The sequence below is a fragment of the Suncus etruscus genome, chromosome 8 (assembly GCF_024139225.1).
Source record: "Suncus etruscus isolate mSunEtr1 chromosome 8, mSunEtr1.pri.cur, whole genome shotgun sequence".
Lineage (NCBI taxonomy): Eukaryota > Metazoa > Chordata > Mammalia > Eulipotyphla > Soricidae > Suncus > Suncus etruscus.
Window position 1 is genome coordinate 121404217 of NC_064855.1, and position 143790 is coordinate 121548006.

Consider the following 143790-nt stretch of genomic DNA (forward strand, 5'->3'; position numbering starts at 1 on the left):
AGGCCAGAGGTGGGCACTTCAGGCCGACTCTTATGGCTCCTTTGAAGGATGATTAGTGTAGCATCCTGGAGGTGGCACAGACTTGCTGAGTGATTGAGAAGAAAAGAGGGAAAGTGACTGTCTCCATGGATGGACGGTAGAGGAGAAACTCCCAACAGACAAACACTTGACAAAGAGGCCCTGAGTCAGCCCAGGTTGGTCCGGTCCTCATCATGCCTATCATCCCTGCTTCCTTTGGGTCTGGCCTGCATCCCAGCTGCCCAACTGCTGGTCCTGAGCCTTCTTGAATGGCTGTGAGCTTCCTGTGGGGGACAAATGGTACTTCTGTGTCATGGTCTCTGGTGCTTGACATCCTGACTGGTGTAAGTAAGCAACACTAACCACAGAGATGTTGAATAAGAGAACAAAGGTATGTGTGTCTGTATTTCTGTGCATGTTTGTGTCTCTGTGTTTCTCTGTGCATGTATATATGCATGTGTGTCTCTGTGTACATCTATGTGTCTGTGCATGTGTGTTTGTGATTGTGCATGTGTGTGTTGCACACTTGTACTCACTATTCACTGCATAACATCTTTGAAGCCAGGACGTGCCCCTGTGTGGCTCTCCGGAGCAATAGGATCAGGAGTCCTGACCCACCATGAAGCACTGCTGTGGATCATCGTTGAGAGACCATCTTCAGGTTCGCTGCAGCTCACAAGCAGTCCTTCAAAATCTCAAGCGTAGAAGTGCCTGGAACCCTGGGAAATCTTTGGGATGGCCCGTGACGCTCCATGTGTGTGTGTGTGTGTGTGTGTGTGTGTGTGTGTGTGTGTGTGTGTGTGTGTGTGTGTGTGTGTATGTATGAAAATGCAGGGTGGCCCTGAGGTTGCTGGAGGTCGGGGCTCTGCTTTCCTCACCTGCACTGACCCAGAAGCTCTCAGTCAGTCACATGAAGGCAAAACCCCATGGGTGGTCCTGGAGAGGCTTTTGGGAATAGCTCACTCCTTCCCAGCACCAGGGAAGAAGCACAGAATCCACAGAATGAAGCTCTATATGGTACAAAACTTAAGACATCCCATTGGATTTCTGGGTCTGCCAAGAGTAATTCCAGAGTGCAGAGCCAGGAGTGTTTTCCTGAACATTTCCGGGCATGGCCCCCAAAACAGAAAAAACAAAAATATTACAGCTCTCAGCCCAACCAGATTGTGTGAGCTAACATTCTTCTGCCCCAGTTGATGGGTTCCAGAACAGCACCTTAATTTCTACCTTTCAAGGTGTTGGGTTTTTTTTTGATGTTTATGATGTTTTAAAGTGCATTAATGAAGCCAGAGACACAAAAGAATGTTCTACCCGAAGAGTAAGAAATCTTGCAGCTAGAGATTTAATTCCAAATGATTGTATTCTATATTCACCCCCTCACACACATGCTTGAACTTTGTTGTTGTTGCTGTGTTGTTGTTTAGGGCCACAGCCAGCAGTGTTCAGGGCTTACTCCTGGCTCTGCACTCAGGAATCACTCCTGGTAGGCTCTAGAGACCCTATGGGATGTGGAGGATCAAACTCAGGAATTGTCTGAGAGAGAGAGAGAGAGAGAGAGAGAGAGAGAGAGAGAGAGAGAGAGAGAGAGACTGTCTCTAAGACACAGCACAATAACCCCTCACTCCCTGACACAGCACGAATGATTCTTGACAACTACTTGGGGTTCAGGAACAATGCCCAGATAAAGATGTTCTTGGGTTTGTCCTTGGCTTTGTCCCAAGTCACAGCATCAGTGGTGAGAACAGAATAAGGCAGGTCTGGATACCCCAGCCAGTGCCCAGATGCTGCAGGCAAGCAAAGAATAAGCTGCTGGTTCAGTATAGCCCGGGGCTTCAGGACAGACAGAGGGAGTGAGGGCTCTGTGAGTAGGTGCCATAGGCACCCCAATACCTCTACGCTGCCCCACATGGTTTCTGAGGGGCCATGGAAGACAAGACCACACTGACTCCATTTAAGAAGCCAACCAAGTATGTCTGCTGTGGTCTATAGGAGAGTCAACTCAACCACAAAGGCTTGAGCACTGTAAGTGGAGCTGGCTCCTCCTGGGAGCTCACTTGGAGTTTTGGGAGTGTTTGTGGGTACTGTGTGGGGTGCAGGAAGCAGGGTGTGCAGTGCAGAGCCCCAAGTGGGATAGGCATGGATGGGGTCAGTGGGTCTGGCCATGAGCCACCTGCAGTGCTCAGAGATGGCCCCAGGACTCAGGATGAAAAGTTGCTGGGCCCAAGGCTGGAAGGTTCCCACTGGGTGTCCAACCTGCAGAGTGAATGTCCCGGACACCGCCAGGGCTGGCTGGTGCCAGAAGAGTGAGACACACACAGGGGAGGCAGTTGCCTGCAGAGCCTGCTCTCACCTGAGTGCTCACTACTGGCTGTGCTCAGGACTCACTCCTGGTTCTGTGCTCAGGACTCACTCCTGGTTCTGGACTCAGGAAACCTTATGCAGATCGGAGATTGAAACTGCACTGTTCTCGAGAAGGACAATCTCCCAGCCTGCTGCATTAGGGCTTTCACCCAGTTTTACATTGTTTGCAAAAACTCTCTAAGAGGCAAGTCTATTCCTCCACAGGTCAGAGTAAAATAATAAATCTAGAGAGGAATATGTGTCTTATGCTTTTGGGGGGAAGGTCACAATTTAACCCCTTAACCACTGGCTTCGTGCCCCGAAACAGCTGCTTTATATGTTTGCCTAGCTCTCTTCCTCTACACAAGCACTGCTAAGTATCCTGCATGTAGGAGATGCTCGAGGTGACCCCCAGCAGAAAGGACGTGGGCTGTGGAAGTGGCACCAAGGAGAGTCCTGGAGTTCAGGCCATGGAGCCTCAATCTTCAGGATCTGAGCCAGTCAACATCGTGGGTCCAGAAGGACAAAGCCTCAGGGTGCCTCATGGTGCCCTTTGTGTAGAGAAGCGAGACGGCTACTGGCCCACATCTCTGCAATTCCATCTGCAAGAATCCTCACAATAAAGAGCAAAGTAATTCCATCCTGTGGCCAGAGAGATAGCACAGTGGAGGAGGGCACTTGCCTTATATGTAGTTGACCCAGGTTCGATCTCCATCATCTCATAGGTCCCCTGAGCCTACCAGAGTAATTTCTTTTCTGTTTGTTTGTTTTTGTTTTTGGATCCTACCTGGTGATGCTCAGGGGTTACTCCTGGCTATGTGCCCAGAAATTGTTCCTGGCTTAGGGGACCACATGGGATGCCAAGGGATTGAACTGCTGTCTGAACTGCTGTCCGTCCTAGGTTAGCATATGCAAAGCAAATACCCTACCACTGCACCACCACTCTGGCCCCCTGCTAGGGTAATTTCTGTGTGCTAAGTAAGGAGTAACCCGAGTGCCACTGGGTGTGGTCACAAAATAAATAAATAAATAAATAATAAAAAGAACAGTTGCATCCTCACAATTAAGAACCATGAACATGAGTGTTGATTTTTGTGGCCTGAAACCTGGACTCCCCAAACCAGGTAGAGGAAGTGGACGGAGAGTCAAGACTTAGCGCGTGACTTCAAGTCTCCCTGTAGAGTCTGGAAGTGCGGTGGAGGCAGGAGCAGGGCTGAACCCACTTCTCTGAACTGAGAACCCAGCATAGGCCCTGTAGAAAGATGGGCTGAGGCCACTCTCCTCCTGACAGGCCCTCCAGAATGCATGCACCACTGTCACTGTGACTCTGAGCCTGAGCGCCCAGCCTGGCCTGCAAAATCTTGGCAACTCATTTTCCAACATGAGAGAGGACATGTTCATGTCATGCTGAGGCCTCATGTTGAAGGCAAAGGGAAGCCCCCACCCCCCAGAGACACAGAGACTAGGGCCTTGGTGAGCATCCCTGAATTCTTCATGGCTACAGCAAGGACTGGAGGAGAAGACCCAAGCCTTAAGGTTTCAAGGAGCCCCAACAAGAAGGGGCTGATACCCCTTGATACCCACCCCCACCAACAGCCTTTTAGAGCACAAGGGAGTGGACCTTCTGGGAGTTACCAAGAGGAACCATGAGGATGAGACACATGGGACTAAGGGTCGGGCCCGCACTGTTAACTGGGCATCCCAGTGCCAACAGCAGAGCCATTTGTTTTTGTTTTTGTTGTTTTGTTTTGATTTTGCTTTTTGGGCCACACCCTGCGATGCTCAGGGGTTACTCCTGGCTCTGCGCTCAGAAATCACTCCTGGCTTGGGGGACAATATGGGACATCAGGAAATCGAACTGTTGTCCGTCCTAGGTTAGGGTGTGCAAGGCAGATGCCATTCCACTTGTGCCACTGCTCTGGCCCCAGCAGAGCCATTTCTGACACACCAGCTTTGCTGCTAATCGCTGCCTCTCCAGATCCCTCCAGAGAGCAGGCGGGTGACGGGCTGTGTTTGTTAGCTCCCTCGAGGGGCAGAGTTCGAGATACCACAGTGGGTGAAAAAGAGCAGGTGATGGGCACATCCCAGACTCGGGCACACAGGCGATTCCCAAACAGAAAGAGGGAAAGAGCTGAACAGAAACAAGGAAAAACACAAAGAAAAAAAATAAACAATAGAACCAAAAAGCCAATAAAAGGAAAGGAAAAAACTTGAAAGGCGCTTTTTTCCATAGGAAAAAAATATTTTATTTTTTTAAGAACAAATTCGGTTTGAAACAGATGTGGAATGTGATCTGATGGATTTTGGGTTTGGTTTTGTGTGTCGCGGTATTTTTTTCTTTCTTTCTGTGGGGGACTAACTGTAATGTGGAACCAAAGCGGACTGAAAACCTCTGACAGGCCATTAAAACAAAACAAAGGAAGAAAAAAAAATATTTATAACTCAAGCATAATACTGTGTTACTTACAAATTGGACAACGAAATTTTTAAATAAATATGCATGGTACATAATTACGGCACAAATATGCAGCAATTTGGCAACCTTTGATACCATTTTTTTTTCTCATTACAGTGCAAAGGGGGAATGACACTGCCGTTTGAACAAGCTGTAGCTAAATACATTGCAAAATTCAGATTTTATACAAAACATCTTGCTTAGACTTTATAAAAAACCAACATGGCTCTATGTACAGAATCTGGGTAAGAAAAGCCATTTCTGTCTTGTTTTTCATGGGTATTTTTTTTTTATTAAAAAGGTGAATAAGGCTACTGTAACACCCCAAATCCATATACAGTTAAAATCTGAACCTATTTACACAGCATCTTCACTTAAACATTATGGTGCAAATTCCAAAGTCGGGGAGACTAGGACTGATAATACAAGCAAAGGCATTTACAGTAACTTCCAAAGCTGAACCAACTTCAAAGAAAGCGGCAGTTGGTAGATTGTCATTTCTGCACCAGACACAGAACAGACGCACAGAACGTTTTAATTTTTTTTTTCCACTGGTTACGGGGAAACTCTTCATCTGATTTTTCACAGTTTTAGCCCAAATGTGCCCCCAAGGAAGCCAATCGGTGAGACAGAGACACTGGATTTCATTTCTTTTTTTTTTTTTTTTTTTCAAATCAGACTAGCTCCCATCCCCGACCCCTCTTGGGCCCCCATCCTAAAAAGGTCATTTGTGATGGCTTACAGGATCAGTTATGAACTCACAGGAAGAATGGTGGGGGGGACAGGGGTGGGACATGGGTGGGAGGGGAGGAACTTGATGGACAGAATTACATGTCCTGTAACCAATCCCCAAGGCGAGAGACCACAGCCACCTTGGAGAGAGATAAGAGATATATAATCTATATATAATATATATGGTCGATATATATTATACATAATTGTACACGTCTACCACACACCCACGCATACAGACACACACGTACTTTGGACCAACAGCATTTTCAGGACATAGAGAAGAAGCTTTATTTATTTATTTATTCATTCATTTTAACCCGGCAGCTCATCGCTGTGTGTCTCCACTCGAGGTTCGAGAATCTTTCAAATACTGTTGCTACCGTTTCCTCTTTTTTTTTCCTTTCTTTCCTCCCAATTCAAAAAGCCAAGAGTTACCATAGTAACGGGGCTAGGTGAAAGATGTCTATTTTGCATAGCACATTAAAAAGTAGGTTTCCTGTTTACTCTTCTTTTTTGTTTTGTTTTGTTTCCCCCCAAAGGGAGAGGAGGCGAAGGGGAAGGAGAGAGAGAGAGAGGACAGAGAGGTAGGGTGTGTGTGTGTGGGGTGGGGGTAGGGTCTCTGAAGTTACAGGGGAGCTGAACACCCCCATACTGGGTGTGATTAGAGATGTGGGGGGCGGCCAGGGACAGTAACACAACAGAGAAAAGACAAAGAAATTCCGGCAGGTCTTGAGGCTGTGAAGGAGAAAGCTCAGGTACAGGGGATAGTCCCCTGGCCTGGGCTCCTGTGTTTCTTCTAAGCGTTGGGCATCTCCAAATTTTTCTCTCCCCACTGTTATTATTGGGGGGGGGCTTCTGCTTGCCCCAGAAGTCATGGTTTTATTTTGATGTCATCACGATCATTATTATTCATTCTATTTAAGCACGGAGCTGGGGTTGGTTGGGTGGGGAGGGGGGTTGAGGGTGGGAAATCACTTAGTTGCCGCCAATGAGGTTCACAGCTTTTCGTTTGTAATTTGTGCAATTCTCAAATATATATTACTACGAAAATCTTCCACGCCATTCCCCTCGGGTTCTCTATTATAAATACAGCCCAGCTTCCTTCCTCCCCTGTGCACCCCGACTTTCCTTTCTTCTCTCTGGGTGGGGGGCTCTCAGGAGGTGGAAAGCCTAAGCTGGTCTGGCCTCCTCCTCTTCCTCTTCCTCCTGCCCCCCAACCCCAACCAACTTGTCTAAGGCTTCTCCAGGAGAGGTGGCGGGGGAGAAAAAGGGTACTTGGGGGATTTGGGGGCCCGACCTTCCTCCCAGAGACGACAGTGGGTGTGTGAGAGCCTGTGTGACCTTGGCCCACCCAGGTCGGGGTTCCCAGTGGCTGCTCTGCCTGGTCTCCTTTCTTCCTTCCTTTCTTTCTTCCTGCATTCCCTGTTAAGTTTAGCAGCTGAGTCTGCCTGAAAAGAAAACGCATCCCACGCAGACCCACGTCCCTACGTCTTATTGCCAGTACCGCACGCAGCATCCTGCCGAGAGGGGGTGCCCAGCGGTCCCCCCACCCCATCCCAGCTGTCTCCCCAGCTCTGCCCTGCCCAGAGAGACCGTTTCCCCTGCAATGACAGTGAATCCCTTCCAATTCCAAGCTCCCCTGGCCCTGCCTCCTCTGTCCCCCAATGCCTGGTGTGGGGAGAAGTGGAGGGGCCCCCCATCTCAGCAGAACCAAAGTGCTGGGCCTCTCAGGGGGGACCCCCCTGGATCTTCCTGGTTCATTAGAGGCAGCTACTCAAGTCCACCCCAGGCCCCCACCCTGTGGGCCACTCAGCAGCCAACAAGGTTCCACTGGGTGCCCAGCAGGGCAGAAGGAGACCGACCCCCTGGAGCTTGAGGGGGGTCTGTGCCGTGTATTGATTCCAGGGCTCTGGGCCCCTTGCACCCACCCACCCGGGGCCCCACGACAGGCTCCTGCGTCTTTCCAAGCCAGGAGGGGGCCAGTCTGGGCACGGGGGGCGCAGAAGGCAGGCCCCACCGTCTCCCCAAGCAGGAGCGCTTTTGTCCCACGAGTCCACCAGCTGTCGAGGTGCACCTTGCACCCCGCCAAGACGAGTCCACTGTCCCCTCGGACGCAAGTGGGGCGGTCCAGTGTGGCTGCCCCCAGCCCGGGTGGTCAGCGTTCCGGGAAGGCCCAGGCAGCCAGGCTCAGACCTTGTAGTAGATGTTGGCGGGGCTCTGCGGGGGCATCTCCTGCACGATGTAGACGGGGTGCCCGTAGTCCCCGCTCACCTTCTCGTAGTGTGGACAGAAGACCCCGTCGGCAGTCCGCAGGGGGATGATGATGTCGCTGGGCTCGGAGCCGTTGTTGTTGGCGCCGCAGCGCTTGGGGCTGGCCAGCGTGCTGAGGGACAGCGTGGCCGCGTGCTGCGGCGAGTGCTTGCGCTGCCGCCGGCGGTACTTGAGCAGCAGCACCACCAGGGTGATGATGATGATGATGAAGATGATGCAACCTGATGCGATGCCGGAGAATAAGGCCACTTGAGAACCCAGGAGGTTGTGTCCCCCGGAATGTCCCCCGCTATTGCCATCCGGGCTGGAACCTGCGGGAGAAGGACGCAAGAACACAAGGGGTGGTCACTTGAGCTGCTCCTAAGAGGGCCAGGACCCGGCCAGGACATGCCAAGGCCAGCGAGGATGGTCAGGGAGAGTTTGGAAGTACCACCTGCTCCCTGGACAGTGCTCAGCTTGGAGGGAGCGTGGGGACGGGGAGGGATGCCGAAGAGGACCGAGTTGGGGCCGGTGGTGGAGGCAAGTGACTGCTGGGGACAGCAAGCCTGTCCGACTGTCCATCCGTCTGTCTGCCTAGTGCCCCCATCTATATTGGGCACATGTTCTCTGCCAATGCTGCTAAGCAAATGCGGGGCAACAGGAGTCCTCTGGGTCTGGTCTCCTCTCTAAATCTTGGCCAGCCAAGTATATGACTGCACATTCTAAATTAGAAACACATTTCCAGAAGAAGCGCCTGGAAACTGTGAGCGATCCAGTCAGGAGCCATCTCATCAGTCTCGGGGCATGGGACCAGCGTTGGGGATGGAGCGAGGCACTGGGCAGTGGGGACTGAGGCTGCTTCGGGAGAGTCTGGCAGCCGGAAAGAGCACTTCCGGGGCTGGACTCACTAATCTCAGGACCCAGATTTCATGAGGAGCTAGGATCACAGTCAGATAGATTGGGGATGGGGGGGGAGCTAAACCAGTCAGTCCCAGTCAGCAAGAAGGAAGAGCCAACACTGCCCCCGAATTCCAGCCTTCACATACTTCTGGTCTGATGAGACGGGGATCAGAAACACACAGTCGCACCCCAGAGACACACAAGGCACATTCACTTTCATACACAGACACTCATACACACACATTCACTCACACACACAGTCTTGGACAAAACACAGACACTCAGACAGACACATACATTCACACAGTCCTAGACACAGACATACAGATGCACAGATACACACACACACACACACACACACACACACACACACACACACACACACGGCCCAGTGCCCTTACCTGGGTTTGGTTTGACAAAGGGACTGGTGGTGGAACTCCTCCCGTTGGTACCAGCTTCCAGCTCCGGGCGCCGGGTGGGGTTATTGGCTGCCCCGGCAGAACTGGCATCTAGGGAAAGTACGGGGTTACTCCTGGAGTTACTCTCAGCCCTGCACCCCGCAACTCAGAGCTTTAGGAGCTCGCGCAAGAGGCTAGACTGGCACAACAGAACTTTCTTCTGCTATGAGACACACACATTGGGCTGTCCTCCTGAGACACGTGGCCGGGTAACTCAGAGGTGTTGGAGGGGAGAGAGACCATCTGTGCAAATTCGGGGACCCCCGCAATGGCTGAGTAACCCGTGACTGCACCAGGGAGGAGAATCCTATCTGCCTATCTGCTACGACATGGGTCCTATCTGTGGGGTTTGGAGAAAGGCATGATTAGCAAAATTCCTGGTTCAGCTGTCCTTCAGCAATGCTTGTTTGGACTGAAGAGGTGTTTGCTTTTAAGAAGAGAGTCACGTGTGTGCATGTTTACATGTGTGTGTTTGAGAGTAGCAACAGACAGCAGGGCTGAAGGGCCTCTCCCAACTTGGGGTGTGGACACCATATTCCTTCTCTCCAGACTGCAATCTGTGAGTACTGACTATGGGGTAGGGGTCGGCTGGGGGGTCAGGGGGTGCGGTGCTCACGCCCGAGAGGGCAGCTTGGAGAAGCAGCAGTGTGGTGGGTCGGTGTTTACCTTGTCCAACCTTCATGAGGATCTTCATGGCTCTTGTCTGGCACACCCCTCCCTCCTCGTTATCCAGGCCCTCCAAAGACCCATTTGATGTAGCTGATCAAAAACATAAAATGGACAAAAGAAAAAAAATAATAAGGAAAAATCAGGAACTCAATAAAGGCAAGTTTACATGAAACATGAAATGTCTGAAAACAATCGGAGAAAAATCATGACCCGCCCTTCGTGTGCCCAAGGTGCATGGAAGGATGGGATGCTTAAGGCCAAAAGAAGAGAAACCAAAACAGAACGAGAAATGGGTTCTAGACAGAGGTCGCCTCCTTGGTCCCTGGGGGTGGGAGGGAGATGGGGAGATGGGGGGTTCCCCCATGGACCTCTAGCTCTGCCCTTCTTCACCCACAGGGGCCAACTGTATCAGGGCCAAGCTCCCAAGAGCCCTCTCGTGGATAGTCATTTCAGAACGTGGCAATCACGGATAACATCTGCTTCCTCCAATACATATTTCCTGCCTCCAGAACAATTAGCTTCGGGGACCCTGTTTGTCCAGCATCCAAGTTCTGTAAATACCCAGAGATTCCCAGACCTTCTTGCCCTGTTCCCAGCCTGCCGTGAGCCTGGGATGCCCCTAAAAACCAGCTCTTCCAGGGGTCGGCTTGCCCCTGCCCCCAGCATGTACGCCCACTCAGGAGTGGAGAGAGGGTTGGCACTGCCAATGTGTCTCGACAACTAAGGGGGTGAACCTGCATATACACTGCTCTTCTCAGCTGCCCCCCAACTGCCTGAAATGCCACTTGCAGAGGAAAGAGGAGAGGAGAAGGAATCCATTTTTTTTTTCTGGCTACACCCAGCAGTGCTCAGGGGTTCCTCCTGGCTCTGAACTCAGGAATCACTCCTGACAGGCTCTGGGGAGCCTATGATATAATGGGGCTCGAACCCGGTCGGCGCATACAAAACAAATGTGCTATAGCTCTGGCCACAAAGGATGGTTGGCAGAGGGAGCACTTCGAAGAGAGCACCAGGAGTGGGCTGGTCCTGTGAACCCGGGAGCCACTCATTTGGATCAGGGATGACTTTCTGGCAGAGAGGAATCCCAGAGACATTCTTGAAGCAGGTTGTTGCTTCTGCAGACATGCTCAGAAACACACTTGTCATGAAGGCATTTTCAGGGGCCAGGGAGGGTGCTGGCAGCTGGCAGGGGCTGGTCCCCTAGCGGGTGAGTTACGGGCTTTTACTTTCCCCGTGTGCTGGACAGAACAATGGGTGTCTCCCTGGGTATAAATATCTCTGCTTATCTCTGCTTCCTGACCTCTCACGATCCTATCTCCCTCCTGGCCCTGCTGACACAGACTTTCTCCTGGGAAACTAGGCAGAAGGGGCCTGGTCCCATCAATGATCCCAGGATTATTGGGGAGGAAACCCAAGAAATTACACAGCGTCCTTGTGGAGACAGTTAAGGACTGTTTTGCAGAGATCTACAAACACATGCTGAGAATTTTGCTTCTCTGAATTTTACAAAAATGACCTTTGTCCCCCTTCCTTTATCTCTGCTGCCCCCACCCCCACCTCCCCATCCCCACACCAAAAAGTCCCCAGATACGCTGCCAAGGCCTCAGCTTGGGCACCACTGATGGGGTTGGGGGGGGGGGTCATTTCTGTCCTCTTCGCTGAACTACTTTTCTCACTGGCAAGATCTTGCTCAAGAATTAAGAGACACGGCTTTGAACTCCAGCAGCATTTTGAGGTTTTTAGATTCCCCTACAGATGAAGGAAGCAGTCTGCAAGTGTCCCCACGGGGCGACCTTCGGGTCACCGGGGAAATATGCGGAGGACAAATGCAAATATTCTTCAAATAAGAAGGACAGAATGGAGGGAAATAGAAATGGGAGGGGGTGGAATAAAACGAGGAAGGAGGTACAGAAGGAAATAAAAATGGGGGGGGTAGGTTGGGAGGGTAGAATAGAGGTTCATTTGTTTAGTCTCAAAGCAACAAGGTCAAAGGTTGAGATCTAAAAGCAGAACAGGAACGTAGAAGAATCCTGGAAAGACTGAGAGGGGCCGGGAGAGAAGGAAAAGTCGTTTGGACCAGGTCTCAGATATGACACAATGAGGGGACTTTTGACCACCAAGGCCAGTTACTGGGCTGCCCAGTAGGTAATAATATACACACATAAGGACACACAAACTCCAAAACCCCCTAAACATACCCTCCATCCCTGATCTAGCATCATCAGCTGCAAATTGCAGGGAGCTATGCTCAGAGTGAACCCCACCTGGTCCTCCTCTTTGGTTTCGGGAGACAGGAGGAGGGGATGAATCCAGAGGGAGGACACACACACACACACACACACACACACACACACACACACACACACACACACACACCCCAAAGCTGGGCTCAGCCTCCAGGCCTTAAATGACCTCAAATTTGCAAAGGCTCCTGGGAGACGCCAAGAAAATCCTCCAGCTCGACAGCCAGGAGAAACCCCAACAGTATAAGAGGGGGTGGAGCTAGGTCTGCAAGGAGAAGAGACACCCCCCAGCCAGAGACGAGGGTGGAGGTGGCGGCAGAAAGTCTGGTCTAAGGGGTGGGCAGCATCCGAAGGAAACTCAGGAGCAGGTCTCCGAGCTGGGTCCAGTGGACAGGCAGTGGAGTGGAAGATCGGGGCCCAGTTTCGAGAGATTGGAAAACGCAGGTCTGGAAGCAAAACTCGACATGGGAAATAATCCACACCAGGTTGGACGGATAAAACAGGCTTCACCACAAGCTCTCTGTGAGCAGGCAAAAGGTATTGGCAGGCAGACAGGCTAGCCCTGGGCCCGAAACTGGAAGGGACCTCTCTGATTTGAGGTCTTTATTGGGAAGAGAAGGACCACCCCATGTGTGGAGAGCAGGTAGAGATAGGAGACCAATCCAGAGGTACTTCCAGTCCATGAGAGGCAAGCATAAGCAAAGAAGAATTAACCTGAATAGTGTAATAACAGGTTATTCCAATAGGCAGAGATGATAGCCAACAGAAAGGACGCCAACACCTGCGACACAGCATGGCCAGTCTAGTAGTGTTCTGTTCAGTCTCATCTAGTTCCATCCATTCCCACCCAGTCCCATCCTGACCCACCTCTCCATCAACTCGACTTGGAAACAAGACCACGACCCCATGTTCAGACTCTGCAGTGACCCCAGAAGCCCCACCACACACGCAGAAACTCCAGTGGGGAATGAAACTTACTTTGGGTCATGACACCCCTTTTCCTGGCCAACCTACAGAGCGGGTAGGTTGAACCTACAGCAAGTGCATGATGGCACATCCTGCCCTACTCTGGGGCCTTTCCTGCCCTCCACCCTCCCAGCCACAGTGGGCCAGCTGGATGCCGGGTTAGCAGTGTGGTGGAAAGAAACATTCCCCCAATGCATCTACATCCAGTGCCTAGATTTCCTTTCTTTTCAGCCCAGGCGGAGGAAAATCCAGACTTCATAAAATTAAAATGTGCTGGGAATGTTTACACTTAACCAGGAAAATCTTACTTAGAAAAGAAAGTGATCACTCTGGACAAGAACTAGATACTGAAAGGAGGGAAAGTAACAGGCATGATATCCCTTCAGGAATACTATTGCAAACCACAGTCGCTAAAAGGAAAAACAATAGGAGAGACAGAGATAGAGAGAGACAGTGATAGAGAGACAGAGAGAGTCAGAGAGAGAGAAAAAGAGAGAGAAGAAAAATGTCTGCTCAGAGACAGGTAGGAAACTGAATTACTTGAGGCAGGAAATGTGCCCTGGTGAAGGGTGTTGAACATTATAGGACTGAAACTCAATCATGGACAACGTTAAAAACAAACCAACTGTATTATGAATAAGCCTGTAACCATGGTATATCAATAAAATCATTAAAAAAAAAAGAAAAGTCAAGAAAAGATGAGTCAAGACTGCAGACATGTTATATATATAAAACCTGCATTTGGAGAATTCAGCTTAGGGGTCTAACTACAGGTTGGAGGTCTAGAAAAATGACTAGAATGTTCTGAGTGGATTTCACAAGGTGGAGATCGTTGGTCAGCAAAATAAAAGGGTGAGGAATGAAGCTACCATATTTTTGCAACTTATGGAGCAAATGCCACCTAGAGCTGAAGCATGAGTGCAGCGGAGGTGAGCATCTAGAAATTATGTGCGTCTTATGATTGGGTGTGTCTTATAGAGCAAAACATATAGTATATAGCACATTGGGGAAGGTGTTTGCCTTGTCAGCATTCAACCTGGGTTTGACCTTCTGCATCCCATAGGGTCCTCCAAGCCTGCCAGGTGTGATTCCTGAGTGCAGAGCCAAGAGTAGCCCCTGCGTGCTACTAGATGTGGCCCAAAAGCAAATGAGAAAGAGAGAAAAAAAGAGAGAGACCCTTGATCCAATTGACTGAGGGTCTCCCATAACTCCACAAACACTAAGAAAATACATCAGTGTGTTTCCTTGTGGCGGTCCCCGAGGCCCGCTTCCACGTTCTTGTGTCCCAACTGGCCTCTGGATCAGAGGGACTGGCTCCCCTTCTTTCCCGGTAGAGGTGAGGCCACCACGGGCTGAGCAGGACACAAGAAAAGGAATAAAGCGCCCCAAACTGTCCCTACAGTAGTATCTACAGATGCTGAGAAGGAGGAAGAAGCTTATTGAGCATGATATTTGCAGCCAGATGGTCGCTACTCTCCAGGTCACAGAATGGGGTGTCATTAACCCAAGATTGGGGAGTCAGAGATCAACTCACAGCAAGAAGAAGCCAGACTGACCCCACGAGTTCTGAATGCATATCACAGCAAAACAGCTTTTATCCAAATCCCTCAATAACATCTGTCCTTCATCTTTTTCCATGGTGTTCTGAGAGCTGGGCCTCGGACCAATCATCTCAGGCCAGCCCATCCTATAACCACATCATCACATCACATCACAGATGCCCACCAATTCTGGAAACGTGAAAAACGACACACGATTCCCCAAGACACACACCAAATCACCACATGACGCTGAAACAAGGACGGCACCAACAGTGTCTGTCCCTGCAGCAGACACTGGGCTCTTCACTCTGCAGTTTTGCAAGCAACAAGATTCAGGGGGGGTAGGGGGGTGATATGGAAGCTTCAGGAAGGAGGCTCATAAATGCAATGAAACTTCAGGAACACACACAACCCAAGAAGCCAAGAAGACTCATCTCCTTCCCACGCTGGCACAGGTTCAAATGCAAAAATAGAGAATGCAAATGCAAAGTACATTCTGCAGAAGCAGCATTTCCATTTCCAGACCTCTGTGCCCATTTCACCCTTGAAGATGTTCAGGCAGGAAATTCTAAGCCGTGGTTGCTGCGGGACCAAGAGGCTTCCTCCAGATATGATTTCTGTGATGAATAAAAGCCTCAGACAGAGAAAAATGTTTAATTGGGGCCAAAAGCAGTGGGGGAAAACCCACTTCTTCCAGTTTCCTGCAAAGTCGCATGTTTTTCTGGGTAGAATGTAGGAGGCATACCACTACCACCCTGCTCTCCCAACACCTTGTTCTTCTCTTTGACAGGCTAACAAATCAAACTCAGTTTTGATTTGGAATCAAGAGACATTGAAGTCAGTCCCTCACACGAAGCTGAGGCCCAGGGAAGTAGTCTTTCTCATCTAAGGAAATAAAATCCACCCCTCTGCAGCAAAAAATGTCCCAGTACTGGCCTCTGACCCTGACGGTTGCCTCTTTAGAGATTTGAAAGCTGGGAATCTTCCAGTCGGAAGGAACTGGCATTTTCCAAGTCTCACCCTGGATTTCTCTGCTCCACAGACTGACTCAGGAAAAAAACATCAATCTGGAGACCCCCAGTAAACCTCTCCTGGGCCCCAGCTTGAAAAGCAGAGTGATGGTCATGAGCATCAGTGGGTGCCTCTGAAAATGACGAGGAACTGACTCTATTTCCAGTGTCAAGTGCTCACGGATGGGACCTTCTGTTGAGGTTGCAGAAATAAGAGCTTTTTTGAAAGCATGACCCTCTTGTAAACATCCGACCAGCAGTGCCCTTTAAGGCTCCTGGCACCAAGGGGCTAGAGTAGGAACTGCTTTGGGGGGACCAGAGGAAAGCGAGAGGGCTCTCTGGGGGGGCTGACCCTGCAGGTGCATTATCTCTCATGGTCACAGAGTTGGACAATAGCTGGACTGAGAGAGAAATGTCCCATCAGATGCTGGCATCTGGTGCAGTATCCTTGGGCAGCTCACTCTGTCCATGCCAGAGTTAGTGGCCCTCATCTGGTCACAGTTTCTCTGGGTTAAGTAAACTGAGTCCTGAAGCTGAATGACAGAACAGAGGAAAGGTGCTTTCCTGGCATGCTGTTGACCCAGGCTCGATCCCCAGCATCCCATAAGGTCCCTGAGCTCTCCAGGAGTGACTTCTGAGTGCAGAGCCAGGAGAAAGCCCTGAGTGCCACCAGGTTTGGCCCCAAACCAAAATAATAATAATAATAATAATAATAATAATAATAATAATAAACAACTGAGTCCTGAGAAATAGCTGATCATGCATCAGCAGAGCAAACTGACAGGAGAAATCACATCCATGTATACACATGTGAGTCTGTGCACTCCTGTGCTGATGCGTTTTCAAGAAACCAAGCATGTCTGTGAGTCCACACTGAGGTTGGGGCTGCAAAGCCAGACTCTGGGGGTTCGGTGACATCATCAAGGCCTTTCTGTGCCAACACGAGTGTCTTCATGAGCTTCAACTTCCACCCCTCACTCCTCAGAGCATTGGCTGGTGAGACTTTGGCGTCTTGATTGTTAAAGATTCTACTGAGGGGAAACCTCCCTTTCTTAGCCAAAGACTTGACAGCTCAGAGGAATGGGGACTCGGGCAGGTGTGATCTCTCATTAGTATAAAAATAAAGTCAGGATAATTTCACGCAGTGTTTCAAATCTAGTTTGCTGTAAAGACATTTATCTTCACATCCAGAGATCCAGGTGAGAACATGGCAGTCAAGAACAGCTGTGAGCCGTAGTACAGCAGGGAAGACATTAGCCTTGCAAACGGCAGACCTGGGTTCAACCCCAGCATCCCGTACAGTCCTCTGAGCCTGCTAGGAGTGATTCCTGAACACAGAGCCAGGAGTAAACCCTGGGCATCCCTGGGTGTCCTCCCCTCACCCCCCCAAAAAAAAAAAAAACTAAAAGTAAAACAATAGGAAAAATTAAAAATTCCAGAATTAAACCTCTGCATGGGACAAATCCTTTTAAGGGTTTAAATTTAAATTTAAGATTGGTGCCCACAGTGGGAAGGGTGTTTGCTTTGCACAAGGCCAACCCAGGTTCAATTCCCAGCATTCCATAGGGTCCCCCGAGCCTGCCAGGAGTGATTTCTGAGTCGCCAGAAGTAAGCCCTGAGCGCTGTTGACCATGGCCCAAAAAACAACAAAGAAAAAATAAAAAATAAAGATTGGTGCCCAGAAGATGACTTCAGTAGAAAGACCAAATGCCACATTTCATAAAACATAAGAGACAGGAAGCAGGACACTGGCTGGGCACATGGCCCACCCCGTTCAATAACCCCTTGCACCCTGGTAAGGTCCCCTGAGGCCCACCAGGAGTGATCCCTGGTCCCCACTGGGTGTGGCCCAAAATTTAAAAAAAGAAAAAGAATGAGGTCAGAGTTCTCAAGATAAAACCCAATTCTCTATTGTATGCAGTAAATAGCTTCCTTGGAACATTCAACATTTTGAAGACTTCCTGGCACAGAAGAAATGGACCAGCTCAGAGCAGGGGTGACTCGGAGGCTTCTCCCTAGAATGAAGTCTTTAGGGCACATTTTCCCCGGGGGGTTGGCACTGCCAGAAGTGGTAGAGGGTCAGAGGAGCCTGTGGGAGGTGGATATAGAGGGCAGCTAGCCCCTACCTGCTTCCCTCCCCTGTCCTTATCCCCTACCCTGAAATCAGATTCCACAGGACGATGCAAGAAACCTTTGAGACGAAGCAGAAACTACATTCTCCACCCAGGACGAAGAAGCTCTATGGGACCATTCTGTCTATTTGTCCGTCCAGCTCACCATCCCAAGTGCAACGCTTGTATTTGGTGACACATACCAGAAGGCCCTGCCTTCCAGGACTTGCATGTTATGAAGTTTTCATTACAGTCCCCCTACTTGGTGGTCCACTGAGTGAGCTGCTCTAGGTGCTGAGAACCTTTGCTGAGGCAGAGCTGTGTAGGCCCCTCCAGGCTCAGAGGCTCCTGGTTCTGTGCTCAGGAGCAACCCTTGGTGGTGCTCAGAGATGATTAAACCGGGTCAGCTGTGTTCCAGTGCTTAGTTGACCCTAGAGAGATTTTATTTTATTTGCTTTTGGGGCCATGCCCGGCGGTGCTCAGGGCTTACTCCTGGCTTTGCACGCAGGAATCACTCCTGGCAGGCTCAGGGGACCCTATGAAATGCTAGGAATGGAACCCGGGTCATCAGCGTGCAAGAGAAACATCCTCCCACTATGCTATCTCTTCAGCCCCAACCCTGGGGAGATTTTAGATAGATTGTCACTAAGGCCTGAAGCCAACTGATGGGGGATGTGAGAAGGGGGAAATGATGAACCTCCCACCTTTCCCTCTCTCTTTACTCCTTTCCCACTGCCTTGGGGCTTTCAGAGCTGAGCTCTATGATGGGCACTGAAGAACAAGCAGCATGTCTGAAACACGCCCAAACTCCTGGCTTTCTTCTTGTTCTCCTTCATACATGATATGTATCATGTACACATTGCCATGAGGACATGTATCCACCGAGTGTCTCCTTTCTCCTTGCTTAAAATATTTAGGCTTGGCTAGAAGGCCACACAGCCCACTTGGGGTTTTTGCCTTGGGGAGCTGGATGGAAGAATGGATGGTTCTTGGCCTGATCAAAACTTAGAATTGGGACTGGAACAGTGGCACAAGTGGTAGGGTGTCTATCTTGCATGTGCTGACCTAGGACAGACCATGGTTCAATCCTCCAAGCCAGGAGTGATCTCTGAGAGCATAGCCAAGAATAACCCCTGAGCATCACTGGGTGTGGCCCCAAATACCCCTCCAAAAGAACAAAAAATGAAAACAAACAAAACAAAAAAAATCAACTCAGAATCACTCTCATGTTCTAAGCCTGTTTGCTTGCAGAGACAAATCTCGCTGTCCCTCAATTCCAAGATTCCTGAGAGAAGCTGAGGGTCACACAGGACACAAACTTGGCCACACTAGTCACACTAGTCGAGCCGGAGTGATCAACACCCAGCACAGGCAACTGCATCCACATACATGGCACACAGTTCCAAATGCTGCTCCAGGCCCTTCTCTGCCTCTTGGCTGTAAAGCTCCAAATATGGGCCATAGCTGGCGGTGCTCGGGGCTGGCTGCTGGCCCAGTGCTCAGAGACCCCTCCTGGAGGGACACCTAAGAGGAACCCACCAGATGGGTGGGCCAATGCAAGGCCTAATGCAAGACTCTTAAGTCAGCTGCTCTGTCTGGAAAAGTCGGGCTTGCATTTTGATCTCAGAGGGATTCTAATTTGTGCTGATCAATGATGTCTAAGGCCATGTGAACTTTTCCAGTTGGTTTTGTTTTTTGGGCCATACCCAATGGTGCTCAGGAATTACTCCTGGTGCTTGGGGGACCTTATGGGATGCCAGGGATCAAACCCAGGTCGGCTGTGTGCAAAGTAAACACCCTTTCCAGTGTGCTATCATTCAGGCCCCTTACATGATCTTTTCAGGTTTGTTTTTGTCTTGGGGCCACACCCAGCGGTGCTCAAGGGTCAATTATGGCTCTGAACTCAGGAATCACACCCGGTGGTGCTCAGGGGGACCCTATGCAATGCTGAGGTTTGAACCCAGGTCGGCTGGTAAAGCAAAAACTCTCCCTGTTATACTACTATCTCCAGCCCACTATAGGAACTTTTCAGAAGTCAGAAACAGAGGTGCCAGAGAGTAGGAGGTTGGTATTAAAAATTTTTTTGGTATCTTCCAAAAGCCCCCCAAGACTGCCCACTTCTTCCTCTCTAAGATTGGGATACGCCCCAGGTATGATTACTGGAAGCCCCTATCTCTGCTGATGGTCCTACAGATGTAGCGACATCTCCAGCCCCAAGTGCCTTGCACTCCTGCATGTGGAAGGCTGATGAGGGCTTAGAAACCCCCACTTGTGCCCCAAGTCAGCCCTGCCTACCTGGACCATCTCCTTCCAGCTCAGTGAGCAAAGGGCTGACCCCCAGTGTGAAGAGCCGATACCCACAGATGGAGCACTGCCAGGGGGCACAAGGATGATGCATTTCTTATGATCCCCAAACACCAGGGGGTCACCCCCTTGTATAGTTCAGCTCCTCAGCAGGCATCTGTGCTTTTGCAGTTTGCCTCAGCCTGGCCCTGTGTTTCTCCACCCCTCTGGGAAAACATCAGTGATGATATATGACACAGCAGCTCTCTCTCTCTCTCTCTCTCTCTCTCTCTCTCTCTCTCTCTCTCTCTCTCTCTCTCTCTCTCTCTCTCTCTCTCACTCTCTCTCTCTCTCTTTCTTTCTATCTCTCTCAACAGCTGGCTGCTGAGAAAATGTTTCTCACCTCTCTTTCTCTCCTTCCTTCACACTATCTCTCTTCTTCTCTCTCTGTTTTCACTTCCTCAACCCCTCCCTCTGTCTCATCCTCCCCCAGTTTGATTGGGCATCTTCTGAGAGACAAGTTGGGGTGATTCTGGCCACAAAGCGACACGGACATGCCTGGTTCTGGGACAGAGAAGCCCAGGACAAAGGGGCATTAGCGACAGAGGACAAAGGCCCAAAGGAAGGAAAACTCTCAGCAAGATTTTGCAGCAGGGACCAAGACTTAGAAAGGTCCCTGCAGCTCCTGCTCCAGGCAGAACTTGCCAGGCTGCCTCCATACCTGCTCTGGGCTGGCAAAGGGCACCAGGCAGGCTGCAGGTACCCTTCCATCCCAGAGGTGGAGGGTGAAGCCCGGTTCAGGCGTCTCAGCATATCGACGCACACCCATTCTCTGTCAGCAATGTAGGAGCCTCATCCCACAGTCTCAACTACAAAGTCCTGCTCCCACCCTCGTGCCAAGGATTCTGAAGCCACCCATGTCATCACCTCATGCTGGGTAGACTCAGACCTTGGCCTCCCTTGCTGGCAAGAGGCGCTGACCTCACTTCTATCCAGCAGATCAGGAAGGTCTGTGCCCATAGGTGTTGGAAGTCTCTAAAAGGAAAAGTTTGGGACCCTCCAAACTGCCCCATTGTAAGGCCAGAGACTCCCCAAGTAGCAGGAAGCCATTATTAGAAGAAGAAACCTCCCAATGACACAAAGAAGGACACCCACAGCAAAAGTTGGGAGTGGAACTGGCTGCATTTGGAGTTTTATTTCTATTGTTTTTGTTTTGTTTTGGGATCATACACGAAGAAGCTCAAGATATACTCTTGGTCTGTGCTCAAGAATTCTCCTGGTGATGCTCAGAGGAACCCTATGGGATGCTGGGGATCCAAGCCGGGTTGGCCATGTGCAAGCCAAGCGTCCTACTCACTCTACTATCCTCGCAGGCCCTGCACTGTTTTTGCTTGTTTGTTTGTTTTCTTTTGGAGTCACACCCAGTGGTGTTCAGGAGTTCCTCCTGACTCTGCTTAGAATTTACTCCTGGCAGGCTCCAGGGAAGACCCTGTGGGATCCAGGGAAGAAAACTGGGTCAGCCATTTGCAAGGCAAGTACCCTCCCCACTGTGCTATCAATCTAGCCCCTGCACTTGGGTTTTTTTTTTTTTCTAGACTTCACATTTTCTTATATTCTTAGGCATTTTAATTTATCTTTGCAATTTTGCTCAGAAGTGGCATTTGCGTTTTTGGAAAAAAATTTCAAAAGTAGCAAATGTAACTGGAGTTTTCCAATTTTCTATGCTCTGATTTAAAAAAAAAAAATTACTTTAGAGAAGGAAGCCAGGGGCAGGAGAGATAGCACAGCAGTAGGGCATTTGCCTTGCATACAGTAGCCCTGTATGGGATCTGATATAGTACCCCGTGCCTTTCAGGAGCAATTTCTGAGCACAGAGTGAGAAGCAACCCCTGAACAAAAACAAACAAACAAACAAACAAAAAACAAACAAAAAAAAAAAGAGAGAGAAGGAAGCCAAAGGCAGGCCTGGGAAATGGTGACTCAAGGGACACCCCACCTAATCAGGCACAGTCCCATAGGAGGTGGCTTCCGGGGAACCCACCAACCAGGCCCATGACACAGAACAACATGAAATTTGCCTTTGCTAGCAAACAATCTCCAACCTCTCCAAGGTCTTGCCTTGGTTCTGGACTGGAAGTGAAACATTTTCAGGAAGGCCATGAGCCAAAGGAAGGGCACATGCACTCCACCCTGACCTGCCCTTCCCTCAGTGCCCTCACATGCCAGCTTGTCTGGAAGCATCAGACTCCCACCCTTACCGCCCTCCTCCCCGGCTTCCCAGGACTCACACAACAGAACCATCTTCTGCCAGTTATGGGTTTTTCTCAGTACAGGGCCTTGCAAACTAAAAACAGCCCCCCTACTTTCAAAACACACACACACACACACAACCACAGCCAACACCACCAGCACCCTGTGCCCTGGCTAGCTACCTTAAACAAGGGATCATGTGGGGTTGAAGAGATGGTCCAGTGAGTAAGGCACTTGCCTGGCCCATTTGATGGCTCAAGCCCCACTAGAAATGATGCCTGAGCACTGCTGCATGTCTTTCCAAACTCCCCTTCTCTGGACAATAAAAAGGAATCAAAGACCCAGAGCTGGGAATATCTCAGGCTAAGGACCAGCTAGGACTGGGGCCAATAAGACCAATTGCCTTAGAAAATGGAATGACTTTAGCCAACAGGTCCGAAAATGGAAAAGGCATCACCACATGTAAAAATGAGGGAAGGAAGGAGGGGGGCAGATGAAAAATCTGCAGGTAGCAGTAAGTCAGGAAGGATTTTTTTCCTGCCCAAAGGGTCCCCTAACACCTCCAGCAAGGAAGAGGCACAGATTTGATTATGCAAATCTAAACCCGGGGCTAATTACTGAAATAGGTCACTTGAAAAAGTCAATCCTGAACATGAAGGAAACCCGTCTATGGCGTTTTTGCCACATGTCAAAACAAATCATCATCGATGGTTAGAATTAACAAGGATGCATATCATTTTGTCTTGTCGCTTCCTGAGGGAAATTTCCGGTAGGTTCGAACAATTAAAAGTTGACTTTGATCCGATGGTCTGTTAGGGGAAGGGGAAAGTTATTAAAGGCCCAACAGCAGGTCTGTCTCCATCGGGAAGGGCCCTTCCCAAAGACAGATTCCCCCCAGAATGGTCGGTGGAGTCTGAGCCATCGGAACGGGTTTCAACTGGAGACCTTCGCTCTAAGGACCATCACATTCAACAAGCTCAGGCCACAAGGCTAGATAGAACCCAGGCCACTGGGACTCTGGGCTTGCACACCTGGGATGCTGAGGGAATCTCTCAGCACACCCCTCAGTCCATTAAATGGAAGTCCCCCTGGTGTGGGCAAAGAAATGCCTCTTGGGATTCTATCCCCAAGGAAAGAATGAGCCAGTGATGTTCACAAATACTTGATTAGCAGGCCTATGCGCATTTGCTTTTTAAGACACTCAGATTTGGAGTTAAGTTACACCATCCTTCGCCCGGTGCCAACACAAATACTGCCCTCATTTTCTGTCTCGAAGTGAATCCTTGGCTGGGTGTGTTCAAGAAATCTGTGGATCTGAGTCCTGATGTCTATACAGTCAAGGACTAATCTGGAATGACAGTGGGAGAAAAGAGAATCTGACAGGGAAACTAATGACTTCAAACATCAACTTGGGAGGGCCTGGGATTCTTTTTATTGTTTGCTTTTTGGCTGGGGATGCTCAGGGATGAGCACTTGTGCTCTGTGCTTCAGTTATCACTCCCGGCGGGGCTTTGGTGAGCCTTCTGGGGTGTCGGGGATCAAATCTGTGTTGGCTGCATGTGTGCAAGAAAGAGCCTTCCCCGCTGTGCTATCATTCAGGGCCCTGCCTTGGGGACTATTGAAGCAGCGCTGGAATGTCAGCATCAGCGTCGAAGACCTTTTTAAAACTTGCTCTTCCCAAGCCCCGTGCCCTTTGCCTGGTGGGCTGAGTATTTCATCAAACGCGACTGAAGGTGGGTGGAAGGAGGATTCTGTGCTCTCCCCAATCCCAGTCTGACGTGTCTTTCGTGGTTCAAATCTGGGGACTCCTCAAGTCCTTGCACTTTAGATCCCCTCCAACAAGCACTGATCAGCCAACATAGCATTGCTTCAGACTAACCCCAAGCTTTGACATTCTTTTATCTGAGTTCTTGCAAATAGTAAAAAGCTCTAAGTACAAGAAGCTGTTACTAAACCAAGGCATGGACTGATTTATTTATTCATTCATTTATTTTATTTATTTGTTTATCGTTGGAAGGCCACACACTCGGCAACATTCAGGGGTTCCTCCAGGCTCTGCACTCAGAAATCACTCCTGGCATGCTTGGGGGAACCATATGGGATGCTGGGAATCGAACCTGGGTTGGTCACAGGCAAGGCAAACTCCCTACCCACTATGCTATCGCTCCAGCCCAGGATGCTATATCTTGATTCCCATTTCTACGGGATAAGATGAACTGTGCTGGGGTCCCACCAACAGGATGCACAGTGGGAACTTGGGGAGTCAGAGGTGAGGTAGGGAAGAGGGGATGGGCTGACTCTGCCAGCGCCCCCTGCAGGCCTGGCCACACATCAAAGTCCCAAGAATACAAGCTTCCCAAGGCAGTTGCTGGCCTCAGTCCCCACATACTCCACCCTCCCCAGTGGCCCCCAGGACTGGCTCAGAGGCCCAACACAGTTGCCACACCACCTTGCTGCTGGGCTGTCTAAATCCACGATTGCTGTTCACTGCAGTGAGCCTCTTGAAAGTTCCCATTTCTCCTTCATTTACAAAAAAATTGTTCTTTTTCCAAGGCTTTCCATGATTTCACAAGTGGTTGGTTTGGCCCTGCTTTCTATTTTCATTTTATCCTTTAATTCACCAAGATCCCTTGGAGTTCCACTAGTCTGGTGAAGCTACTCTCTGGGCCTCCAACTGGTTCGAAAACTGGCATTTCAGGGCATGAAAACAAAACACCTAAAGGAGACGCCGATGCCCATCTCAGCTTTCTTGGCTCTGAGCATCACAAATAACCCAGCGCACCCTGCATCCCACAAGTCTCAGGTGAGCAGAGATGCCCATCCGTCCACCTGGGAACCAAAGTCTAGAGCCAAGAAGCTAAGAACAAATATCTTCATTGTCTGGGTGGGGGCTCCACCACCTGAGTGCATGGGGACCTGGGATCAGCCTGAGTCAGGGTGGCTCCTTCTGAGCCTTGGCACTCTTGGCCTTCATAGCCTCCTGTGTGAACTTGGCACAAACAGAACCCGAGATGCTGCCTCTGCTCCTGAGAAAAAGTATCCCATGGTCATTGAGACGGAGCAGCCCCAATTTCTGTCTCCAAGTTCTGTCTCTTACCACCACTGAGTCTGGTCTCCTTCCACCTCTGAGCCTAAGTGATCCTGTTATTCTAAGTATGGTTTGCAAGAACCCACATGGCTGGACCCTAAGAGCTCCACCTTCTCTTGACTCTACTTTCAGGAGGAAAAGGGAACCATTGACCTCAGTGTGAAAGATCATTACTTCCTACAACTCCCAGCATACAATAGATACTACTTGGATGGATGCGTGGATGGGTGGATGGGCAGACGGACAGATGGGCGGATGAGTGCATGGAGGAATAGAGTAGTAATAGCATAAGATTTACCTATCCAAATCCCACCAAAGGTCCTTAAAAATGGCTTGTCGGTGAAGATGCTGAGTCTCTTCAGATAGATCCACTTTTTTAATACTATAAAACTCTAGTATTTTTTCCTCTTTGAGTATTTAGAGTAATAAATCAGTCCCTCAATCTGCTACTTTATTTTTAAATAAAAGGACAATCTTCATCAAAGATCCTCACCCAATTATTCACCACCGTAATAATTTTGAATAAAACCCTTCTCGCCCCCCAAAAAGAAAGGAATCAATGCAAATCTACTGAGCTTATCCTATTTTTTTTCTAGGAAGAAAATGAGCAGAATCATACTTACATATAATGTAATAATCTTTGTTCTTCTGAAATTCTAGGCCCCATAGGTTAGGGCTGAATTCTTGAAACTTGATAGTAAATTTTACATCTTGGTCTGGCTTGGCACAGTTGAGGAGCGGTGTGTTTTCCTTCTTAATAGTGCATCTGTCTGCTTGGTCTTTATCAACCATATACACTTTATAATATTCATACTGGCCAACAGTCTGAGAGTCCACTTTGGGGCAAATAATATCCAATTTGTCTCCTATCTGTGGATATAGTACCAGTCCTTGTCCCGGGAGAAATCTAGAAACAAAATGGAAAACAAAAATTAGATAGTGAGTGGGCAAAAATGCTTGTTCCCAGTCAAGTGCAATGGCCCATCATGGTCTGCATGGGGCCCCATCCTCCTCAGAGCAGGGGCACCTGGAGTGGTAACGGGAGGCAACGGGTCCAACAGGGGGAGGCCAGAGCTGAAGGAGACAAAAAGAAGCCTGGACTGGGCAGTCAACACGCCTTGGCACCACCCCTACAGACCTGCAGCAACATCTCAGGGCATTTCACTGCCCGCCAACACCTGTTTGCTGTGTCTGATCCACTGGCAGCCTCTCCTGCCTGTGCCACCAAAAGATGGCACCAGCTCTAGGCATGGTAGAGGGAGGTACTAAAGCTTTGTTGTCTTGATGTGTGGCCATGTGGCAATGCTGTTAAAAAACAGACCAGTTTCACCCAGAATGTTTCAAATCACTTATCATCATTAGTCAGCGACAGATTCTCCACAATGGGCTTCTTGTTCCCTGGACAAAAGGAACCGTCTTCCGAACCCATAAAAGATAACCAGGATTAATTAGTTGTGCCATTGGCTCGTTGGTGGTGAGATGAAGAGTCGCCCCCAATTACAACTGTCCTTGGGCCACCTCCCAATGAGACATGCAGGCTCCAATTAATCCTTGAGAAATATAGAGAACTTTCGACCTCAGAGGACTGATCCACTATGCCCTCCACCGATGCTGGCCACTCAGGGGACACCCCTTCTGCCTTCTCCCCTTTCTTGGGTCTCCTTTGCTGGTGAAAGATCTTTCTTAAGGGAGCTGGGGGTGGGGTCCCGTGAAACTCTCGGTGACATCTTTCTGCAAGTGCTGACTCTCAGGCACTGAGAAATCCCATCTCGCCCCGCGCCAGGCAGCCAGCAGAGCCTGCAGGCTCATTAAAATATTAAAGCTGAGAACAAAGCATCATGTGGGAACCCTTCCAAACCAGCCCTTTAGGGAAGGGGGAAGCCCACCAGCCAAGACCAGGAATGGTCATCGATCGATCGCTGAGCGTCCAAGTCAGCATGATGGGGTGTCCTCCTCCCAACCCAATTTCCAACCCGGCCCCAGGGAACAGTTTAGAATTTACAAGGACTGGGATTTTCTGCAAAGCATGTAAGGCTGGCTCTGCAACACGGCAGATCGTAACAGAAATTACATGATACGTTTATGTTAAAATATAAACGCTCTGCCTGGGATAGAAGGGGCAGGACTCTTTTTCCTTTGGGGAAAGAACTATTTTGGGATTCCATCAGCATGGACATATGAAAGGGGGGACCCTTTTTAATAACTGAGCTCCTTCATTCAGCAAGAACACAGCCCAGGATTCAAGGAGAAAACAAAGAATGAACAAAGAATCCTCTTAAGATCTTTCTGCAGAAATGCAAAACAAACTTTTATATATATATATATATATATATATATATATATATATATATAGAAACTAATGAACCCTGACAAATGCCAGCCAACCCTGCTTGAATCCTTGAAGAATTTTCTAAAACTTTTGATCAATGTCCATCACCACTTGGAAGCAAACTGTCTGAGACTTTCTGGGTCATCTCTTATTGGAGGCAGATATTGGAGGGTAGCGACACTTCAAAAATCCAAGTCCAGGGGCTGAAGTGATAGCACAGAAGCCTTGCACACTGCTTACCTGGGTTTGATTATTTGCATTCAATAGGGTCCCCCAAGCACTGCCAGGAGTGATTCCTGAAAGCAGAGCCAGGATGAACCCCTGGCCACTGCCAGGTATGGCCCAACAAACCAAACACAAAACCAGTAAACAAACCAAGTCTAGAACCCTGAAAATGTTCTCTCTCTCTTCTCTGTCTCTGTCTCTCTCTCTCTCTCTTACACACACACACACACACACACACACACACACACACACACACACACACACACACACACACTTCCATCTCTTTGTGAACACAAATCACCCAGAATTAGATTTTGGTGGTACCTCCTCCCAGCCAGACCCTGTTCACCCACACAGAGCAGGCCCTTCTGTTCTGTCTCAGGAGATCTGAGAACCCAAAATCCTGAGAACTGTGAAAACCCAATGCCAAGCTATGCCAGGGGTTCTCCCCACCCCATCTGTCCTACTCTCAACTGACCCAGGGATCCCTTCTCTGTCCTGTCTTCTCGCAATTGCCTCAGCCTCCGTGGGATGAACCTCCTCTGCCGGCACCCTAACCCAGGGGCTGACCAGGAAACAGGAGATCCTTGATCAACAGCTGGGCAGATGTGATGAGAAAAGAAAGGCCTTGGGTACCCCTGCTATCCCCAAGAATATTCACCATCTCTGCGCATCGGAGACACATAGAGGAGTATTTTTCCGACCCAATATTTCATGAAGCACTGGGAAGAATGTCTCTGGGAACTTCCTCTCTGCTTCCCAAAGCTCTGTTACAGCCCTGGCTGGCACTGAAGGGGTGTGGGGTGGGTGTAAGCTAAAATGCTCATGGGGGAGGGGGAGTCTGGTTCAAGCATGTCAGGGTTCTGATCATCTGGGGGAGAAGAGAAGGGAAGTCTTTTTTTTTTTTTTTTTTTGGTTTTTGGGCCACACCCAGTAACGCTCAGGGGTTACTCCTGGCTATGCACTCAGAAGTTGATCCTGGCTTGGGGGACCATATGGGACACCGGGGGATCGAACCTCGGTCCGTCCAAGGCTAGCACAGGCAAGGCAGGCACCTTACCTTTAGCGCCACCGCCCGGCCAGAAGGGAAGTCTTGACCAGAGAAAATCCTAACAGGAAATGTTCATTGTTCCTGCCCACAGGCTCAACGTGTTCACCAACCAGCAAATGCCAACAGCTCCCACCACCTCAAAGAGCACTGAGTGTCTTCGGGGTATAGGTAGTCACATGGAGGTCAGAATCCAGTCATTGGGGGTATAGAAAGATAGTACAAAGGAGAGGGTATTTCTCATGCAGGTGAATGACCCAGGTTCTGTCCCAGGCATCCTCTATCAATCCCGAGCACCGCTAGGCTTGGAGTGATCCCTGAGCACAGAGCCAGGAGGCTGCCCTGAACGCAACAGATGTGGCACTGAAACAAAAACAAAAGCAAAAATCTTTGAAAGTTTGTGCAAGAGTTCTTAAAATAAAACACACCAAAACATAGGAACTGGAGAGATCACACATCGAGGAGGGCTTTTGCCTTGCTTGCAACCAATGCAGGTTTGATCCTTGGTATCCCAGATGGTACTCTGAGCACTGCCAGGAATGGCCCCTGAGCACAGAATCAGCAGTAACCCCTGAGCACCACCAGGTGTGCCCCCCAAACAAAGTGTGTGTGTGTGTGTGTGTGTGTGTGTGTGTGTGTGTGTGTGTGTGTGTGTGTGTGTATTACTGCTTTATTTAAATGTATTCAAAGAAGACCCCATACACCGAGCGGATTTAGAGGCATACTTAAAATAAAAATACACAGCCAGGGATTTACTACACACAGAAACTGTGAACACCCTTTCAGGGAGGAGATTAACAGAAGACAAAGACTCTGGTCATGGGGAATTTATGAGCTTGTTCCCTGCAGGCAGGCAGGCCCACCAGGCGGCTGACTCAACCCTAACAAACAGCCCAAGGGCTCCAGCTGGTAGGTGTTCAGACAGAAAGTAAGAGCTGAAAGAGGACATCAGGGACTGAACAAGTGGAAGCTTCCAGAAGTCCCAACAGAGCTAAGTCAAATGACGGGTGCTAAAGGAGGTTCAGCAGTCACAATAACCAGGCGGTGCATTGGGGGTACGAGGGAGTTTTCCTGAATCAATCCCATGTTTGCGGACAAGGGTCAAGTATGGGGGGCTTCTCTGTGAGCACTCGAGTGTGGGCCTTTCTCTTAATCCTTTCTTCAGCCCTTTCTCCTAAAAAGGCAAAACCATCAGCTGCTAGAACTACAGATAACAAGGCATTATCTTTAATCACACTCAGAAGGACCACCAACAACAAGGCTTTTTGTGTGTGTGTGCTTTATTTTTTAGTTTTGGGGCCACACCCAGCAGCACCCAGGGGTTACTCCTGGCTCTACAGTCAGAAATTCCTGTCAGCAGGCATCGGGGACCACATGGGATGCCAGGAATTGAACTCGGGTCAACCATATACAAGACAAATAAATGTCCTCCCTACTGTTATTGCTCCTGCGGTAACAAGGCTTTTCTTTAATTACACAAATAACAAATCATTTCTTTACACTTCTCCGGTTCACACGCAGTCCCTATAGGCTTGAACACAGATAGAGTGGGCCACACAGTGGGTAAGGCACTTGCCTTGCACGCAGCTATTCTGGGTTTGATCGCCATAACCTTGTATGGCTCTCCAAGCAAGCCCCGAAAGGAGTGATCCCTGAGCACAGAGCCAAGAGTAAGTTTTGAGCACCACTGAGTGTGACCCAATATTTTTTTTAAAAGATCTTACCCACATTCATGCATTCAATCACAGCGTGTGAAGGCCCATGAAGCACAGCTAGGCAAGTGTGTTTCAGGCTGTGTGGAGTTTTCATAGAAAAGCCAGGATGTTTGGGGAAAAAAAAATCAAGAGAAAGTCAATCCTTGGGGGCTCAAGGACAAAGGCCTGGACAGTCCTCAGAAGATGCTCAGCACCCTAGAAGGCCACCTAGAATCAGGACCCACCCAGTAATCGGAACCACAAAGCGAGGAGGAAGCTGATTCCAGTACTGGTACTCTTAAGGACAAGGATACATCAATTCCAAATTGCTCTATACACCACTTTTTAAAATTCATTTTGGGCCACACCCAGTGGTGCTTATCAGGGCTTACTCCTGGCTCTGTGCTCAAGGATTACTCTTGCCAGGACTTGGAGAACTATGGATCCCACCCAGAAGAAGAGGTCTGTGCAAGGCAAGCACCTGGCCCACTGTACTATCATTCTGACCCCTATCTCACATTTCTTAATGAGAAATGATAAATTCCCTGTGTTACAAAATCAAGTCAGTGGCCCTGCTGTTTCATCTGGAAAGCTGGCTCATTGTATGGAGACGTGTCCTTTCCAAACTGTTTAGAAGCCCTCTGGCCAAGTTCAGACATCTGGTCTACCCAGGTTCGCAGTAGACCCTCAAGGTCTGTCATAAATAACCTCACGGTCAGCTGGCTTTGGAAGTCTACACGAAAGAATAGTTATGGACATGATCAGGTAACTAAGAGGGTCCCCCTTGTCAGGGCCCCTGTGACACAGGTGAAGGTGTTTTTGTTCAGTTCCACCCAAACTGAAAGTGGTTAGAGGCATCATTTCACCAGGTCTGCTAGGTTCCAATCCAAAGCAAACAAAACAAGAGGCGGCCTACAGTTCTGGGCACCCCAGAGCATGTGCCTTCTCTGGCGTGGGCTGGCCTTTGCTACCTTCCTGGGAGGGAATGGCAGGGGGGAGGCGCTCCCCAACTGGAGTTCAGTCAGCTTCCTGTGCAGAGGTTTCCAGCTGCAGAGACTTTTGAGTTGGGTTGGGCTGGGCTGAGCTGGGCCAAGGAGGGGGCCCTTGAACCTATTCCCAATGACTCATCCCAAGCAAGACAATGGAAGTGAAGCCTTGGAGGCAAATATAGGGACAGCACACCAGGGACTGACTGAGTTGGAAAGTCAAAACTTTCCAAAGCTAAAGGGCCTGAAAGGACAGAAGTGAGATCTTTACTTTGAGCATAACATCATTTAATTTTTTTCCCCATCAAATTGAATCCCTGTTTTTCAAAGTTACTCATCACACCAGGCTCTCCTACTTGCACGAGGGAATACTTTGAATCAACCTAATAAACGAAATTAGACATTAATAACTAGGAACCGAGATTAGATCTCGGATCATCTAAATTAGACACTTCATCATTGTAGGAACTTTTTAATAGCCCAGCTATTAGGTGACACGACGGTCTTTGAAGCTCCAGCCCACACCACACCGGGAGCTCATGGGGGTGCTGGGAGAACTGGGCAAGCACCCAGAATGCATCTGCCCAGCACTTGGCTTACAGCACTCCCGCCTCCAGCCTGAACAATTCTCTCACCTGTAGACTCTGGCCAGAGGGGTTTATGGGCCAGGCCCCACAGGGCAGGGGATGCCAAGACACCAAGAACACAGTAAAAGCTTAGAGACAGGGGTTCAATGGAACCACAATGGCTCCAACAGGCATTGGAGAGCAAACTTCTATGCCACTGACCAAACACTCTTCTTCCCAGTGGGCCCAGGAAGTGAACAGAACAGACAAATGTCCAATAGGGCCATTCTCTGCTGTTGCCTGCTAAGGGAAGGGAAGGACTGGCCCTCTAGAGGAAAGCTGCCCAGAAGTGACCACTGCACAATAATGTCCAATTACTTTGAGAGACATAGGACAGCAGGGAGGTAATTTGCCCAGATTCAACGCCCCCTGCATACTGTCTGGTCCCCTGAGCACCACCAGGAGTGATTCCTGACTGTAAAGCCAGGAGTAGGCCCTGAGCACTGCTGGGTATGACTCAAAAATCAACCAACCAACCAAACAACCAAACAACAAAAACAACAAACAAACAAACTATACTCTGCAGTCCAGGGCAGAAGAATCCAGCTGGCTGTACATGAGAGATGGGGTTTAGAAAGATGGAGTTGGGAATGAGGGTGTTAGGCAACGCCCCCTCTCCCACAGCCTGCAGATCTATAGTGCTTCTGACTAAGCACCAGTTGGGATCTGGGTGCCATAAAGTCCAGGAAAGCTGCCTCACATGCCTGTAAACGTAGGGCCGACACTGCCCACGGAGCAACTGGCTGGGCTCCTGCAGGTAACAAAGCTGAGACTCACCAGGCAGGAGGCATGCCCGACAGAGACACTCTTCCCTCAGAGGGTGGCCAGTTCCAGGTGGGAAGATGCCAACAGACATGCTGTGGGCCATGGGATTCTGTCCCTTGAGTGAGCAACAGGGCACCCATAAGCAGGATGAACACAGAGGCTTTACCCCAAACTGCTTTAAGCCACAGCATAGTGCTAGATATAAGGGGAACTATAGCTTTCTGTGTTGTCTGGAATTGTCCCCTGGGCTGGAGAGAGAGCACCGTGAGTAGGGCACTGGCCTTGAATGCAGTGAACCCCGAATTCGATCCCTGGCACCTCATAGGATCTCCGAGACCTGTCAGGAGTGATCCCTGAGTATAGAGCCAGAAAGAAGTCCTGAACATTGCTGAGTGTGCCCCCCCCCACCAATAAAACCAAGCAAAAACAAAAGCAAAACCCAGAATTGCCCCCAAGATGAATATTTTATGGTTCTGGGCTCACTTTTCAGATTCTGTCTCAATACTCCAACCCTGCCAGTTTCTTGACCTGCAAAACCCAACCTTCTCATTACCTAAGAAAAAGGGAAGGTGTCTGCATGGTTGTTTTTTTGTTCTTTTTTTTTTTTTTTTTTTTTTTTTGTCAACTTTCAGGCTGCAATTACTCGAAGACCATTAAAGGACATTATCAAGGTCTCAAGGGCAACCACAGAAACTTCAGCCCATTTTGGGAGGTGGTCATTCCTGTACACCCAGTTTGTTTAAACTAGTGACAAGAGTGGGTCCCAGGCCAACTCAACTTCCCCTTGGGCCTGTGCAGGGCTGGGGAGCTGGATTAGTGCCCCGTTTTATGCACAGATGATCCCCACAGTCAAAACACCAGAGATCCTTTTGCATGGCAGGGTTATGGGTAGGCCAAAATGCCAGGTAGCACACCTGTGTTTTTCTAGATCTTGGAAACCCTGTGCCTGTGCCCTTAATATGTTCTTGCTTGGGTGACTACAGTGAACAAAGAGCAGAGCTGAGACGTGCAGGTGAGGCTGGTGGAGGCGGCACTGTTGGCACCATCCCGCACCCAGCTGCCTCCATTTCCCCCTGCTGCCAGTTCAGTAGAGCTCTGACCTTTGACCTGGAACTTCCTTCTGGACTTGACTCTACCACCCACACCTACAAGGTGCTAGAATAAGCAGCGAACCCAGAGAACTCCTGCCCACCCCGAGGTGCCTTCCAGAATAGCTCAAAGCCTTGGGCACCCCAGAGATGCTGGGGGTGCATTTCCCGAGCAAGAAAGTAGGTAGCCCTGTCCACCACAACTTCTGGTTAGGACAGGCCCATCTTCTGTGGCTTCTAAGAGATTTCTTGAGGCCCCAAAGAGAAGTGAAAGTTCTCAAGTGAATGAGCTAAAAAGCCAGGCCCAGAACAGCCAGGCCTGTAAAGACGGAGCAACTGTGACACAAGAAATACTTGGGGGAAAAATAACCTTTTTTGTGCATAGTACTTTACTGCCCCCTTTTGCACTTTAACATGAGAACAAGTTTTTTTCACAAGCTAATTCTAAAATGAGAGAGAGAAGAGAGAAACAGACAGACAAAGAGACAGACAGAGCAAGAGATATGGAACGGAATAGAAGGAGTCAGGTGGACACAGAATTCGGTTCCTTGCTTGGAGGAACAAGTAACGAATTTAAAACTTCCCCTAGGCCCAGCATCTCTCTTCCCAGTGGCTCGCCAAATCCTCCAAAACTGGAGTAACAGGAGGCCTGAATGAACATTTCTGCTTCTACCAAGGTGTATGTGTGCTGGAACAATTGTCTATTTTCACAGGTGCCCCTATTTCTTTCCTTTTTTTTTTCCCTCCTGCACTTTTCTAAAACAAATGCCATCTGCAACATGAACCTGATTTATTCAAGGCAAAGAAAAGGAGCAGAAAAACAGGCTCTCGGATGAAGGGGGGAGACATGAAAGTGTTATAAACCTGAGAGCCAAGAACGGGGTGGGGGGTTAGGGGGGGTATATTTCCAGCTTCACACCACCATCTTTTCAAGAGAGAGAAAGATGATACGCCCAGAAATTCAAGTGCACCCTGGCTGGGCCAACAGTGGCTCAAACCAGTTCAGCAACTCCTCCAAGCAGGAGAGAGAGAGAGCGAGAGAATGAAAGAGTGAAGGAGTGAGTGAGAGAGAGAGAGAGAGAGAGAGAGAGAGAGAGAGAGAGAGAGAGAGAGAGAGAGAGAGATATAGAGATGTGTTCCCACCTGAATGCAGACTGCAGGGACAGGCAAAGGTACATTTACAAACTCAGACTCAACCTTGACTTTGGGGCACAGAGGTTGAAGGGGCCCATGCCTGCCCACCCCCAAACCCCCTCCCTGGGACTTCGGCCTACATTTGACAGTCTATGAGGCCCTGTGGACTTGGATTTGATTCCAATCCATTTCCCTCTGTCACTTGACAATTACCATGCAAGTCAAAATAATATTAAATTTCACAGGCTGCGAGGCTGCACAATGGAATGAAAGCGAACTCCTTTTGATGTTAATCTTGTTTTTTTATTTGCAATATCAGACTCCCAACTCTGGTGGGAGGGTCAGGGGGAAGGAGAGAGGAGGGAGGGAGGGGGGAGGGAAGGTAAGCCCAGAGCATTTTTTTAATGCTCCCCCAGAGGAATCTTAACCCATGGAGAAGTTAGGGTGAAGGTAGGTGTTGTCTTGAGCTGTTGAATCTCCCAGTTATCGCCAGGCTGCGTCCATCAAGGTCAGCTCAGAAGAAACTGAGGCAGAGACCTCCCTCCCCTTCAAGGTGCATCTCCCAGCCTCACACCCCTAAAGTTTGAGTGCAGAGATAAGTGAATGCCAGCCCTGAAACCCCGCTGCAAACAGCAACCACCAACACCTCAAAACAAAACTAACAGACCTAGGAGGGGCCACAGCAGAGTAAGTAGCTCGGCAGGAAAGGGCATTTGTCTGACAGGAGGCTGACCCAGGTTCATTCCCCAGCATCCCAAAGGGCAGTCCCTCAAGCCTGCCAGAAGTGATTTCTGGGAGAAACCCCTGAATACTACTGGGTGTGACATAAAACAAAAACAAACCAACAAGCAAACTAAGAAAGGAGTTGCTGGTCCACCTCGCTGACCGAGCGCCCAGTCCAACCCAGTCAACTAAGTTGCATGGAGAACTCTAGGGTCCTTCCACAGAGGGAATGTTGTGCAGTGGGTGGGAGGTGCGAGGCCTGGGATCCAGGGCTCCTGTTGATCAGGAGGGTCTGGCCACACAGGCTGCCTGAGGGAAGGGTGTTCTGAATGGTCCCTGGGAGCCAGAGAGGAGGCAGGAGTTTTGTGGCCCGGGATGTGCCTGAACTTGCCTGGACCAGCTGCTCCTCCTCCTATTCTACCTTCTCCTCCTCCGGAGGCTTTCAGAGGGTCTCGAGGGTTCACCGGGTAGCCCCAGAGAAAGAGCTTTCCCCACGGACACTGCACCCAGGGGTGGCAGAGATGAAGCTCGTGGGCAGTAGAAAGTTCAGTTCAGGCTTTGGGTCTGGGTGTAGGGGCACCTGTGCCCTCTCGACCACCCCAGACACTCAGCTCCTGGTTCCACATCTTCCAGGTCTCCAGGTCTCTGGTGCCTGGCCAGTGCACCCCTGTCTTAGAGGCCTATAATGCCACAGAAAGAGGGTCCAGCTTCAGGCAGCCCGAGAAGCTCCCCAGCAGAGAGCCCAGTCCATACCCCAGGAGTGAAGGCAAGTTCCTAGGTGCTGGGGTTAGTGGACAAGTGGATCAGCAGAGAGGTTCAGGGCGTTGTTGTCACCTCTAAGAGGTGGCAGGGTCGGGACAGTCCTTTGTGACTGCCTTCCTTGCACTTCCTGCTTTGGGATGAAGGGCAGAGTCTTGGGGATGTGTCTGTCATGGGCATATGGTGGGGAAATTGTTCCTGCTATCAGCAGTCAGAGGTTCTCAAGAGCCAAGAGCACAGGGAAGGCAGCAAGGACCGGTCAGCTCTGCAGTCTTTGCAGACGGACCCTTGACCCTGACCCACAGAGACCCATATAGTTCTTTTTTATTTTTTGGTGGATATTTTTTCTCTTTGGGCCACATCCAACAATGCTCAGGGATTACTTCCTGGCTCTGCATTTAGGAGTCACTCCTGGAGGTGCTCCTTGGGCCCTACGGGATGCCGGGGATGGAACTCAGATCGGTAGCCTGCAGGGCAAACAAACATCCTCCCCACTGTGCTATCATTCCAGCCCCCCTGGTGCCTTTATTGAAAGCCTGAGTGGGGTGCTATGGTGACTTAGGGACCCTCTGTTAACTGCCCTGGGCCCCACACAGCCAGGAATGGCCTTCCTCAAACAACCCAGGCACAGGAAGAGCCTCATGCTGGAGCCTTCTGAAGCACTGCAGACTTGAGGAAGACTGGTACAAAAGGGGACACACCAAGACTCGAGATCTGAAAGCCATACGGGTTTGGGGGGTGTGAGACTTGGTTCTGCACAGTGAGCTGAGCCCCCTACACACACACACACACACACACACACACACACACACACACACACACACACACACACACACACACACATACACTCACACGTGCATGTCCATGGCCCGCCACCTGGCTCCAGAGGGGTGAACCCCGGCCTGGTCCCCCAGTATGCTCCTCTGGCCTTTGTCTGGAAACCGCCCGCTCCCAACTCTCGGAACAGCAAAGCCAGATGGGCTGTCCTGAAGGAATCCACAGGCCAGGAGCCAGGAGCCCTCTTGCTTGCTGCAGAAATAGGCCTGGACTTGATTCGAGTCTTCTCAGCTCCCACAAGCTGGAAGCTGGCACGGATCCCCACCCCCAAACTCAAATGGTGCTTAACTGTGACTAGACTCTGAAAAGAAAAAAAAATGGCACCCTCCCTCCTTGGCCCGACACACACCCAGCTCCAACCATCACCACATCGGGTGTCAACCCGACTCCTTCTTCCAGCACAGGGGCAAGCCAGGAATTGAGGTGCTCGGGACAAGTGTGAAGAGTGACAGGAGTTCCAAAAAAGGGGACAAACGAGGGTCAGAGCTCTCTCTGGCTCCTGGTCTCCCCTGGGCTTTGCCTCAACCTGGCTCACAGGCCAGGAGTCCTTTTCGGATTCAATTGTCCACAGGAAACAGCAGACATGAAGACGGTCAGGGAAGAAGCAGCGCCAGGAATCTGTGATACCTGCTATGCGCTTTGTGCAAACACATACTTAGGCTAATGACAGGATTTCTAATTGTTCCATGCAATGGGGGAAGAAAAAGAGAGAGGAGAGAGCCTGGATCTGCAATCCAAAATTCAACTGTACACAGTCCCCTGGGCACAGAGGTGAAAACACCAACCCAGCAAGACTGTGGCTTGTTCACTGGTCCATGAAAAAGTGTCTGAGCACAAAAGGCTTCCTGGGCCAGTATCTGGGAGCAATGAACCAAGTGTCCCCCAATGCCCATATTCTAATCAATCCTGTCACTGGCCAGAGTTCCTCCTCCCATGTCCTAGTGATACAGAAAGTCCATTTTTTGCCTGGACAGGCTGGATCCACGATCCAATCTCTCTCCTTTTGGGGCAAGCAGTGGCCACACCCGGCGTTGCTCAGTGCTGACTCCTGGCTCTGTCCCCAAAGATCACACCTAGTAGGGTTCAAAGGACCGTGAGGGAAGCCGGGGATCCAGCTGTGGGTTGGCTGTGTGCAAGGCAAGCGCCCTCCTCACTATGCTCTTGCTCCTGTCCCATTAAAACACACCAAAGTGAATCTGACCTGGGCCACACTGACAGGTGGTAGAGACGCCGATGGGGGTGTGAGTGCATGTTCCTAGTCGCACCAAAGGGATCCTGAGCTGTGACCAGGGCAACTGAGGGTGAACCCTGGTGCAGAAGAATCTTCGAGAATATCTTGTTTGCAAAATAAACCAGGGGCACCTCAGGGGCATCAAAGTGCTACCTTGGCTTTTTTGTCCACATTTTCCTTTTATTTCTCCTTTATGGTGAGGGGGGGACAGAAGAACTGAACCTTGTCCATTTGCACACTAGATGAACTATGAACCTTTTTCTGTTTTATTTTCCTTCTTTATTTCTTTGGTTTTTTGATTTTGGGCCACACCCAGAGGCACTCAGGGGTTACTTCTAGCTCTGTGTTAAAAAATGGCTCCTGGCAGGCTCGGGGGACCAAATGGGATGCCAGGGATCAAACTAGGATCCATCCCGGGTTGACCGCATGCAAGGCAAACGCCCTGCCATTGTGCTAACTTTTATGAACCATCATCATTAACATTTCGGGCCTCGTTGGCCAGGCCCACTCCAACTGGGGTGAGCAACTAACCACCTGTCATGGCCCAAGCACGACCACAGAGCTCTGGACCGTCCCTGATTTTACTCAGGCCCCGTGTCAGAGATGGGATGGGGAGGCAGAGAGGGGAGACCGCCCTTCCACTTACACATGAGCCTAGCAAGCTCATCCAGCGGATTCCAGAACATTCTCTGAGCAGAGTTTCTAGGCCTAACCTAGAACCTGTATGTTCGAAGAACTATATATTATTTTTATTTTTAAATGTTTGGCCCACACCCAGCAGTGCTCAGGGTTCTGGCTCTGAGACGTGGCTCTGCACTCAGAAATCACTCCTGGCAGGTTTGGGAGACCATATAGGATGCCGGGGATCGAACCCAGGTCAGCCGTATGCAAGGCAAATGCCCTACCCGCTGTGCTATAGCCCCAGACCCTAAGGAAGGGCTACAATTCCAAAACCAGAACTGGGTGCGCTCCAGTGTGGGAGATCATGCGGAAGAGGGTGATGGTACCCATGGGCCCTGCAGCCTGGAGGGGGGGGTCCACTCTCTCTTCATGTTGCTCCCCCTAGCACCACTGTTGCCTCCTGGGGTCAGGGTTGGTTCATGTGTCTTGAGACCTGAAGCTGTTTTCTATAGCTTCCTCAGGACCGCCCAGATAATAAATAAAACCTTGTGAGAAAAACAGTGATTCGTCCTGATCTAGGTGCGATCTGGGAAGAAGTGAGCGTGCAGATATATCAGGGCTTGATACTCAATAGACAGTTCAACACAGGCTAGTGTGTGGAGGGGTGTCCAGCAGGGAGGAGGGAATCTCTCCACGACGCCCCCCTCTTCAGGGCTGCCCTGTCCTGCCTAGACGTCAGGGGTGTCTATCAGATCTGTCATGCCGTGCAGATGATTCCAATGCCCATATTAGTGGCTCCAGTGCCCAGCACCATTCTGGGGAAGTGAGTGCAGGGGAGACCCTGGGTGCAAGGCAGGTGCCTGACCCCTGCTTTGAGGGGAGGCTGGGGTCTCAGATCAGCACAGAAGTGCCCAGAGAATTGTTCAATGATCCCAGGTGATCACTCACTCTTCTGTGCCCTGAGGATCCAGTTCTCAATGCATTAGGGGCCAAGGCACACAGCCGAGCTCTCGCCCTACAGAGAAGAAGCCATGCCAGGGTCACACAGTTCGTTAGAAAGTTCCTTCCCATTGAAAAAAGGGGCCCAGAGTCCACCACAGACCTCTGTTCTGGACATGCCACCTACATACAGCTCTGGGTGAAAACTTCCCCCTTCCCTCTTTCTCAGGAGGATACAATTAATCTTTTCCTTGAGCGCTTGGTTGTGCTCAGGGCACCCTGGATGCAGCTAGGTAATGAGCCCAAGGGAGCGACTTGCCAGGCCAAGCCCTTCCTTGCTGTGCCATCACTCCAGCCGGAAGGCCCAAACTGAGCTGCTGGTGGATGGCTCTGTCCTACTGACTCTGGTGACTGTCCCACAAGGGAGCCTCAGATTCAGGGTGAGAGGAGACACACAGAGGTGGAGTATGGCCAGGGTTGTGGGTGGAAGTACCTGGACCTTGCACACAAGCAAGCAGGCATACACACACACACACACACACACACACACACACACACACACACACACACACACACACACACACACACGCAGTCTAGATACTCTGAAATCATTCTCCCACCCTCCAAACTCCTCCCTGACCCTCCAAAATGGAACCCACCTCCCGGAGAGCAAGGCCCCCAATACGGTTTTGGGTGGGGGGGGAAGAGCAAAGGCAAGTAAAGGAACAAGTCTTAGAAGAATACAGCAAGGGTTGGCCTTAAAAGTGGGGCAGCCAACCTGAAGCAGGGCAGGGGAAAGGCCAGGACCTTTTAGAAACTTGGCCTGTAGAAAACTCACAGAACCCAGAGCAGCAGAAAAAAACAAAACAAACAAACAAAAAAAAAAACTGTCTTTCTAAGGCCTTCAGGACCGCAGGCACCATCCCCAGGGAGAGCCCCAAGGTGCTAACTCTCTTGCCTGTGCTCACCCCAGCTTCTGTGTAGGGGCAGAATCAGCTGGCTTCCCCTTCCAGAAGCTTCCTCCTACCAGGCTTCTTTATCTGAAAGCAGCAAGTCAAGTCAGCACTTAGTAGCCTCCCAAAATGCTTGGGACTTCAATTACAGATTTAAACATACACAGGAAAAAGCCAAAGGGTTCCACAGAAATAGGTGCTCTGGGCTTTCACTCCCCCCAAACCTCTCCTCCTCTCCCACCCTATCCCCATTTCCAAGTCTCTCCCACGTGGACCGGCTCCAACCATCCTTATCTCTAACACTCTGAGGTTGGTTCCCACAGGTAGAAGAAGGTGCTAGGAGCTGGGTCGGGGACTGGCCAGGCACGGGAGGAGGAGGAGGCAGGGCTGTCAGCATCTCCCATTTAATCACTTTAACCCAGTCCCTCACAGAAAGCCAGGGGGCCAGGGCAATTTAGCTTCTTCTTTTGTCATTTGCCTGCCATAAATATGCGCCCGTCTGCATCTGAAAAGCTGAAGGAGACGGCAAGCTTGCCGGACAAGGCTCAAGCCCCTTTCCCAGTTCACAAGCAAAGGCTCTGGCTGAATGGGCCATCAGCGATCATTGTCCGAGGGAGAACGCCCAGGCCTGGATGTGACCGGCTTCTAAATGAGGGCTGCGGACCAGTGGGGAGGCTCTTGAGGGAGAGGAGGAAGACTCAGGTAGGGAGCCAGGTTAGAGATGGGCACCAGATTAGGTCCTGAGTCTTTTTTTTTTTTTTTTTGGTTTTTGGGCCACACCCGTTTGACGCTCAGGGGTTACTCCTGGCTATGCGCTCAGAAATCGCCCCTGGCTTGGGGGGACCATATGGGACGCCGGGGGATAGAACCGTGGTCCTTCCTTGGCTAGCGCTTGCAAGGCAGACACCTTACCTCCAGCGCCACCTACCCGGCCCCATGGTCCTGAGTCTTTATATGTGATAACTTCCCAGCACTCTGCAGAAGTTGCAGAAGTCAGGTTGCGTCTCAATCTGAGACAGCAATGCCAGGTCTAGTAGGGCGGGGAGGCGATGGGAAATAAAATCAGCAAAATAGACCTGAAATAAAAATATTGGCTTTAGACACCCTTGTGTATAAAGCACTTACAGCACTCCAGAATGTGGGTCTAGAAAGTTCCTACATTACTGCTATGAGTTCTTAGTACTGAAGTTTTGGGTTCACTCCATCCAGGATCCCACCTTTGGGGTTGGGGGGGTGATGGAGGCAGCTTTCTTTAGAGTTCTCAAAAGTCTTAAAGTTCAAACTCTGAGATAAAAGATGGAGACTTTTGGGCCAGGCCAGATATGGGACCCTAAGATGAATTCCCTCCCTTTCTCAGCCTTACATATAAGCACAAATTGCAACATCCATACTTCTTTTGTTTAAAAAAAAAATATGTGGAAAGTAAAGACAGTGAACCTCCAGGAGTCCAGCTTCCTCCTAAGGGCCCTTGGGACTAAGGGCCCAGCTCAGAATTGGATATTGTCGCCTCTTTTCTCCTTGGTTCCCAGGAAAGAAAGGCCTGGCCCAGCAACTCCCAAGCATGAGACCAAGTCACGGAGAGAAAGACAGGTAGCAGTCTTTGGGCACAGTGAGTCGCTTCTGATGGGGGTGGGGATGAGGAGGAAATTCCTCTCCTGGGTTATGAATTTGATCATGGATTCTATTTTCCAGGGTGGACAAAGGCCAGGAAACAGCTTCCCCCCTCCAACACATACACACACACACACACACACACACACACACACACACACACACACACACACATGCCAGGAGTGAGGGATAGTGCCGATCCCCAGGGTGAGTTACTGGGCTCGGGTCCTTGCTGTGGCTCTCAATCAAAAGGTCTGTTTTCTTTTCCAATCGCTGCAGCCCCTACCTAGGCCCTCTGGCCTCTGAGCCTTCCCAGCATGTCTCTGTTGGATCCTCAAGAGATAAAAGCCAGGTTGGCCAAGGACAGCTAATCCTCCAGAAAAGGGGCCTCTCTTAGGCCAGGAGTTAAGAGGGGGGACCCTTCCAGGCACTCCCCACTGCAAGCAGTGGTGGTCGTGGTGGTGGTGGAGGGGGGATGGATCTGAAGTCTGAACCAACTTCCCACCCCATCCCCAAGCCCCAAGCCAGAGCAAAGGCCTTCAATGCAATGGAATCCACCTTGGTTGGGCACATTATCCGCCACCAATGAGCAAGGACTGAGCAGCTTTTCTTCGGGGGGCCTTCTCGCCCCTCAGTCACAAGCAGGGCCATTCAGCCTCCCTTAATCCCAGTTTCCAAGACTGTGCTTCTGCCATAATAGGCAACCCAGAGCCCCGGAGCAAGGGCCCTGCCTGGCTGAGACGTGTCATTTCCAACATCAAGCTCATCTGTACGTAACCATGGCTGCCCCTCTTTATCTGCCTTTCCATCTTATGAACTGCATGGATTTACCACATTATTTTTCTCTGAAAGACAGAAAATGGTGGTTTTATTGCCATACAATCAGATTACTACCGCTACTTTCTCTGGGCCTTCTCCCCCCCCCCCCAACTTCAATCAAAGGGGATCAGTTTCTTTATACTCTGCCCTTGATTTACATTACATCTGTAAAGGCCCCGAGGCTGGGGTTGTAATCCCCTATTAACTATGGCCAGGGTTGATTTGCCTAAAAATAAAAGCAAATTGTGTCAAACCCTGGCACTTTGTTTTTGATTCGGAACTACAAAATGGATTACTAAAGACATCTCCAGAGTTCACACGGCCGGGGCTAGTACTGAATTTAAAATGAGAATTAAACAACTTCAACAGGGGACCCATGTCAGTGGCTTCCATTCTCCATCACGGGAGAAGGGCCTCGTCGCGGAGTCTTTGTCTTCTAGTGCTGAGGAGAGACAATGAAACGGCAGGAGTTTTTTTTCCAAGCTGTTCCGAACACTGTCCCATTTGCCACCCTTCCTTCTAGGTTTTTCTCTCTCCAGGTCCTCTCCCAGCCCATTCGAGTTCCAGCCTACCCCCTCCAAGGTCCCCCCTTTCCCCCAAAAAAGGGAGGGGGGAAGAGCTTGCTCCCTGAAAGAGCTTAATTCCTAACTAGCTGCAGCTCCTAGTTGTATGGGCCCTGCATATTTTAATCAAAATATTTTAAACAGTTGAGCACTCCTATTTAAGGCCCAGCTCCGCTACACAAAGCCTGGCCTCCTAAGCAAATCTATGTAGATATATGATAAGTGACCTGAAAAACAGGCTCTTTAAGTAGGCAGGGAAGGCGGCCCGATTAGGCAGACAGAGAAGCACCAATGGCGTCAGGATTTTCCTTAGTTAGAGCAGCACTTAACTTCACCTGCTCTCTGGTGCAGGTAAATCCACAGGAGGTAGTTTGCATTTAAGAAAAAAAGTGGGGGGGGAGGATGAAGAAATAACCTACAAAAAGCTGGTGGCCTTCAGGAGGGGCTCTAGGCTTGGGGTCTCTCATCCCTGCCATGGGTCCCTGCTGGGATCCAAAATGGTTCCTTCCCCACCCTTAGGTCTAAAATGCTGGAGGCCTGAGTCAAGTGAGATGCCCTCTGGAAAACTTGGGGAGACCCCAAGCCTTCCCATAAGGAATAAATGACTCCAGGGTACCAAGGGCAGCGCCCCTCTCTGCACGTGAGACCCCCCCTCTCGCCTTCACCCCTCACACTCAGAGAAGATCTCACGAGGTCTATATAAACTAGCCCCCCACAGTCCAGACTCTCATGGAGGGAAAGTAAATTCCAGCGGGCAGTTCTTTTCAGGAAATGCCCTCAGGAGGGCCACCCCATCTTTGGCGGACTTACTTATTTTTCTTTACACCCTGAAACCTGGGAGCTTTCATCAGGAAAGATGAGCAAAGGCCATGGAAAGGCCCGGGCCACTCTCAAGGGCGGCAAAGCACCAGCTTTGGAATAGATTTAGGGCCAAGTGAGTGCTTTGAAACTTGGACTGCTGCTTCTAAGGCTGGGGGGGGGGGGTGAGCTGATGTTAGAAAGTGGGGTTCCTAGATAAATAAACCTCGATCCCCCCACCCGCTCAGGCTGTAGGAACATGTGTGCTTCCAGACTCCCAAGACTCAGTGTTTTAACCACTTGCAACTCCCCAACTAGAGAGAGAGAGAGAGAGAGAGAGAGAGAGAGAGAGAGAGAGAGAGAGAGAGAGAGAGAGAGAATGCACCACGCTCCCAATCTCACCCACACCCGGGGGGCTTTGTGCTTTGCTCTCTCTATATTAAAACCTACAAGATTAACCCAAACTCAACTGCGGAGCAAAGTTCAAGGGCCTATTCAATCAGCGCTGAATGTGCATCTGTTTACCTACAAAAATAAGAATTTTGGACACAAAGGAAGGCCGGCTGGCCGATATAGGGCCTGAATGGGCTGTTTAAACAGCACCCGCCATTGGAGGTGATTTTTATCAATCTCTGACAGCTCCGTATTTATTCAGGGGCCTGACTAGGGCGAAGCCTCTGCATTGTGGGGTATCTGGATGTCTTCCAGCCATTCTTTTGTATCAAGTCCATCAATATCAGGAATTCAGTATTATATTGTAGGAAACAAAAAATGGGCTGGGAAAATGCACTGTTAGCTCACTCTCTGGGATCTGGGCACAGGGCAACAAACAGGAGAAAGTCAAGCTCTAAGGAAGCTCCCCAAAAAGTCTGTTCAGCTCTTTCTACAACACTGCCCCGACTGAGGCAGGCACGATCTTGAGTGAAATTAATGTTTCTCTTATATTTTTTGAATAATAATATCTTTACTTAAGCACTCTGATTACCAACATGTGTATAGCTGTTTGTTTTTTTTTTTTTTTTAAGGAGCAAAAAACATGATGCTTGGGAGTTGGGAGAAGAAATGGCTCTACTGAAATGCTCCATGAAACATAGAGTGATGTTTTACTATTCTTGCTGGAGTTCAAAGGGAAAAAAAAAATACTGAGCCACCTAAATGCCATTATCACTCCCCAACTTTCCCCTGAGCCACTGGATACTGACAGGGTGTTACGGGGCCTCCCTGGGGTGCCTGAGAAGTGAATTTGTCCGAAAACATGGGGGGAAAAATAAAACTCTGAGTGGACACAGAGACAGTGCAAAGAGTGAAGAAGTTATAAACTCAGTGAATTCACACATACACACACAGAAAAAAAAAAACAAAACACAAAAAAGGGCTTTTGTCTGGACCCCCTGATTCAAACAGCCAATGACCTGGGAGGAAAACACAGACACAGAAACACACACACACACACACACACACACACACACACACACACACACACACACACACACACTTCATGACAGAAGAGGCTGCATTACCCCAGCCCTGAACCAGGCGGCCTGCCCAGGATCACCAACCACCAAAGGGGAAACTTTCACCTCCCAATACCAACTCCTCCACCTCCTTCTCCTCCTTCTACTCAGCCCAGGAACTCCGGGGGCGACTCCCACCCAGAAAGCAACCAAGCCCTTCCTTTGGGGGCACTTGGCTCTTTGGCAAAATTCCAGCTCCTTCCCTGGGGAAAGCGCTGATTTTCGGGACCTCTCTAGCCCGAATCCATTCCACAATCTCTTTGGGGAAGCAGGTCTTAGTTTTGGCGGGGGACCAGTTTTCCAGACCTCCATGCAAGTCACTATCCAGGGATTCTTTGTGTTTTTTATTCTTTTCTATTCTCTAGGCCCTGGAGCGGTTTTTGGCGCCCCCCCCCCCCCAAAAAAAAAGAGAAAAAAAACTCGGCCCCTCTCCCTCAGGTCCCCAAGCCTCTGGCCTCCGCCTGGTCCCCTTTTTTCTCCTCCTGGCTCTCGACCCTTTGGAAAAGACCTGCCAGGCTAAAACCTCGTGAAATCACCACGATTCCGCTGCTCTCTATTGTTTAATTTTGAATTCTTTTTTGTTTTTTCCTTCTCTCCCCGGCCTCCAAGGACCCCTTTGGGGAGGTTCAAAGGGTCGATCTAAAGGCGTGGATAGGAAAAAGCTTGCAAGTCTCAACAAACACCAGCCTCGAACCCTGATTGGGAAGCCGCCGCGAGGATCCGGCCTCCCCCATGCCCAGCCCAGCCCAGCCCTGCCCAGCGCAGCCGAGCTCTGGGGCGCACAGTGTGCGGGGCGCGCGCGGGTGGCATCGCGCGTGGAAGAGCGACCCCTGGGGGCGCACCGGGGAGGCCTGGCCTGGCCCGGCCCCCCAACATTACCGCCACCAGCGACCGAGCAGAGGAGGGGAGCCCCCAACCCCTGCACATCCGCCACTACTTTCCTCGTTCAGCACCGCGCGCCCTGGCCTGGGGGAGAGCGCACCCCAATTGGGGCGATGGCAAGGGTGATTGCTCGCTGGGTAACTTTACATTTTCAGCAGCAGGAACAGGGGTGCTTAGGGTGCTGGGGGTGTGAACTAGAAAATACCCGATCAGCCTCACGGCCCCCCAAATGCAAAAGAACCGAATGCTTTTTGGCACCGGAGAACCAAGCAGGCCCGGGGTACCTCCTTGGCGAATTGGCCAATTTTCTACTTTTCCGAAGAAGAAGAAAGAGGAGGTTGACTTGTGCGGTTCTTTCATAGGGATCGCGGTTTCTAAATCAGCAGCATCCCAGCCCCCTCCCCATCTATCCCTGCCCCATTTTGCGAGACCCCGGGGTTTAGGCCACAGAGGTTGTGTGACTTCTGCTGGGAAGAGTGTTTCTTGAAAGGCGCCCTGTGGCCGGGTGGCCGGGGTAAGATTGGGGGTGGGGGGCCCATCTAGTGGGTGGGTTGGGTGCAGCCGCCCTTGAGAGAGAAGATTCAGGGAGGGGAAAACGAGGCTCGAGCAGCACCGAGAGCAAAAGAGGGAGGCCCCTTGTCTGTATTTTCAGGGGTGCGTCCCCAAGCCAGGCTCCGTTCTCATTGCGCGCTGCCGGCGGGCTCCCGGGGAAAGTTCTCCGGGCCTGGCCTTCCCTCCCCAGGCCGCCCACTGTGACAAAAGCCAGTCAGTCGGATCCCAGGACCCCCACGACCTTCCCGGGGCTCCTTCCCGGGCTATGAAGGCGCTTGGATGGAGCAGAACCCAGGCTGGAAGCAAGCGCGCCCCGAAAATCCAACCGGCGCTCCAGGGCGTGCGAGGTTTTCATCCACCGGGGCCCCCCGTTTTGGAAAGGCAGGGAGAGACCCCCAGAGCCCAGGAAAGGAGCAGAAGGCTCTCCTCGTGTTCCCCAAGGGTTCAAGGAAGGGGATTCCCGCACCCTTGCACGGTTTTTTGGGGGGTGTGGATCGATGGCCCGCCTTGGAGCGCAGGCCGCGCGTTCCAGCACCCCGAAACCCAGGGGAACCGCAGCAACCCCCCTAATGCGCGCGCGGCTTCTCCACCTCTTCTTCCCTAAGCTCCGGACCCCCGCCAGCCAAAACCGAACCCCGTCGAGGGCCACCTCCTGCGCCCTGAAACAAAAGTGGGGCGTCGGGTATCGCCACCCGACACCTTCCCAGACGCGACACCGGAGCCGCCACCGACCCAGCGGCCCCGGAGGGAGAATCGGGGCCGCGCTGGGAAGGGCTGGGGGTGGGGAGGGAACCCCGAAAGTGCGCGCTCCGGCGGGGATGCAGTCGAGGGGATCCGGGCTGCCCCCCAAAACGGTGGCAGGACGCAGCGATTGTTCTTGGGGTAGGTGTCCGGGGAGGAGGTTTCCATCCAGACGCGCGAGGACGGGAAGGCGGGTGGAGACGGTGCTGCCCGCTGCTGCGGGGCTCCCGGGGAAAACGGGTGGCGAGGTTGGGTGAGGTTGGGTTTAAGGGGGAACATACAGGGGGGACCCCGAGATCGTCGCCACTTACTTGGAGTTGGATGAATTCCAATAGATGGGCTCCAGAACTATGGACCTGGAGAGGGCAGTTCTGCATAAAACCATCAAGAGTCCCCAGCAGCACTTCCACACCGAGTCCCGCCTGGAAGCCATGGCCAAGCCGGGCTTGGGGCTCGGGGGGCTCGGGGCGCGCACAGACGGCTCCGGAGCCCCCAAATGCTCCTGCCTTGGAGCCGACGCAAGGAGGGAGAAGAAAGAACCAGAAGAAGAACCAGAACCGGCTGCGCTTCCTTCCAGGAGGTGATAGAGGGTCCCCCTTCTTTTCAAAGCTTGGGGCGCGGACGCAAACGCGGGGCGCGGGTTCCGGGGCGCCGCGCCCGACGCAGCTGGGACGGGCGGCGGCGACTCCCGTGCGGATCCAGGGTGCCGGGGACGGAGGAGGTGGTGGGCGCGCGGTAGCCTCGGCGCTATAGATCCAGGCGGGCGCACAGCGGCCCGGGCGCGCGGCGCGGTGCCATGTCCCGGGGCGCAACGCTTTGGAGCTTTGGAGAGGGGCGCTTTTGGAGAGGGGTGCGCGGGCTCCTGAGTCGCTTGAGCCGGCTTGGAGAGAGAGGAAGGAGCTGCGTCCCCGTGGAAATCTAAAGAGCCTTTGTGTGCGGGGCGATCCCCTCCCCGGGCGGGCGGGCGGGCGGGCGCCGGTCCCGGCTGTTGCGCGCGCGAGCGGTTCCTCGCTCCGACCAGCAGCGCCGCGTCCCCGCCGGAGAGTCATCCGGCCGGCCGCGCTGTCAGCGTTTATAAACGCCGCGCCCTGCCCCACCCCTCGCCGCCTATTGGTTGCGCGCATTGATTGCCTCGCTCTGATTGGACTGTCTACCCGTCCATCCGCAGCCACCGCCGCTCGCCATTGGACGGGGACGGCTGACAGGTGCGACCACGCCCCCGGCCCGGCCTCCGCGCGCTGATTGGATAGCTTGCCCCGTCCGTCCGCCGCCACCGCCACACGCTATTGGAAGAGCGCCTATGGGCGTGGCTAGGACTGACAGGTGAGGCCACGCCCCGCCAGGGAGTCAGCGCGCGCTGTGTGCCTAGGGCTGGCACCCAGTTGGAGAGAAGCTCAGCGCGCGAGTGGGAGGCTTAAGGGCGCTTTGGGGGAGATACATAGATTCGGTTTGGGGTGCAGGTGCGCAAGCACGACCCCGCCGAGCCACCTGACCCCCCGGAGACTGGCTGCGTCCTTTTCGATGTGCACCCAAGCGTGCGCAACGGCGAGGGAGGGCGCACGGAGGTTTTACGCACAGCCCCGAGGGGTTCCCCCCTCAACTCAAGGGTCTCCCACTTTGGAAGGAGGGTCCCTGCGCCTTGGCCCCGCTTCCCATCAACCCCCTTTTCAACTCCAGATCCTTTCCAGGGTGCGCCACTTCCTTGATCTCGCACCCGGGCATCATTATCCAATGCGCCCAGGACCGAGGTCAGCTGGATGGACTTGGAGGTGATGTCCAGTGACCTGGGCACGACGTCTGAACATCCCCAGAAAATTGAATGAACCTGCCCACTTACTCATGTCTCTTTTCTCTTGCTCCCCAAGGTGCCCCCCAAAAAGGAGTCTTGTTGGGGGGGGGGGACGCATGAGCGCCCACCGGAGAGGAGAGGCGGCCTTTGCAAGCTTTGGGTCCGTCCGCGTCCCAGTGCAGCGCTGGCTCGCGCCTCGCCGCCGCTTTCACGGACCCACAGCGCCCACTAGCGACACCCGGGAGCTGAGCCGAGCGATCTGCGCTCCGGTGCCGTGGCGCAAAACCGAGCCACCATCCCACGCGCGCGCGCGCGAGACCCCCAGGGAAGCCCCCCCACCTCAGGAGGAGGGAGCGCGGCGAGGTGCCCCGTGTAACTCTTGAGATTGGGAAAGAAGAAAGGAACGAACCGGGTCCCCCAAATCACAGCAACCTCGGAGAATCCAGCTCCTCTCTGAGCCCGGTTCTGTCCAACCTACCAGGGACCAGACCTTGGTTCCTTGCTGAACGCACAGCTCGGATCACACACAGAGAGCAATTCCCCCGAGCATCTTCATGCAAAACCATCTGTTTTCCTTGCATTCGTCGTGTGTGTGTGTGTGTGTGTGTGTGTGTGTGTGTGTGTGTGTGTGTGTGCGCGCGCGCGCGCGCGTGCGTGTGTGCTCTCATTGCTTTAAAAATATAAAAATAGTACTTTGGCACCACTTAATATGCATTGCCACTGACATGCTTAAGAATTTGCAGATCCAAAGCACTTAGGAAAACGAGGAACCAGCTATATTCATGTTTTTTTTTTCTTCCAGGTAGCTCTCTGATCTGAGAAACAAACCATTTCCATGTATTGTTCATTAAAACAAACAAACAAACAAAAGTCTTCAGGTTGAAGAAATGATTTTCTTAAAGGCTCAGGACTACCTGGGGGAAAAAATGCAGAAATGAAGAAAAAAGGCGTAGGAGAAAACAAAAAATAAGGGTCTTTTTCAAATTGACCTTTAAACTTGATTGGGGGGTGCATTTGGTAGCTTGTAAAATTAGTTTAGGGATCTTTTCAAAGAACCAAAAGACAGCTTTTTTTGCATCATGTTTCATACTTAGCAAACTGAGATTGTGAGAGTAAGTTGTGACCTCTGAACTCCTACATCCTCTCTGCAAGCAAAGGAGAGGAAATCAGGAAATCTGCCTTCTGAAAATAACCTTGGCTTCCATTTTTAGTCAACCAGTTCCCCCCACATCCAGCCAGAGAAATGGAAATGGACGCACATTTAAAATCTGCTGCCCTTTGAAGGCAGATATTTAACCCAGCTAGTTCTCTTGGAAGCATCTCCTGTAATCTGACCTCAAGGAAAGAAAATTCTCTTCTTACTTAAGAAATCATTTTGTAGGGGCTGGAGCCCGAGTGCAGCAGGCCAGGCATTTGCAGGACCGCCCATGATAGTCCTGGCACCCCTCCTGGTCCCCCTGACCGCCAGCTAGGAGTGACCTCTGCCCACAGTCAGTTTACACTCTGAGCACCTCGGGGTGCCCTCCAAAATCCTGAATGGGAGAAGTCCAGACTTGGGGAGAAAAGCAGTAGGTAGAAAGTTAACAGCCTCAAAAAGTCCAGAGTTCCACTGCTGAGGTCACTTGAGTAATTATCATCCCAAGTCATTAGCGGGGACAATTGCTCAAATTCTCAGGCCAGGTCAAAATAAACAATGTTGTGTGGGCTTCTGCCTGATGTTTTCAAGCACACCAAAGGGAAAAGAGCCCAGTCACCACAGCTTCACACCAGGCTGATATTTGGATTGTTTCTGGTGATTTGGAGAAACATGGTGATTTGGAGCATGGCACTCATTCTGACCCCCGAGCATCCTAAGATGATGTTTATTTTCAGCAGAAATCGCTGCAGTTGTCTAGGGTAGAGGCAGACATTTCTAATAAGTAATAAATGTCAAATAAATGTGGACGGGATGTCAATTACACAAGCTGACAGAAACACGAAGAAACGTAAAATGAGGAAGCAAATACAAACTTGGATCATTAAAATACTTTTAAATTCACTTGATCACTTTTACCACCACCACCACCAACCCCCAGCAAATGTACATACTTATGACATTCCTGTCCCTTTGAGTTCCCAAGCCTGCTTTGGTCTTTAGAATTTATTAAAAGGAAACAAATAAAATCAATCCCATGTGTAGAATCCCAATGCCAAGAGATACCTCCAAAGAAATCTTCAACGAACTGTTTAAAAAATAAAAACAAAAATTGGGGGCCAGAGAGATAGCACAGCGGTAGGGCATTTACCTTGCATGTGGCCACCTAAGGATGGACCCAGGTTCTATCTCCAGCATCCTATATAGTCCTGAGACTGCCAGGCGCAATTCCTGAGCGCAGAGGCAGTACGAGTAACCTCTGAGCGCCGAAAGTGTGTCCCCCAATAAACAAAATAAAGTAAAATAAAAACAAAACTAGAAAGGTGCAAAAGCCTCATGGGTGTCCAGGGACTAGCTTGTCTGGAGCACGCATGTTTCATGCAGGGGGGTCGGTTGGGTGCCAGTGGGAGAAGACACCGAAGACACCCCAACCCCCACCAAACAGCAGCAAACGTTCACTGTAATATTACAGAAACTCAAAATGCTGAGACGCTTGCTTGTCATGAGCTTCTGGGGTGATTGACAGTCTGCTATAAAACTTCAGGCTTTATTTCCAGCATTGCATTGAGTTTTGTTCATACTCGCAGCTGAACTTCAGGTGCAATTTGTTCTGTTTACTGGAGGGAAGATCTTCCACAAGAATAAAATAAAAGTCGCTCTTCCCTCTACTCTGTCACTCTGTCAGCTTCTAACCCCCCCCCCATCCCCATTTTTACACACTGAAAATATTCCTGAATGTGGAAGGAAACTTATTACATTCAACCTTTGGTCATAGAAAAACTTCCTTTGGGAAGTTCAGTGGCATCGCGAATCTTGAGAGCACAAGACATTCTGTATGGAACCACCACCACCATTGTTTTCCACTACGGTAGTCGGTGAAATCTCTAGCTCAACCTATCATTAATGCTGTCTAACCTGAATGCAAAAACAGCCCAGGTAAATTATGACTGGCACTTGGGAACTTGCAGGAAACCTGCAGGCTTGGGTCTTTAAGGCTTCAAGGGGATTGACAACTGGATCCCAGTTTCCAGATTGTTAAAGATGCATTAGCTAACAACCAGCAGTCATCTTGTTTTTCTTTAATCACTTGGGGGTGGGGGTGGGGTGGAGGGTTACACCCGACAGAGCACAGGAGTTACTCCTGCCTGTGGGCTCAGAAATCGCTCCTGGAAGGCTTGAGGGTCCATATGGGATACTGCGAATCGAAACTGGGTCCTTCCCAAATTAGTCATACGCAAGGCAAACCCCCTATCCCTGTGCTGGCCTGGTTTTTATTACTCCTCAATTCTACTTTAACCAGTATGAGCAGATATTCACATTATGGATTGAGAATGTGTCTATCATAAACGCTAAGGCTTCTGATAGAAGGGCTATTACTGGCAGCACTCAGAAGACTAACAATTTACCCATAGCATGATCCCAAGGTCATTTTTTTTTTTAATTTTGGGCCACACCTGGTGATTCAGGGGTTACTCCTGACTATATGCTCAGAAACTGCTCCTGGCTTGGGGAACCATATGGGACGCTGGGGATCGAACTGCGATCCGCCCTGGGTCAGCGGAGTGCAAGGCATCAACCTATAGCTGTACCATCGCTCCGCCCCCCCCCCCCCCAGTCATGTTTGTTCCTCTCTGTGACTTCATAATAAAATTTAACAGTATTTCCAATGAACTACAGTTGCTGGAGCCCGGAGCAAAAGTAGTGGTAGGGCATTTGCCTTGCATACAGCCGACTCAGGAGGGACGCCTGCATCCCATATGGTCCCCTGAGCCTGCCAGGAATGATTGTTTTTTAAAGCCAGTCAAATTGAGCAATGTGTTTGTGTGTGTGTGTGTGTGGGGGGGGGGGGTTATATACCAACTTTTGCGACACTAACGTTAATAAGTTCTGATAAACCACTGCCATCGGACCAGCCCAGGAGTGATTTCTAAGTGCAAAGCCAAGAGTAACCCCTGAGCACCACCAGGTGTGCCCCAAAACAAAACACAGTTGGGTATTCCTTTGTTCTCCTTTACTCAATGGTGAAGACTGAGAAAACAAGGAAACCATAAGCATAGGAAGAGCCAGCAACCTATTTTACCTGAACCTTAATACACCAGGCTTAAACCAGTAGTTGCAGAAAACTTTAAAAGTGCCAAAAATTACACACACACAAGCTCCCACAGATTGGTCATGAGTCTTGGATGGCTGGGGAGTGATCTTATTTCATACATGGGAAGACAAGAGGAATTTAGGTATCAAACCACATCAGTTTGCTGACCCACCATTGGGGGGCTTTAACTGTCTTTCCAAGTGACTTCTAATGAAGGGGTCTCACAGGGCCCTTGATTTCAAACTGTCCCCAGTTGTGTTATTCTCGTCATCACTGATACATGATACACTGATACATTTCATGAACAGAGGTCATGAAATCATTTAAAACCAGCCCGGAGAATGCACTAAACATAGAGAGCGACACATTAGCCATGCAGCTTCTAGGGTTATACCACAAGAAGGTTCCTGTTTCCAGGGACAGCCCCACAGTTTAATAAAACAGAAGAGAAAGCAATAAACATTACAAGGCACAGAGGTGAGCAACGGAGCCCAAGGCAGTGATCAGCTCAGCCTGGCACGTTTTAGGTCAGGGTGGGGACCTTTCTTCTGCCAAGGGCCCTTCGGGTATTTGCAGCATCCCTGAGTCTGGGCAGAAGGGCTGCAGGCACTGATCAAAATTACATGTCTGTCCATCGGGTTTTTGTTGTTCCTTGTTCCACATTCAAATCTCTGCCAGGCATTGCCTCTGAGGAGTCTAAGGGACTGTCATAATTACCAAGCTTGTCCATTATACTCCTGGAAGGAAATAAAAAGTCTGGAAAAGAAAGATACCGTATTTGAGAAACTTCTTGTGACCAGATGGATGGTTTGGGGTGTCAAGAAGCAGAAAACTGAAATGACCGAGAAAACAGAGGTTCTGGCTTATACCAGCTTTAGAGAAATTTTGGTGACAAAAGGATGTTTCAAGATGAATCGAGGCAATACTTGGATGTAAAGTGAAGCGTTAGAAACAGTCTAATGAGCCACAATTCTATTTAAAAACATTTACAAAGGAATACAAAACACTGAAAATTCTAAATGTACTGGAAAGATGAGGATACAAAACATTACGGGCATAAACAAGCACCAATGACAGAGGCACCGAGGCCAGAGTAGCTTAGACATTTAGAAAAGAGAATATGCCTGCCGTTCCTGGCAAGCTGAGTCCTCACACACCAGCTCCTTTCAAGGCTTATGCAGTAACTGCAAACTCCAGGACATAAATAAAAAGGGCATGTTTTAAATACTGTTAGTAAAGCCATCAGTTAAATCGACAATGTACATGGGAGAACCTAAAAATTATGAGTAAAGGAGATTGGACGAACGTGGGAACATCGGAACTAGGACTAAGAGTTTGAAGTTTTTCTTTGTGCCACACCGTGTGGTGCTCAGGGATTACTTACTCCTGCCTCTGAGCTCAGGAATCAATCACTCATGGCGGGCTCCAGAGACCATATAGGATGCTGGGGATCAAACCCCGGCCCACTGTGTACAAAGCAAACACCAGACCCACTATGCTACCACTCTGGCCCCTGGACTTTTAAACTAAGTACACAGAGGCAAGGGGAAACAAAGGAAGCAATCACGACTACACGTTGCAGCAGTCCTGACAGGACTGGGTGTCCTTTATTAACAATTACATTCTCTTTCCTGCGGCACAGGACATGGGCAAGGTCTGACGTGACTCTCCACCAGTAAGAATCGGCAACACGGCGCTGAGTAAATGTCATTTCACAGGTATGTGGCAGTAAGGAATTTCTCATGAAAAGGCACGCAAGAGCTGATTGCGAATATTTTCAAATATTAAAATCCAGGTGACTTTGATACAATGTTGAGTACACTTATTGTATAGCAGAACAATTTTTTAAACATTTCCCCAAACTCGAATACACAACTTAAAAACAGTGAGTACCAAATTTTAACGAATTACAATTTTGAAAAAAAGCTTAAGAACCATGAAATAAGTGAAGCCAGCCTGTATGTAGAAATTAAAAAAAAGTTTCATACAAGCAACCTATATTCTCCAGGTAAATGAAGTCTGTATTTTTAGAGCAATAGATTTCATGTACTAAAAAGTCAGTTCTCACTAGTTTCATGCCTATTTAAAATCCTTTAAAGTTCAATTGATTTAACTAATTGTTCCTTACCACAATTAGACCCATCGCAGAGTTCAAATGAAAGCAACTGTGTTTTTCTGAGCATGCACACAAAATAATCTACCATTTAGTCATCTCCTTAACTGGCTTTCACTTTGAAAGACTGATTGTCTCCAAAGTCTAGAAGGATAATTTATTATCTTGACTCGAGAAGTTTCTGCACCTTAGGTAGCTTTTTATCTCCAAAGCCTTTTGCTCAATGTTTTAATAACCAGTAGACGGAAAGCAGACATAGTTAAGTATGAGCTATGCACATTCTCATATATGGAACGTCGGGAGACATCCATAAAGCTACCACAGCAAAATCAAAACCCAAACCAAAAACGTGAAGTGTGTGGCCAAAAGAAACTCCCAGGTGGGGCTCCTTCCACTACCAAAGAGGATCTGCCTGCCCTAGCCATTTGGGAAAGCACAGAGCTGAATTCTTTCTGATGGCCCACGTTAATAATCCAAGATTCTCTCTATATTTTTAGAAGCACATTTCTAGTCTTCAAGTTTAATTTGGGCTGCTAATATTTGCATCCTAAAACAGAGGCACAGGTTTGAGGTTTCAATATTTTTTTGGGTACTTAGGCTTTCTTCAAGATAATACTGATGTCATTAATTGCTGTATGGACATAACTGAGATATTTGTAAAAAGGGTCATTAAATACTACTTCATGAGTGTACTTAATGTCCGTAAACCCTATATTCAAAGTATAAATGAGAAATATATATATATATATGTATGCATATAGCCTAGTTCTAGGATTTCTAAGTTGTCGACCATCAAAAGGAAACCACCATCTTTATGCCTGACAGAAGAACCTTGGAAAAAAAAAATGGCTTCGACATACGAATTTAAGACTTTACTTTATTCAGCAAAATCATTTATTTACACAGTGGGGAATGCTGGTTTGAATTTGTCAATTCATAAAATAAAAACAAACTGAACAGAGACAATACTGAACTGTGTGTATTGGTACCAGAGCTGACCGTCTTTCCTTACCTGTATCAGGAACAGCAAGAGCACCAGTGAGGGGAACACAGCCTAACAATACACCACTTGGTCCAGTAACACCCTGGGAGCTCCCAATGCAAACACCAACTTTTTCTCTTTTTCTAAGTCTAAAAAAAAAGAAAAAGTTGGCAAAACCAGCATTTACGATGTGGCAGAGTAAGACTCTGAAGTAGGGTTAGGGGTAGGATGGGGGAGAGCAGTAAAAAACCTTATCAGACCAGCCAGTTTACAAAGTGACCTGGTTCCTCGGAACTCAGACCACTTGGCTAAGAGAATTCAGGGTGAAAGATAGACCCCTTTGAAGAAGGCAGCAAGGATCTGATAAGGGTTTGACTTGTCCACGTTAAGGAGGGTTGGAGGAGTTGCAGAGCATAGCCCCTATTAGAACAAGCTAACTTTCCAGATTTTCCAAATTAAAAAAATAAAACAAAAACAAGAACGAAACCACTTCAACATGAAGCTACCATCCAAAGTTTTTCTTTCCATTTTGCTTTGTAAAAAGTTCTGAGTCTGTGGCTCAATCCTGGGTTTTTAATGAGAAGGACAGTTTCGGCCTGGATTTCCCCTTGCCCAGGATCATTTTTTGTTCTTCCTTTTGTTGGCGCTGTCGCTCTTGCTCTAGTTTCATCCTTTCCTCATGAATCTTTCTTTGTTCTTCGACAATTCTCAACTGTTCTTCAGCCTGAAAGATAAAAGCAGATTATCAGAACTTTCTATGAACTTCATATCTTCTCTGAGTCATTTTGGAAACCCTTTGACTGTAACACAACATGTCAGAAAGAAAACAAAAACAACTTGGCCTGCGGACACACAAAAGTGACTCTAGGAAAAGAAAGTTGCAATTAATTGGTCCTGTTTCCTTTTTCTTTAGAAGCTCGGTTTGTGGCTACCCATACCTGGCTGTGCTCAGAGCTTGCTCCTCGCTCTGTGCTCACAAATCACACTTGGCAGTGCTTCAAAGGAACTTAGTAATGTAAATGCCTTATTGGAGGAGGTACTGTCCTGTCCGGGCCTTGTTCTTATAAATAAAGCACCTTGTTGGAAGTAGTGTCACGTGCAGCCTCAGGTTTGTTGTTTTTTTTTTAATAAAAAATAAACGGTCCAGTTCTCTACCGAATCCTTTTCTGTTTTGGAAGGTCGCTCTTGCCGGCATAGGGTTTGGGGAGGCCCCAGGCCAAAGGCCTTCTCCCCTCCCTAGCTTGGGGGGTGCTGGGAGGCTTGGCAGGTCCCCAGCCGTCCCTCTTATTTTCCCCTGGACCGCAGGCCTTCCCTGGGTGCCGGCCCAGGCCGCCAGAAAGGTGGGTACCGGGAAGATTCTAAAGGGGTCCCCAGGCTTTCCCCACCCCTCACCCTCCACTAGGGGATAAGGAGCATGGGGAGGAGGGCAAGCAGATGTCTGGCTTCCTTTTCTGAATCCTTTTCTGTTCTGGAGGCTAGCTCTTGCTGACATGAGGTTTGGGGAGACCCCAGGCCAAAGGCCTTCTCCCTAGCTTGGGGGTGCTGGGAAATTCTGGGGTGCACTGGTTTGCACTGGGACAGTTACTGACCATTTTCTCACTGGTCTTCATTTTCAAAACCGTGCGGGGGCTAGTGCCCCCATGCCTACAGTTTATATTAATGATAGTATTTCCTATAATTAATGTATGGTTTGCATATGCTGAATGTCCATCTTGTACTCTGCCCTTGCTCACTGCCCGACAAGCACATTTCTAGTCCTTCACTTCTTCACCCCCAACCATCTTTAGCTTTACCTTTTTACCTTGAGTATCTTATATGTATTTCCTTAACAGCTATAAATCTTACAAAATATTCTCTTATACAGTGATGATTTCCCCCCACTGTGTTGTCTGTTCTTCTCTTTGTGATTTGTTCAATAAGGAATTCTAGTAGAAGAGTCCTTCAGTTTAAAGCTTATGTTAGAACCAAGTCACAGGGATTGTTGGACTTGTTCTAGCAGCCCCCACCCCCCATATGCACCAATAACGCCATGTAGCATTATTCCTCTTTTACACAGGCACAGTAAAATGGGAAAATATTATATAAACAAGTTCTTATCTAACAGAGATGGGAACACACAAATCTTGTAATGCAATGGGACCTTTCATAATGACCTGGCTCAGGCCTCAGAAGAATGGGTATTCTCCATTCACCCCTGAACCAGGGATGCCATCTAGGAAACAAGCATGGTTGTCTATAACATCACCTGGAAGCAATCCTCTACCAGGGAAGACCCTACCACTACTCTGCCATCAACCTACTCAAAAGAGACTTCCCTTAACACCCAAAACACTTATCAACAACAACGACCTGCATTCAGGACAGGACTTTCTTCATTGCCCTCTAATTGTGAGGTGAAACTAGAGGATGCTCTGTACCATCCTGAATTCGATGTAGGATTTGCACAGATTCCAGGATCTTTAACTACCAAGGCCTGACACCAACAACAGCGACTGTGTGAAAAATAAAAGTATATTGGCACTACAGATAATGACTTGTGTTGGACAACCTAGTATGCCTGGAGCCTAGAGTTGGTCTTATGCCAGAAAACTTCAGGGGTAAGCTCTCCCTGTATTTATACCAAGGCTTTTCCTTTCCATGTCCCCATGTTTCGCTGTGCCTATGCAGACAACTACCACTCTAATATCATTTTTGCTATGCTCCTTTGACTCTTATCCTTAAAAATAAAAGAGAGAAGAAAATAAAAACTTTGCCTTTGTTCTTCCTGAAACAAATGTATTATGATTAATTGTGTCAACGACTAATTTAATAGTATTAAACTTCAGATCAGGAAGTCTCATAAATTTTGTGGCTTTAGTTGCTTTGTGCACTGCTAAGAAATGTTATAATGTACCATAATCTGGGGACTTGAGGGGCAAAGTAATCGTGCATGTGTTTTGTTTTATTTTTCTTAATGTTTTTTGGTTGAAAGTTCAAAATTAATGTGTCAGCAAGGGGATTTCTTCTCTGAGAATTCTGTTTATAGGTGACCATCTTCCCACTGTAACTTCATCTTGTCCTCTTTCTTTGTATATTTTGTCTTCATAAAATAAAATAAAACGTGCCAAAGACAATATTAACAGTTGCCCTAGATTCAAACCCACCCCCCACATTCCATACTGTTCCCCAAGTCCACCAAGAGGGAATGTAGAAGTCAAGAATAAATCCAGGGACCAGAGAGATGGCACGGAGGTCGGGCGTTTGCCTTGCATGCAGAGGTACGGTGGCTAGAATCCCTTCATCCCATATGGTCCCCAGAGCAGGGCAGGAGCGATTTCTGAGTGACCCAAAAACAAAAAGGAAAAATAATAAACCCAAACATCATTGGGCACGGCCCCGAAGACAAGGAAAAAAGAAAAAAAAAAAAAGAAAAACAGTACCAAATTATAAGGAAGCACGTCAGCATATTTGAAAACACAGAGATGCTCACAACACTTTATCTATTTACTTTTACTTCTGGAATATCATATTAACCTACTGTCAACAAGGCAAACTTACTCAGGTGTATTATCTACCAATCATTGTAACTCAATTAACTACTGAAGAGGTGTGCAGAAATCCTAAGAACAACCTCCTGGGGCCACACTAGATAAATCCACAATCAAGAAACCCTAAAGCCCTCTCTGAGGAGAACAAGCAGCTTTGTGGGCTGGCTGAGCAGGAAATCACCCGGCCAAGTTTATTCCCAAAGCCCCTGATGTGAGCGCACTGCGGAGAGCCGATTCCCTCTTTACAATGAACACCGGGAGCTGCTTCGGACCAACTGACTCCACATTCAGCAGTATTGCCACGTGTCTGTCTCTGTCTGTCTGCCTGTCCAGGTGATCTACACAGGAAGGAGGGCCATTCCCTTCCTACTCACAGTGTGCAGTGGGCAACCAATGCACCCAATGCATCTCAGCAAGTGGTGAGCGAGCTGTTCCGTTTCTCCAGGCTGATTTTCCTCCCTGTGTGCCTTCCTAGTCCCAAGTCCAGATCTGAGCCGGCATCATCACTTCCATTGGTCTGCTGGGACCATCTCCCGAATCGGAGTGACAACACTGAATGTGGGGATAATGGGGAATCTGGCAACCGTGAAAGGCTGCTGAGGGCGCATTCAGATCCCAGAGTGCAGTGGCTCTGAAGCATGACTGGCACCTCCCCCCAGCCTGCTGGGGTCACGCGTGGGTAGTGCAAGTTCTGGCGATAGCGTGGCAAATAGTCAGCCTCGGTCCAATCCCCTGCATCCCATAGGGTCGGTCCCCACAGAGTCCACCAGGAGTGATTCCTGAGCAGTCAGTTGTAACCCCTGAGCACCTCGGGGTGTGGCCTCCGAATAAGTTCCCTTTCCTCCCTCCCATACTCAATACAGAACATGAAGTTTCATAGTATCAACAATTTCCACCTGACCAGACCATAACATTCACCATGACCCAATTAAGCTTTCTGGTCATAATCTTGGCATGCCACAGAAAAGGTCAGTCCAGTGCAGGCGATGGTCAGCAAGGAGGACCGCCTGGCTTCTGAACAGCCTGGCCAGGCCCCGGGAACACAGGGGAGGCTCAGAACACACAGCTCCCAGAAACCAGCTCCTCAGCGTGACCTGGAAAGCAACCCCCTCGGCCCTCTTGGCCTCCTGGACCCCTATTCTCGGGCTCTAGGCTGAGTCCTGGCCTCCATCACCAGCTTCCTCGGGCTCCTTCCGGCCTTCAGCTGCTGCGACTTTCCCACGCGACTTTCCCAGGGTCACCATCACACCAGCTCTAAACTGGTTTCTCTGGTTTGTCTCCATCCTTTGGAGACTCACTGGTCCTGAGAGGCCTTCCCAGTTCTGAATCTGCTGACAGCTCCCCAAGAGCAAGCCGCCTGACCCCTAATCCTCACCACTCCGGAATCCCTCCCCCCAGCCCCTCAAACCTCTATGGCTCATGCACTTCTCTCCTTCCACTGAAACACGCTGGAAAATCCATGTCGAGCCCCATCTCCTTCCTTAGACTTTCACTGATAATCACAGCAAAATTATCTGCTGCTATCCTCAGTAAATTCACATGCCAATTATCTATTCAGTTTTAATTAGCCATCGTACACTCGGGGTACCAACCTGGCTTGTACATCTGAATAAAAGTCAAGCCAGACTCTTTACATCTAACTTGGCCCCCAGGATTAATGGATTGGAATGCCAAGGAGTAAGGGAGAAATCATATTGTAAACATCAATCACTTCAAATCATAAAAGAAGTTATCAAATGGCATACATGCTACATGATACACAAGTTTCTTCCCTATCACATGAACACACAACCTTGAAAGAGTAACACTGAATGTTACCTTATGGAAAGGGAAGAGTACTTTGGCATTACCTAGCAAAATCACACTTTCATTATTAATACCTAGTAACAGTGTAGTAAAGGGGATCTTTCCTCAAATTTTCTGGAATCCATCTTATACTTGTACCCAAGCAAATTCAACAAGGGAATTCATTTCAACAGACCCTCAAAGAACAACCTAAGAACATGAGAGTACTAAGAAGCTGGGCAAGGGAGGTGCCTCTGTATTGCACAGTAGCTACAGCATGTCACAGAATAGGAATCCCTGCAGCGAAATGAAAAACCTCCCAGGTTCAGGGTCCAGAACCCGCTCTGTGGCCGGGTCCCTGAGCCCAAACTGCCTGGGATCTGGGGAAGAGATTAAAGGGCACGTGGGGGCTTTGGGAGTGCATCTGCCTCTAAGCTCAGATCCTACTCCGGCCCCAATGCTCCTTCCCCACCGGCCCACTGCTGAGGAGCTCCCGATTGCCCCACAGACCTGGGCTTCGGGCAAGGCTCAAAAAGCATTTCTTTCCCCAAGTCACCATGGAGAAAAGTCAAGTACCAAAGAGTCTGTGTAGCATGCTACTTAGATCTTTAAAAAGAAGAATAAAAAACATGTCACATCTACCTGAAAGTGCAAATTAAACTGTAGAAGCAAAGACAGAACTGAAAGTAATTTGGGATGGAATAAAGGTGGATCAAGTATGAAAGATCTACCTACTTCAAAGCTTGGTGTTTCTTACTTTTGAACTATACTAATCATTATCCTTATCAAATAGTTCAACACATTTTTTTAAGTTAAAATAGCTTCATGCAGGGCCTGTGAGGTGGCGCTAGTAAGGTGTCTGCCTTGCAAGACTAGCCAAGGAAGGATCGCGGTTAGATCCCCCAGCGTCCCATATGGTCCCCCCAAGCCAAGGGCAATTTCTGAGCGCTTAGCCACGAGTAACCCCTGAGCATCAAACGGGTGTGGCCCCAAAAACAAAACAAAACAAAACAAATAGCTTCATGCTATTCAGGGGAAAGGGAGTAAAGGAGAATAGGGGCTGGGCCACACCACCACAATCTTGATGTCCAGGAACTACTCGGGGCTCTGTGCTCAGGGACCATGTGGTCCCAGGGATTTAAACCAGGTTCAGCTAGTCAGACACAGGCAAGTGCCTGAAACCCTAGAGCAGTGATGGCTAACCTTTTTGAGCCAGAGTGGCTAAACTGCCACACAATGCCCGGTCCTCCCGATGGCCAGTCCGGCCCTGTTGCCAGGTGAGCTGCAGAGCAGACACCGGCTCACTCGCCTCCCGCTGTGCGCCGCATATCTTAATTGCGGACCTTCTCTCGTGCCAGCTGCAAGGCCTTCCAGTGCCACCGCTGGCACGTGTGCCATAGGTTCGCCATCGAGGCCCTTGGGCCTAGACTGTCACACTAGTTCCAGGGCAGCAAAATTCCCTTTCAAACTGGTCCACGTAAAGAAAACCTTCTGTTTATTTAGGTCTGTAACAAGAGGAGATCAAACTGTCTGTGGAAATGTCCCATAAGCCCTGACTTCTCAGGCATCAGCAGCTCAGTGTTGCTTCCCACAGTGGGCGCAAAGGGGTGCAGACGTCAAGACACATAACAAGAGAAGACACTGTTCCCAGGAAAGGCTCTAGAAGAGCAGCAGACAAGCAACAGCAGGTGGCCAGGTCTGAGGCTCCCAACAGGCAGTGCTCAGACGCGCTTCCTGCTGTTCCTACCTGCCGAGAACACCTACCACCTACCCTCGCCACCACCACCTCACCTCCCGTTCCAAACTCAAGCCAAAGCCAGCACCGTGCCCAGAGGAGATGGTAAGAGCCTCTCCTACCAGGACAGCACCTGGTCCTCTCAGACAGCACCTAGGTTCTAGCCCGGCCCCCTGCCGCCCCAAGGAAGGAGCAGGGAAGAAACACGAGAGTGAAACCCTCGATCTTACCCAAGAACCCGTATCCTTTCGTCTCAACCCCCTCACCCACGGTCTGACTCTTTTAAGAGTATCTGACATTTTCTTCTGTTCATACCATCTCCAATTTTACAAAGTTCTAGCAAACCTTACTTCTTTAAAAGCAAATTTTGAAACTGACTCAACTTGAAATGGATGAAATTAAAAATCCTCCAGACCAAAAATAGGAGGATTTGGGGGAAACGAAGAAACTACACCAATGTGCCAGAGCTCCCGAGAGACAGAGCCTCTCTAGGGAGGAGAAGCTCGGTCGGGAGAAGCTCGACCCTTCGGGACTTGCTCAATCACTATCTAATCGAAAACTTCGCACCAAAGCACATGCCCGTAGGGACCTCAGCACTGCTCACAAGTGTAGATCCCTGCCTTCTCGCGCTGTAAGTCATGGTCACCTGCAATCTTGGATTCGTCTGTACCCCCCCAAGATTATTAAAAAGAAACTTGATATGATTAGTTCTAACTTAATTTTAATGGTCAAACAGTATTTGTATACAAGTTTTATGAAATCATGTACTTTAAAAAGAAAAAAAAGCAATGTACAGCCCCATGGCAATGAGTCCAACTTTGGTGGCTTCCTTAGCATCTATACCATGAGTGGGATTATCACTTGCTACTATCATACGAATTCATTCTTCCCTGCTTCTTAATGGATTTCAGCCATTAACTGCTACAGTTAGCTTAAATAGATGGGGCCGAAGTGGTGGCACAGCAGTAGGGCGTTTGCCTTGCAGGCACTAATCGAGGATGAACCTAGGTTCAATCCCCTGAAGTCCCATAGGGTCCTCCAAGCCAGAAGGGATTTCTGAACGTATAGCTCAGGAGTAACCCCTGAGCCCCACTGGGTGTGGCCCCAAAACCAATATATATATAATTTTGAAACTTACATACATCTCCTAAGATTTCATATTGGACACTAGTGTTCAGTATTCTAGGAATAAATAGTAGCAGATTTTCATATAGCTAATTTAATTAAAAAATAAAAATAAAAACAAACCAGCACTGCCTTCAGGAGCTTTGGAGAGCCCAGTAGCATGCTGAGACAGAACCCCCCCCACCCCCTCCCACCGGACTTTATCACTCACTCTCCATAATGTCACTCCAAAACTCTATGACGCTGTGGTTCCTTTAATGTTCTGGCTCCTAGATATTATCGTCTTCGAGCTCAAGTCTTTGACCAATCACTATCTCCAGAGGAAGTTTTCCTCACATGCCTGCTGGGCTCAGGCAGCCTGTGCTAACTTAGATTTCTCCATTTCCTGCAACACTTTTTCTTTCCTGTCTCTTTCCCTCTTCCAGAGCCTCTAAAGACTTGGATCACTCACCACCCTTATCTTTTCTCCCTTACTGGTTCTTCCACCTGCCACCGCCTGGTCAAGCCTATCCTTGGCCTCCAGTGGCTTTCTTGTCTCCCCTTTACACAATCATATGCTCATTCTACTAGAAACACACTATTCCCAACTCAGCAGACAAAGTTTGGTACCAGGTCACCAATGCCTGACATGGAAACCTACTTCAGAGGCACAATCAGTGTCACTGGGGCCCAATCAGTCAGCCGGAAGGGTCAGATTCCCCACTGGGCTTCCAGGAGGGAACCTAACTACTTCCTGCCTCCCCTTTTCAGCGCTTGAGCACTGCCCGACTGTCTTGGCACGCACGCACGCGCGCGTACACACACACACACACACACACACACACACACACACACACACCCGCCTCAATCCAGGCTCTCCAGTCCCTGCTACACACACACACACACACACACACACACACACACACACACACACACACACACACACACACACACACACACACACACACACACACACACACACACACACACACCCGCCTTCAATCCAGGCTCTCCAGTCCCTGCTACTGCCCCATCCAGTAAGTAGACTCTGCCCTGTTCTCCCTATCCCCTTCACCCAGGCTGGCATTTTTTCCTGCTGGCCAGTCTCAGAAACATTACAGATCTCCCAAAGTATACCAAGGCCATTTGACAAGGAGCTCTCTCCTTCCCACCCTCTACAGATCTTTGGAGAATTTCAGCAAATTTGCAACACTTAGAATCTTACCTAAACAAGAAATAGCACAGTCCTGAGTCAAGCTTTCTATCACCTTCCAAGGGCCTGTTCCCCCTCCAACCCCGCCCCATACCCCAGCACTTCATGATTATAGTTTCTGGGTCTTTTTCCTCTCCTCTCTTCCCCTCCCTTCCCTCTCCCTCAATCCCTCCCACTCCAACACCTTTCTTTGGGAGCGGGGTTGGGGGGGGGGGGGCAAACTCTACAGCATTCAAAGGCTGTCCTTGGTCGTGCCTAGGGGACCATTCTCAGGCCAAACTCAGGGATCTCATGTGCAATTGAGCTCTGGCCCTGTGTGCTCTCTCTGGTCTTATGCAGCAGCACCCATAAAGCCCACGGTCCAGGACTCACTCCTCACTCTGTGTGCAGTGCCCAGTCACTCCAGGCAGTTATGGGGAACCATATACAGTGCTGGGAATGGCTGGTACCTAAGCCCTCAGACTGCCTGCTGAAGGCAGTCCAGGCAATTCCTGTCACAGGTCTCAAAACTGACTCCTCAGTTGGACCCACTGACCGATTCTGCAGCCGCCTTCCTATGTTATTAAATGACCACTCAAAAGAGCTTTAGAGGCCCCAAGCGTGAGATCACGTCACTGGCTCACACAAACTCTTGCAGGAGCCTCTCGGGAGCCTGAGGGAGGCTGGGTCCTGCCCTTGATGACGTCACGCCTGTCACCAAGGCCACCCACCACCCTTTAGTTCCTTGGCTCTGCCTTCACTTCCCCACTCCCTGTGCCGCTCTCCTAAGGAGGCATATCCAGGTGCAAGCTCCTCGCTCAGCTAGGGACATACATGCACGTGACCATGCATGTGTGTGTGGAAAAATTACTCAGTACAGGAGAGGAAAAAAAACCTCTAGACCTAGAACCTAGAGTTATATTTAAAAAGTTCAAGTAATGTCCCCTGATAAAATTCATGTGTCTTTCTTCTTAGGAGCATGCCGAGCAGCCTCCTCAGTAAAAATTCTGCCCAAGGTTGCATTTCTTTTTAATCAGAGGACAGTCTGAGGGTGCTTTTCCTAACAAGGTACCCTTCTAGGAAAACATTTCCTTCTTAGCCTCTTCTTTCCCCAAAGAACACAATTATGAAACTATTTCAGAACTGTAGAAGGGATTTTGCTAGGCACATCAGAAAATGCAGAAGACGCCAAACAAGTGTTCGTGTTATTTTTATCCAAAGGAAGTTCACCACGTTCTCCATCGTATCAAAAACAGCCCTTCAAATACTTGCGGCTGGTGGGTGACTAACACCAATCCGAGAACTCCTAGGGGCTGCCCAAACCACCAGTCAACGAAGACAAGCCATACGTGGATGGACTCTTGTCTCATTCTGCAAATCAAGCAATTGTTGCTCAACATGATTCTGCTTCCTCCGGGCAGACAAAAATCAAGGGTCTTGAGTCAACAGTTTGTAATTCAAAGCAGCAAAACAGTTTTGGTTTAGAGCAGAAAAGCCTCCCGTGATTTTTTGGTAAGTAGGAGCCCTTATGGGGAAACAACGGATCCCAGACCACAGTCCTTACTGGGTCCCGTCCTTACAAGCACCAACAGTGGAACTTTGCCTGCAAGGCACCACTAAGAAAAGAAGAAATCACTTTAATGTGGATGTGAAAGTGCTACGCTTTGCATGTCAAAACTGGAAGGAAAGAAAGAAAACATGCAGGTCTGTCAGAACAGCTCTCACAACACCCTGAGACACTGCATCACACTCAAATGCAGAAATACTTCCTCCAACCAGCAGGATCATAATACCTTTTTCCCTCTGTTCCTTTTGTTGCTGTTGTTTTGTTTCTGTTTTGGGGTCACACCTGGCCATGCTCAGGGATTACTCCTGGCTCTACACTCAGAAATCACTCCCAACAGGCTCGGGGGACCATATGGGATGCTGGAGCCACCGTCCTTCTGCATGTAAGGACGCCCTACCTCCATGCTATCTCTCCAGACCCCCTTTTTGACTACCATATGGCAGTCAGGACTAACTTCACTAACTCCAAGCCCAGCTCCAGTCTCCTGAGCACTGCCAGGTAAGGTCCAAGTCTTCACACTGAACTGAGTGGCCCAGTCGGCCAAGCCCAGGAGGGGATCTGCCTCTCCTGGCAAAAACAACGCCTTCCAAACCAGGCTGTATTTTACCTCAAAGCTCTTTATACCAAAGCTCTTTCATGAATTCTTTGCATCTTAGTTTTTATTACCTGCACTGGCAACGTCTTACTTGGAAATCACTTAAAAATATGTAAAATATACCACATCCTTATTACAAGTAGTGATAACCACCATATAAAGACCCCCCCCCCCTCCATTCACATCATTTCCCCCCACACTGATCTGAGAAAGCAGGCTCTATTTTGGTCAAACCAGACAGCATTAACCAAAGTCTTACTGATGCATGGTCCTTTGTTGCTTAGGATTTCCTCAGTTTACCTTCAGCTCCTACTTGCGGCACAATGTCTTATCTCTCTACCTATAAATGCGTGTATATGTATGTATGTACGCATGTATATATTATGGCTTTGTGCCACAGCCGGTGGTGTTCAAGGATTAATAGACCATATGGAATGCCAGGGACAGAACCGGAGGCAGCTACATGCAAGGGCAGTCAGTCCCTTCTACCATGCACTATTGCTCCAGCCCGGTACACAGTCTCTGTAAACACAAGCCCTCAGCAATGTTGCCCCGTGTAGAATGCGCCAGCTTCACTCACCTCTAGGACACAGAAACGGTTCTTTGCCTTCCTATTCTCAAAGGGACCCATTAAATACTGGATAGCTCCCAGCCCTCAAAGACACAAGCCATGTCTTTTTCCTTTCTGAATACCACATGATATTTTAAACCACTCAAAAGGCTTGGAAACTCCTCCTAGGCAAGGTAAGAATGTGCATTTCCTACTCTACATGTATGCTATAGACGCAGGGGTCCTCAAACTTTTTCAACAGGGGGCCAGTTCACTGTCCCTCAGACCACTGGAGGGTCTGACTATAGTAAAAACAAAACTTATGAACGAATTCTTTTTTTTTTTTTTTTTTTTTTGGGCCACACCCGGTAACGCTCAGGGGTTACTCCTGGCTATGCGCTCAGAAGTCGCTCCTGGCTTGGGGGACCATATGGGACGCCGGGGGATCGAACCGCGGTCCGTCTCCTAGGCTAGCGCAGGTAAGGCAGGCACCTTACCTCCAGCGCCACCGCCCGGCCCCATGAACGAATTCTTATGCACACTGCATAGATCTAATTTTGCAATGAAGAAACAAAACAGATACAAATATAATATGTGGCCCGCGGGCCATCGTTTGAGGACCACTGGTATAGACCATACATGGTTGCAGGGATTGAACCCTGGAAAGCTAAAGGCAAGGAAAGCTTCATACCCATATGGGTCCAGGCCTCTATACTCTTACGAGCCTTCCTAGGGACCGGAGCCATAGCACAGCTGTAAGGCGTTTGCTTACCCATGGCCAACACAGGGACGGACCCCAGCATCCATATGGTCCCCCCAAGCCTGCCAGGAGTGACTTCTGAGCGCAGAGCCAGGAGTAATCTCTAAGCACAGCCGGGTGTAACCCAAAAACCCAACCCTGCCCCCCAAAAAGGTCTTCCTATATGCCACGGACAGAGAATGTTTCCTTTTGACAGGAAGAATAATTTTCTCTATTAAGTCTATATTTTGTTATATTCATATAGTCCTTGGCAAACGCTTCTCTTCTTCCTACTTAAGATTAGCTTCAAATATTTTCTTAACGGAAAAACTTTAAGCTACCAGCATTTATTCCATTCTCCATATCATCATCACGGACAAAGTAAAAAAACAGAAGTACTAAAATAGAAGTGTAAGGGAAAAGACCTACATGATACTCCTAATACTGGCTTTTCTCCTTAAGCTGCTTTTTACACTTTACTTTTTACACTTATTCTAAGTATTCAATTACCTGAATTCCATCTTAAGACTCCAAACGAGTAGGTAAAGTATTAAGCTAACATACCACCCAAATACGTACTACCTTTTTATTTTGGAATATTTTTAACTGGTAACAAGGAAAATCACAGAAAGTGAAAAAATTCTCTATTTTAATTAGTTTAAATACCCCCAAATTATTTTATATTTTTATTATAGGGCCAGCACTCTTATTTATTTGTTATTAGGTCCAATTATTTCTGGGCTCTGCTCTCAGAAATTACTGCTGCAGGTTGGGACCCCATATATGGATCAAACTCAGGTGGTTGCGTGCAAAGCAAGCTCCCTACCCACTGTGCTATCACTCAGGTCCCAAGATTTTAATGTTATTTGCCTTATTTTTTATTTTTTGGCGTTTTTCTGGGTCACACCCAGCAGCGCTCAGGGGTTACTCCTGGCTCTACGCTCAGAGATCACTCCTGGCAGGCTCAGGGGACCATATGGGATGCCGGGATTCGGACCACCGACCTTCTGCATGCAAGGCAAACACCTTACTTCCATGCTATCTCTCTACCACCCACCACCACCACCACCACCACCACCACCCCCTTTTTTTAAGAAAAGGACTTAGAAATGTGAATGGAGTGAAGATAGAAAAAAAGCATTGGGACTGGACAGTATAATTTCATCCAGAAAAATAATTTTCAGCCACTGTGACTATTGGAAATAATTTCCAATTAGAATTGCTGGATTGCTTCCAAATATCTCCATCCCTCTCTGAAGATGGACAGTTATAATCAAGGTAACTAAGTATTCCTATTCTTGCTGATGACTCAACTCCCTTAAAATAATCCAAAGGATGCAAAAGAAAAAGGGAGATATAAGTATAGAGCACAGAAACCACTCCACCTATCCTCGCATGCAAGCGCGCGCGCGCGCACACACACACACACACACACACACACACACACAGTCACACACGAGAGAGAGAAAAAAAGGAAATCTGAGGAGCGGTGTGCACGTACCAGTTTGGCTTGTGCTTCTGCAATTTTTCGGTTATTCTCTTCCAGTATTCGCTCCAGCTCCTCACGCTTTGCCCGTTCTTCCTCCTAAAGGGGAGGACATGTCCAAATGTTAGAAAAAGACAATGTTTATGGTTACTGGTCAATACTTACTAAGCTTCCTCTGCACTTTTTTGGTCTGACTGACAAGGCAGCCGTACAGCTACCTCCTTTCTCTGTCTGCCAAATGATAAGACTGTTGCAGCCACTAAAATTGGTCCCTAGCGCTCCATTTAACTCATCCCGCCCAGTCCAAACAGCAATCGACTAATCAACCCTCCCTAAGGATCGTGGCCTGGCCATTATTACTAATACTTTTAATAGCACACAAATCAACAAGGACAACTACGAAACTGGCAATAGTATTTACCAAATTAAAAAAAATAATATATAAAAGATAAATAAAGTGAATATTTGTCTCACCAATCATGTATACCTACGGATTCTTTACCTATACTCCTTTAATCAGCATTAAAAGTTGAATATTTACTGTCTTGTCCAGTGTCCTGCAGAGAGTGCTCCTCGGCTGCCATACGCGCCAGCTTCCTCTTTAAAATGATTTGTACTGTTAGCTTGGCAATACCTGCATCAGCAGCTCAACCATTTATAAAGAAACAACATACAAGGGAGGCTGAGCTGAGGAATGCAGAGGTTTATGGTAAGAAGGAACAAAAAATGTAATTCATCATTCCTAAGGCAAACAATTGATAAGAAAAAAATACATTTACTGTTAGTGAAAAATACAAATGGTCATCCATACTTCATGGACCTACGGGCTTCTTCCATGGGGAAAATGGACTGAACATTCCATGTTGACAGTTCCTAAAGGCAGCTTAGCTTAGCTTGGCATCTACAGTCTGAACTGAAATTCAGGAATCCGGGGGGGGGGTGATGGTCAGGAAATAAAATGCTGTAATTTATCTCTTTTTTTCTCTCGGAGAATTTAATGAGATTTTTTTTTTTTTAATAATGCAAACTACATGAAGACTGCTTGATGGTTTGGCAGTGTTCAAATCACAGCATACATTATTCAAACGGTCTTAAGGTTTGGAAAGACTGTCAAAGGGTCGTGTCCGTGTTAAAAAAAATTGTTAATATGAAACAAAAAGCAAACGAAGAGAAAAAAAATCTTCCTATGATTAATAACTCGCTACAAGACAGCACCATTACTCCGAAAGTAGATTCGTGATTAAAGCGTTGCTATAGATGCAATTTCATACATTCAATTTATAGTCTGTGATAAGACACTAAATACAGACATGTGTATCTAAAGACAGCACAAGAGAAAACAACATTTGAAACGTTAAGCTTTCTGGAAAGCAAGGAGGTTTAATAAGAGGTCAATGTCATGTCTACAAGATCACCAGAGTGAAAAAGGACACCAAGTTGGATATTTTGAGCCAAATACTGGCATCTAAGAAAAGAAAACAAGAGGATTCGCTCTGCCACGTGCCAATAAAATTCGTATGCATTATGCCAACTAGACTGAGGGACACTCAGTGCTATGAAATAGTTTGTCCTGAGTGTTTGTTTCAAGTGCCTTTCGACCAGTTTGGGGGTTCCTGGAGTAATCAGTGCAAATAAGCCATAAAGCTTCAGTAGCAAATTACTGTCTCACAGAAAGACATTTTCAACTTCTGCTCCAGCTGCTGATAAAAACAAATCATGTATTTAGCTCGACTCCAGACAAGGACAACCTGTTCCTTCAAAACCCTCTAGAGAAAAAAAGGAGTTTGTTAGTAGGTACTAAATAAAAAAGTGGATGAATCTGGACATTTTTTTTTCCTAAAAAGATTCTTCGAAACACATTAGGCAAATGGAGGGCCTCGTGATCAGAGAAGGCTAGAAGAAGTCCATTGTGCTAAAAGAGCAGGATTGGGTGGGGGGCGGGTGGGGGGAGTGACAAAAGGAGGCAAAAAGGACGAGCTCAAGAAAACCTAGTTCTCAGCGGCAGGCCCTGTCACTCAACAGTAGGCCCTGCTCTTCTGAAACCATCTGACCGAGGCGAGGCGAGGCGGACGCAGCGCCTGGCTCGCATAGTCTGGGCACGCGAGTCAGAGTGCCAGACAAGACAGAAGAGGAGGAGACGAAGCACCGGCGCGCTTCACCCCTGCCCTGCACGGCTCCCTGGCTCCCTCCGCCCTCCCCCAGAGAATGTAAATCCTGCAGCCATGGCAAAAGTTTCAAACACTTCTCAAATAGGTCGGCCAGTTCCAGCAAATCAAAAGGTATCCTTCAATGAGGTTTAGGACAATCGGCTTTTGGGTACCAGTCAAGCACTTCTCAATAGGCTAAACAACGCCCTTTCGCGGCAATGTTAAGTTTAGGCGAGAAAGGAATGAGTCTGGATTCCATCTCTTTCGTTCAGAACTGAGCAGGAGGCACACCCAACACTGAAAGTTTTGCCATGGACTGTCACTACTTTCCAAACGACCGAGCGTTACCTCTCTGGCCTTTTGTGCCGCCAGCTCAGCTTGTCTCTGTCGCTCGAGTTCTTCGAGCAACTGCTTTTCCATGATGCGCTTGGCTTCCTCCACCCTCCGCAGGACTTCTCGCTCAATCTCATCCTTCCGCTTCTCCAACTCTTCTTCAACCCTCTTGGCCACCAACTCTTCGACTCTTCGCGCAGTTTCTTCTTCGATGAGTTTTTCTTCTATTTCCTGCTGCCGACTAGGGAACAAAAGAGGAAAAGGGAATCAGTGTGAGAGAAGACAACAGTAAACCGCATCACACTAGCCCGGAGATGCACTTCTAGGATTCACCATGTGTTTTCACATAACGTTCAAGGAAGTGATAGGCACACCAGGTTAAGCGACACCAAAGTTTAATACGTAACTTATGTCTCCCCTATCACCTTCTAAATAGTAGTAGGTTACTAGTATGAGCAAAATGCTTTCCAGTTTTCAGTTAAGTACTGTAGTGAACCGCAAACAGGTATATTACTTTAGTTATCATTGTGATGATGAAAGGACCAGCTGTTAACATATACAGACCCGCTAATTTGCCAACAATCTGCTCTCAAGGCTGAGCTAACAGTCAGTGAAGGAAGGAGGAACTATTTTGAAGCAAAGCAACAGATAATTCTAAAGCAGGTAATGCATTCACTCTTCTTCTCGGAAACACAAATGGATCCCAACTTCTCCAGTGACAGTTTAAGTTTTCAGGTTAGAGTAAAGAATTATTTAGGTCCGGTTCAGACATCATTCCCTTTTCGGTCAACTCTCCTTCATGAACCAGTTTTAGTTAAACATTTCGGGAGACTTTACAGAGTGGATAAAACAGGGCTTTACTATCTGTTCTATTAAAAGGACCACTAAAGCTCGGCCCGGTTTAATTTTAAAGCCCCGCGTAGATACCATCAGACAACTGATGTACTGAGATGAAGGTTTGCCCTGAAAAATATGTAGCTGCTATCAACAAGGCACCATACCAGCGACCTGGGCCTTTCACTCTTGAGCCACAATGATGAATGATATGTGTCAGGGCTGCACGGATGATCAGTGTTTGACAGACAAGTCATAAATGTATCTGGTAACAAAAGTAGTTTGAGGCAGTGAGAAGACATGAAAATAGATTTCTTTTTCACACAGTGATGCGAAAACTTAAAATTACCTGCATGTGCACCTTTCATTTCTAATGGACAGCTTTATTTGAAACAATAAAACCACACTGAGTGGGTGAGACCAAAACTTCTGAAGTTTTGGTCTAAAGAGGCCAATTTATTAATTCCTCAATGGTTTCATCACAAACAAAATGAAATAAAACCTACTACTATCTTTTCTTTTGGGGGGGGGGAGGGGAACCACACCAGGTGCCACACAGAGGTTACTCCTGGCTCTGTGCTCAGATCGTCCTTGGCAGGCTTGAGGGATCATATAGGATGCCAGAAATCGAACCTGGGCCTGTCCTGGGTCGGCTGCATGCCAGGCAAACGCCCTACCACTGTGCTATATAGCTCCAGCCCTAAACTGCTACTACCATTTTGATAGTATTCAAAAGGTAAAAGATAACTAGCATTTTAAATATTTTGGTGACGACCTGATTTAACACACACATGTATTAGACAATTTAAGCAAGTCTTCAGCTAAGTGGCCTTTAAGTATATCCATACACTTCAACACAATCCTGTGGGGGGTTTTTTGGGGAGAGGGTAAGAGTCAAGTGATTTCTTTTTAACTCCTGCTCCAGTGCTCCCATACTCACACCAACTTCTCATAAACATTTGAATCTGGCTTTCGTCTCTGCCCTTGTAATTTGTCTCTGTCATGAGGACAAGGACAGCCTAACTGCTTAAACATCATTGCCACCCCGAACAATCACAGCAGTGAGTAAGGGAGTCATTTAAAAATCCATCTCTTGGTAGTTTAATACCAATGAGAATTTTTGTGTGTGTCTACTTAACATACCTATATACCTGGCATCATGCAGAAAACTTCTCTGGCAAAAAGGGGGTACAAATAGGAAGAGTTTAAGAAACCCCAGAGAGACACTCAAGACTTAAAACACTGAATCAATCTGTAAAGATAATCAGTGAATGCAAAATACTCCCTCCGTTTCAAATGTAAAACTGTGGTCCTCAATTTCATCCAAAGATAAAATAAGAGATGAAACAAACCGCTGACCCTGGCTGAATAATTGGGATTATAAAATTTTCTTTACCTCTGCTTCCATTAGAAAGCTTTTCTAATCCCAAATTTTTAAAAACACATACTTTGACAGCTGGCCCTTGGGAATTGAGTAAAGGTACCTTTGACTAACTCTTACAAAGTCTAAAATGAAACAGAAAAACATGTCCATAATGCTACAATTCAAATACTAAAGAGTTCGTGTAAAAGAGATTCGATTCAGTGTCCAGAGAACAAAAATAAATGGTTAAGAACTGAATTCGCTCATGGGCAGAAAAAGGAGCCCACTCAAGTAGCTAAAGTGTGCTAAAGGGGAGGGTGGGAGCAGGGGAAAGCTGTGGGCAGACCCAAAGGAAGCCAAGCTCTAGGCTCAGCCAGGGGCACATTCCCAGAGAAGAGCTTCAAGATACCCAGCTTAGGACTGGCAAAGGCCAGAGCAGAGCAGGCTCCCCAAGTCTCTGCTCCTTTCACCACCACCTGCCAGTCAGGAGGGTCAAAAGGACAGGAGAGGCATCCAGCAGAGGGGGGAGGGGTAGGAAGGGAAAGAAGATGATGGAGGACTTGGAGGATGGACCAGAGGAAGAGAAGAGGCCAGGGAGGTTTCTCCCGAGGAGGAGGATGAGGGAGTCCTGCTGGCAAAGACACAGAAGAGGAGGCAGGAAGGTCAGCACAGTGCTGCCAGGCCTAGTTCAGCTTCGTGGCTGCTGTTACGCTGGCGTCTGAACTGCTTCTTCTGAAGCAGAGGGGAAATCGCCACCAATTTTGACATGCAGTGCTCAAATCATAAAGGCAGAAAACCACTGGAATCCCTCCACATACGGGATCCAGACAAAGAAATGTCTACATGTAAAACTGAGCAGAGAGCAGAGCTTGTCTTCATCGAAGACAAGTAACTAACGGGTGGGAAATGATGAAGTAAGTACCCAGGAGACACTGAACCCTCTGAGAGGAAATAAAGCCTTGCGCTCGGTCATCAGTACCTTGCTAGGCATCATCCAGGGGCACTGCCAACCCACCCCCTAAAAACTGGGCATGTTGTGGGAGAGACAGCAGAGCAGGCCACGAAAGGGAGATAGATCCAGGCTCCATCCCTGGTAGTCCACAGCCTCCACAGAACCACCAGGTGTGCTCCTGGGGAACAGTCAGGAGTAGGCCCTGAGCACTGCTGGGACAACAGAATAGGGTCAAGGGTGCATTTGAGGCACAAGGCCTCCAGGGCTGGGCATCACCAAGTACAATCTAGAGACCAGATGGGGTTACTTAGTATCTCCCACCTTCCCTTCCCCCTTTCCATCCACAAATTCCCTTACCATAAACTTGTGACAAAAGCTGAAAGCAAAGGGCAGGGTTTTTCAGTGACAGCAAAAACAATGACTTTTAAATGTAAATAGCAGAAAGTCAGATCCCCATTTTCCAGACCCCCTTAAGTGGTTTAAAATCACCAGAATAAAGCTGGATCTGGAAAATAGCTCCAAGGAGGGCCAGGCTTGAACCAAGCACCATAAAGGCCCTAGCATCACCAGGTGTGGAGCCTCAAACCAAGAGTGAGCCTTAAATTAATAAGCCCTAAAATGACCGTTAGTGAAATAAAACATAGTAGGGCGGCATCAGCTGGACTGCCCAGAGTCAGGCCTGAAGAATGCACCAAAAATGCTCACCAGAGGACTCTTGAGGGATCCCTGATTCTGTGTAGGGACAAGTCCCCAGAAAGGGCCACCAGCTTTCAGCTAATCTTTGACCACAGGTTTCTCCCTGGATGGAAAGGAGGGGAAGCTAGGGTCCCATTCATTCCAAGGGGGTGGCGGTGACTAACCTGGCAAGATTCTCCTCACTGCAGGGCCCTCCAATGGGTCTTCTGGACCAGACCTACCCAAGTGGCAAGAGCCTGGCCCCAACTGACAAACCCAAACAACAAATGCAGTTTCCCAGGCTGAGGAGAGAGCTCAGTGAGTCTCAGGGAAAGAGCTACCGTGCCCTGCGGGCTGAGGCTGCAGGCTTTCCCCACCAATGTCTGCAAGGCCTAACTCAACGGGGCCCAAGCCCATGCCAAGCTCTTCTCTGCTCCCCCAAGGAGCTCTTCAGGTATTCATCCATCGATCACTTGTACAGATCCCAGCGGCATTTAGAAAGTTCTCCATCTGTCACAGTCAAACAGCAAGTCCGCCCAAAGGGGGCTAGACTTGCCATCAACACTTTCCTGATTGCCTGGAAGTCGCTCTGCAGTCGCCTTTTCTTTCCAGTTTACACAGCATGCCAACAGCACGGTGGCTTGAAGGACGCCAAGGCCGGTGATAATGAAGGAGAGGGAAGCGAGGCACCCAGGGGTGCAGAAGGAAACCTAAAACTTCAACTAAGCGACTGATCTATTCAAACAGGAGGAAAAAAAAAATGGGGCACTAGGTTTATGACCCCTAAACATAATAAGTTTGCCAAGTACAATCTGGTTGCACTTCTGAGAATAATCTAATTGAAAATCAGGGCAGCCCATTTCCGGCATGCATCGTCTCGAATAGATAAATGCGCAGTTTCAGAGCTTCACAATAAATAAGCCCTGAGGTATCTCAAGTTCACAGGTAAAATCTAGCTCTGAGGTGGGTGATTGATTAAAGGCCCCAGACTTGAAGTGGCCAAGCAATCCATCTGGCTTCCAGCCTTACCACCCACTTTCAAGCTGGTGGAACCCAAAAGTTGGTGCTGCTACCACTGATGTTGCCAGCACAAGACTTGGGCATACCTGACGTCCCTGCCTCACTTCCTGGTACTTATCCCGGAGTAACCTGTGAGGACAGGCAAGACAGACAAGACCGAAGTCCTCCAAGGCCTTCCCTGTTCTGACTGCTCTTCCCTCCTCTGAAGTAATGATCAAGGCTTCCTCTGAACTGCAGTTTAAATTGGTGAGTCTCTGCCAGTGGTTAGAACATACACTGTCATGCAAAGTCCCTTTGGGTTTTCCCTCTCTCTTACCCAGGGCTCCCCCAGTTCAGAATTTTTTGATCAGCATCTGACACACAGTAGTCAATTAAACATTCGGCAGCTGGACTGCAACAGCCACAACATCACAAGAGCCGATAAAGTTCCACGTTGATTTGTCTCGTTTCTTCCGTCTTTACCACTCCAGCAACTGCTCCTGCATGACTGAATTACCTTCTACCCTATCCAGCAGGCAAGGATCCCTCTTTCCGGCTCTCTCCCGCTTCTCCCTCCCACCACTACCCCCTCCAAAGCCCCAAGTCTTTCACTTGCTGAAAAGTGCCCCAGTTTAGCCTAGGGGCCACACCCAGCAGTACTCAGGTGTTACTCCTGGTGAGCTCAGGAAACCAGATAGGATGCTGGAGATGAACCTGGACCTGCAGCACGCAAGACCAAGGCCTCCCCTGCTGTACTATGGCTCTGGCCTGTGCCTGTTTTGAGGATAAAATGCAAGCATCATGAGATCTTCCTCCTGATCCCAGGTTCTCTGGTTCTGTCCAATAGTTACCTGACTTGAGTCTATAAAGAGCTCCACGTTCCAGTGTATTCCTCTCATTACTCCACCCGGAGACCATTCCCCACAAGCCTCCTTCCTTCCCTTTCATTCTAGGGAGGAGTCTACATGCAATCCCTACTACACCTGATCTATGCGCCTCATATTTCTATTTGCCACTCCTGCAGGAGAACTACAGTGTTCATCCCTTCAGCACACGTTTTCATTATAATCTTGCCATTCTAAATTCACTAAACTATTATTATATATCAGATCTCTTTAAGCTTCATCAAGATCACGGGGGAGTGAAGACATCAATCATCCTTATGTAGCAGCACACAGCAGTGCCTGACTCTCACCAAATGTCCATTTTACAGCGGAATAACTTAGCCAAAGCACATTCGCAGACAACTACTGGCCATCCCGAGACCTGGAATCTTAAGCGCAGGTAGTTGCATCATTCAGGCCCAGGGCTCTGGCCTGTCTTCCTTCCTGTCCCAGGCTAGCCTGCTTCTCCTTCTGGAACTACGTCACTTCCCGTGATGAACAGAGGACTTCCCTGTTCACCCGTCCTCACTGAATGAGTCTCTCATCTGCAGGCAAAGCAAGCTTTCACTTTTCCTGCAAGTTTTCGCTTTCTCATTGAGACATCAGCCTGATGATGACTGATTCACACGAGAAACAGCTTAGGAATGCCATCGGTATGATTTAAAAAAACATCGACGTGCTGACACTGGAGAGCCACAACTCGCACCAAATGCCTGAGTCCTACATAATTGCACGGCACATGGCGGCGAAAATGCCTAGACCATTTCCAACACACACCAGGCTAGGAACCAGGAGCAGGGACCGAGCGAGCGTGCCCAACTCTGCCTCCACACCAGCACTTTCCAGACAGCAGCAGGGCCAGGGTGGCACTGGTGAGAAATGAATGACGACCATGCCCTCCCTACACCATCACAAACCAGGGCTTTTTAAGCCAACTAGGGGTTCGCTCTTGAGCTTCCGGGCACCTCCTCTTTGACCCAAAGGCACTTGACCTGGGGGAGGAGGAGGCCCTTCGGCAGGAAGTGCATCTTTCCCTCTAGAACCATGCCCTTTGGGGACCTACAGGGGGGTGGCCAGTGACACTCCCTCCCAGTCCCTTGGGTGGGGGGGGGCAAAGAGCCTGTGAACATCCATCCATCCATCCATCCATCCATCCATCCATCCATCCATCCATCCATCCATCCAAGCGAGCGAGCAAGAAGCAAGCTCTGAGCAAACAGACTTCATGAATGGACACATGGAGGGTGGGGGGAGGAAAGGGGCGATCTCAGCGCACCCTAGAACAGAGACTCAGAGGTGCAGGGAGCTGGTGGGAGTGTGCCTGGCCTGTGTGTGCGCGTTCCAAAGTGGGTCAAGGCCACGCACAGGTGCATGCACAGGGACGCACACACGCACACAGGCCCCAGGTGCGCACGCCTGCAAGCAACACAGGGCCATGCAGGTGGCAGTGGAGAGAGCTTGGCCATGTGTGAGAGGCACATGTCTGTCGGGGCGCCCTTTTCCAAAGGGTGGGTTGCTGCATTGGATGCACATCCCCCCAGGGTGCAGGGGTGGGGTGGGGGAAATGCTCCTCTATACCCCCACAGCGCAATGTCTAATGGTGGGCCTGCCAGTCAGTCTTTCTCAACAGTCAAGTCTGTGTGTCTCTAGACTCTCCAGTCAGTCAGTCAGTCAGTCATTCTATCTCTTTCTCCAGTGAGTCTCTTTCTCTGAGTCTTTCCAGTCAGTCTCTCTCTGTCTCTTTTCCTCCCCAGCCAGTCTTCTCCGTCTCTTTCTGTCCAGTCCAGTTTCTGTGTCTCTCTCTCCAATCAGCTCTTTCTCTCCAGTCCAGTCTCTGTCTCCAGTCAGTCTGTGTCTCTCTCTCCAATCAGCCTCTTTCTCTCCAGTGCAGTCTCTCTGTGTCTCTGTCCAGTCCAGTCTGTCTCCGCAGTCCCTCCAGTCAGTCTCTCTCTCCAGTCAGTCTCTTTCTTTCCAGTCTCTCTGTCCAATTAGTCTCTTTCTGTCCAGTCTAGTCTCTCTGTCTCTCCTGTCCCTCCAATCAGTCTGTCTCTAGTTAGTCTCTGTGTCTCTCTCTCCAATCAGTCTCTTTTTCTCTAGTCCAGTGTCTGTGTTTCTCTCCAGTCCAGTCTCTGTCTCTGCAGTCCCTCCAATCAGTCTCTTTCTCTCCAGTCTGTGTCTCTCTCCAGTCCAGTGTCTCTGTGTCTGCAGTCCCTCCAATCAGTCTCTCTCACCAATCAGTCTCTTTCTCTCTCCAGTCTCTCTGTGTCTCTCTCCAGTCTCTGTCTCCAGTCAGTCTGTGTCTGTCTTTCCAATCAGTCTCTTTCTGTGCAATCTAGTCTGTCTGTGTCTGTCTCCAGTCCAGTCTCTGTGTCTCTGTCCAGTCCAGTCTCTGTGTCTGCGGTCCCTCCAATCAGTCTCTCTCTCCAACCTGTCTCTTTCTATCCAGTCTAGTCTCTCTGTGTCTGTCTCCAGTCCAGTTTCTGTGTGTCTCTCTCTAATCAGTCTGTCTGTCTCTGTCTCTCCAGGCTCTCTCCAGTCCAGTCAGTCTCTCTGTCTCTCTCTCTGTACTCAGTCTTTCTGTCCAGTCTAGTCTCTCTGTGTCTGTCTCCAATGACTCTCTTTCTTTCCAGTCTCTCTGTCTCTGTGCAATTAAGTCTCTTTCTGTCCAGTCTAGTCTCTGTCTCTCTGTCCAGTCTCTGTGTCTCTGCAGTCCCTCCAGTCTAGTCTCTGTGTCTCAGTCTGTCTCTAGTTAGTCTCTGTGTCTGTCTCTCCAATCAGTCTCTTTTTCTCTAGTCCAGTGTCTGTGTTTCTTTCTCTCCAGTCCAGTCTCTGTCTCTGCAGTCCCTCCAATCAGTCTCTCTCACCAATCAGTCTTTCTGTCCAGTCTAGTCTCTGTGTGTCTCTCTCCAGTGCAGTCTCTGTCTCTCTCCAGTGCAGTCTCTGTGTCTCTGCAGTCCCTCCAGTCTAGTCTCTGTGTGTCTCTCTCCAATCAGTCTTTCTGTCCAGTCTAGTCTCTGTGTCTCTCTGCAGTCCAGTCTCTGTGTCTCTCTGTCCAGTGCAGTCTCTGTGTCTCTCTCTCCAATCAGTCTGTGTCTCTCTCTCCAGTCCAAGTCTCTCTGTGTGTCTCTGTCCAGTGCAGTCTCTGTGTCTCTCTCTCCAGTCCAAGTCTCTCTGTGTGTCTCTGTCCAGTGCAGTCTCTGTGTCTCTCTCTCCAGTCCAAGTCTCTCTGTGTGTCTCTGTCCAATCAGTCTCTCTGCAGTCCAGTCCCTCTGTGTCTCTGTCCAGTCCAAGTCTCTCTGTGTCTCTCTCTCCAGTCCAAGTCTCTCTGTGTGTCTCTGTCCAATCAGTCTCTCTGCAGTCCAGTCCCTCTGTGTCTCTCTCCAGTCCAAGTCTCTCTGTGTCTCTCTCTCCAGTCCAAGTCTCTCTGTGTGTCTCTGTCCAATCAGTCTCTCTGCAGTCCAGTCCCTCTGTGTCTCTGTCCAGTCCAAGTCTCTCTGTGTCTCTCTCTCCAGTCCAAGTCTCTCTGTGTGTCTCTGTCCAATCAGTCTCTCTGCAGTCCAGTCCCTCTGTGTCTCTGTCCAGTCCAAGTCTCTCTGTGTCTCTCTCTCCAGTCCAAGTCTCTCTGTGTGTCTCTGTCCAATCAGTCTCTCTGCAGTCCAGTCCCTCTGTGTCTCTGTCCAGTCCAAGTCTCTCTGTGTCTCTCTCTCCAGTCCAAGTCTCTCTGTGTGTCTCTGTCCAATCAGTCTCTCTGCAGTCCAGTCCCTCTGTGTCTCTGTCCAGTCCAAGTCTCTCTGTGTCTCTCTCTCCAGTCCAAGTCTCTCTGTGTCTCTCTGTCCAATCAGTCTCTCTGCAGTCCAGTCCCTCTGTGTCTCTGTCCAGTCCAAGTCTCTCTGTGTCTCTCTCTCCAGTCCAAGTCTCTCTGTGTGTCTCTGTCCAATCAGTCTCTCTGCAGTCCAGTCCCTCTGTGTCTCTGTCCAGTCCAAGTCTCTCTGTGTCTCTCTCTCCAGTCCAAGTCTCTCTGTGTGTCTCTGTCCAATCAGTCTCTCTGCAGTCCAGTCCCTCTGTGTCTCTGTCCAGTCCAAGTCTCTCTGTGTCTCTCTGTCCAATCAGTCTCTCTGCAGTCCAGTCCCTCTGTGTCTCTGTCCAGCGCAGTCTCTGTGTCTGTGCAGTGTGTCCCTCCCTCCGTCCCTCCCTCCGTCCCCCGGCTCACATCTTGCGCTGGCGCTCGAACTCGGCCTTCTTCTCGTCGTCCTCGCGCTTCTGCTTGTCGTCCAGGCCGCCGCGCTTGCTGACCGTGCGGCCGAAGATGTCGACGCGGTCGGGCGGCGAGGCGGCGCGCTCGCGGTCGCGGTCCCGGTCTCGGTCCCGGTCCCGGTCGCGGTCCCGGTCGCGGTCCCGCTCCCGCTCCCGCTCCCGGTCCCTGTCCCGGTCGCGCTCGCGCCGGGCGTGCGCGTTGGCGGCGGCGGCGGTGGCGGAGCGCGAGCGCGAGCGCGAGTCCCGGCGGCGGGCGCGCTTGGCGTCGCGCGACTTGGAGCGCTTGCGGGCGCGCTCCTTGTCGCGCGAGCGCGAGCGCGAGCGGCTGCGCTTCTTCGGGTGCTTGCTGCCCTTGGCGTGCTTGGCGCGCGACGGCGACGAGCTGCGGCTGCGGGAGCGCCCCATGGCCGGCCGGACGGTCGCGCGGACGGACGGACGGACGGACGGACCCAAGCCGCCCCGCCGAGCCGCCCTCCCGCCCGCCGGACGGGACGAGGCGAGACGAGACGACACGCGACGCGCCCGACGGGAACCCGATCTCCCACTCGCCCCGCAAGACGACGCCCGCCGCTCGCTAAGATGGCAGCTCGGCTGGCCCCACCGGCCGCGCTGGCCCACGATGCACCGCGCGCGCGGCGCAAGCGCCGGCGGACGTGCCCACGTACGTGCGTCACGACGGCCACGCCCCCTGCCGAGGAGCGCCGAGCGCTGCCGAGCGTTGCCGAGCGTTGCCGAGCGCGTCCGAACGGCGGCCGAGCCCTTACGAGCGCTTCCCGAACGGCGCCCGAGCGCTTCCGAGCGCCGCCGCTCTTCCGCGTTCGGCGACTTCCGCCCTCTCTTCGCTCTCCGCTTCTGCCGCCCGGCTCGTCGCTCTCCCGCGTGCGCACGCGCGCTGAGCCCTAAAGCCTTTCCCGGGCTCTCCGGCTCTGGCTCCTTCCTTCCCCCACACACGCACACACACACACACGCTCCGCCCCAGGCGCGCCGCTGAGCGTTTGCTGTCTGCGCGGGAAGCAGGGAGGCCCAGAGCTCTGCTGAAGGCACTTTTTTCCTTCTTTTGCGCCCTTAGGAGAGTTGGCCGTCTAAAGGGCCCGCCTGGGCCCACATTGGCTGGAGGAGCTGTTTGGCTTTCAGGAACGGGCTAGGCCCCCGTTCAAGCTCAAGTGGGCCATGTGCGCCCTGACTGACTGACTGACTGACTGACTGGCTGGCTGACTGACGGCCCGCCCTGAGGGGCTGCAACAAAGACACGAGGTGTCTGCAAAAGTCGGGGTGCGCTGCCTCGGAATTGCATTGCACATTAGGGGAAGGAAGGGAGGGAGGGAGGGAGGAAGGAAGGAAGGAAGGAAGGAAGGAAGGAAGGAAGGAAGGAAGGAGGGAGGGAGAAAAGGAAGGAAGGAAAAGAAAGAAGGGAGGAAGAAAGGATGGAAGGAAAGAGGAAGGGACGGAGAAAGGATGGAAGAGGGAAGGAGGCAGGAAAGAGAAGGAAAAACAAAAGGAAGGATGGAAAGGAAGAAAGGAAAGAAAAGGGAGGGAAGAAGGAAGCAAGGAAAAGAAGGGGGAGAGAAGGAAGGAGAGAGAAAGGAGAAAAGAAAGATAGGACTGGAGAGAGGAGGGGAGGGGAGAAGGATGAGGAAAGAGGAGCAGGGGACAGATAAAGAGGAAGGGAGGAAGGAGGGAGAAAGGATGGAAGAGACGGAAGGAGGCAGGAAAGACACAAGGAAAACAAGGAAGGATGGAAAGAAACAGGGAAGAAGGAAGCAAGGAAAAGAAAAGGGAGAAGAGAAGAAAGGAGAAAGGAAAAATAGGACTGGAGAGAGGAAGAGAGGGAAGGAAAGTGAGGGGAGAAGGATGAGGAAAGAGAAACAGGTGATTAAGAAAGAAGAGCAGGGGAGACATAAAGAGGAAGGAAGGAAGGAAGGAGGCTTGTCTTCAACACGAAATTCTTTGTATTTCCATCGTCAACAAGCGCCTCCCAACAATCCTCTAATAATCCATGACACCAACCACAGTCTGAGAAGCCACTTATGGAAATGAAGGAATGAATCTATTTCCCTCACAAAGGGCAAATAAAAAAGGTTTGGAGAAAGTCTTCAAAGTATTGAACTAGCAAAGCACTAACACTCCTAGATTATAAGGATCTTCTAATAATCATTAAGGAAAAACACTGTAATTGGAAAATAGACAAGGGCCATCAACCAGCAATTTACAGAAGAAAAGGCACATGGAAAACTATGTCAAAGGGAGTGTGCCTGCTCCCCAAAACTTTCTTTTATCTATGTGAATAAGGGCTATGCTTTAAATAAAAGGGTCTTATAATGGAAGCACTAGACTAACTTCCTCTGAAGACCCTTAGAGAGTGGGGCATCTTGGGGCCAGAAAAATAGTCTAGTGGAAAAGGCGCTTGCCTTGGACATGACTGACTAGGCTTTACCCTATGTGTTTTGTGTAGTTCCCCAAACTCTGCCAGATTGGAAGCCCTGAACACCACCAGGTATGGCTCCAAAACAAACCAAAAAACTGGGGACTCTTGTACTTCGTTGATACAGATATCAGGGTTGACTTTGAGATCATTTATGGAATTTCAAAAAACAAATGCTGTTTCTCTTATTTGCACAGTGTCTTTTTTCCTGCCCATGGAGTAGGGATATTTGGAGGATAATGCATCGAAACCCCCAAATTACTAAGGATAAGATCTGGTAACTGATTAGGTGAAGAAATGATGGGCATTTATACCATACTCCTGCGTAATACTATTGTTAAGTTCTTGCATCTGACACACCTTATCTGTTTTCTTTCTTCTTTGATTTTTGGGCCATACATAGAGGTTATTATAGTTTACTCCTGGATCTGTGCTCAGGGATCAGTCCTAGAGGGACTCAAAGGATCATATGACATGCCAGAGATAGAAAGAACCTAGATACGACTTCTTTGCTCTACTTTCTCTCTGGACCCTTTGTTTTTACTCATTTGACTCATTGTGTTTTTACCCTTTATTTTCTTGGTTTTGAGTTGATGTTTTTTTGTTTTTTCTTTTTTTTGGGGGGGGGGTCACACCCAGCAGCTCTCGGGGTTTTACTCCTGGCTCTATGCTCAGAAATCGCTCCTGGCAGGCTCAGGGGACCATATGGGATGCCAGGATTCGAACCGCCATCCTTCAGCTTGCAAGGCAAATGCCTTACCTCCATACTATCTCTCCAGCTCCTACCCTTTATTGTCTTAGTATGTTTTCTTGCTTGTGAATCATCGGTGCTGGGACCCAATTCTAGAATCTTTAGCTTTTCTGCATTTCCCAAAAACAGCATGGGCCCCTCAATAAATACACGAGCAATCTGTAGTAATTTGCATGAATCTGGTCTTGTTTTATTTTCATATATAAATGTGTACATATATATACATATACATATACATATATAATTTCAAATCCAGTTGCCATTCGAGTCTTCTCATAAAATGATGCTTCCAAATTTCATCTTGCAATCTTCTTCTCCAAATAGAGATAATGACTCATTCACAAGCAGGTTATTCTAAAGAAGAATCGATGTCAGAATATACATGAGCTACTAATTTTTTTCTTTTTTTTTTTTTTGTTTTTGGTTTTGTTTGGGGGTCACACCAGGGGCACTCAGGGGTTACTCTTGGCTCTTTGCTCAGAAATCGCTACTGGCTGACAAAGTGGGACCATATGGGATGCCAGGATTTGAACCACCATCTTGTTCCGTGCAAGGCAAATGCCCTACCGCTGTGCTATCTCTCCAGCCCCAGGAGTTCCTAATTCTTTATTTTGGTTTTTGGGTCACACCAGCAGCACCCAGGGGTTACTCCTGGCTCTCTGCTCAGAAATCACTCCTGCAGGCATGGGGGACCATATGGGATACCGGGATTCGAACCACCGTCTTGCTACATGCAAGGCAAACAACCTACCGCTGTGCCACCTCTCCGGTCCAATGAGCTCCTAATTCTTAAACAGACTTATGGTAAACCTCCACCCTTCTCGGCCCTGTGTCAGAATCTGAGCTGCATTCTGAAATCTGTTGACATAACATCATTTACTTGGGTCATATGAACGAACAAAGTGGCTCCCTTTTAGACAAGAACAGCCCCTAGATTCCCATCTTTGCATGAAGTGTAACTGGAGGCAACCTGCAAGCAGCACCCACATTCTCTCTGGTCCCCAAGATCATCTCCCTAACATTTCCCTGACCTAGTTCTGGCCCCAGGATAACCGTCCCTCCCCACCGTGACTTCGTCCTATGCCACTGTGAGGTTCATCCTCTTTAACAACACTTTAAATCTTTGCAACTAAAAAATATTTTTTTTTTAATTTTCCATCTCTTAAGATGAAGCATGCTTCTAGGGAAGCATGATGGTGCTGATTACTGCGGCATTTCTGTCATAGGCGTGTCCCTTGCACTCAAAAAGCATTTAAAAAAACATTGTTTGAATGCGTAACTAAACATGAGTCTGTTGTCTGGTTTTCTCTAACAACCTTCTTTTTTAACTGCTTTAGACAATGCCAAAATGACAGAATACGGCATCGTTGAACATAGAGCAAACTGATTGGATCACAGTCAAATCAACAGAACTCTCTTTTTCCAAAAGTGGTCTTTTGATTCAGCTCAAAACCTTCGGTTCTCTACAAAACATACAGTTGTTTCTTTCCCCCAGGACAACTGGTACTTTAATTTTCCATCTGAAACTATTTTCAGATAAGGCTACAGTATACAATCTTAATTATAAAATTATAAGTGCCTTTTATACACTCATACACAAAAATCCAAAATTTGCCTACGAAACATAAAGAAAATCCTTTACTCAAAAAGTAAAAGGTAAAGAAAAAAAATGGAGAGAATTGAAGGCAGAAAAAGTGCAGAGGTTTCTGGACTTTTTTCTGCACAAATACCTGTACATAAGGTAGCTCTGATATTTGCAAATGCAGAAGAGTAAAGCAAACCAGAAAGATCATTCCAAGGGCTGAGCACATGTTTTGTAGTCTAGGACTGAGGGGTTGAACCCCAGCATCACCGCAACTCTGAGCATAAATCATGCAGTAACCCCCGAGCAATGCTATGTTCGCTCTTCCACCAAAAAAAAAAGGTGAGAGAAGTAAGAAAATAAAGAATGAACAAAATGGGAAAGAAGTACATTTAGTGTGGGGGAGGTTGAAAGAGGCTGGTGGAAGAGGAAAGGAGAGGAAAATGGATTCTTTTTTTCTTTTTTCCTTTATTTTATAATTATCTTTATTTAAACACCATGATTACAAATATGATTATAGTTGTATGATTACAGTCATGTAAAGAACACCGCCCTTCACCAGTGCAACATTCCCACCACCAATTTCCCGGATCTCCCTCCTCCCCACCCCCCTACACCTGTACTTGGGACAGGCTTTCTACTTCCCTCATTCATTCACATTGTTATGATAGTTTTCAGTGTAGTTACTTCTCTAACTGCACTGAGCACTCTATGTGGTGAACTTCATGTCATGAGCTCCACCTACCAGCCCTCATCTCTCTTGTCTCTGAGATACTGTTAAAATGTCTTTCATTTTTCTTAAAGCCCATAGATGAGTAAAACCATTCTGCGTCTTTCTCTCTCCCCTGACTTTCTTCACTCAGCATAATAGATTCTATGTACATCCATGTATAGGAAAATTTCATGGCTTCATCTCTCCTGACGGCTGCATAGTATTCCATTGTGTATATGTACCACAGTTTCTATAGCCACTCATCTGTTGAAGGGCATCTTGGTTGTTTCCAAAGTCTGGCTATTGTAAATAGCGCTGCAATGAATATAGGTGTGAGGAAGGGATTTTGTATTGTATTTTTGTGTTCCTCGGTTATATTCCTAGGAGTGGTATAGCTGGATCGTTTTTATTTTATTTTTTTAAATTTAACCACCCAGCAATGCTCAGGGCTTACTCCTGGGTCTACACTCAGGAATTATTCCTGGTAGTGTTCAGGGGACCCTCTGAGGTACTGGGAATTGAACCCTGGTGGGCTTTGAGGAAGCCAAATGCCTGCCCTGTTATCCTATCTCAGCAGCCCCTTCTAATTGGTTTAACTATTGGTTTAATCAGTTTAATTGGTGTAATATTATTGGCTTAACTTCTTATTGGTCTAATTCCTGATGATCATTTGGGAAAATTCTTGGTCGTTATTATTTCATTTCTTTTTTAATTAATTAATTAATTAATTAATTAATTTATTTATTTATTTATTTATTGGTTTTGGGGTCACACCTGGCAGCGCTCAGGAGTTACTCCTGGCTCTACGCTCAGAAATCGCTCCTGGCAAGTTCGGGGGACCATATGGGATGCCGGGATTCGAAACACTGACCTTCTGCATGCAAGGCAAATGCTTTACCTCCATGCTATCTTTCCAGCCCCTATTATTTCATTTCTTTCCTCTGTCTATATCCCTTGTTTTCTTTACTTCCTGGAATTTCCATTAAGTTGTGTGATACTTTTAGTACTAGTCTCACCTTTTGGGGGTATTTTAATAAAAACAGGGGAGAAGAGAGAGAGAGAGAGAGAGAGAGAGAGAGAGAGAGAGAGAGAGAGAGAGAGAGAGAGAGAGAGAGAGAGAGAGAGATACTAAGGATCCAACCTTGGACTCCACCCATGCAAGTGTCACTTTCCCAGCCCCTCAATTTTTATGAACTATTTTTTCTTTGCACTTGGGAAGTTTCTATTGACACATATGTAAGCTTACTGACTTTTTCTTTGGCTGGAAGCCATCTTGGGAGTAGTCTATCCTTCATTCCTGTTTTAGTTCATTCCTTATTGCTATCCTCACTCATTCTTCAATCCTATCAGAGTCCTTTTAGGTTCAGGCAGCTTCTTGGAGTCTCCATTTCTCTGCTGTCATCGTCCCTCTGTGAAGTGACACTTTCTTCACCATTGTTGTTTTCATTCATCTTGTCCTCTTCGGAAGTGCTTGAGAGTGCTGGGGACCACTTAGACTGGTTGTACTGCTCAGTGTCAGGACCACTGTAGCTGGAGTGTAGCTGGAGGCCACCTGGAAGCAATACCCACCCACTGGCCAGTTGAGTATGCTCACCCTTCTAACTCATGAATGAATATTTTTGCGTTTCTGAGAGCACTACTAGAATATGTATAAGCTGTGGTGTTCCTTTCTCTCTATTCTGGCTCTCTTTCTTAGAAGCACTTCTCCAGCCTCTCTGCTGATAAGTGTCTTTCCCAATGGAAGTATAAAAAGGGCCTCTTTTCTCTTCACTTGTTCCTGTGCTTCTTTTAGGGTGCCACTCCTCCATCCATCCTGACCTGAGGGAATTTTTCTCCTGCCTGTCTCGTGAGGACCTGATGGAGGATTCTAGAAGGCAAATGCATGCACATGCAGAGGCTCTTTGCTTAGGCTGGACCTACAGGAGTCTTCACCTCATCCACCGCATCCATCCTCATCCGCCAGCAATATGCAAGCATTGCATTTCTCTGTCCCTCCTTGTTCCTAGCTCAGGATCAGGGGAGCCAATCTGTATATTCACTGAATATCCCCCATATTCGCCTGTATCCATCTAAATCTTTACTTTTCAGGGTAGGTGTGCCCTGTGGTTCTATCTTTTTTTTGATAGAATTACTTGAGAAAGTTTATTGATGTTCAACTTCTGCAACTGTCTTTTCTTGTTTGGTGGCAGGATGACATGAGTCCCAAACATTTTGCTTTTACATTCAAATATGGATATATTTATATTTAAAATACGTAATATAACATATATACAAAAATATAATATATAGCATATATCAATATATACTTATATTTTAAATATATTTATTTAAAACTCTAGTGCCAGAGATCTAGTACAATGGGCACAAAATTTGTCTTGTACATAGCCTATCTGGATTCAATCTTTAGCACTTCATAGTATCCAGAGCCGCCAGGAGTGACCTCTTAGTGCAGAAGCAAGAGTAAGCACTGAGCATCATCGGATGTAGCCCTAAAGCAAAAATAATAATAATAATAATAATCCCTAAGAATTGCACATAAATAATCTCCAAATCAGTGGGATTCCCCCCCTCAGGGGAAAAAATTAAAAAAGCACCTTTTGCTATTTTTCACTTCCTTTTATTGTGAGTGTCTTTGCTTCAATAAAAAGAAATCAAAAGTTGACCTGGTCGCTCCCTCTCTCCTTTCTTCCCTCTGACTCCCCCCCCCTCTGTCCCTTCCTCTCTTCCTCAATCTCCCCCCTCTTTTTATGTTTTCTCTTTCTTTTCTCTCTCCTCTCTCTCTCTTTTAGTTATTGGGCCACACAGGACTGTGCTCAAGGGTTACTCATAACTCTGTGCTCAGAAGTTGCTTCTGGCATGCTCTAGGGACCATATGGGTTGCCAGGAATCAAAACCAGGTCCTCCGGGATCAGCTGAGTGTGAAGAAGCATTCCTGGCAGTGCTGGTGAAAAAATAGAATTTTTAAAAAAAAGGAAAAAAAAAAACAAAAGTTGACCTGGTCTCCAAAGCTAATACCACACTACCAGCCCACTGCTGATTGGCTGGTTTCCTTTAGGAGGGAGTAGTTTAAGAATGAACAATGCTCTCCCTTCTTTTTCATCTTGGTCCAATGACTAAATTACATTCACGTCTGCTGTTTGTGTAAAGCATCTTGGTGATATTTATGGGTGGGGGACTCATTTGTTGGCCTGTGATGATGCCCCCGGGACTTGCTAAGTGGTCCTCAAAACACGAACGTGCACTTGAATCGTCCATGTAGAGATCTGGTTAGTATGCAAGCCCACCGCAGTGTTTTGGGGGAGGGGGTGGCTCGAACATCAGCATTACTCATCAGGCTTTTCTCAGACTGCCTTGGGGCCACAGATTACATCACACACACATTATATGCAGACTGGAAAGGTGGAACGACTTTTGCACAGCTTCACAGCTAGCCAGCACTTCGACCTGAATCTTCTGGGCTACAAAATGAGTAGTAGCAGGAGTGCCAACAGTCAATTATTTTCTTTTTATTTTTAACATAAATTACTTCTTTTAAAGACCATGTTGAGAGGGCCAGAGAGATAGCATAGTGATAGGGCGTTTGCCTTGCACGCGGCTGATCCAAGACAGACAGTGGTTTGAATCCCAGCATCCCATATGGTTCCCTGAGCCTGCTGTTGTGTATGTAAATATTTTGGGGGATTACTATGTTGCTCACCCTAATCTGTGCCCTACCCTAGGGTGTGACCTGGCATTCTGCCCCCACCCTAGGGTAGGACCTGATTCTGCTTCCACCATTGGTTGGTATCTGATCCCACCATTGGGTGGGACCTGACTCTGGAGTATAAGAGCAAGGGTCTGTGGAAGGCGAGGGCTTTTGCTGGCTGGGACTGAATCTGAGTCTTTGGACTTCAGTTTTGTCCATCCGAATAAAGCAAATATTTCCACGAGCCTGACTGTCTGCGAGCTGTTTACCCGCCGTTTCACCTCAGAACCGTGGGCTAGACAGGGTGGCAGACGCGTGCTCCGAGCTGGAAGAAAAGGGCCTCATTCTCCATCCCACCATCAGTCAACCTCTTCAGGGGCTGACCTGCTACACCTGCCAGGAGTGATTTCTGAGCACAGAGCCAGAAATCATTTCTGAGCGTTGAGACCACCGGGTGTGACCCAAAACCAAAACAAAACAACAAAATAAATAAAGACCATGTTGACATAACTGATCATAAGACATTTTTTCCAGGCAAGTGGTAGCAAAATTGTTTAGAAAAGAACAAAAATTTAAAAAAAATAAAAAGGGAGAGAAAAATAGAGTACAGAAGCATGAAGATGTATAATAATTACTGTTTCACAATGAGATCATTAAATCATTGTCAGAAGGCTTGATAAGTTCTCGTTGCTGGTTGATCCATTCTGTTCCTAATTTTGTTTCCAAACATTAGGTGGCTTCAGATCACATTGGTGTCGATATTAGTGTGTTCCTCTTGGGGATGACAGAATTTTTATTAAAAATGGAGTTGTCTGGGAATTCCAAGCACTGTTGCTGATACTGTGAATTTTGTGGGCCTGTTTCTGACTGCGAGGACTACTGGAAGTACCAGAAAATGGGGGAGAGGATGCCTTCATTCACTTAAAAAAAAAATCTAGTGATGTCAGCACTGGCATACCCGGGGTTTTCCGTCAGATTGGTGTTTCTGCGGAGAGCTCTAGAGGAGGGGAAAGCAGAGCCATTGGCAAAGCAGTCTCAATCATCCTCTTAGCCACAATCATGCCCCTTCATTTTAATCTCTGTGCCAGGATGCTCTTATGAATCCAATTGCATGCTTCGTGTCATCCTCAGGATGCTGTGCATGTGACTCTGGGAACCCTGTGAGCTCTGTCCAGATTGAATCAGTAAAACGAAACCATACTAGCAGATTCGTTGTGGTGGATGCACTTATAAGACGGGAGGGGCACAGGCATGGAGGGGAGATGGCCATGTAGAGCCCGAGATTGAGGTTGGAGGCAGGTAGCTGCAAGCCAAGACACCCCAAAGACAGTTGGTGTCTACCAGAAGCAGGAACTGTCCAGCAGAGACTATTCTTCCCAGAGCCTTCAGGGAGCGCAGCACCCTGGTTCCAACATCTAGTCTCTAACATGTGCGACAGGCATGTTCTGATGTCTTAAGCTCCCAGTCTTGAGAGAGCCTCGTCTAGCAGCCCCAGAAATTTTGTGGCAAGGCAGAGATTGTACCAAATGCTTAATGGATCACTGCATTTGCACTGCTGAATTTTCTGTGGTGCTGATCTTGACTGACAAGCTCTCTAGATTGTCATCAGGTTCTCTCAGAGCCTGGGGGGAGCACTTCAGACTCACAGAAGCCCTCGCCCACTTGATTACTTGCTTGGCTTGAGGAAATGAGAAAGAGAAACAGTGCTTACATTATGAAAGTAAATGAGCCCTATTGTGCTTCTGAGAAGGCCCTGGTTTGCTTTTGTGTTGGAATCATTGTAAAAGCAAAATGTTCATGGTTCAACACACTAAAAATGTGTATGGGCAGGAAGAAAAGTTTTCCACAGGAAAAGCTCCTGCATATGTGTGATTAATTGCTTAGATAGTTGTTTGCAAACTGTAAGTTTATCATGTGAAAGCCTGATGACGCTCAGGACAAAAAAAAAAAAAAACTCTTGAACTTTGCCTTCATAGTTGCTCCTCCGAGAATCAGTGCAGCACAAAATTGAAATTTAGAGCCACCTTTTCTTGCATTCTCTTTAATGTTTTTGGAAGGTCCCACCCAGCATTGCATAGGAGTTACTCTCAATGCAGTGCTTGGGCTTACTTCTGGAGGTACTTAACAGAGGTCCATGCTATGCTGAAATTTATACTCTGGGCTCCAGGTTGCAAAACACATGTCCCAGCTCTTTCACCCATCTCTGGCCCATTGTTTTATTTTGCTTCTTTATTGTTCTTGTTGTTGTTGCTTTGATTTTTTTGATCCATAACCAGCTGTGCTCAGGGCTTATTCCTAACTCTGAACCCCAGGATGACTCCTGGCAGACCCATAGAACTAGATGTGGGATAAAATCTGGGTGGGGATCATGCAAGGCAAATGCTCTACCCACTGTACTCTTTCCAGTCTTTTATTTTTCTTCAAATATAATATTTAGTTGGTCTCAGATGGAATAACATTAACAAGAAGAGGCCAAAGCAATCGCATAATGGGTAGGATGTTTGCCTTACACCTGTCAACCTAGTTTACATGCCCAGCATCTCATAATGTCTCCTTAGCCCACTAGGAGAAATTTTTGAGCACAAATCCAGAAGTAAGCCTTGAGGACTGCTCAGTGGGGTAAAACAAACAAACAAAAAACCCAAAGATAGACTAGTATAATTTTTCCTTTTTTGTTCCCAAAGTCAATAGATGTAGAGAAGAAAAGATGTTCCCATTCTTGGACTACTCCAATGAAAGAACCCTAAAATACGTGGCCTAAACATTCATTTCTTTGTGCACAACAGTTGTAGAGGACAGGAACTCAGTCTGTGTGGGAAAGCTCAAGCTCCAGAGACAGCAGAGGAAAGCATGGTTCTGTGCAAGGAAGTGAGTTCAGTTCTGGAGATAGCTCCTTTCTTTACTCTGTTCACATCCTGGGCTTCCTGTTTGGTGCCCCGTTGCCAGGGTGGCAGTGTCATAGCAGCTCATTGAATTAAGTAGGAGTGGCCCAGGAGAAGACAAGAGCAGTGTAGACTCTTCTTAACCCTATGGAACAGTACCAGAAATTGTGTGCTCACTTTTGCTCCTTTCTGGGGTTCCAGGTTTGGTCTTAGCTCAGGTGCAGGAAGAGGAGGTCTGGACACCACCGTGAAATGTGGGGAGCTGCAGAGATGTGATGCCTGCAGAAACCATCATCAAGCATGCTGTCACCTCCAGTGGAAAGAAATTATACTGCATCCCCGCTGGAAGATGTTCTGTATTTCTGTTTGCTTTTGAGTACCATGGTCCCCAGCTTTCTTTCTCCCTTTTGCTGCAACCCCAACACCTGCGTTAGGCATCCTTCATATAATGGATGGACCATCTCAGCAGTATGCTTTCTTCTTGCCATAATATGAGTCTACGATTCAGTCTATCTGAGAGTATGGGACTTGGCCCCGGTACCTAAAGGAATGAACATACTCAACCTTCAAGGTTTGCTGGTGGGATCTCCATTCACTGCCACCAGTCTTTCTTTTTGCTCTCTTGTCCATATGTCCCCTGGATTAGAGACAACCAGGACAGGTCAACTTTGCTTTCCTTCTTTTCTTCCTTCTTTTTTTGGGAGGGGCACACCCAGAAGCACTCAGGGGTTACTCCTGGCTCTGAACTCAGAAATCACTCCTGAAATTGCTCCTGGCAGGCTGGGGGGACCATATGGGATGCTGGTGATCAAACCCAGGCCAGGTTGTTTACATGCAAGGCAAGCACCCTACCATTGTGTCCCCAACCTTACTTTTCAAAAATTCACATAGCTGAAAGAACTGCCCATGTATTCAGGTAGCTCTTAAGAGCTAACTGAACTCAATACAAGGAGATTTTTCACTTGTATGATGAAAGACACTCCTAGGAGCAATAGTGGTCCTGCCAGTAATGTCATTGTTGACCTCAGGTGAGAAAAATAAATGCACTTTGGAGTAGTTTGACAAAAAGGAGGATTTATTTCTGGAATTTTGAGCCATAAGACTATTTCACCACTTGCAATGGAAGAATGAACAAGATACCAGAAGCTTAGGTCATCTGGAAATAATGTGTGTTAAAAGACTCAAGAACGTTTGCAAGCAGGATTAACAACTTTATAATCACGGTGTTTAAATAAAGGGGGGAAATCATGTTAGCAGGATAACCTTGTTTTATCAAACATGGAAATTCTCCAGAGATTTCTAGAATTGAGTGGCTTTAGACTCAGCTTAGATAGGGCACCAAAGAGGTTGGAATAAGTGAAAATGAAGGAATTTTGCCCCAAACAAAGCTCATGGCCCCACACAGAGGCAATTTTTATTTCTGTTCTCATCCCCTCTGCTGTGTACTTCATTTTCCTCCCAGATTTGCTCTCCAGGGACCAACTATGCGGAACTAGCTCCCATTCAAAAAAAAAAAAAAGTTCAGTGAATCATTCTCCAGGCAATTCTCCAAATACGCTACTTTTGCTTTCACTGTCTCTATACCGTATTTCACAGCAGAATGGTCACACCTTAAAAAAAAATCCAAACACTGGCTTAACATTTTTATTATGTGATTGCATGCAGTTTAGTTATGCATGAGTTAGTACATGATAGTTAAGTAATACTAACAGATAATAAAAATTTCACACAATAGCCATATCCCATTTTGGGGGAATTTTTTTTCTCACAAGATATGAGATGACTATGCAGGGAATACAGTATCTTCATCACCTTCTTTTTCACCTTCTCCTTTCACTTTCCTTTAGGGCATTAACTCAAGAGTGGTGTCAATGCACCTCAGCCCCCATCTCTGCTACCCTAGGGTTCAGGTTCACCCTTCCCTGGAAAATATAACCCCTCTATCCAGGCTTCTCTCTGCCCTTCTCTCTGTTCACCCCATACAATCCCATCTCGGACCTGCATACCCCTTGCTGGAGCTGATGGCCCTTCCACACTTATATTTCCAGCCCACAACTGCCCCCTTGAGGTCCCATCCGCCCTGGGGTGTCACCTCATCACTTAGCTACAGAGAAAGAACCCCACATTCTCACACTCCAAATTGAATCATGAGTTTTCTCCTGGAACTCTGGAAGAGTACTATAGAGCATCTCTACTGCTCTTCACATCAAATATTGCCTTCAATTTTGAAGACATCAGTAGATTGCTCTTTTCCCAGAAAATCCCATATCCTGGGAGCACTTCCTTTTCTATATTGACGCAAATATCTTCCTATACCCACTTCTCCCCCAAACTCTCTAAGCTGACTGCAAAGACCTCCCCCTCCCCAAACTATGTGCTTGGGTCTGCCCCTTCTTTCTGTCTGGCCACCCAGCCTAGAGGTTCTTAGGTACCTGGAAAGCTGACCCACTGACTGGAGGAATCTTCCTTCATGGCCTGCAGAGACCCAATGACTCCGCAAATTCATCACTGATTTCTGCCCATATTCCTTCCTTGGCTTTTCTCTCCATGCCTCAGAATGAGCCCTTCCCTGCTTCAGGGTCTCTACACTTTGTGTTCTTCCAATCTCATACTTGCACAGTTGTATTTCTGGATCCCATGATTGCTATTTATTTATTTATTTATTTATTTATTTAGCTGTATTAAGGTATCTGCCCAGATAACACACATAGATTACTTTGTGCGAACTTCTCGCCTTTCTCCTCTATTCAGCCCCTCTCATCCTAACTGTCTTATTTTTTCACGTTGTGTCTCTTCCTGTCTGTGCCTCTTCCTTCCTGCAATGCTGTGCAAGATGGGCTTGTCCAGCCTCTTCAGTGCTCTCCTGTACCTGGAACAGTATTTGCACAGTAAAGGGGGATGAAAGGGAAGACATTTGAATGAAAATAGAGGAACATCTCTTGTTGCTATAGGACTGTCTTGCACATGCCTTTCTTCCCATCTCCCTTACTACCTATAAAACAGGACCCTCCGGTTTCAAGCAGATTGCCAAGAATTGCGTGATTCCATCAGTGCTTGTAGCTGCAGACTTTTTTTATTGGGGAGGGGGGCACACCGGCAGTGCTCAGGGGTTACTCCTGGCTCTGTGCTCAGAAATTGCTCCTGGCAGGCTCCGGGGACCATATGGGATGCCAGGAATCAAACTTGGATCAGTCCCAGTTGGCCACGTGCAAGGCAAACACCCTAGTGCAGTGCTCTCTCTCCGGTTCTTGTGGCTGCAGAGTTTCCTGGTGCATTTACCCCCCCCCCCCCCACCTTCAGTTCTGCTCTCCTGTCCTTGGGTACTGTCCTTGGGCCTTGTTTCTCTGTCCTGGCTGTGATACTAACTGCTGTGATACACAAAGGTGTGCAGAGATACTTTTTTAGTAATTATTTAAGCACCATGGTTACAAAATTGTTCATGATTAAATTTCAGTCATACAATGTGCAGAGATGTTTTAGAGGTATTTTTATCATGTGAGATACAGAGTTAAAAAAAATCGTTGCTAGTTGAATTTCTGTCATACAGTTTTCCAACACTCATCCCCTCCCCAATGTGCATTTCCTGCCACTAATTTTCCCAGCTTCTCTCCTGTTGCTCCACCCTCACACCTACCCCCACCCCAGCCTGCTTCTATGTGCAGACACTTCTCTCTTTCTCTCTCCTTTTTTTTCCCTTTTAGGCACCACATTTTGCAATATTATTACTGAAGGGGTATTGTACATATCACTTTACTTCCATTCAATTCCCAGTTCTTGTTTAGAGTAATCAATTCCAACTATTATAGTCATAGTGGCCCCTTATCTGTCTTCTTATTTATCATTTCTATTTTCTTTGGCTATTATTCTCATGCTTTGCACTACTCACAATAGTTGGAATTTCTAACCAAGTGCTGAGATCAGATGACTGGATCAAAAAATGCGGTATATCTATACAATAGAATATTACACAGTTGTTAGGGGAACAGTGTCATGAAATTTCCTTAAACATGGATACACATGGAGAGTAACATGCTGAATTAAATGAGTCAGAGCGAGAGGAGCAGACATAGAAATGATTGCATTTATCTGTGGAATATATATATGAACTGTGTAGATTTATTTGAATGAATGTTTTGAGTCTGATAGTTGGAACCCCAAACAATTGAGATCACTGAGACCAAGGGGAGCTTTGTTGAGATTGAAAGTGTGAATGTTGCACTCCTGAAGCCCTATTGTAAATTATTTTGCAAAACATGGTATCCAAATAAAAAACAAATGAAAATTTTAAGTGTAGTATGTAGTAAGTTGTGTATTGTATCAAATGCTATACAAATGACTTTTTTCATTAGTACCAAGATAATTAGCTAACTTACCGTGTTTTTGAAAATAAACTTCCCCTTTTACCTATGTGCTTACAAATGTATCTACAAAAAAAAATCTATGGTGAATTAGCTTTTTTAATTTATGCTTAAATTCCTTTCTTATATTTTGTATATCCTGGAATACACTTTACTTATAATTGAAATATGTAAATGTAAAAAATAAAGCTATACCGAAGCCTTAAACCTTATATTTTCTTACATGTATTTTGGATAATTGTCAAGCATGCTCTTAAAGAAAAAACAATAGGGATGTTACTAAATTAAAAAAATAAAAAGCCTCTTATGACAAAATATTAAGATAATTCATTAAAGTAGAGATGTCAACTGATGTTACAAGGACCTAATACACTTGGTCGATTAAGAGCTTATATAAGAGTTTATATGACAAGAAGCACAAACAGCACAGTAAGACATAAGAATATTCAACAATCAAAGACAAATATTAACATTTTTACTTGTAGCTAAAGAGTAAAACATAAAACAGTAATTTTTTGGGGGGTTGGGGAAATCACACCTGGCACAGTGTGCTACTTCTAGCTCTGTGGTTTGGGGTTCCTGTTGGCATTGTTCTGGGGACCATGTGGTGCCAAAGCTGTAACCTGGACCTCTTACTTCCAGATTACTTCCAGAGTAATCTCTCTGACTCTCATTTTTATCTTGTACAGATTCTTAAAAAGTTGAGGCTGGAGTGACAGCACAGCGGTAGGGCATTTGCCTGACATGCTGTTAATCCAGGACATACCTAGGTTCCTTTCCCAGCATTCCATATGGTCCCCAGAATCTGCCAGGAGAGATTTCTGAGTGCAGAGACAGGAGTAACTCCTGAGTGCTGCCAGGTGTGGCCCCAAAACCAATCAAACAAACAAACAAAACAAAAAACGAACACAACAAAATTTTAAGAAGTCTTAAGTGAGGTCTTATATTAGTGGAGGAAAATATATTCCTAAGGTGAAATCAACAGTATAAGTAGAAAGGTTGCTTGCTTTGCACATGGCTAACCCAAGTTTGATCCTTTCATCCCTTATGGTCCCTGGATCACTGACAAGAGTAGTTCCATTAGCATAGAGCCAGGAGTAACTCTGGAACACCACTGGGTGTGCCCCTGCCTCAAAATGTATTCCTATACATGAACAATTTAAGTTGGTGCGAGTTTTCTGGCTAATAACTGATACCATTGATAATAAATCTGATTAATTAACCCAATTTTTTACTTCCTAATATCTTCAGTTTAAGTAGGGACCCGGAGAGATAGCACAGCGGCGGCGCTTGCCTTGCAAGCAGCAGATCCAGAACCAAAGGTGTTTGGTTCGAATCCCGGTGTCCCATATGGTCCCAGGTGCCTGCCAGGAGCTATTTCTGAGCAGACAGCCAGGAGTAACCCCTGAGCAACGCCGGTGTGGCCAAAAAAAAAAAAAAAAAAAAAAAAAAGAAATGTTATATGTTAATTCAAAGGAATAGAACAAAATCATTATGAATATCCTTCTTATTTGCTCACCAAACAGAATGTCTGGACTTTGTACTGGACTCCTTCCTTTAAAACAATCTCTCTCTCTCTCTCTCTCTCTCTCTCTCTCTCTCTCTCTCTCTCTCTCTCTCTCTCTTGGTTTTTGGGCCACACCCGGCGTTGCTCAGGGGTTACTCCTGGCTATCTGCTCAGAAATAGCTCCTGGCAGTCACGGGACCGTCTCTCCAGGGTCAACAATCTCATTCATTCTAGTTGTATGACTCCTTTTGTGGCCAAGAGATGGAAGATCTTCATTTTTTTTTTTAAGTTCATTGTCTTTTCCCCAAAATAAAAGTTTTCATTTCCTTCAATCTCTCAGAAATTAGTTATGCAACCCTAATCACACCATTCTGTCCTTAAAAATATTATTTTAATATAGTTTTAAAACTTTATTTGTTAATTCATTGATTGATTTTTTTTCCTGGGCCACACCCAGTGGGGCTCTGGGGTTACTCCTGGCTCTGTACTCAGAAATCGCCCCTGGCAGGCTGGGGGACCATATGGGATGCTGGTAATCGACCTGGGTCCCTCCCGGGTAGGCCACATGCAAAGCAAATGCCCCACCGCTGTGCTATCTCTCCAGTCCCTAAAAATATTATTTAAGTCTTTACATTTTCTACCAGTCACAACCTACCTACTTTTTAAAATATATTATCTTTTCTCATCTTTCCACAAAGTTATTTAGACATTTTTTATTAAAAAAAATGAATTACTTTAACACCTTGCTTACAAGGTTGTTCATAATATAATTTTTTTTCACATATAGTTACCATGAGATTTAGTCATACTATGTCCTGCCCCAAAGTCCCCAGTATTCCTGCTGCCTCCTGCTTGCCTCTGGGGCAGACATTTTCTTCTCTCTCTCTCTCTCTCTCTCTCTCTCTCTCTCTCTCTCTCTCTCTCTCTCTCTCTCTCTCTCTCTCTCTCTCTCTCTCTCCTCTTGTCTTTGCCCCCAACTCTCCCCCTTTTAGACACTGGTTTGCAATATTGTTACTGAGGGGTATCAGACTTATCACTTTATCTTCTTGCAGCACCCAATTCTTGTTCAGAGTGATCATTTCAAACTCGCATTGTCAGTGCTCCCTCATCTGCCCTTACTGCACTCCCCTGTTTTTTGGGACAAGATTTCTCCCATGAACTGGTCCTAATGGCCCTCCTCTCCATTTGACTGATGGACGCCTTCTTGCTACTCCACTGAATGGATGTAGGTTTCTAGCTGCACAGAGACTGGATCAAGGGAATGAAGGAGGAAGACAGATTATTACTGAGCTAGATGAGTTGCAGGCAGGCTTTGCACACTGACCATTTCCTGTGCTCTGCAAAAGTCTAGTGCATGTGCAGAGGCACTGCCTTACACATGATTCATCTGTAAGAACAAATACCTGGAGGGAGAGATGAAGGCTGGAACAGCACCACATGCATTTCATATCTTGGTCAATCATTTCATTATTGACTTGGATGATCTAAGGACTTGGGGGCATTATCAAATAACTGACTTTTTGTGCCATTGCTTGACTTGGTTTCATACACACTGGTTCTGTCTGACAGCCTCAGGATAGAAATGCAGTACCTTGCTTGTTTAGAGCTGACTTGCAGCTGTGGGGAATGTGACTCAACCTTTTTACCTATAGAGGGTCCCTTCTGCTGGACTCTCCTCCTGCTGACCATCCGAGGCTGTTGAATCTGAAATGAGCTGCCCCATGGATGGGCTCAGGCATCTGCAGTATTGGGGCATATAAATGGTTGGGTAGATAGATGGGTGTCCATGCGCATTTGTGTGCATTCATACTGAAACGCTGTGACTTGCCTTGGATAAGACAGAATGAAGCTGAGCCCTGGATGTTGCCCAGACTCGTTTCTCATTTCCACAATTAGAACTTATTTCCCATAAATGCGAGTGACAGAACATGTCAAAATAGTGATGGTTGTTTCCAACCCTCGACCCTGGAGCCCACGAGAATAAAGAAATGGTCTTTTTTTTTAATATAAAGGTATAGAGAGTATGTACTTTTGATAAAGGAGGACTGTAAAGACAAGAAAAAAGACAATATTGGGGTACTGATGGGGTGAACATGGGCATTTTTATTAGGGGAAAGAGCAGAAAGAATGGTGACTAGGTGAGTTAAGAGAGGGACAGACATTTCTAGAAGAGGTGCTGGTGATGATGGTGGTGGTGGTAGTGGTGGTGGTGGTGGTGGTGGTGGTGGTGGTGGTGGTGGTGGTGTGTGTGTGTGTGTGTGTGTGTGTGTGTGTGTGTGTGTGTGTGTGTGTAGCAGATGGACTGGCAGAGGCTACAGAGAGATGAAAGAGTTAACATCTAGAGATAGACCCCTCTCCCATTTCTGCTCACTTCTGTCTCCTTCCCTGGAACTTGCAACCAACCAGCCACACTCCACAAATCTACAAATATCAGTCTGCAGGAGTCTGTCACGGGGGCTTTGCTCACTAAAGACTGACTTGAGCAAATATCTCAGTGCAGAATACATGGTCACAGTGCAGTACCTCAATTCTCTCTTTTTTTTTCTTGCTTTTTTGGGCCACACCCATTTGATGCTCAGGGGTCACTCCTGGCTAAGCACTCAGAAATCGCCCCTGGCTTGGGGGAACCATATGGGATGCCAGGGGATTGAACTGTGGTCCTTCCTTGGCTAGCCCTTGCAAGGCAGACACCTTACCTCTAGCGCCACCTCATCGGCCCCTCAATTCTCTCTCTTTAATATTTTTATTTTTGTTGCTCTGGGGTGGGCACACCTTGCAGTGCTTAGGGATGACTTCTTGTGGTACTCAGGGGGACCTATGGGATATCAGGGCCCTGGACAGGCTATAGACAAAGCAAGCCCCTAACTGTTGTACTATCACATTTGCCCCTCATCTACAATTCTTATGATGTCACTTTAAAAAGGACACCCCATTATGAGGGAAAACTCCCTAAGGGACAGAGATATGACACAGGGAACCCCTGATATGAGAGCTATTGAAGGAACCACCTACTTCACAATCAAGTATTTCTAACTTTAGTTTCAGTCCCCAGCATAAATCACACTATTCCTGTTATGTCTCTGTCTTCTGATGCTGAAGGCATCCTGTTCATATTTTTACTAGTTGTATGTCATATAGTGAATTTCAATTTTGGAGATCACATAGATGATTGCTAAAATTTTTTTTATTAAAATGAGGTGGTGCAGGCTGAGAGAGAGAGAAAGAGAGAGAGAGACAGAGACAGAGACAGAGACAGAGAGATGTACAACAGGTAAGGTACTTGTCTTGTACATGCTGACTGGGTTTAATTCTTGGTATTGATTAGGATCCCCTGAGCACTGCTGGAAGTAAGCACTGAGCACACAGCTAGGGATGTTCACAGAGCTGGGGTGTTCATTGAGCTAGTTGTGATATTAAAGGAAAAAATACCAGCAGAAAATGCTAGGCAGAGTCCTTCCAACCAGGAGGCTCTTGGACATTATGAGCTGACATTTGCTCACAGACTATTCTGCAAGTCTTCTGTTCTGCATGCTTTTTGCCTTTTTCAGGGACTTACCTCTCAGCAAAAATGGAGTTTTGCCATTTAGTGGCTGTGTAGGTGAGAGCAAAAGTTATAATCTAATCTGCACACAGGTTCACCAGGGCAGAAAATATAAATTAGAAAACAGCACGAGGCACATAGATCAAGTCCCACAGAGAGTTAAAAGCAATCACTTCTGCGTTCCCAATACAAATGGGAACACCTTGCCTGGTCTCAGCCTGTGTTACTTACTGAGAACTGTTGGGGAAAGGCTAATGACAATAGCAATATATCTCTGCTCAGCAGGATAGGGTCAGGGAAACAGAGAATTTCAGCAGGACATCTCAGGAAAGGGTAATTACGGTAGCTAGGGGGTGTGTCCTGCTTGACCGGGATGTGGAAATGTGGTTTGACCCGGATATGGAAATGGTGCATAGAAATGTCATATGCTAGGGTGTGTCAAAACAGAAGCATATTAGTTCAAGGATCATTGGCTTGTAGGGAGGGTCATCCTGGGAGTAGAAGCAGCTAAGCAGGAAGGTGCTTTCTCCAGGAGCAGCATCTCTCTGTCTGATCCCTGAATAGAGAGTTTCAGGAATGGGGGTTCACTGGAGTTTATCCAACCTGAAAGTCACCAATGTTTGGGGGAGGGGGACTCCCTCCAAACATTAGTTTCAGTTCCCTAGCATAAATCAATTTATTCCTGTATGTCTCTGTCTTCTGATGTCTAAGGCATCCTGTTCATATTTTTACTAGCTGTAATATTGTCAGTGAATTTCAATTTGGGAGATAAAATAGATGACTGCTAAATATTTGTCATTGAAAGTGGGTGCAGGCAGAGAGAAAGAGAAAGAGAGAGGTGTACAACAGGTAAGGCACTTATACAAGACTGATCTGAGTTTGATTCTTGGTATCAAATATGATCATAGGACAATCCATGGGGAGGCAGCCAGGTGTTTTTCCTTTGTATGTAGAGAGGTAGATTCAGGCATCATTCAGGACAGAAAAGGCAGGGCCAAAAACAGCAGACCTCTCAGTGGAGCTTGGCTAAAGAACCAGTATCAGACTAGAAACTGGCTTAAAGAAAATGAGTTACTCCAAAGTTGGCCCCCCAAAGCCCCCAAACACTTACCAAGAATATTCAAAGTTAAATATAAACAGTGACAATGATAGTTGAAAATGATCACTCTGGACAAGAACTGGATGTTGAACTGCAATAAAGTGATATGCACGGTACCCCTTCATCAACAGTAGTGCAAACTACAGTGTCTAAAAAAGAGGGAGGAGTAAAATGTCTGCCCCAGAGGCAGGCAAGGGGGAGGGTGGGAGGGAGACTGGGGACATTGATGCCACAGAGAAGACCCTGGAAGTGAAAAGTGGGACCCTATTGGGATATTACAGTTGAGTAGATATTTTTTCCCTCCTTCCCTCCTTCCCCCACCCTCCCTTTTTCCTTTTCTTTCTTTCCTTCTTTCTCCTTTCTTTCTTTCTTTCTTTCTTTCTTTCTTTCTTTCTTTCTTTCTTTCTTTCTTTCTTTCTTTCTTTCTTTCTTTCTTTCTTTCTTTCTTTCTTTCTTTCTTTCTTTCTTTCTTTCTTTCTTTCTTTCTTTCTTTCTTTCTTTCTTTCTTTCTTTCTTTCTTTCTTTCTTTCTTCTTTCTTCCTTCCTTCTTTCTTTCTTTCTTTCTTTCTTTCTTTCTTTCTTTCTTTCTTTCTTTCTTTCTTTCTTTCTCTCTCTCTCTCTCTCTCTTTCTTTCTCTCTCTCTCTCTTTCTTTCTTTCTCTCTCTCTTTCTTTCTCTTTCTTTCTCTCTCTCTTTCTTTCTTTCTTTCTTTCTTTCTCTCTTTCTTTCTTTCTCTCTCTCTTTCTTTCTTTCTTTCTTTCTTTCTTTCTTTCTTTCTTTCTTTCTTTCTTTCTTTCTTTCTTTCTTTCTTTCTTTCTTTCTTTCTTTCTTTCTTTCTTTCTTTCTTTCTTTCTTTCTTTCTTTCTTTCTTTCTTTCTTTCTTTCTTTCTTTCTTTCTTTCTTTCCCCTCCTAGCTATGACTCCCTGTGCTCAATCTGTACTTCAGTGTGGGTGCATGTCAGGGGCTCAGCATGAAAACCAAACACAGACAGAAGAAAAACCAAGCGCATTATCAGGGGAGTGCATGTCCTGGCTGAGATTCCTCCCGCCAGGCACAGGAACCCTTGACTTCATTTCCCCTGAGTTCCTGGCAGGGAGCTCAGATGAAAGTAGGACCCAATTCCCAGCCATGGTCAACAGTGGCTCCTGCCAAACTGGTTTGGTCTGGCACCTTTCTTTGCAGATTATCAGAGATACTCATAATTCAGTCAAGGGCACTGATGACTGAGTGTCCAGATTCCCATGCTGACCCACCACCTGCTGCACTGCAGACTTGGCGTGCTAACTTCATCTCCAACTCTGGCTCCATCTCTGCTTTACCACACAGTAGTAGAGGCCCCAAGCTTGGCCTCCAGCTGTCCTGCTGCCACAGCTCCAATTGAGATCAGAGAAATGTCAAAATTGGGTTCCAGCAAGTGGGGAAGAGGGAATAAGTGAGGGAAGGATCCCAGGAGGGAGGGATCTCTGACAGTTAACACCTAAGACTGATCCTAAATGGATTCATATGCAGAGAAAATATTACCTCTAGACACCCAATGGTGCAAATTTGTGCCATGCACACAATCAGATTTTCTGGGTGACAATACAGGTGCCTGGGATTGAATCCAGGTCAGGCATTTGCAAATGCAGCACCTGATCCACTGTACTAACTCTCTGGCCCTGACAATATTACTTTAATAATAATATTAATATTGACAATATTATTACTGACAATAATATTACTTTACAGTCTTTTTTTTGGGGGGTCACACCCAGCAGAGCTCAGGGGTGACTCCTCCTGGCTCTATGCTCAGAAATCGCCCCTGGCAGGCACAGGGGACCATATGGGATGCTGGGATTCGAAGCACCGTCCTTCTGCATGAAAGGCAAATGCCTAACCTCCATGCTATCTCTCTGGCCCCTACAGTCTTTTTCATGATGGCCTTTAATTAAATGTGACCCATGCTATATTTTTTATTGTCCTAGGAGCCAGAGAACTCATGCATGCACCCTTTGTTGCAGTGTTTAGTTTACTGCCTCTGTTCTGGTGAGGTCTGAAGGCAGACAGTGGAGGAAGTAAGGTCAAGAACAGGGGTTAGGGCACTGGCCTTGCATACAGCCAACCTGGCTCTATCCCTGGCACCTCATATGGTCTCCTGTGCCCCACCATAAGTGATATCTGAACAGAGTCAGGAGTATGACCTGAATATAAAAGAATATGGTTCAAAACACCAAGGAAGGAAAAAAGTAAGGAAGGAATAAAGAAATGAGGGGTGGAAGAAAGGCAGGAAGGCAGGATGGAGGAATGGAAGGAAGAAAGGAAGGAGAGACAGAATGAAGAAAAGAAGGAAAGAATGAGGGAAAGGAAAGAAGGAATGAGTGAAGTTAGAAAGGAAGGAATGAGTGAAGGAAGGAATGAAGGAAGGAAGCAAATGAGTGAAAGAAGGAAGGAAGAAATGAGGGAAGAAAGGAATGAAAGAATGATAGAAGTAAGGAATGAGTGATAGAAGGAAGGAAGAAAGAAAGAAATGAGGGAGGGAAGGAATGGAGGAATTATGGAAGTAAGGAATGAGGGAGGGAAGGAAAAGGAAGGATGTGTGAAGGAAGGAATGAGTGAGGGAAGGAAGGAAGGAAGGAATGAGGGAGGGAAGGAATGGAGGAATTATGGAAGTAAGGAATGAGGGAGGGAAGGATGTGTGAAGGAAGGAATGAGTGAAGGAAGGAAGGAAGGAAGGAAGGAAGGAAGGAAGGAAGGAAGGAAGGAAGGAAGGTATGAGTGAAGTAAGGAGATATGAAAGAAGAGTGCATAAAGACCAGTTTCTCATGACTGGACCCAACTCCCTTGCTCTTGCTGGCCTTCCCTTAATTTCAGAGAACAACTAGAAAGAGACCAAACATCTCTGATTACAGTGTCTCTTTGTGCTTACTCTGCCCTTTCTCACTGGAACGTTAGCATAATCCTCTGTGGTCTAGCACTGCTCCATGGGCAGATCGAACTCAGCATTCAGTAGACTGGGTGACTTCCACCACCAACATCGCCACCAGCTGGAGGGCCTGGGCTGTTTCGGGCAACAGGAAACCTCCCAGATCCAGAAGCTGTGCTCAAGTGTCCCAGGACTCCAAGTAAATTCGAGGCTGGTTCCTGGTGCTGCTTTTCAGAGTGATTCCAATTCCTATGCTCTTGTCCAACAACTTAAGTAAAGAAAGGGAGTGAGATTCCAAACCTTTCACCCCCACCCCCAAGCTTTACCTTCCAAATCCAGCTCATTGGGAATGGAGACAGAGATGGATGGTGCCCTCGGAGACCTCTTAAGCCTTGAGCCAGGCCGGCCAGTTTTCTGTTTCTGCACAGATGCAGCATTTTGTCCACAGAGCCAGATGGCACACAGACTTGCTCCAGTCAGGAGATCTGGAGGCTGTTAGTGAGGCGGTGAATGAGCGAGCACTTCTCTGTTCTGCTGACAGAGAAGAAGCCTTTGCAGAGGCCTCCCACAGAAAATGGAAACTCCATTTGCAATGCGGGCGGTTTGTCATGTCCTCCAAGTGACTGACTGATCTTTGAGGGCGACTCTCAGAAAGGTGTGAATTGAAAATTAAATCTGAAATCAGGAGCGAAGTCAAGTCTTGTTGCCTGCATGATTGATGTCTGGCTCTTTGTAGGATCCTAACAGCACCCCACCCTCTGAACTGAGCTCCCCAGGCTCAGTGAAGATGCTCAAAGGCAGTGGCTGAGTGGGAAGGGCTAGGCATTCGACTCAATTTGCAACCAGGGGGAATAAGGGAAGATTTGTGCTGTGAAGAAAACATTAAGGGAGTTATCATCTTCACGAAAAACCCGGAGCAACAGTCTGCTTAAAAATACGGTGTAGGATTAGCATTTTGCATTAGCTATTCCCACGCACAAGTTCAGGAAAGGAACATTTCCTTGCCAGAGGAATTAAGGAATTCAGGTGAAGCCAATTACTGGTGAGCACTTTGTTCTAGAAAGAAGCTCCAACATGCACCACACAGAGAAGTGAATCAATCCTTTTTCAGGGTACGTGTTGCATCACACTTGGATTCCATCGCGTTGACCCCACTTATTTTCTGCTCAAGTTTTCCGTGGTGTATGAAGGCATGTTCTCTAGCTTTCATTCCACATGAAAAATGGGCAGGAAAACTTCTAATCCATGCAATCATTTGGAAATGAATCATATTCTCTCTCTCTCTCTTTCTCTCTCTCTCTCTCTCTCTCTCTCTCTCTCTCTCTCAATTATAGGAAATGATAAAAAATAGGAAAATTCAGGGTTTGATGTTTTATTCCTGCAGCATTATTACAGCTTTGTTAAAATATAATTTGACAGGACAAGGTGAGCTTTGGAAAACATTATAAGCTAGTTGCAGGAATGTTTAAGCTTTGCATGCAAAGTATTTGTGTTATTTTATTTATATATAAATATATATTACATATGTCCTTTGCTTTTTTTATATTGGGGGCACACCTGGTAGTGCTGAAGGATCCTCTTCGGCTTCTGTGCTCAGGAATCACTCCTGGCAGTGCTCAGGAGACCGACCATATGAGATGCCAAAGATCAAACCCTGGTCAGCTCTGCGTAAGGCAAACACCCTTCCCACTGTGCTACTGCTCTGGTCCCTAAGTTTTATTTTTTGCTTGCGGTTTAGTGGGACCTGGCAGTGCTGCCCACTTGTGCCTCGTGGAAGGGATCAGAGAACCTGGAATGTGAATGGCTCTGGAGCCCAGGGACTTTGGACACAGTCAAATCTAAAGGCTCCGGACTGACTTCAGTCCCTTGCACTGGAATGTTTTCAGTTCTGAGCTGGGCTGCAGGTGGGCGTGGAGGTCTCTCTGTCTCGTCTGGTCCATGAGTTGTGGGATCAGCAGTAGCCCCTGTGCTCTGCCTCATTTGGTAGACTGCAAGGCTTGAGGACAGCCGCAGTGAGGTGTAGCTAATCACCTTCTGCACACACCCTGTTTTAACAGCTGGAGCACACAGCCTGCTGTAAACCCCTCTCACATCCTACCCGACTGGCTGACACAGAGTCCACACCTTACTCTCCACTTTACCCTAATATGTAAGTCCCTTTCCCATCTAAAATAAACAGAGTTACTCTCTAACAGTGGCTGGTGGGTGCTTTTTTGTTTGTTTGTTTGTTTTTGTTTGGGGGCCACACCTGGTGACTCTCAAGGGTTACTCCTGGCTATTCACTCAGAAATCGCTCCTGGCTTGGGGGACCATGTGGGACGCCAGAGATCGAACTGCAGTCCGTCCTAGGTCAGCGTGTGCAAGGCAAACGCTCTACTGCTTTCGCCAATGCTACAGCCCCAAAGTCGGATGCTTCTTTATGAGTGCTCTACTGCCTAAAATCCGACCTCACCAGTGACTTATATATCTTGGGACCTGATATGACCAGCTTCATTTACAGTGCATAACTTCAGAACACGGTGGGTGCAGATACTCCTTTGTGACTTCCCGCTTTTCACAAGTACTCTCCTGTGTAATCCAGAGAGGAGAGAGGTGCCCTGGGCAGCCCAGAGACCCAAAGGGCAGAGTTCTTGCAGGCAATCAACTGGAATTTGTCTTCCTCTCATTCCATGAACTGTTCTTTGTTCCTTCCACCCTGGACCTGGAAAGAAACAAGCGATTCCTCACAGAGGCACTGGGAAGGGTTTGAACAAAGCCAGAAGCTAGTTTCTCCATCTATCTTCTTGTCTGTAGAAGAGTCATCATGGCCCCTGCCTTAGATGGGAAAGTGGGGTACTGGCCCTGGCGGGGCCTGTGTCTCATCATGATCGCTAGTGAAAGGGAGTTCTCCTGTGGGTTTTCTGTCTCCAGACAGAACCAGCTCTATTTCTCATCTGCCTGCTGTGTTTTGTGCTTGAAGTTCACTGCATCTTTTTGGTCATTGCATTTGTTGGGGACCCGTATTCCCTTGTACCCTACTGCTCCTTGCCTTGAATCAGAGTTGCTTGGGGCTGCCTTGTTCATCTGTTCAGAAAGGGCTAGGCAGTGTGCTCCATTCTGTAAGTCAAGAGTTTTGTTTGTAGGCCATCCCTCGTAGTGCTCAGAGGGACTTGACAATGTGGTCAGGGGTAGCTGCTCAGGGATTAGAACCCAAGCCTCCTGCATGCAGAACTTGGCCTTTAGACCATCTCTTGGGACCCAGGAGGTGAAAAGTCGAACTCACATACACACCAGTACATGATGCTGGGCTTCTACTGTTTGTGGCTGGAATTTTTGGCCCACTGGGCTTGGTGTCCCCTTCACTCATCTGCATGTCCCCAGCTCCACGCAGACACCAGTAAGGAGAATTTGTCTTTCCCATGGTCAAGAATGGCCACAGGGAGGAGGGGTGTCTTCCAGATGGGGAGTCATCCTCTGTGGGTTCCAGGCCCTCCCAGAAATGGAGTCCCACCTGGGAGCAGTGCTTTTGGTGAGTATTCCCCCTTGCACAGCCCCCTTTTTCAGCAGGATGGGAGATTCCTGGATTTGAGACCACCCTGGTGAGAGAGTCAGGTGATCCCAGGATCTTGAGATGAAGCAAAGATCATAAAAATGATGTTTGAGATGATTCTAATGGGGCCCCAATTCCATCTGTACAGGAAACATCCAGGGTGGATCTAGTTAGGGGTGATGGGCATTAAGCAATTCTGCTGAGGTGAGAGGACCCCACTCACTGCAGGAAGCTTCTTGAGACCAGAAAAGACAAAAAAAGAGGGCGGTAGAGGAGACCCTTTCCTACCAAGTTGCGTTGACCTGCTCTAAAGACAGACATGCCCAAGACCAGTGCTCAGAGGAACGGACAGTTCAAAGAACCTGGGCACCCTCACCCCTCCATAGAACCTTCCATTTGCTCCTCACCTCATGTCCTGAGATTCTCTGGATTGTGTTTTCCATGATATGACACTGAGCTCCCCACCCCTAAGGGAAGTGCAGATCCAAAAACAAAGTCTGCATCTCTGGTAACAGCAAAGGCCATTTCACCGCCACCACTGCCACCAAATGGACCTTTTCACATGGTGGAGAGAATACCAGAATCCAAAATTACCAGGCTCCTGGGGCTGGAACAAAATGTTTAATCATCTATATAAGGAGCCAGACCTGCCTGCCAGTGTCCTCTATGGAGTGGACGTGAAAGCAATAAGATGGAACATTCGGGAGGAAAAGCAAGCAGGGGACAGCGGCACCCATCAAATCCTCTGCACCTCACTTCCAGGTGAGACACCAACAAGCCCAGTTAGCGCTTCTGCCTATAGGAGATGAGATGAGGTGAGGCGAGATGAGACATCTGACTTTATTGTGTAAGGAGAATAGAGGCTGCTCTAGAGGCAGGAAGAGAGTCTGTGGGGGGGGGGAGAGAAAGAGAGAGAGAGAGTGATACAGAGAGACAGAAACAGAGATAGTCTGAAACAGAGATAGAGAGATATAGGAAGATAGAGACAGAAAGAAACAGAGACTGAGGACAGAGACACACAGAGAGAAACAGAAAGAGGGAGAGACAGAGACAGAAATATAGAAAGACAAAGTAGAGATAAACTCAGACAGAGATAGGGAGATAGAGACAAAGAGAGACTGAGACAGATATACACAGAGAGAAACAGAAAGAGGGAGAGACAAAGATATAGAGAGATAGAGAGACAGAGATAGAAATTAAGATAGAGATAGACAGGGAGAGACAGAAAAAGAGAGAAATAGAGAAAGAGGGACAGAAAGAGAGAAAGAGGGAGAGACAGAGATCCAGAGAGATATACAGAAAGAGAGAGAAGAAAAGCTCAAGAGTTCTCTGCACAAAAGAAGAAGAAGAAGAAGAAGAAGAAGAAGAAGAAGAAGAAGAAGAAGAACAACAACAAGAACAAGAACAAGAACAAGAAGAAGAACAAGAGGAACAAGAAGGACAAGAAGAACAAGAAGAACAAGAACAAGGAGGAGGAGGAGGAGGAAAAGGGGCCTGCGTGATAGCATTTGCCTTGCATGCCGCTGATGCAGGATGAACCTAGATTCTATCCCCGGCATCTCATATGGTCCCCCAAGCCAGGAGCTATTTCTGTGTGTAGCCAGGAGTACCCTCAGAGTTGTCACCGGGTGTGACCCCAAAAACAAAACAAAACAAAAAGAGTTCTCTGCTGCTCAGGTCTCTTTCAAAAAGTTCCAAGCACCCTTCTGGGCTCAGACACAGAGCCAATGCTCTGGCTCCTTTTGCATGGCTCAAATTTCCAAGGCCCCAATGTCCATCTGAGCCCCCCAGGAACTAAGGGATCCTGCAGGAAGGGAGACGATTATCAAAGCTATGGGAAGTTGTTGGGAGTCCCCCAGGCTAAGAAGCTTGTGGCTGACCCAGGCTCAGTACTTGGTACTGGCTTAAGAACATGGGAGTGGGGCCGGGCGGTGGCGCTGGAGGTAAGGTGCCTGCCTTGCCTGCGCTAGCCTAGGACGGACCGCGGTTCGATCCCCCGGCGTCCCATATGGTCCCCCAAGAAGCCAGGAGCAACTTCTGAGCGCAAAAGCCAGGAGTAACCCCTGAGCCTCACAGGGTGTGGCCCAAAAACCAAAAAAAAAAAAAAAAAGAACATGGGAGTGGGGCCGGGCGGTGGCGCTAGAGGTAAGGTGCCTCCCTTGCCTGAGCTAGCCTTGGACGGAGGTGTCCCATGTGGTTCCCCAAGCCAGGAGTGACTTCTGAGCGCATAGCCAGGAGTAACCCCTGAGCGTCACTGGGTGTGGCCCAAAAATCAAAAAAAAAAAAAAAAAAAAAAAAAAAGAACATGGGAGTGATTGCTATTGAGCACAGAGCTGGGAAGAGACCCTGAACACTGTAGAGTTCTCCCCAAACAAGGAAAGGGATAAGAACTGTTTGTTCTCAGCCTGTGTGTAAGGGAGACCTGCCATACCAGCTCTCACCAGCCCTGCACCCAGGCGGCTGAGGGTGACTGGGCCTGTGGGAGCCACCAAGGGGGGGCAGCCTCAAAGTCAGCCAGGGCACTGCCCACTTCCAGGGTCCCCAGAAAGGTAGCAGGAGGCTTTGTGGCTAAAAAAACAAACAAAATAAAATAATTGCACACTGAGAAGGAATAAATTTTAAAAACAAAAAACTAGGCCAGAGCCTGAGGGTCCCAGCTCTGAGCTCACTTTCCTTGTATGGACTGCAAGGCAATGAATGAATGGATGGATGGATGAATGGATGAATGAATGAATGAATGAATGAATGTGCTCAGCCCAAGCATCTTACACTGGAGCTCTAAGTTCTCTGAGTTTGCACACATGCTGTGGGTCAGGCTGCCAGCCTTTGGTTCTTGCCCTGGGATTTTGCGTATCTCTGGTCTGGTGAATTAGTCACTGGAGATGGAAAACGAGTCTCGCCTTGCAGGACCCTTTTTTGTCCAGTGAGTCCTGCCCAGGACACAGGCTGTGGATCGAACTCGAGGTCAGCAGTGGGTTTGTCTAACCTGAACCTTCTCTGGGCTCTTATCTTGCTTCTCTTGCTGGCCTGAGCTCAAACTTAGCGTTTAGAAGTTTGGAGCCATTTCTGACTCCTCAGGATGCAGAGAGGCCCGCCACCTCTGGGGAGCCTCTTTGGGGCTTTGTGCCTTTTGGGGACAGGGTTCTGATGAGGACCCATCTCTTGGGGGTGCTTGACCTAGAGAGACCAGGATGCCACTTGAGGAAAAAATAAGAAGCCTCAGTTTCCCTTACCAGCTGCTATGAGCAGGCCCATTTTGGACTGGCCCTTGCTTTATTATGGGGCTCTTTCTCATAAATGGAAAGTTAGAAATTGCCCAATGACATAGATTCTGCCCCAGACTTTGGGCTCACAAGATCAACATTGGAGGATACCTAAAGCCAATGACCAATTAAAGATCCGAAAAGGCCCTAAAGGAGCCAGAGCACTGTAGAAGATCCTCACATTCTTTGCAAACATTCTTGTCCTTGAAGAGTAACACAAAGACCTAATTTTCCTATAAAAAAAAATCAGCAACACAGAATTAGATTTAACCAAGTCCTCTGCCGAGGTCCACTCTTGCTGGGGAGTTTCTTTCTTTCTTTTCTTTTCTTTTCTTTTCTTTTCTTTTCTTTTCTTTTCTTTTCTTTTCTTTTCTTTTCTTTTCTTTTCTTTTCTTTTCTTTCTTTTCTTTTCTTTTCTTTTCTCTTTTCTTTTCTTTTCTTTTCTTTCCTTTTCTTTTCTTTCCTTTTCTTTCCTTTTCTTTTCTTTCCTTTTCTTTCCTTTCCTTTCCTCCTTTCCTTTCCTTTCCTTTCCTTTCCTTTCCTTTCCTTTCCTTTCCTTTCCTTTCCTTTCCTTTCCTTTCCTTTCCTTTCCTTTCCTTTCCTTTCCTTTCCTTTCCTTTCCTTTCCTTTCCTTTCCTTTCCTTTCCTTTCCTTTCCTTTCCTTTCCTTTCCATTTCTCGTTCCCTTCCCACTTTACAATAAACCTTTCTATGCTCAACCTTTCTGAGTCTGCCTATCTTTATTCTCATTATTTTTATTTTTGAGAATATTGAAGAACCTGGGAAGTATGGGCGCACTCAGAGACCTGCCCTCACTACTCCGGCATCTTAATCTTGAACCTTTCCTGGGGGTACCTCAGCCTTTTCGTGTTATTTTGGCTTGTTCATTTATTCATCAGAACTCTCAGGGTCATTTTCTGCTGGAATGACATAGGAGACATAATACAGCCTTGGGGTCCGTTGCCAGGCTGTGGTTCTGATCCACAGAAGCTGACACTTAGGGGAAGACAAACTTTAACTGCTTCTCAGGTAATAGAAAAGCAAAGGAACTGCAGGGTGTTTCTGGGAATAATGGGAGGGACCCCCTTTCCTCAGGAAGTCAGAGGGACTATGTGGATTGGTGTGGGGTTGCATTGAGCAGAAGGAGCACTCAGGGAAGAATCAAGTTCCAGGGGATGAGCAGAGGGGTTCAGGAACATGGGCAATTGCATTTGGGTTGTGCCGGGCATGGAGACAGCAGATCATGCAGTGGGTGGTCATGGGCCATGGTCAGGAGCAGGGCCATGTCCAGGGTGAATGGTCAAGGTCATTGGCAGTGGTCAGGGGTCAGTGATGATCAGAGAGAAATGGGTAGGGAACAAATGCCAGATGCCTTGGGAGCTTTTGCTACCTGTTAAAGGTTTTGATCATCATCCTAATCCAAAACAGATAAAAAGTTCTCGGACATGATGTGGGTGATCTGGATAGCTTTACAGGTGGGTGGTGGGTGAGACATACCTGTGTAAAGCAGGACAGGAGCACTTCCAGACTGCACATGTGGCCTTTTCAGAGGAAATGTTTGGGCAGGAAAATTCACCCACCAGGATGACTCAGTGTTTCTCTACCTTTCTCTGACTGTGGCCCCTTTATCGACCAATTCCTCTGGCCTCCTGTCCTACCTGTTGATCCTCTAGTTCCCTCTCACTCTCACTTTAGTAATTTCCCCTTGTGTCTTCCTTGGAATATTTGTGGGCCATATGGCCTCTGACTGAAAGACACTGCTCCTTGTGCACTTGTTTGTTACTATCCTTGCTGAGTTATCCTAGCCAATGAAGGGTTGGGGGGATTCCAACATGGGTGCTTATTCAGAAAGTAGAGTTCTGCCTTCAGGTCTTGAATGGTGGAATTATGGGGAAGGCTCACATCTGGCTTAGGTCCTCTCAGAACCTTCTGTTGGTAAAAGTAGGGAGATAAAGAGACAGACAGACAGATGGTAGAGATCTCTCCCTTTTTATCAGGGTGTTAACATTCTTATAGGAGCTCAACATCCCTGATGCAGCTAAACTTCATCATATCCCAAAGGTCCCTAATTTCATGGCCTTGGAGTGGGGGTGCTAAGACTTTGAATAAGACATCAGGGCGTACTAGCCCTTTCAAAATCTTGTCAGTCACTCCCAAACTCATAATTGTCACCTTACCAATGGCCCAACTTCACTGTTTTACCACTGATCTCTACAGAGATGCCTAAACAACTGGAATTCCAGATATGCTGGTATTTCAATTGAACTCTCCAGGGCTATTGTTCAATTGAATGAGGGCTCTCATATTTAGTATTTCCAGAAGTCCTGGAACCCAAGTCATGTCCTGTTGCCTCAGAGCCCTTTGGATGGGCTTGGATGGTGGTGGATGGTGATAGAGGACTTTCTCCTTCAGCTCATGACACATGACCCTGCAACCCCCTTTAGCTGTTGGGGTGGCGGCGAGGAGAAAATCCACCCACAGGCAGGCTTCAGGAAATATCAGCTTTATTTGCCCTGGCCAACATGTGTGGCCTATAATCTTAAACCTATTTAAGCATGGTCTTGTCAGCTTGCCCTGCTTCTAGCTTCTTTCAGCCATCTCTCCTCCTGCTTCCTTCTCCATTCTCCATCCAGGCAAAATCCCTTTGCCCTTCCGGCCAAAGCCTTATCTAACCTTTCCAAGACCCCTCCCAGAAATGGGAGGTCTATTAGCAGGTAAGATTACACTGGAGGAAATGGGGTGTGTGGTTGCAATGCCCGACAGCCACCACCATGTCAGCTGCAGATGTTGGAATTCCTGGACCATGCAACATGACCAAGTTTTTTAGTATTGACATCCCAGCAGGAACACACCAAATTAGATGTCAAAGTAGCATAGAAGCAGCCTTAGGTTAACAAGAAAAACCAATGACAGGATGATCAACTGTAGCCAAACACACTGAGTATACACCCTGTATTCCCTAATCCCCTAAACACAAAGCACATACCCTGTTTTAAATCTGTAATTACACAGAGTCCACATCCTACTTTCCCCTAACCTGATTGGATGCCATAGAACTCACTCCCTACTTTCCCCTATAAATATCCTATCCCCACCTAAAATAAAGTTAGTTATTTTCCCCCAAAGTGGCTCATGGATATTTTTTGTAAACTCTCTAGTTGCCCAGGATCCGACCTAACCAGTGACATCTACAATCAGCTAGCAACAAACAGCTTAGTAAACCTTCAGAAAATGACTTAATGACCCCAATATGAGATATAATCATTAATATTATTATAATAAATATACTTTCATATATGGAATTTTCTTTTCTTTTGTTGTATCTTTTTTTTTTTTTATAATTCTATTACTACTTATTTTTAAACAAGCAGTCTAAAGCAAAATAGTTAGTGCCTGCCAAAGGGGCAGGTATGGGAGTGGGCAGAAAGTCAGGGCCAATGGTGGAGGAAATTTTACACTGGGGGCATAACTGGTGTTGGAACATGGAAAGGTAGAAACAAATATATTCTGAGCAATCACGTAAATGGTATTTAATTTAAATACAGTAATAATAATGAAACAATAATAATAATGAAAAATAAAGAGATCAGGGGACACAAATTTCTGATCTGTGGTCAGGGCCTCTCTTTTGCTGCTATGACAAGTATGTGACCAGCACATGGTATATTTCCGGGGAAATCTTTCAAACAAAAGTGAGACCATAATGGAAATATATCCAAAAGCAGGGCATCCTACAGGGAGGATACCCTCCTGGGATGCCTGCACCCAGAAGAAACAGCAGAAAGTGCAACCTTATAAAGGCTGAAGACAAAGGCCTGAGGATCCTGAAGGCCCTATTTGTGCAGCTCCTCTCAGCTGTCCTGGGAAAGGAGAAAGGCTGCCTGGAGTTCATACTCAGAACATTCACTGTCCTAAATCTATTCTGCTAGAGCATCACTGAGGGGACCCTGAGCTTAGACAGTGGCCTTTATCCCAGAGACACTTTTGTCTCTGGAGCTCACCCACCTCCAATCTACTTCAAAAAGCCGAAGCATAGATGCCATATTAGAATTGATGTTTCTGAAACTAGTCGCTTTCCTCTTATTTATGGCTCATAGTTCTGTTCTTTTTCAGTAAATAAAAATATCCTGCACATTGTTAATAAGAGAAGAGAGGAGTGGAATGAAAGAATCAGTAGAAAAATGGCAAACCAGGATGCTTGTCACAATTCCAAGCTGTGTAATGTAATAAAATGGAGTTTCTGCAGAACAAAGTTACATAAATCAGGAAAAAGGGCAAATGAAACACTCCCCATTGTGGGGCCTAGTGCAAGAGATCTAGTTTCTCTTGAAATATCAAACTTGCCTGTGTGAAGCCAGTCACATGGTAGGTCTCTCAAACCCATCAGTAAATACTATTTTAAGCAAGGCACCCAACCTATTAATGTCAAACTCTAGATAGTCGATGGGCAGCTATGTGAGTCTAAGGCAATGATAGGGGCTTTCCTGTTGGTTGAGTGATGGACTCAGAAATGAACCAATAACCAGCCTTACTCAGTGGTCCTTACCCTCTCCTATTAGTGTTCCCCCTCCACTCCTGGAGTTTGGGAATTCTCAGTTCCTATATGACACCTATGTTTCGGCCTGTTGGAGTAGATTGGAGGTGGGTGAGCTTCGTCCAGGCCACCATTCAGGCTCAGGGTCCCTCTGTGACACTCTAGCGGAGCAGATTTGGGACAGTGAGAGTCCTGAGTCTGAACTCCAGGCAGCAGAGCCAGGAACAAACACTAGAAATGATGGTCCTTTTTAAGATGATGCCCAGCTATTAACCCCAAACAAAGGCATTCCCCCATCTTCCTCTTTCTGTTAAATCCCCTTTGATATGTAAAATTCCACCTGGATCATTCTGGTCTGCACTGGTAGATTTTATTCTGGAATAATAATAATAAAAAAAGGCATTTCTGGCTTGTCTCCTGGAGATGACACCATGAGGGAGAAACCACTAACTCCATGCCTTTCCTGACTAGCTTGGTTTATTGATCCTTTCCCGCTACCCTGCTTCTTCAGACCTATCCACCTGGGGTTAAAGATAGGGTACACGGGGTAATCTTACAACTTGTAGATTTTATTTTACATTTCTTCCTCTAGTTTTTGCCCTGATCTCCTCCAGGCTGAGTTAAACACAGTATTTAAAGCCATCTAAAGAGACTCTCCTTTTTGTCATGGGCCCTAGGCTCTGTGGTACAAGAGTGCCACATTTGAGAAGGCAGAGATGGAATGGCTCCTTCCTGCCTCTTTCATAATATAATAGCTGCCTCAGAAAAACAGTCCTCTTGGAGACTGACAGTTTTATGCCCTTTCTGCATTTATGTTTGTGTTCTCAGCAAGGACATTCACTTTTAATATTTAAGTTACAGCTGGTAGGAAACATCTTTGAACCAACCTCAGAGTTTCTGCCAAATACATTGAGATTTCAAAGGGCCCAAAAAAGAAGTCATTTTCTTTTGCAGATTTTCTCCACTTACATTATTGCCTGTTGTTGTTGAGTTTTTTTTAATGCCCTTGAGCTAGAAACACTGATCTATGGACATGTTGAGGTTTCCAGTACATTACTGGGAAAAAATTGTCTTGCTTTTCATTGTCCATATGAAAACAAATCAACAACATCTGAAACCAATGCATACCATCTTCATTTTATTTCCACTGAGTTTCCAACTCATGGACTGAAAGGTTTCCATCAGGAGGCCAGAATTCCACTCTCCATTCTTGGCTGGAGAAATTTAAAATCACCCCCCCTCCCAAATTAAGAAACATACCCCAAGCACTAGATATCTAGTTGGGAGTCAGAAATTTAGCTCTTCTATCCTTATGGGGGAACTTGGTGGGGTACATTCAACTCTTTGCATCTGTTTTCTCATCTGTAAAATGAAGCTCTGCGATTTATATCTCTGGGAAGTCTCATGCCAGGGAAGAAAGATGCCACATGTAACTACGGGCTGTTGCTGGAACATTCTTGATGTGCTCATCTCCTTCCAGACAATCCTCTATCTATCTCTTTATTCCCTTAGAGGTTTCCCTGCTCTGTCTGTTTATTGAGTTTTTCCATAATTGGCACAGAAGTGATCTCCCAAGCTGTTTTGAATTCAGGAACAATCGTTTTTATTTGGTCTTGGTTTCTGTACTTTCCACTTTCTTTTAGAAAAGTCAGCCCCTTTCTCTCTGTGTTCTAAATGTTCTGTCCTGGAATCCTGAGAACTTCTGTAACTACAAACTGTGTATTGAGGAGAGGGTTTGTGTGTATACATCAGGCAGTTTTAATCTCCAAGTATCACTTTCCCTGGTTGAAGGAGAAAGTACAGGGGGGTAGTACCATCTCAGCTTCTCTCATCGAGCTTCTGGTTTCAGATGTGTTGACAAATGATCTGACGCTGGGGTGAATTGTGTAAATGCTCTTTTTGTCTCCATCGTACTCTGGATGGCAGTGGTTGCGGTCAGGTCCTCTCCTGGTCTGATGCCTTTGAGCTGTGCCCTCGAAGAAGTCTGAGGTACAGGCTCAGCTCCCAGGTCTTAGACAGTTGCAATACTCCTCAAAGGCCATGATTCACAGAAGCAAGGCTTGGACATTCACATGGATTCTTGTTGATTTAAATATAAAGTAATGAGCCCTAGTGTTGGTAGGGGGATGGTGAGGTCTTTTTCAACTCGGCTCCTGCAGCCCCTATGGCTTGGCGGGTTTGCAGGTTGCAGGGTGACAGCAGAGAAATTCACAAAGCAGTCAGATAAAGTTTCTAGAGAAACCCATCTTTCTTACAAGGCCCTAACTACCATGTGCCTCTTTCCTCCTGGTCATCTTTCATCATCGCTGCATCTGCTCTCTTTCAGCTGCTCCCCATGCTTTCTTGTTGCCTCTCTTTTCTCTGTAACTCCTCTTATACCCTTTCTCCCCAAAGGAAGACTCCTCTACCAACCCATTTCAGGTGTGGGTGGTTCTAATCATTCAGGTGGGATAAAAAAGAAGTTTGGGGAGGGGATACTCACAGATTCTCTGTGCACTCGCACTCAATGAAACAAGGCACAAGGGAAGCTGGTCATTCACCTCAAGGCTTCTCAGACACTGGGCCTATTTACTAGAACTTTGGTAAGAAACAGTCACGCAACAGATAGCTGCAAACAGCCCAATTGCATTTTCTCATGGTCCTGGAGTTGAGATGTACCCAACTCAGTAACACAGGGCCAAGTCCTGGTTCACAATTCTTGGGACCCTTGGCTTGGACCTCCACCTGCCCATCTTTGCCTCTGCCAACAGCAATGCTGTCCCGGTGTCTGGGTCTTCCCAGGCCTGGGCTTTCTGTGTTGGTTCCTGCTCCTCTTCTCTTCATATACAAGTACTATCATCTCAGAGGAAGGTTCCATATTCTTGTGCAGCCTTTGCTTGTTACATCTTTTTTTTTTTTTTTTTTTGGATTTTGGGCCACACCCAGTAACGCTCAGGGGTTACTCCTGGCTTGGGGGACCATATGGGACACCGGGGGATCGAACCGCGGTCCGTCCAAGGATAGCGCAGGCAAGGCAGGCACCTTACCTTTAGCGCCACCGCCCGGCCCCATGCTTGTTACATCTTAATGATGACTGTGAACTCCCTTTTTCTAATATACTGTTGGCCTAGGAATGAGGGCTCTAGCATGCTTTTGGGGAAACTCTTCCCAGTGGAAATGTGTAGTGTTGAGTAGCCAGTTTAGAGTGACACATGCATGACCGCTCTGTGAGCATGGGAGATTTTGTTGGATGAAGGAGATCTAGACTTGAGGCAGAGACCTCTTGCTTGGAAGTTATGTGACTTAATCTTTCTCTCTCTCTCTCTATCCCTCTCTCTCTCTTTCTCTCTCTCTCTTTCTCTCCCTCTCTCTCTCTTTTTGTCTAGAAAGGGGAGTGATGGGGTGGACCATCTAGACATCTGTTCTGTGGGCTCTGCCACCTTGGTTGGCAACCTAAGATAGTCAGAGCATCATAATTGTGCCACCTGTTGGTAAGGTGTGGTACCCAAGACTGCTTACTCACCACTTGATTTTCATCTCTACCTCCCATGTTTTGCCTCTTTTGAATATGTCACTGCCCCTAATGTCATTGTCCTTCATGCCCTTTTCTCTTCTTTTCCTTGATTCTTGCTCCCACAGATCCATGTTGCAGCTGGAAGGTGCATCTATTAATCACCAAATGCATAGAGCAAGGGAGCTCCAAGCCTTGGGAGCATTCTGGGATATGGACATTTCTGCTATTGGCGAGTGTTAATGCTCCTCATGTTAGTGTTTAGTGCTCACTCATGTGTGTGCACTCTATTAGCATATCCCATAAAAGCAAAGTTGAGCTTTTTGCACTTTATTTTCTTCTCCCATCTTCAGTCCATTTGTTTACCTCATAGGGTGGCAAGGGATGCTGGAGTGCCAGGAGATGTGATGTGATACACTGAAGGTATGAGGCACTAGTTCCAGCTCCATAGCTTCCATTCACATCGACTGAATGTAATTTCCAGATATGCTGTTGATGATTCCTGGTACCACAGGTAAGTGTGGGTACACTGGACACCTCCACTCTGAGGAAACAGTAAGGAGATCATCAGAGGAAAGAGGAGAGAAACCTTTCCGGCACACTGACAACTTAACAACAAACCGCCAGGGTCAAGAGTGAAAATCTCATGGAACCAAAACCATTTGGTGCCAGAGACCATGGCCTCCTTGTGCCTCAGCAGTAACTCCTCCTGGAGAACACTGTGCCTGTGTTCCCATTCCATGCTGCCTGGGGAGCTACACACATTCTGCTCTCAGCAGAATTCAAGGATTCTTGTTGACTTACAAGTGCAATCCAGACAGAAGTGCCTTGAAATCTCAATACATTTCCCTATAAGAATCCTCTGGGGACCTTGAAATAAGGTCACAATCTTCCATAATTTCCTTTCTTAATCCCAACATTTTAATGCTCACACCTCCTGACTGAGCAGTAAATCGAATTCACCATACTGGCCAATTTTCCTTCATCTTCTTCCCTTCCCCAGAGTCTCTAAGACAGGCTTGTTATTGGAACTTCGTGCCAATGTGTCGTTCATTCAGGTTGTGTGAACCCTTGAGTTTTGTACAAAAGCATTTGTTATTTTCTGTTTAAGTGGTTACATGGTTTTCTCTACCAGAAAAAGAGCTTGTCTTTAAAAATATGCATAAACAAAAAAAATGATGTTTCTTAGATCAGAACGCTTTGTTCACTCCAAAGTCAGCTGTATAAAAATGCTAAGACAGGTTCCCAGAATGTGGCTCGAGTAGAGAATAGGATATAGAGGTAAGGCCCTGAGTTCCATCCCCACCCCTGCATAACAGACAAAAATCAACCTTTCTAGCCCCCTCCACAAAAATCTACCAACACATGTTACTATCGATTTCAGCATGATTCTTCCACCCCCTTTTGTTCATTTGCCATATGGTGTGTGGCCTTTTCTATATCACAGCAGAGTTAATTAAGTTTAAAGCTAGTCTCCTAAATCACATTGCCTGCTTATTTGGGTTACTAAAATTGTTTTTTTTTTTTTTCTTTTTCTTTTGGTTGTTGTTGCTTTATGTTTCTATAGCTATTCAAATGGCATGAAAACAGCAACCCAATTTAATCTTCCCATAAATGATAACCAGATTTTTTAAAAAGTCCTTTTATGACAAAAAAAAAAATCAAAAGCAATCTAAGAATGTGATGTTTGCCATGGTGTCTGGCTCTTTCTTGACAGGATGGCTATGGGTGTTTAACATGACAAAAGAAAAATGTATCTAAAAATAGTAGAGAAATCAAGTCCATAGTGTCAAGAACTGCTTGTGCAGTATCTGGTATGCGCAGACAAAGCCAGCCATGTTTGGATCCACAGGGGACCATGGTGGGGGTGGGGGTGGATGGGGAGCGGTGTCAGCCACTTTCTCTCATCTTTTCCTGCTGTGTTTCTTCTGTTACTCTGAAAGTTCCTTTGAGCAGCTTTCTGTTCCTTTCTCTGTGTCTTCCACCACCAAAGCTCAGGCTACTCAGGAACTGTCACCTCGCTGGTCACTGTGGAGCCTCCCTCATGAGGTCCAGGCAGGCCAGCATCCAAGAATGGTTTCTTCTTTAGCTGTAAAGGAGTTGGTCACCTCCACATGCATCTCCAGAAAGACAAACTTCTCTGGAGCAGAAGGGAGGTACTAGAGCTTCGGCTGCTTCTGACTTCCAGTCTGTAGGAGTGTAGATCCTGTTTTCATTTGTGGGTTCTCTTATTCTGGGTACCTCGTGAGAGCAGCCTCAGAAAATAGAGTTTATGGTTTTGGGTTGCATTGAAGTTTGACAAGTAGACTGTGGGAAAACTTAGAAGGAGTTTTCCATACACACACACACACACACACACACACACACACACACACACACACACACACACACACAATCAGGTTTGAGCAGGGATGACTCTAACAACCAAGCAATAAACCAAGCTGTCATTTTATGACCTCATAAAAAGCTGGTTCCCCAACTGTGCCATCAATGAATGGTTGATAAGTTCCTAACGATCATGTAAATCAACAAGAAGAACCACCCAGAATTTGATAGGAAAGGCACAAACAAGTTTTTAGAGAGGAAATTTGAGGATGAAGAAAAACTAGAATGTTCTGCCCCATGAAGCCAGAAGGGTAAACAGTTATCAGGCAGATATTTAGAGATTCAGTTATTCAGTCACTCAACAAGTGCAAATTTTGCCTACGTTTTACATCTTTCATTTAATTAAGAAGCAGTTTGGGCTGGGAGAGATGATTCTAAAACTAATCTACTTGCTTTGCATGACTAGGGTGCAGTGACTGTACCCAATTCTCTGACACCCTCCAGGAGAAGCTTCTGAGAGCTGAGCTATAGTGTGGCCCTAAGCCAAACCAAACTAATCAATAAACAAATGAAAAGACAGAGAGATTTGACTTTCCCTCTGTTTTTATTCAGCAATAAATTTCCCAGGTATAATTTTTTGTTTTGTTTTTATTTGTTTGGGAAACACATCTTTCTATGTTCTGAGCTTTCTTTTGGCTCTATGCTCAGCGATAACATGGCCATGCTCAGGCAACCATATGCAGTACCAGGGATTGAACCCAGGTGAGCTGCATGCAAGGCAAAGGCCTTACAAACTATACTATCTCTCTGACCATCCACTGCACCTTCAATTTTAATCGTAAACAATTCATCATTTTGTTAATTTACTTCCCTACTAATAATTTTCACTATAAGCTGAATGGTGAACTGTTTTATTTCCTCCCCATTTATTTATTTATTTATTTATTTATTTATTTATTTATTTATTTATTTATTTATTTATTTATTTATTTTTGGTTTTTGGGCCACAGTTGGTGGTGCTCAGGGGTTACTCCTGGCTATCTGCTCAGAAATAGCTCCTGGCAGGCACGGGGGACCATATGGGACACCGGGATTCGAACCAACCATCTTAGGTCCTGGGTCGGCTGCTCGCAAGGCAAACGCACTGTGCTATCTCTCCGCCCCCCACCCAATTACTTTTATTTAGAAATGTAAGACGTTAAAAAAGAACAAAGAAAAATTCTTACTGAAGCAGAAAGATCACCTAGTTGACATTTCAGAAATGAAATAGATGCTGTTAGTTAAAAGGCTTAACTAGTGTTGAAAATTGCAAAGACAAAGGATAGAGAGAAAGTCTAGAGGGAAAGGTACTTTCCATGCAAGCAGCTACCTGGATTCAATTCCAGACATGGCATATAATTTTTGAGCCCTGCCAGGAGTCATTCCTAAGCACAGAACCAGGAGTAAGGCCTGAGCATCACTGAAGCTAGCCAGAAAACCACAAGCACTATGCAGAGTTGAATTCTCACTTTCTGCCCTTCTCTGTCTCTCTGAAGATAAACACTCTCTCACTCTTTTAGTTTTCTGTAACTTCAAAACTCCTTTTGGTTCTATAATGAAAACTCCATTTTCCTTAACTGGTGTATTAGATAATTTTGGACAAATATTTGAATAGAATGACAAAGAAAAGTAAGCTGACACACGTAGACAAGAGAGAAACCAACATACAGAGCTCATGGCAACACTAAAAGGTATGATCCAGAAGCTCGAATGTTTTGCTCTCCACCTAGTTGTTCTCTATTTTATCATTGAGAAAGACCCTCTTTCCCTACCCTCAAGGGCATTCCCATTTTAAAATATGCAGAAAAAATAGATCTGAACTCCTTTCATCCTAGTTATACTTTTTGAGATGCATTCCCAGGAGATGAATAGAAATGCAGCCAGAGAGTTATAAATCATAATATTTAAGGCCATGCAAATAAAAGTAGAAAGTGACCCAAATGTCTGTGTAGGTAACTAGGGAAAGGTACAGTTATTTGAGAAAATCATATTGACCATGAAAATACTTCTGTTAGGGGCTGGATCAATGGTGCAAGTGGTAGGGCGTTTGTCTTGCACATGCTGACCTAGGACGGACTACGGTTTGATCCCCTGGCATCCCATATGGTCCCCCAAGACAGAAGCAATTTCTAAGCACATAGCCAGAAGTAACCCCTGAGCATCACCAAAAAAGAAAATACTTCTGTCAGAGTATGTGACCACCCACATGACCAAATCATATTGTTGAACAGAAAATTGAGGGCTGGAGAGGTAGTACAGTGGGGAGAGGGCTTTTCTTGCATTTTGGCAATCTAGATTCAAACCCTAGCAACCCAGTTGGTTTCCCAAACACTACTGGGAATAATTATTGAGCTCAGAATCATACACACTGTCAGGTGTGGCCCAGAGAGCCAGTAGAAAACAGCCAAAGTACCAGAGGAAGATGGTAGAGAGAGTACCTGAAACAGGCTAAAAAAAAAATAAGCAGTGGACAAGGGAAATATGATTTATAAACTATAAATAAAATTTAGGTAGGAAAATATGATTTATTCTGCCCACTGGTGGGAGCAGGTATCTCCGAAGAGTGAGCGGCATTTTCCAATGGTTATGCCAATACGCAATAGAGTCTCACTCAAGATCAATATTTAATTAAAGCCAAGGCGTCCCAGAAAATGACTCCTCTACACACATTTCTCTGCAAAACGATGTTGATCGTCAATAATCATGGCCAGGCCTCTCCAACAAGCAGCTAAAGAAGGTTCCAGAAATCCCGTTGCTGGGTCTCAGCTGGACTGGAAAGGTAGAGAGCTTCCAAGTACTCAGAGCATGTCACTGACCCCATAAAAGTTCAGGTCAGACCCTAATATATCCAGTTGTGTTGAGAGACGTGGAATCTCTAAGCTGGAATGAAAGCAGTAATAAAGGGATGTGCTACCTTCACCAGGCCTGTCTCTTTGGAAATAAGCCATTAGCTACCCCTGATGTGGAGTGTGTGTGTGTGTGTGTGTGTGTGTGTGTGTGTGTGTGTGTGAGGTTGTTTGCTGGCCCCTCTGATTCCTTCCAGCTGCAATATTTGGTTCCTCTATTGCCCAAATTCAGTCCTCAGCACTCAAGTAGCTATTAAGTTTTCCTTTTTAGGGCTCTTTCTCCACCAGCATTCAGTCCCAACCCACAACAAATGCTTGTTAACTTTCCTGACACACATTGTAAGCATTCTGATCTCTAAGCATTGGAAATAGGGCTGGAGAGAAGGTGCAGTCAGTAGGGCTCTTGCCTGGCATGCAATCAACTCAGCACCCCATATTGTCCCCTGAGCACTATAAGAAGTAATTCTTGAGCTCAGAGACAGGAGTAACCCCTGAGCAGGGTGTGTTCTAAAACAAAGCAACATGTTGAACATTTCTGGCTTCTTACACCAGATAAAGCTGTTTCTCCCCATTCACCCCAAGCCTTTCATTCAGCAGGACACAGATTGTTGCATACTTGTACCAGATCTTTGCCAGAATGTCTTGATATTTTGCTTTCAAATATGGATTCTTGCCGTTTCCAGCTTCAGAAGCATCTTGGGCCTATCCTTTCTACCTGTTAGACCAAACTTCCCAAGACACTGAGATTCACCTTCAGTTTTGAACAGCCCTTTATGATTGGGTGTGTAAGTGTGTGGATGCTACTACAGCTTGAACCTTTCTTCCCCAAGCTCCACCATACCGGAACTAACATCTGTCCTCAAGGATAAGAGAGAGAGACAGAGAAGTAGGTAGAGACAGAGAGATGAAGAGATACAGAGAGAGAGAGGGAGAGAGAGAGAGAGAAAGAGAGAGGTGGCAGGTGATGTCAGAGTTCTGAAGAGAAGGGAAAGAAACATGCCCTTTCCAAACCTGAGGGGTGAGAAGTATCCTGTGAATTTATGAGAAGGGCCTGGGAAGGGCTGTGGATATGTTGAGGGCAGATGAAGACAGGGAAGGAGGAAAGGACATGAGTTCAGCCCACATGATTTGGATGAGTTGTCTCAGGGGGCACAGAAGCAGCTGAGTCCATCCCACCAAAGCTTTTAGTAATGGGGTGCAGGGGTGTTCCCTGAATCTTTGAGGTGGTGACATGAAGTTCCAAGAAAAGGATTGTTTAATTCCAGAGCCTGAAAGGGTTTTGAAAAATGAGAGATTTCAAGCAGGAAATGCACAACTCCTTTAGTAATTGTCGAGTGACCATTTGTTTCAACTTGGATTTTTTTTTTTTGAGGGAGATGGCTCCCATCTTCTCCAACTGCTCAGTGGAGGCTTTGATCAAGCCCCACAGGGTTCCATTGCATCGTTAGTAGCATTTTTATGGCACACACAGATCTCATGCCACGTGTCCCCCACAGTCTGTCTTCAGGATTACGAGTCCTGGAGTCTCCGTTTATAATGTTGAACTCTCAAGACCACATGTAATAACGGGGGTAAAGCCTCGTGGACTGAGCAGTATAGTGCAAGAAAATTCAGGGTAAATGGCATTTGGCTGGAGTTGAAAAGCTCAGCTTTAAAAGTTCCTGAAGCTCTGAAAAAAAATCTTGGGTTTTGTTTCCTCTAAAGGTCCTTCTCAGTTAACTGTATAATATCCAATTATGCTTCTTAGGAGATGTTAGGGCTGAGAAAGCCCCGTTACTCTGGGCATCTTTAGATTCCACAAAAAAAAAAAAAAAAAAAAAAAAAAAAAGGCTCTTCTCCTTTCCCCCATCCCAAGGCATCTACTCTGAACTTGGTCTGGGGGGCGCCTTGATTGCCATAACTTTGCAGTTTGCTCTACAAAAGCCACAGCTCATTATGGCAAGAAGCTAGTTAAAATTTTGAAAAATCCTGTATTTTAGCTGATTTTGCTGGTTATGTGATCAAGAAGTTAAAAACAAATTCCTAAATACCCTCCCCTTTTTTCTCTGACATCTTACATGAACTGTTTTTTTTAATATTTATTTTTTAAGTTTGTAACATTATAATAGATCATATTTAGAGGTGTGTGAGTCCCCAAACCCTGAAATTCTTAGAGATGCAACAGACCATGATTGTTGACTGTGTCAAATTAGAGGGTACAACAATGACTTTGTTGCTCCAGACTCTTCTCCCTGGGAAGAGAAATGTGGACCCCCCCCTATCTATGCCCCCCCCAAGCCCACATCTCCTAAAACAAATTTTCTGTAACTCAACAGGTGTTGTGTTGATATAAAAAAGTATAAGCCATTATATATTATATATATATATATATTGATTTTATGAAAATCGGAAGCCGATAAGAGTTTCTAATCCAGTTTTCTCTAATTGGATAAAGATACCACACAGCGTTTGCTTGAGGCCCAAAGCAAGAACAGGCTTCATTTTTCTCCTGCTGGGAAAATCACATTCTCTATTTAGTGATTCTGAGGTTAAGGGCTTATGTTGGCTAATGAGACACTTGGAAAGCCACTGTCATGCTTTTCCATGAGCAACTCTCATTCCAACACTCTGCTTTCTGTGCCTACCCAGTCTCTACACTGGGGTGTCTTGTGCCCCATAGATATCTTTTAGAATTTCTGCCCTCTGCCCACAGACCCGGTGACATCTCTTCCAATCACCACGGTGAGGGCAAAAAATTACCTATTCCTTGCAGAGAAGCAGAATCGTAGGAGGGGAGTCTGCTTGAGTTGACACTGACTGCTCTAGATTTATTTTATTTCTGGATATTGATTTACAATGACCTATTTTAGGGGCCTCCAAAGCCTCAGTGAATTTCTTAGAACTGCTGGTGAGGACAAAGTGCTTGGGTCTACGGAAACCCTGTTTTGCGTGAGAGGGCATTGAAGGTCTGTCTAGAATGGACCATGTTGGCTACGTTTTTTTGTAGGAACAGTTGTTTGTCAAGGTGTTCACATCTTTTTTTTTTTTTCCAGTTTGTCAGGAGTCCAGGATGCTATTTTTCCACCTGCAGTCATGTGGGCTGCTGAGAGAAGTTAGAAAACTGGACCCAGCATGGTAGTCAGTCAGGAAACTCACAGGAGCCTCCTACTGGGACTGGCGGCCATTGAGTTTGTGGGAGGACAAAAACTCTCTGAGTTTCCTTCAATGTCCCTGCAAGTTTGGGAAACCCACCCAACTGCTTCAATAACATAAACTATAATCAAAGAGCTTGGAGCGAGTTGGGGAGTCCAATATTTTTCCAAAGCCAAACTCTGGGGGTGCTGAGGAAATCTGTGTGGTCAGCAGAATGGCTCCACATCCTTGCCCATGATCTGGGTATGTGCTAAAGCTCAGAAATTCATATGAACTTTTAAGGAGAAATGAATTGAATAGGGAGATGAGGGGGCTGACTTCCTCCTTGGTCTTTGCTTCATGCCTTGTCATCAAGTGTGGAAGGATCTGATTGTTGTGATTTTGTTGCTGTGATTCCTGACAGTTTCCTCATGAGAGTTGTGATTTCCGGGAGATGAAGTGTCCTCTTTGTCTTGGGATGTCCTAGCATTATGGCTAGAAGGAATTGGGGCAAGACTGTTAGTTCAAAGAGCGCGTTGTTCGGCAGAACAACAGTTGTTCACTACCTTGTGGAGGAGAATTTGTGGGGGATGTATTCAGAAACCAAAGCCAGTAGGTGAGCCCTTCAAAGCTCCGAAGGCCTTAGAAGCAGCCTGTCACTCGGCATTACTTCCCAGGCCATGGGGACTCCTATGGAATGAAAGGGGGCACACACCTTGCTGCTCTCAGAAATTGTTATTCTTGTCTGACTTCTCACTGCAGCCAGATGTAGCTGGGAAGAACACAGGTTCCTGGATTTCCAGTCCCCTCAGCCCATTTTTTGCAGTGCTTACACCCAGGAGCCATTTTTTTTTCCTATCAATTTATTTAAACACTGCAGTTGCAAGGTTATTAATAATGTAGGTTTTTTTTTTTTTCACATTACAAAGTTGTTCCTGGGCCAGAGTGGTAGTACGTTGATCTTGCGTGAGGCTGACCCAGCATTCCATATATTTTTCAAGCCAGGAGTGATTTCTGATGGCAGAGTTGGAAGTAACCCCTGAGCACCACTGGGTGTGGCCCAAAATCCAAAAAACAAAACAAAACAAAACAACAACAACACAACAACAAAAACCCCAAATAAAAGCCAAAGTTCTTCCTGATTAAATTTCAATCATTCAATTGAAATTTGAAATTGAAATCATTCAACACCCTTCACCTGTACACATTTCTGTATGTTCTGAGTTTCCCTGCCATCCTCCTCAATACCTGCCTCTGGGTCAGACATTTTTCTTCTCTCTCTCTCTCTCTCTCTCTCATCTCTCTCTCTCTCTCTCTCTCTCTCCTCTCTCTCTCTCTCCTTTCTCTCTGTTTTGGCTTTTATTTTGGTTGTAACTTGGCAGTGCTCAGGAGTTACGTCCTGGTTCTATACTCCCTAGTCACTCCTGGCTGTGCTCAGGGGAACATATGGGATGCCAGGGAGAGAACCCAGGTTGGCCTCATGCAAGGCAATCACCTTACTGCTGTGCTATGGTTCTTGTCCCCATCCAGAACAATTTTGTTTTGGGGTCACACCCCAGTAGCGTTCAGCGGCTTACTCCTGGCTCTGTGCTCAGATATTACTCCTGGAAGCTTGGGGGACCATAATGAAATGCTAAGATCTAATATGAGTAGGCTGTGTGCAAAGCAAATGTCCTCCCTGCTGTGCTATTGCTCTTGCCCCCATCACCCATTTTTTTCTTTTTTCAGACATTAATTTGCAATATTGTTATTGAAGGGGTATCATGCCTGTCCACTTTTCCTTCTTTCATTATCCAGTTTGTGTTCAGAGTGATCATTCCCAACTTCCATTGTCGTATTGGTCCCTTCACTGCCCTGTTTCTTACCATGGGCTGGCCCTCACAAGGCAATTTCTAATGGGATCATATTGAACCTCACCGGCCAACCTCCAGGTCATCTATGATTTGAGTTTCAAGTGACATATGTATATAAAGAGTGATTGGAATCACCAGCAGAGGTCGGGGTTGGAGGACCATTCTGGAGATACTGGGAAGTTTTTGGAAGGAGCAAACTTTGTCTCCTTAAGAACAGTTTCCCAGGGTCAGTGATCCTGACCATCTATCCTGGGCTGATGGGGGTTTGAAAATTGCTCCCTCACCAGGATGCAACTTTGGAGGGTTGCAAAAGGAAGATGTGGGGAGACATTTTGTTGTTGTTGTTGTTGTTGTTGTTGTTAGGGAGGCATCAGAGTTGCCTTGTTTGTGGTTTCTTTCTTTGACCTGCCAGGACCTCCCAAATCACTCTCTCTGTGTGAAGTGGGAGCAGGGACTGGGCTCCCTGTGTTTTAATGATTCGATTTGCACAGAGCCATGGAGAAGGAACCAGATTCCATGTAATTATCCATTAGAAAAAGCAGCTGATTTACATATTTGTGGAGAGCAACAAACACAATTCCTGGCCCGATGGTGAATTATTCCTCCTATGCTTACGTATCAAGATGCTTCAAAAATATACCTGAACAGATCTGAAATGGGCTTTTGTTTATTCGTTTTTTATTTGGGGGGGGGAGGGGAGCCTGGCAGTACTCAGGCCTTCCTTCAGGCTCTGTGCTCAGGGATCACTTCTAGTGGGGTTTGAGGTCCCTATAGATTCAGGCAATGAGACTGGACCAAATCACATTCCAGGCCAGCACGTTAACCTTGGCACTATAACCCCAGGCCATAAACAGGTGTTTTTGGAAGAGATCCCATTGTCTATTGTCCCCATTCGAGCCATTTGAATGCGGGCAAGAAGAGGTGGGCGAATGTCTTTTCTTCCTCCCTGAAACTGCAGGTCACAGGATTCACGTGTAGCCCCAGTTTCCTCCCTTTATCCCCAATGTCCCTGGGCCCTGCAGTTCTCCTGGAAATTGCGTCAACTCGAGCTCCATTGTTCTCCAGGCTGCATGCTCTCTCACTGATTTCTCTGTTTCACGCAAGGCGTCACTGCCATTTCCTTGTCCTATTTCATGGACTTCCTGGCAGTATTGTTCCAGGCCTGACCACCCTGATGTGTAACCCAACTGCTTTTCCACGGTGTGGGAAGGAGCAAACCTCTGGTTTGCACCAAAAACCCAGTTCTCTCCAGAGGTTCTCATTTGTCTTCCCAGGACCTTCAGGCTCAAAGCACGTTGGCTTTCCAGGACTTAGTCTAAACCAGGAGCGTGATGGTTGACTGATGGTTACTGGACTCAGTCCACTGCATTGAGTGAAGAGCTGGGGCAGGAGCATCAATCAGGGGTCTCAAACTCATGGCCCGCGGACCCCAAACGGCCCTTCGTACATTTTGTGGCCCTGCCCTAGAGGAATCTTTTTTTGTTTTTGTTTTGTTTTAGTTGTTTGGGTCACACCCCCCAATGTTCAAGGCTTACTACTGACTTTGCACTCAAGGATCACCCCGACTTTGCCTCCTGCGGCCCGCAGGTAAATTAAGTTTGAGACCCCTGATTGAGATCCTTCACTTTTTCTAGTCTTTGACTGTTCTTGAAGCACTGCACAAGATACACTTGGTGGTCAAAATTGAGGACATCAACTGGGGTTTCTTCAGCCTCCTTTCTTCCTTTCTTCTCAGAACCTCCCAATCCACCTTAAAAACATAAGTAACAATGTCTTCCCTTTTACAGAGGAAATCCAGTCCCTTTTATTCTGAACTCACCACTTCTAGCTCTCTCTGCATTCATCACCTTCCTGACTTCTCTTTTCACACTTCCTACTTACTGTCTACTCTTTGGTTCATTGATGATGCTTCATCTATAGAGAAGAATGTATTAGAGTCATATTCTTTGGTTCAGAAAATGCTCTGAGTCTAACCTTTGAACTACAATGCCTTCTTTTTCTTTGCTTCTACTATGAAATAGTTCCTATTGGGGGATATCTTTCATGCTAGTTATTTTGCCCCACTCTTCCTCATTCTAATGTCTTTCCAAACATACTGAACGTTTCATTTGATCCCCAAATATTTCTGTAAATGCTCAGCACTGACCAGGCAGCACTGTGGAGGAGGCTGAGCATAGAAGAATGGAATGGCTATACTCTTGGTGGCAACCTTAAGTGAAAGGATTGAAGATGAGTTAAGAGCTGCGCAAAGGGCAAACAGGTAAGTCATCCTGACAGGCGAACTTGGGCACAGAAACCACCTCAAAAATCAAAGCCAGAGGACCTGTGACAGATGGGCATGGTGCAATGAAAGCTTGGTGCGCACCATGGGACAAACTAGAGGAGCTTAGGAGTAGGCAGTGAGTGTAAATGAGGAATGGCTGAAAGTGAGATTTTTTCACACATGTTGGCTTTGTGGGAATGGTTGGCTGCTGGGAAATAAATGCTGACACTCTGGAAATCTGACAGGAGACTGTCAAGTCAACTGCAAGAAGTCAAGGAGGTGAGAATCCCAGGGAACTGCCTTCAGGTAAGTGAATATAGTATCCTGTGTTTAGTAATTTGGAGTCTTAAGTCAGAAACTCCCTAATGTTGGAAACATTCACCATTAAATGTAATGACAATGACGAAAAGCTGAAGGAACTCAGATCATTTCTAGAACCTACAGATTTTTTACCCAGAAGAGTATTCTTTCCACCTTGTGAGACATGCTACAATTTACTCTAAGAACTGTGGGGATCATATGTCCAACTTTCTACCCAACACTTTTAGAAATCATCAGTTAAAATATTCCTTTGAACAAGATGATTGTCCTTTAGAAATTGTTGGCCTACTGAAATTTCTCTATTGGAAAGAGAACAAACCAACATGTACTAAACAAATACACGAATCACATTATCTGCTGACCTCATCTTACTCCCCACTGATTTATTATCAATTTAATAGTTCAATTTGTCTTCCCGCTTACTAGATACTGTTTTTTGGCTAGCACACAACTTTAGATCCAAGGATGGAGCAGAGAATATCTGTATTATACAGCTATGTAATTATCACATTTAGAGAAGTCAACATGTTCTTGATATCACAAGTAGGTATTTTTATGCCTCCTATAGATGCATAAAAGTGGACAGGAAAATAGAATCAATAGAACGAGAAAAATAGAGTTGACTACTCAAAATCAAATTTATGCAAGGCTTAACACAGGCCCCCCCTATTCCCCTAGACCTGGGTTAGTTATGGAACTTTTTTTGTTTGTTTGGTTTTGGGCCATAACCATGTGATGCTCAGGGGTTACTCCTGACTATGCACTTAGAAATCGCTCCTGGCTTAGGGACCATTTGGGGCTCTGGGGATCAAACTAATGTCCATCCTGGTCAGCCAACTTGCAAGGCAAATGCCCTACCACTGTGCTTTTATCGCTCTGCCCCCGGGTTATGGAGCTTTGAACCTTACAGTCCTAGCCTATACATAGGAATAGGAAAGAAGAGTACTGGGTGGGTAGTTATTAGTAAATTCTCATGCTTTTTATTTTTCTGCAAGGGAAATTCCAGATGTTTAGAATGTAAAGTGCAGAAGATTGCCTCAGGTTTACCAAGAGCCTTCACAGAGGTTTTTGTAGAGCTGTCTTTGAGGTGCAGATAGAGAGCTAACCCAGCTTACAGAAGCACATCAGGGCTCAAGGATTGCAGTGTGACTAGTAATTATCTGTCTTTCCATATGGGTTGGGTGATGGGGCATGATCCATGTGCATAAAGAAAATCATGCAGAAAAAAAAAAAGTCCTCATTTGGAGGCTGAGCACTGTTTTACAGCAACCCACAAATTGTATGCTTGGAAATTTTCTATCCAAAAGTTTCCATGTGCTAGCAAGAGAATGATGTGTGTTGTTCTTTTCTTTTCTTTCTTTTTTTTTTTTCTCATCTCAGCTTTCTTTTGTTATTAGAACTCCATGGGAAGAAGTGGATAATTTAAATGTCTCGATTACAATTTATTAACTTTCAAGGAGAAAAAAAATAAGAGCTAGGGATAGAGGTGTAAGTTCTCAGTAAGTATTTCAATGAATGTTCGTAGTAGATAGAATTGCATTCTTTCAGGAGGGGAAATATTACCAAGTGATATAGGACCTAATGAAAGGCTGATGCTTTCTGAAATTTAAGAGTTTGGTCTTTCTTGGTGACTCTCAGCTCAAGCAAGTCTGACTGGGGTTGTGAAAAGAACTTGGCCTGCCTTTTTCTCTGCATCTCCAGGCTCTCCTGCTCCTTTGGCAAAAGCAGGGGAGGCTCCTCATGAATTGCTGCTCAGCACAAACCCATTCTAAACCACTGGAAACTCCAATGCTGAATCTAGCTAGCCATGCGGCCATATTTCCTTTTATTCATTATTTAGTGCCTGTTTTCAACCCAATGGTTTAGATTTTCTCTCTCCCTGAGGTGGGTATTTATGAAGACTTTTTTACCAATTACTTTGTTCTTAAAATCTTTTGGAGTGCAACTCATCCTTTTTTTTATTTTGGGCCACACCTGGCAGGACTCGGGGGTTACTCCTTGCTCTGCTCTCTGAGCTCCTGGCTCATGGGACCATATGGGATGCTGGGGATCGAGGCCCCAGGTCCTTCCTGGGGTCAGCTGCATGAAAGATAAATGTCCTTACCACTGTGCTACTTCTCCAGGCTCTAGGGCACTATTTTTTTCTGGTAACAAAGAAGAGGAAAAAACAGTATCAAATACATGCATGGATGCATGTTAAGGATAGACATCAAGGGATGAACTTTGTTCCCCTTTTGATGCCCCCTCTTCTAGGATAATGGCTGGTCCTTTGGAATCATTCCTTTAGCCCAGGTGGGCCTAGGAAGGTCTTTAGGAAACATGGCACCCAGAGTGACTCTCCTGGCTGTCAATCTTTTTGGCTTTGTTTTGGTAAGTGCTCAGGTGTTTAATGAGAAGAATGAAATAAATAATGAAAGTAAAAAAAAGAAATAAAGAAAAAAAATTATTTCAAAGGGGCAAAGTGGTCAACTGTCACCAGAAGCATGTGTTGAGCTCATTACCAAACACTAAGTCTCTTCTGAAAGAGAAAATGTTCTGTGATTTCTTTCAGTTCATCAAGCATCCTCTTTGTCTGCCACCCTGTGTGCCCACGAACATAGGAGAAGAGTCTAGGGAGACAAATACACTTGAGAGGCGCATCCATCATTCTACTTTGCTCATTGCTATTTTTTTTTCTCAGTGGCTCAGAGTCCAACACACTCAAACCAGTATTTGTTTATTTGTTAAATGACTGTTACCTTGAGTTGTTAATTAGGAAGCCATGACTTCGATGCTTTTTCTACTCGCCTTTCCTTGTGCAAATTTGATCCCATCTCCAAGCCTACTTTTAAGGTCCCCTGTATGTGTCAGGACCTGTACTAGATAATATGAGGCCTACAATGATGCAGAAGATTGGAAATCTTTGGATTGACTCTTTATTACTCTTGGCTAATTCACTCATTTATCTATGAATAAATACTTATTGCTTCTCTTAGAATTTTCTAGATTACGTCTTGAACTTTGTTTCTGAAAATAACCCTATTCCCAATAGAAACCTTCTAATGTATTTTGTAGTTTAGGGAAGCCACAGGACCACACAGTTAGAAAAAAAAAAAAAAACTAAACTGATCAGAAGATGCTATAATATGGAGCCTTTAATTCCTAAAAGAATAGTCCACTAGAAGTGTATTAAATTGTAGAAATAATGGGCCTAATAAATATCACATTAGATACTGTCAAAGAAAAATAGCTGATACCAAATAGGCTATAAGAGGATTCAGTTATAATATCTTTTTGAGAAGAAAAAGTTTGAAGAGAATAATATAAAAAAATAGAGCTATTAACATAATTCTTCCTTGTTGGAGTAGATATAAATAGTAATTATTATGCTAGGTGACCTGGAGCCCAGTACAAATAAAATCATTTTTGGCCTTGAAATGTCAGATTGCTTTTATGCATTGATACGCTTAAAGCATTTGACTTAATCAACATCAAAGACTATATAATGAGTATAAACCATTCAGGAAGAACACATGAATCCTAATAGATCCCAATTTGAAATGGGGAAAGTCTCATTAAAGTCATTTTTGAAACAAATTTTCTATCTTCTGGAAAGGAAATTGAGGTTAAGAGGTCAAGGGACAAATTCAGAGTCACACAATTGAGGGACATAATTTGTAATCTATGGCTCTACATCCACTGAACATTAATAAATGATCTTTGTGGTAGAGAGGAGTTTTGCTGGACTTTTTGGAAAGTGTCTGTTAGCTCAGTGAGGTCAGTAATTTTTTACACAAATTTTCAAGATGAAACCCTGCAATCCCCCCCCCCCCCCAAACAGAATTGACTGGAACTTACCTGAATCCTACTGCCAGGCAGCACTAATCAAATGTAGTGTGGTAGGACTCATTGATTATAGCTTGAATTTAAACTTAGTTGCTCAAAAATTGACCTAATTCACTTTAGTTTGTTATTTATGGCCAATCAGTAAGGAGAAATTCAGTTTTATTAACTAAACAGTTCCTGCTCTAGAGACTTTCCTCAGGCTTATTAATTCTAACTGATTTCATTACAAGAACCATGCTGCAGTGAGGCACCCAACATCCAAGTCCTTTGGATAGTGGGTGTTTCCTTTCAAATTCTTTTTTTTTTTTTTTTTTTTTTTTTAGTTTTTGGTTTTTGGGTCACACCTGGCAATGCTCAGGGTTTACTCAGGCTCTACACTCAGAAATCGATCCGGCAGGCTTGGGGGACCATATGGGATGCGGGATTTGAACCACCCTCCTTCTGCATGCAAGCAAACACTTTACCTCCATGCTATCTCTCCGGGCCCCTCAAATTCTTTTTTTTTTTATGGGATTAATTTGATTTATCAACTTGGTGAGCTTACAGTGGCCCAATATTTGTGGATGTCTAACATTGAAGAGTAAGCCATTTTTTTTAAGATGAGATAAACATTTTGCTTCATGTTTTTTTTTATTAATTTTTTTTAATGAAGTTGCATTGCTTTACTGCAGTGTATACGTTTTAGGTAATATTGTGCTGCTCCTGTTCAGTTTGCCGGACTACATTGTTATGGTCCACTATGTCGTAGCTTCCATGTATGCCACATTGCTGAACCCTTTACCTTTCAGTGGAAGGATGTCCTTTCCAGGGTGTAGGCGAACATTAGCACTGGAAAGTTTTAGCCTTCAGAGAAGACTATGACTCGGACTCTTAGTCTTCTTTCTCCTCCTTTTTTTGTTGTTGTTTGACACACCTGGTGGTACTCATGGATTATTCCTGACTCTACACTCAGGAATTACTCCTGGTAGGTTCAGAGAACCCTAAGGAATGTTGTGGATCAAACTCTGGTGGCCACATGCAATGCAAACTCCCTCCCCTCTCTACTATCTTTCTGGCCCCATGTATTTTCTTCTGTACTAAAGCTGGACTCTCATATGAATAGTGATTTTGGGGGGCTGTGGGCCTAGCAGAAGGACTGGCTGGAGAGAAGCACATTTAGAGAGCTCATGCCTTACAAATGGGCTCCCCAAAGGCATAGCCTTGGGGTCCATGATTGCTTCAGCTCATGAGCACAGCAGCCTCAGAAGAGAACCCAGCATCCACACAGGTGTCCTGAGGCCACATCAGACTGAGAGCAAGTACATTTATCTCAACAAAAATTATTTCCAGGGGAAGCTGCTCTGTGTGCTGGGATCATTAGAAGGGGAAAATGCGATGGGAAGATATTTTGCACCATGTCCTTTTAAACGGACACATAAAACTGTACGTTCTTCTTATCCAGAGACCAACATCATCAACACTTTGGTGAATGGGAAAGAATTTAGATTTGAACCAAATGCTTTAATGAGGGACAGATAATAAGTGTGTGAATGGAAATTAATTGGTGTTTCAGATCCCTGAGTCTGGTTGTAAAAAGCCCTTTGCATAGAGGTCAGCATAAGTTATCTGTCGCCTTTAAATGCCAGTAATTAAGCATCGGCCTGTCCTCTTGTTGTTGCATAAAAGACTGTATCTACTGCCCAGTGCTCTCTATTTAACCAAATGAATTACAAAGGTGGCCAGTTTGAACAGATTGATTATCCTAGTATGTGGCCTAAAGCTCTTTTTTCCGTCCAAGCCAATTTTTGCTGCAGGTAACCCTGGAACAATGCCTGCCTTGCTTTCTGTCCAGAACACAGGCCCACAGAGGAAAACCAGTAAGGGGCCAGTGTTGTCAAAGGCCACAGCTCTTGTTGAACGGAAAAGGAAAGATGAAGAGAAAGGTGAGAGCTGGGTTCCATGGTGCTGGGACTAATTCTCTACCCTGGAAATACTCCTTAAGTGAGGGTATCAATAAGAGAGTTTATTTTTTTCAAGGAATACAATTTGGGCTGGAGTTGGGGGGGAAAATATTTGCTATGCTGCATCAGGAGAGATTAAGATTTTCTATTTGTATTTTTATTTATTTATTTTTTTAGTTTTTGGGCCACACATGGCGGTGCTCAGGGGTTACTCTGGCTGTCTGCTCAGAAATAGCTCCTGGCAGGCCACGGGGGGACCATATGGGACACCTGGATTCGAACCAACTACCTTTGGTTCCTGATCGGCTGCTTGCAAGTGCAAACGCCGCTGTGCATCTCTCCGGGGCCCTGTAGTTTTATTTTTATTTTTTTATTTATGGTTTTTTTTGGGCCACACCTAGTGATGCTCAAGGGTTACTCCTGGC

General features: G+C 47.0%; 2 protein-coding genes across 2 annotated transcripts; both read right to left on the minus strand.

Moving 5' to 3' along the window:
* Positions 1 to 7701: 7701 nt before the first annotated feature.
* EFNB2 (ephrin B2) lies at positions 7702 to 49340 on the minus strand. Its single transcript, XM_049778148.1, has 5 exons — positions 49067 to 49340; positions 25941 to 26224; positions 9823 to 9915; positions 9100 to 9207; positions 7702 to 8130 (listed from the first exon to the last, which is right to left on the minus strand). The coding sequence occupies exons 1-5, from the start codon at positions 49186 to 49188 to the stop codon at positions 7736 to 7738; spliced, it is 1002 nt and encodes a 333-aa protein (XP_049634105.1). The 5' UTR covers positions 49189 to 49340; the 3' UTR covers positions 7702 to 7735.
* Positions 49341 to 57740: 8400 nt separating this feature from the next.
* ARGLU1 (arginine and glutamate rich 1) lies at positions 57741 to 84991 on the minus strand. The gene is made up of 4 exons (XM_049778529.1): positions 84543 to 84991; positions 74641 to 74866; positions 72161 to 72244; positions 57741 to 58589 (listed from the first exon to the last, which is right to left on the minus strand). The coding sequence occupies exons 1-4, from the start codon at positions 84989 to 84991 to the stop codon at positions 58425 to 58427; spliced, it is 924 nt and encodes a 307-aa protein (XP_049634486.1). The 3' UTR covers positions 57741 to 58424.
* Between the last annotated feature and the right edge of the window lie 58799 nt (positions 84992 to 143790).

Excerpts from the sequence above, each read along its gene's own strand:
- EFNB2 (XM_049778148.1), bottom strand. The coding sequence starts at position 49,188 with ATGGCTTCCAGGCGGGACTCGGTGTGGAAGTGCTGCTGGGGACTCTTG. Across the intron at positions 9,208-9,822 it reads CCTCATGAAGGTTGGACAAG|ATGCCAGTTCTGCCGGGGCA; the intron begins GTAAACACCGAC and ends TACTTTCCCTAG. Across the intron at positions 8,131-9,099 it reads CTTTGTCAAACCAAACCCAG|GTTCCAGCCCGGATGGCAAT; the intron begins GTAAGGGCACTG and ends CTTCTCCCGCAG.
- ARGLU1 (XM_049778529.1), bottom strand. The coding sequence starts at position 84,991 with ATGGGGCGCTCCCGCAGCCGCAGCTCGTCGCCGTCGCGCGCCAAGCAC. Across the intron at positions 72,245-74,640 it reads CGGCACAAAAGGCCAGAGAG|GAGGAAGAACGGGCAAAGCG; the intron begins GTAACGCTCGGT and ends CCTCCCCTTTAG. Across the intron at positions 58,590-72,160 it reads CAGAAGCACAAGCCAAACTG|GCTGAAGAACAGTTGAGAAT; the intron begins GTACGTGCACAC and ends TTTATCTTTCAG.